The sequence below is a fragment of the Oncorhynchus masou genome, chromosome 8, assembly GCF_036934945.1.
Source record: "Oncorhynchus masou masou isolate Uvic2021 chromosome 8, UVic_Omas_1.1, whole genome shotgun sequence".
Taxonomy (NCBI): domain Eukaryota; kingdom Metazoa; phylum Chordata; class Actinopteri; order Salmoniformes; family Salmonidae; genus Oncorhynchus; species Oncorhynchus masou.
Window position 1 is genome coordinate 20,107,370 of NC_088219.1, and position 144,179 is coordinate 20,251,548.

Sequence of the window (144,179 nt, forward strand, 5' to 3'; positions counted from 1 at the left end):
GTTAATGAGAGAATCACTGACATGATGTCAGCTGGTCCTTTTGTGGCAGGGTTGAAATGCAGTGGAAATGTTTTTTGGGGATTCAGTTCATTTGCATAGCAAAGAGGGACTTTTCAATTAATTGCAATTCATCTGATCACTCTTCATAACATTCTGGAGTATATGTGTAACAGTATAGCTTCCGTCCCTCTCCTCGCCCCAACCTGGGCTCGAACCTGGGACCACCCTCTGCACACATCAACCACAGTCACTCACGAAACATCGTTATCCATCGCGCCACAAAAGCCACGGCCCTTGCAGAGCAAGGGGAACCACTACTTCAAGTCTCAGAGCGAGTGACGTCACCGACTGAAACACTATTAGCGCGCACCACCGCTAACTAGCTAGCCATTTCACATTGGTTACATATGCAAATTGCCATCATACAAACTGAGGCAGCAGACTTTGTGAAAATTAATATTTGTGTCATTCTCAAAACTTTTGTCCACAACTGTATATCTGAATATAACCACTGAGAGAGGATTTGGCAATTAGTAAATATCTTACAAGTTACTGTCATATTTGAACTTTTCACTGTAGAAAAATGTTGGTCATATTCCAGTCATATTTTAACATGTTAATATTTCCAATTCTGTTTTCCACACTGTTTTTATTCTACATGTTCTTCCCTGATTGAAGGTTACATCACAGATCTGATCCATATGCTTTACAGTAATGTGTCTGTGCTGAGTCATCCTGAGGGAGATATTAGTCTGACCCTCAGTTCTCTGATTCCCAGGGCCAGGGTCTCATCCAGACAGAACTCTCAGCTCCGACGACACTCTCTAATTCACTCAGTTAAGATCATCCCTTTGCTCAGTGGACTGTTTCCCTAATTTATTAGTTTGGTTTAGTCATGCGGATCATTTAATGAGGCTCTACAGGCGGCAGGGACCGAGAGTGCCTGATCAGTGGCCTGCGAGGATGCGGGTAACCTCCGGCCCCCAGCGCCCACTACATCTAAATCTACCTCTGCAGTATGGCTGGGAGACTGGCTGTGTGCGAGAGCTGACTGTGGCCCTTGCTGGGCAGTAGCAGACAACGTGAGAGGTATCACTGGGGGTTTGCTTATTAGACAGAAAAGAGGGAGGGAGAGGGGGAGGAAGGGAGAGAGAGGCAGGGAGGGAGGGGATACAGAAAGAGAGTTGAGTGTGGCACTGCTGGAGGAGGGAGGGAAGAGTTAAATGCATGGGGGTGATAATTGAGACACCTGGTGATTATGCACATTCATCATGCATTATGCATATGTGAGTCAGAGTGAAAGGGCTGTTTTCTCTTTCCTGAAGAGCCATGCAGACCCAGAGCCAGCTTGGTGAGAGAGAACAGAGAAGAGAGACAGAATGAAAGAAGCCGATGGGAGGGAAAAAGGAATGTTGGGCTCAGTAACTGCTCCTGAGGGATTCACGCCTGGGCAAGCCCTTCTGTGAAGATGAGCCCACTCCACATCTCTCTCTCACTCAGCACAGGACTGGGACCTCGCTGCAAACTCAAAAGTCTCAAATTCTCTCTCTCTACTTCCTGTATTTTCTTTTCTTTTAACTCTATTCTAACCTTACAGTCAGTCTCTTTATGTGGCATTCTATCTTTGTCCTGTTTTTTCTCACGCCTTTATTTTTCTGGAAAGCTATGTTTTTCATAGTTTTCTTATATTTGCCTTTACCTTCTCGTCCCACACACTGCCCTCTCCTCTCCTCTCCTCTCCTCTCCTCTCCTCTCCTCTCCTCTCCTCTCCTCTCCTCTCCTCTCCTCTCCTCTCCTCTCCTCTCCTCTCCTCTCTCTCCTCTCCTCTCCTCTCTTCTCTTCTCTTCTCCTCTCCTCTCCACTCCTCCCCACACTGTCCTCTTTTTTCCTCTCCACTCCTCCCCACACTATCCTCTTTTTTCCTCTCCTCTCCTCTCCTCCCCACACTGTCCTCTCCTCTCCTCTCCTATCATCTCCTCTCCTTCTCTTCTCTCCTCTCCACACACTCCTCACACACTGTTCTCTCCTCTCCTCCCCACACCCTGTCCTCTTCTCTCCTCTCATCTCCTGCTGTGTTGGGGTCATGTTTATTGCTGTGAGGTTATTTAACTCTCAATCTGTCAGTAGCCGACTGGTTTCACCAGTGCTGCTAATCTCACTCAGCATGGCCACATCATGTCCCTTAAACTAATCGCACTCTGCATGGCCACATCATGTCCCTTAATCTAATTTCACTCTGCATGGCCACATCATGTCCCTTAAACTAATCTCACTCTCCATGGCCACATCATGTCCCTTAAACTAATCTCACTCTGCATGGCCACATCATGTCCCTTACCATAATCTCACACAAATTGTTACTGCACTAAGCCTCGTGACCACTAATGCTTTTATGTAAGGCACTTAAAATATTTTAATTAAAGCAAAAATTAAAGCATAATTTGGAGTGGTTGTTAAAAAGCAGATAGCTTCGAAAAGAATGGGAGCGCCGGGATGCTATTTCTACAGGTTCATAGCCCCCTTGTTTAGCAGTGATATTTAATCACACTCAAATAAACCATTAACTCAGTCACACCCAAGAGCAATCAGTCCTCCCTTTTACACAACACATCACCAAACAAATCTAAAAACAACCTCTCCTAATGATTATGTTGCATATGTTGTTGAGTTTACTGTAAATATAGCTGCTATGTGGATACATCAGTGGTCTATGAGACCTGGCCTCTCAGTTCCCTTTATCTGTAGTTGTTCCCTGTCTGGCGCTGGGTGTGGTATTTCTGTGCCTTTGACTACCTGGTGTGTTGAGAATGGAGCCCGCTCCTTTCTCCCCGCTCCACCCAAAACTCAATTCCTTTAATGAGTTTAATCCTCGTTCCCTCAGACTCTCCTACCTCCACCCCACTACTCCGCTCTACCCCAGACTCAGCTGCTTAATTATGGGCTCATTTGGAGGACACCTCCAGCCACAGTGAGAGAAATGGTATCATCAATAGTGCACCTCACCACCTCTCATCTGACTCCATATCATTAGGATTCATTAGATCCGATAGGTTGGATTATTCACCAACCAGAGAAGGGAGATGGCTTGACACTGTGGTCACCATCTGCTTGACTCATTAAACGCTTTAGGAGACATACAATATTGAGCCCACAAATCTCTGTCCACATGTCTGATCTGACCCCTGTTTTCCTTTCCGCTCAGGGCAGTGAATGTACTGAGGCATTCTGCTGTAGACTCTCGGCTACATGCCGTTCAGAGATATTACTGTGATCTTTATGGCCCCTGAGACTCCCAGGATATCTTTACATCTTGGCTTCTCGCCACCTCTTCTTTTCTGTCCCCTACTCTCACTTAAGAGTCAAACACACATGCATGTGCACATTCGCACACACCCACATGTGCGAGCATACAGAAGCACACACACACACACACACACACACACACACACACACACACACACACACACACACACACACACACACACACACACACACACACACACACACACACACACACACACACACACACACACACACACACTGTTCAGGGCCCTTTCCTTCCAGTCTCTGTCTGTATTTACAGAGATTTTGGGTGGATGAGAAGCTGTTTTTGGTAGATAAACTATGAAATCACAGAAGTTATTGTCTGCAGAATATTATCCTAACTCCCCCCTAATCCATCAGATTAAGGGTCATATTAACCTATCATTCATATTTGTGTTTTCATTCATTCCTGGGGAAATAAGGAGACAATCTAAAGAGAGGATTGGGATTTCAAGAGGGAAGTCAATACGTTACTTTCTCAAATGTCCTTGAAGTCACAAGGGCTTTCAAAGAGATAAACCAAAAGACTATTCCAAAGCAGTATTCCCTGTTATATAACATGGAACTATTGCATAATGTTTTATATCGGCAATGTTTAGGGATCTGTGTCACTGCCATTTGGTCTGTTTGAAAATGTGATCTTTTTTAGAACAGGTATGACAGGGATGGGCATCACACACAAACATGTATGGCAGGGATGGGCAACACACACACCCATGTATGGCAGGGATGGGCAACACACACACACATGTATGGCAGGGATGGGCAATACACACCCATGTATGGCAGGGATGGGCAACACACACACACATGTATGGCAGGGATGGGCAATACACAAACATGTATGACAGGGATGGGCAACACACACACCCATGTATGGCAGGGATGGGCAACACACACACACATGTATGGCAGGGATGGGCAATACACACCCATGTATGGCAGGGATGGGCAATACACACACACATGTATGGCAGGGATGGGCAATACACACCAAACATGTATGGCAGGGATGGGCAACGCACACACACATGTATGACAGGGATGGGCAGCACACACAAACATGTATGGCAGGGATGGGCAATACACACACATGAATGGAAGGGATGGGCAATACACACAAACATGTATGGCAGGGATGGGCAATACACACAAACATGTATGGCAGGGATGGGCAATACACACAAACATGTATGGCAGGGATGGGCAATACACACAAACATGTATGGCAGGGATGGGCAATACACACAAACATGTATGGCAGGGATGGGCAATACACACACATGTATGGCAGGGATGGGCAATACACACACACATGTATGGCAGGGATGGGCAATACACACAAACATGTATGGCAGGGATGGGCAATACACACAACATGTATGGCAGGGATGGGCAAAACACACAAACATGTATGGCAGGGATGGGCAACACACACACACATGTATGGCAGGGATAGGTAACACACACACATGTATGGCAGGGATGGGCAATACACACAAACAAGTATGGCAGGGATGGGCAATACACACAAACATGTATGGCAGGGATGGGCAACACACACACATGTATGGCAGGGATGGGCAATACACACACCCATGTATGGCAGGGATGGGCAACACACACACATGTATGGCAGGGATAGATAACACACACACATGTATGGCAGGGATGGGCAACACACACACATGTATGGCAGGGATGGGCAATACACACACATGTATGGCAGGGATGGGCAATACACACACACATGTATGGCAGGGATGGGCAATACACACACACATGTATGGCAGGGATGGGCAATACACACACATGTATGGCAGGGATGGGCAATACACACACATGTATGGCAGGGATGGGCAATACACACAAACATGTATGGCAGGGATGGGCAATACACACAAACATGTATGGCAGGGATGGGCAACACACACAAACATGTATGGCAGGGATGGGCAACACACACACATGTATGGCAGGGATTGGCAATACACACACATGTATGGCAGGGATGGGCAATACCCACACACATGTATGGCAGGGATGGGCAACACACACACATGTATGGCAGGGATGGGCAATACACACACATGTATGGCAGGGATGGGCACATGTATGGCAGGGATGGGCAATACACACACATGTATGGCAGGGACGGGCAACACACACACATGTATGGCAGGGATGGGCAACACACACACATGTATGGCAGGGATGGGCAATACACACACACACATGTATGGCAGGGATGGGTAACACACACACATGTATGGCAGGGATGGGTAACACACACACATGTATGGCAGGGATAGGTTACACACACACATGTATGGGGGATGGGCAATACACACACACACATGTATGGCAGGGATGGGCAATACACACACACATGTATGGCAGGGATGGGCAATACACACACACATGTATGGCAGGGATGGGCAACACACACACACATGTATGGCAGGGATGGGATGGGCAACACACACACACATGTATGGCAGGGATGGGATGGGCAACACACACACACATGTATGGCAGGGATGGGCAATACACACACATGTATGGCAGGGATGGGATGGGCAACACACACACACATGTATGGCAGGGATGGGCAATACACACACACATGTATGGCAGGGATAGGTAACACACACCCATGTATGGCAGGGATGGGCAATACACACACCATGTATGGCAGGGATAGGTAACACACACCCATGTATGGCAGGGATGGGTAACACACACACCCATGTATGGCAGGGATGGGTAACACACACATGTATGGCAGGGATAGGTTACACACACACATGTATGGCAGGGATGGGTAACACACACACATGTATGGCAGGGATGGGCAACACACACACACATGTATGGCAGGGACGGGCAACACACACACCCATGTATGGCAGGGATATGATATCTGCAAGTGTCAGCTCACTGCGAATAAGGAGCTGACCTGGATGTCATGGACGTTATGAATATCATCTCTACAACCAAAATAGAGGCTGATATTCCACATGGTTACATAATGCAGGGGGAATCACTGAATAATACCTCCTGTCATTTGTGTGTAGCAGTAATGGAGGGGAGGGGGTAGAGTGAGAAAGATAGACAGAACTGGGCCAGCTGTTTGGACGTGCCTGGGTGTGTATGTGTGTGCAAGTGCACGTGTGTACGCGTGCACGTTTGTTTGTGGCCTCCCACAATGAAGGGGGACTCAGGGAAGGGATGTCCACATTTGTCAGGGAGATCTGGGGGTCCTTTGTGGAGTGTAATAGCTTTGGAAAGCAGATCAAGGTCGCACTCTAGCCGTCCTCTATGATGAGAGCCACAGAGACATACTGCGAGACACAACATCCCTGCAGCTACCTTAAAAACACAAACTCCTCTAACACAAACATTCATCCAACTTTCTTTCCATCTCTCTCCCTCTATCTCTCTCTCCATCACAGCATGTAACAGGTGCTATTGGATCCAACAAACAAATATTTCATGTTTTAACCACATTGACAACATTAATCAGAAATGAATGAAATCTCCCAACATTTGGTAACCTTGTGCACAACCTTATATCCACAAAAAACTCACTTAGCTTTCATCAGGGGTAACTGTATTAGACCATTGATAGAGAGAGAGGAATACGTACTTAAACTTTTGGCAATGTGTGTAATGTCTTCTCCATCTTTATGAGTCTGCATAAGAGCTGCAAACACACAGAGACACTGTAGGAGGATCAGATAGGAGGAAAAGGGGAACATATATTTCCTGGTTCCTTGTCAATGCCTACTGCCAACCCCCGCACCCCTACTCCCCATGGAGACTGGACATTTACTGTCACCTGTCAATCAGCCGCTGACAGATGGTAACCTTGCTCCCCATTCAAGAGAATTAATGTAAATCGACCTTACATTTTCAACTTGCTTCCACTGCTGCTTTCCGTGGCGATTGCCTTGTAAAAGAGGTGCAATGCCAAATAAAATAGAAGTGTGGCTGATTTTACATTCAATACAGTTGTGCTGCCCATGCAAGGTAAACAACGATGACAAAAATGATAACACAGTGGGTGGGAGATTTCCTTCATGAGCCTCTTAACTGTAGATACTGCATCTATATGCTTAATGTTAATGACCAACTAAGCAATTTCTCCAGGATGGGTTCACCCAGGAACCATGTGTGTGTGTGTGTGTGTGTGTGTGTGTATACTGGATGGATTTTTGTGGTGGACCGGGCTTGGAGCACCAGGGACAGTGATGTTTTGTGGGGGATGAGGGGGAGACTGTCTAACTCAATCTGTCCCTGGTTGTGTATCTGTCATGGATAACGTAAGCCAGCAGCCTCCATTTCATATGAGGAATTTGAGGAGTAGGACTGGGAGAGAGAAAAGGGAATAGAGGAGGGAAGAGAGAGAGAGAGAGGGAATAGGGTCGGGACAGATGAGAGAGAGAGAGAGATGAGAATAGGGTCGGGAGAGATGAGACAGAGAGAGAGATGAGAATAGGGTTGGGAGAGATGAGAGAGAGATGAGAATAGGGTTGGGAGAGATGAGAGAGAGATGAGAATAGGGTTGGGAGAGATGAGACAGAGAGAGAGATGAGAATAGGGTTGGGAGAGATGAGACAAGAGAGAGAGATGAGAATAGGGTTGGGAGAGATGAGAGAGAGAGATGAGAATAGGGTCGGGAGAGATGAGAGAGAGAGAGAGATGAGAATAGGGTCGGGAGAGATGAGACAGAGTCTGAGAGATGAGAATAGGGTTGGGAGAGATGAGACAGAGAGAAAGAGTGAGAATAGGGTTGGGAGAGATGAGAGAGAATGAGAGAGAATAGGGTCGGGAGAGATGAGAGAGAGAGAGAGATGAGAATAGGGTTGGGAGAGATGAGACAGAGAGAGATGAGAATAGGGTTGGGAGAGATGAGACAGAGAGAGAGATGAGAATAGGGTTGGGAGAGATGAGAGAGAGAGAGAGAGAGAGAGATGAGAATAGGGTCGGGAGAGATGAGAGAGAGATGAGAATAGGGTCGGGAGAGATGAGAGAGAGATGAGAATAGGGTCGGGAGAGATGTGGCTGAGTCTGAAAAGAGAGAGAGAGAGAGAGAGAGAAAAACAGTGAGAATGAGAGAGAGGAGACAAAAAGTGAGCGAGAATGAGAGAGAAGAGAGAATAAGAGAGAGAGAGAGATGAGAATAGGGTTGGGGGAGATGAGACAGAGAGAGAGATGAGAATAGGGTTGGGAGAGATGAGACAGAGAGAGAGATGAGAATAGGATTGGGAGAGATGAGAAAGAGATGAGAATAGGGTCGGGAGAGATGAGAGAGAGATGAGAATAGGGTCGGGAGAGATGAGAGAGAGAGATGAGAATAGGGTCGGGAGAGATGAGAGAGAGATGAGAATAGGGTCGGGAGAGATGAGAGAGAGAGATGAGAATAGGGTCGGGAGAGATGTGGCTGAGTCTGAAAAGAGAGAGAGAGGGAGAGAAAAACAGCGAGAATGAGAGAGAGGAGAGAATGAGAGAGAGAATGAGAGAGAGAGAGAGAGAGAGAGAGAGAGAGAGAGAGAGAGAGAGAGAGAGAGAAGGGAATAGGTTGGGGAGAGATGTGGCTGAGTCTCCAGAGAGAGAGAGGGAGAGTGGGAGAGATAATTATTGAACGAATGAGAGAGAGAGAGAATGGATGAATGAATGAATTAATTAATTAATGAATGAGAGAGAGAAAGAATGAATGAACGAATGAGAGAGAGAGAATGAATGAATGAATGAGAGAGAGAGAGAGAGGAGGGTGAGATATGGCTGAGTCTCCAGAGAGAGAGAGGGAGAGTGGGAGAGATAATTAATGAACGAATGAGAGAGAATGAATGAATGAATGAATGAGAGAGAGAGAATGAATGAATGAATGAATGAGACAGAGAGAGGAGGGTGAGATGTGGCTGAGTCTCCAGAGAAAGAGAGGGAGAGTGGGAGAGATAATTAATGAATGAATGAGAGAGAGAGAGAGAGAATGAATGAATGAATGAATGAATGAATGAGAGAGAGAGAGAGAGTCGGGTGAGATGTGGCTGAAGAGAGAGAAAAAAGGGAAAGAGAGGGAGAAAAAGAGAGAGAGAGAAAGAGATAGAAAAAACGAAAAGAGAGAGAACAAAAGAGAAAGAGAGAGAACAAAAGAGAGAAAGGGAAAAAGAGAGTGAGAAAGAGAGAAAAGAAAAGAGAGAGAAAGAGAGAGGGAGGGAGAGAGAGAGAACAAAAACAGAGAGAGAGAAATAAGAGAAAGATAAGGGAATAGAGCAGGGAATAGGGTGGGGAGAGATGTGGCTGAGTCTCCAGAAAGAGATATACTTTTTGTCTTTCTTTAATGATACATCCTAATTTCATTAAAACCTCACCACCACCACCCCCACCCCTTTAAAAAAACTAATATTCCCTGTGCTGCATACTCACCTTGTCCTCTACCCCACGATACAAAACAACACATCACACATCACAATAACCAAAACCTCACCTCTTCTACAACCGTATATCCAACTCATCTTCCCCAGCTATACAGCTATACATACACACCATATCTCTCCACACTTTTTTAAAATAATTTATTGAATTCAAATTCCCCCTTAAGGCGCGCAGAGACCATCCCATTAAATAATAGTAAAGGGTCTGTTATCCCCCCACCTTTGACCCTGTTCCTCCTTGTTGCCAACTTTGCCTGAGCAAACAGAAAATTCAACAACACACATTTGGCCTTTTCCTTATTCGAATACCTGTACAACATTATAAACATCCCGAAAGTAAACTCCACCCCCAACTTCTCACACAGACCTTCCAACAGAGACATTAATGGTATTAACCTGACGCACACAGAAAACACATGATGCCCAGTTTCACTCATGACACTGAAAGGACACCCCTGTCCGACTCCCGGGTCGACCAGTGCCAACCAGCTATTAGTGGCCAGGGCTCCATGTAGAACCCTCCACTGGAGGTCCCCTGATCTCTTTGGTACTGGGAGTTTGTAGAGCCCCCTCCATCTAAAACCCATCGTACATTGAAACATTGGTGGCCCCTCCCCCATTGGCCGCTCAAACACCCCCCTCATCAGCTCAGACAGTGCTTCCTGGATCTCCCCCAGGAATCTCTCCAGCAGCCTAAGAAATGTTAGTCCTGTTTCTTGTGCCAGGACTTCCGGGGATTTCCACCCTTCCTTCCCTAGCAGCCACAGGTCACCCAGCCTTAGTAAACACGCTGCCATCAGTCGCTTCTGCAGGATTCCTGGATTGTGGAAGATAGATTCCTCCCACACCCACAGCCCAGGCTCCACACCCCCTTCTCGTGTGGTCCTTAGCAGCTGCCAGGCACTCAGCACCGTAGAGTAAAAAAATCAAAGAGACTTGCTGTACTCAGACTCTTGGGGATCAGTTGCCGGTCCAACCCTAATCCGCCAGCTCTCCTCAGCATTGTGCATGCTGGTTCCCTCCAGCCGACATCAGTATGGTACAGCAGTCTCTGTGCCGCCTTTAGTTTTAATGCAAACACCCTGCTCTTCAGTTCCACCAGGCCCTGTCCTCCTTCGTGGATGGACATGTACAACACTGCCACCCTCAGCCAGTGGTGGCCCGACCAGAAAAAATCCACCAGCTTGCACAAGCCGGAGTAGAAAAAATCCACCAGCTTGCATTGCAGGTCTGAGAGCAGACTGGCGGGGGGGTTGAGGATAGCCAGTTTATACCACAGCGAGGATGCCACTAGGTTGTTGATTATCAGCACCCTCCCTCTATATAACACTTGGGACAGGAGAAACCTCCACCTGGCCAGTCTTGACACCACTACCTGTGACAGCCCCTCCCAGTTCGTCCTGATCCATCTCTCTAAGCCCAGGTACACCCCCAAAAAGCCCTTCACAACCACACTGCAAACTCCCTGGAAGTAGAGGGGGAGGGGCCCAATCCCTCTATGCCCCACATAACAGAGCTTTGCTCTTTCCCCAGTTCACCTTAGCTGACGAAGCTCCCTCGTACACCTTCAGACATGTCAATAATGCCCGCATATCCTGCCTATCTATGACCATTACAGAAACGCAATCTGCATATGCTGACACTGCTATGCCAGTCAACACACCCATGCCTGTCCAGCACACTCCCTGCAGTATCCTGCGTACGAGGCCAGAAAAAGGCTCAATGGCTAGTGTGTACATAACTACCCCAATAAAGGGCATCCTTGTCTAATGCCCGGCCTCACCCAGACTGGCCGACTGAGCCCCACTCCCATCTTGACCATATATGACGCCCCAGCATACAACATCTTCAATTTCCAAGCCAAAAACCTTTCCCCAAACCCCAAAAAAGACATTACATTAAATAGATACTCATGGACAATTCTATCAAAATCCTTCTCTTGGTCTAAAGAGACCAGTCAAAGTTCAGATTAGAAAACCTGATTAAGAACAAGTTGTCTGTGATTGAGCGTCCCAGTACACAATATGTCTGGTCCTTGTGTACTATAGAGTCCAGATGGGAGTTCAGTCTGTTAGCAAGGGCTTTGGTAAATATCTTGTAGTCCACACAAGCAATGCCACAGGCCTCCAGTTCTTAAGTTCACACAAGTCCCCTTTTTTGGGCAGGAGAGTCAGAGCCACCTGACGGCAGCTCATCGGCACCTCTCCCACCCCAATGAACTCACGCAACACGCAAAAGAGGTCTAGTCCAAATATTCTCCAGAATGTTTTATAAGACTTCACTGGATGTCCCATCGACCACCAGTACACATCCGGGGGACATCTGGGTTAAGGCCTCTGCCAGTTCATGGGACAACAGGGGAATGTCCATTTCATCCCAATGTGCCAGAGAGAGCTTAAGGAGTTCTTTAACTTCTTGCGTCGAGCAATCCCGGATTCGGGATCCTATTTATAGCCTCAAGCTCATTAGCATAACGCAACGTTAACAATTCATGAAAATCGCAAATGAAATGAAATAAATATATTTGCTCTCAAGCTTGGACTTTTGTTAACAACACTGTCATCTCAGATTTTCAAAATATGCTTTTCAACCATAGCTAAACAAGCATTTGTGTAAGAGTATTGATAGCTAGCATAGCTATAAGCCTAGAATTCAGCCAGCAACATTTTCACAAAAACAAGAAAATCATTCAAATAAAATCATTTACCTTTGAAGAACTTCAGATGTTTTCAATGAGGAGACTCTCAGTTAGATAGCAAATGTTCAGTTTTTCAAAAAATAATATTTGTGTAGGACAAATCGCTCCGTTTTGTTCACGTATGGCTATGAAAAAAACCTGTATCCAGTTATAGCCTCAAGCTCATTAGCATAACGTAACGTTAACTATTTATGAAAATCGCAAATGAAATGAAATGAATGTGCTAGCTCTCAAGCTTAGCCTTTTCTTAACAACACTGTCATCTCAGATTTTCAAAATATGCTTTTGAATCATAGCAAAACAAGCATTTGTGTAAGAGTATTGATAGCTAGTGTAGCATTTAGCGTAGCATTTAGCGGGCAACATTTGCACAAAAACCAGAAAAGGATTCAAATAAAATCATTTACCTTTGAAGAACTTCGGATGTTTTCAATGAGGAGACTCTCAGATACATAGCAAATGTTCAGTTTTTCCTGAAAGATTCTTTGTGTAGGAGAAATTGCTCCGTGTTGTGCATCACGTTTGGGTACCAAAAAAAAACGAAAATTCAGTCATCAAAACGGCGAACTGTTTTCCAAATTAACTCCATAATATCGACTGTAACACGGCAAACGCTGTTTAGAATCAATCCTCAAGTTGTTTTTCACATATCTCTTCATTGATATATCGTTCGTGGATGTCTACTTTCTCCACTGAATCGCTTGGAAAAAGACGTGCAGTTGAAGATGACGCACCAATTTCGACGGAGGACACCGGGCGGACACCTGGCAAATGTAGTCTCTTATGGTCAATCTTCCAATGATATGCCTACAAATACGTCACAATGCTGCAGACACCATGGGGAAACGATAGATCGGGCAGGCTCATTCCTTGCGCATTCACAGCCATATAAGGAGACAATGAAAAACAGAGCCTCAAAAATCCTGCTCATTTCCTGTTTGAAGTTTCATCTTGGTTTCGCCTGTTGCATCAGTTCTGGGGCACTCACAGACAATATCTTTGCAGTTTTGGAAACGTCAGAGTGTTCTCTTTCCAAAGCTGTCAATTATATGCATAGTCGAGCATCTTTTTGTGACAAAATATTGCGCTTAAAACGGGCATGTTTTTTTATCCAATAATGAAATAGCGCCCCCATAGATGTAAGAGTTTAAACAAAATCTGACTACACATAGGATCACACAGTTCTGCCCTATACAACTCAGTATAAAACTCCAGTCTACTACCGCATCTACACCACCACAGAGGTCACCCGTCTGACAGTGCAGCCAATGCAATACCCCTGGCTTCACAGCTCTTTCTTCTCAAACCAAAGAAGAGGACCTTGAAGCATCCATCTCCTTGTGCATGGAGAACCTAGCTCTTACAAGTGCTTGTTTTGCTTTAACCTGGAAAAAACAGCCCAGGACCAGCTAAATTAGCCTGGAGGCCTACATTGCCTTGCCCCACCAGCTCCCCCAATACTCTCCTAGCCTTTGAGGATGAGAGAGCTGTATACTGTTGACGAAAAAGCAGACTTTTGACTTTCCCCACATCTCATCATTGACTTAGAGACTCATACTCCTCTCTTCGATGGACCCATCTTTCCCCATAAGTCAGAAAACCTGAGCAAAAAGTAACATATTTCAGAGCTTTACATTAAACTTCCAAAAGGATGCCTGCTGAGGCCCTACAAAAATAGACAGCCGGGCTGTGGTGATGTGGTGATATGAAAAAAACACACTGGGAAAAGGGTAGCACCCCAGTTGGGCTGCACTCACACTGACCCCAACGACCTTCACCCATGTACAGTTGAAGTTGGAAGTTTACATGCACTTAGGTTGGAGTCATTGAAACTCGTTTTTCAACCACTCCACACATTTGTTAACAAACGTTTGTATTGGCAAATCGGTTATAGTATTTTTTTCAACAATTGTTTACAGACAGATTATTTCACTTATAATTCACTGTATCACAATTCCAGTGGGTCAGAAGTTTACATACACTAAGTTGACTGTGCCTTTAAACAGCTTGGAAAATTCCAGAAAATGATGTCATGGCTTTAGAAGCTTCTGATATGCTAATTGACATCATTTGAGTCAATTGGAGGTGTACCTGTGGATGTATTTCAAGGCCTACCTTCAAACTCAGTGCCTCTTTGCTTGACATCATGGGAAAATCAAAAGAAATCAGCTAAGGCTAAAATTGCAGACCTCCACAAGTCTGGTTCATCCTTGGGAGCAATTTCCAAATACCTGAAGGTACCACGTTCATCTGTACAAACAATAGTACACAAGTATAAACACCATGGGACCACGCAGCCGTCATACCGCTCAGGAAGGAGACACATTCTGTCTCCTAGAGATGACGTACTTTGGTGCGAATAGTGCAAATCAATCCCAGAACAACAGCAAAGGACCTTGTTAAGGTACAAAACAGGTACAAAAATATCTATATCCACAGTAAAATTAGTCCTATATCAACATAACCTGAAAGGCCGCTCAGCAAGGAAGAAGCCACTGCTCCAAAACTGCCATAGAAAAGCCAGGCTACGATTTGCAACTGCACATGGGGGACAAAGATAAAACCCAACCGTAAAGCAGTATCATGTTGTAGGGGTGCTTTGCTGCAGGAGGGACTGGTACACTTCACAAAATAGATGTCATCATGAGGGTGGGGAAAATTATGTGGATATATTGAAGCAACATCTAAAGACATCAGGATGTTAAAGCTTGGTCGCAAATGGGTCTTCCAAATGGACAATGACCCCAAGCATACTTCCAAAGTTGTGGCAAAATGGCATAAGGACAACAAAGTCAAGGTGGCCATCACAAAGCCCTGACCTCAATCCTATAGAAGATTTGTGGGCAGAACTGAAAAATGTGTGCGAGCAAGGAGGCCTACAAACCTGACTTAGTTACACCAGCTCTGTCAGGAGGAATTGGCAAAAATTCACCCATCTTATTGTGGGAATCTTGTGGAAGGCTACCCAAAACGTTTGACCCAAGTTAAACAATTTAAAGTCAATGCTACCGAATACTAATTGAGTGTATGTAAACTTCTGACCCACTGGGAATGTGATCAAAGAAATAAAAGTTGAAATAAATAATTCTCTCTAATATTATTCTGACATTTTACATTCTTAAAATAAAGTGGTGATCCTAACTGACCTAAGACATGGAATTTTTATGAGAATTAAATGTCAGGAATTGTGAAAAACTGAGTTAAATGTATTTGGTTAAGGTGTATGTAAACCTTTGACTTCAACTGTATACTGTCTTGTGTTGGGATGTCTAGTTCTCCAAACATCCACTAGTTCAAACTGCTTAATGTCCCTTAACACCCCCACTAAGCTTGAATGAGGCTCCTCCCATTTCTATCTTTTGTAAAAATCCATCGTACAGTTCCAGTCCCCACCTACCACTAGCGTCCCCTCAGGAGCTGCCTGTAAGAGTTCCTAAGACAACCAAACATACGCCATCTCTCTCTCCCTGTGTTAGGCGCATACACATTTATAAAGACCCCTGTTGTTAATTTCTGTGGTTACTACAAACAGTCTACCCCTACACACCTCCTTTGAGGAACTAAATGTTACTGCCAGACCTGTTGCAAAAAGTCGGATGCTGGGTATGTACATAGTCAATGGTGGGTTTCGAGGGGACTCCTATGGTAGGTACACCTACTGTATATCTCATCTCCTGGCAGTAGTACTGTAGACTACTTTATCACTGACCTCAACCCAGAGTCTCTTAGAGGATTCACAGTCAGTCCACTGACAACCCTGCCAGATCACAGCAAAATCACACTCTACTTGAACAAAGCTATGCTCAATCATAAGGCATCAAAGCCAAAGGAACTGAATAATATTAAGAAATGCTATAGATGGAAGGAAAATAGTGTGGAAATCTACCAAAAACAATTAGGCAACAACAAATTCCTTCTAGAAATGTTCTTGGACTAAAGGTTTCACTGTAATAGTGAAGGTGCAAACTTGGCAGTAGAAAACCTAAACAGTTTGACCTCTCAGCTTCACTATCAAATCTAAAAATGTCAATCAAACAACTTAAGAAAATTAACAACACTGACACATGGTTTGATGAAGAATGCAAAAATATAAGAAAGAAATTGAGAAATATATCCAACCAAAGCATAGACACCCAGAAAACTTGAGCCTACGCCTTCACTATGATGAATCACTAAAACAATACAGAAATACATTACGGAAAAGAAGGAACAGCACATCAGATATCAGCTCAATGTAATTGAAGAATCCATAGAATCTAACCACTTCTGGGAAAATTGAAAAACTCTAAACAAACAACAACACGAAGAGTTATCTATCCAAAATGGAGATGGATAAACCACTTCTCCAATCTTTTGGGCTCTATAACAAAGAACAAACAGAAAAAACATATACATGATCAAATACAAATCTTGGAATGAACAATTAAATACTACCAGAACCCACTGAATTCTCCAATAACATTGAATGAACTGCAGGACAAAATACAAACCCTCCAACCCAAAAAGACCTTTGGGGTTAATGATATCCTAAATTAAATGATCAAATATACAGACCACAAATTCCAATTAGCTATACTTAAACTCTTTAACATCATCCTCAACTCTGGCATCTTCCTCAATATTTGGAACCAAGGACTGATCACTCCAATCCACAAAAGTGGAGACAAATTTGACCCCAATAACGACCAGGGGATATGCGTCAACAGCAACCCTGGGAAAATCCTCTTCATTATCATAAACAGCAGACACGTACATTTCCTCAGTGAAAGCAATGTACTGAGCAAATGTCAAATTGGCTTTTTACCAAATTACCATATGACAGACCACATATTCACCCTGCACACTCTAACTAACAAACAATCAAACCAAAACAAAGGCAAAGTATTCTCTTGCTTTGTTGATTTCAAAAAAGCTTTTGATTCAATTTGGCATGAGGATCTGCTATACAAATTGATGGAAGGTGGTGTTGGGGGAAAACCATACGACATTATAAAATCCATCTACGCAAACAACAAAGTGTAACAAAGAGTTAAAATTGGCAAAAAACACACACATTTCTTTCCACAGGGCCGGGGGGTGAGACAGGGATGCAGTTTAAGAACCATCCTCTTTAACATATATATCAACGACTTGGTGAGGGCACTAGAACAGTCTGCAGCACCTGTCCTCACCCTACTAGGATCTGAAGTCAAATGTTTACTGTTTGCTGATGATCTGGTTCATTCTGTCCCCAACCAAGGATGGCCTATAGCAGCACCTAGATCTTCTGGACTGATTCTGTCAGACCTGGGCCCTGATAGTAAATCTCAGTAAGACAAAAATAATGGTGTTCCAAAAAAGGTCCAGTTGCCAGGACCATGAATACAAATTCCTTCTAGATACTGTTGTCCTAGAGTACACAAAAACCTACATACCTCAGCCTCAACATCAGCGCCACAGGTAACTTCCACAAAGCTGTGAACAATCTAAGAAACAAGGTAAGAAGGGCCATCAAAACATCAAATTTTACATACCAATTAGGATCTGGCTAACAATACTTGAATCAATTATAGAACCCATTGTTCTACAACCACCTAAAAGTATTCCCAAACCTTCCATAACAAAGCCATCAGCAACACATTTTGACCCAACCAAAAATCATGAGAAAACAAAAAGATAATTGCTTGTCACATGGGAAAGAATTTACAAAAAAACAGAGCAAACTATAATGCTTTTGGCCCTAAACAGAGAGTACACAGTAGCAGAATACCTGACCTCTGTGACTGACCCAAAATGAAGGAAATCTTTGACTATTTACAGACTCAGTGAGCATAGCCTTACTAATGAGAAATGCCGCCAAAGGCAGACCTGGCTCTCAAGAGAATACAGGCTATGTGCACACTGCCAAATGTATGACCATATTAGTGACACATATTTCCCTCAGATTCCACAGACCCCCCCCCACACACACACACAAATTGTATTTAAACAAATACAATTTTGATATACTCCCATATCTATTGGGTGAAATACTACATTGTGCAATCACAGCAAGAAGATTTGTGACCTGTTGCCACCAGAAATGGGCAACCAGTGAAGAACAAACACCATTTTAAATACAACCCATTTTTCTTTATTTATTGTTCCTTTTGCACTATCCTTTTTTACTATTTGTACATAATGACATTATTTTTTTAAACTTTTCTGAGTGTAATGTTTACTGTTCATTTGTATTGTTTATTTCACTTCCTTTGGCAATGTTAACATATATTTCCCATGCCAATAAAGCTCTTAAATTGAAAACATTGAACTGAAATGAGGGTGAAAGAGAGAAAAAGAGAAGAGAGTGTGAGGGAGAGGGAGAGAGAGAGAGTTGTCAGGGAATGGAGAAGGAAAGAGGGTGAGGGAGAGATGTGGGAGAGACAGTCTCCAGAGAGAGAGAGAGAGTCAGCGTGACATAATGTAAGGAAGATGGTGAATGACAGTTTAGCGTAAACACACCAAACAGAAGCACATACCGTATGCAGAGATGTTCCCCTACTTATACGACACATTCTCCTCACACAGAGATATGTGAATGCTCTACAGTTCCAAAGGTGTGTGTGTGTTTGTGTGTACGCATGCACCCACGTGTGTGACTCACTCACAGCGCATAGCGAGGATGCTCCACCCGAGGTGACAGCACATGTACCTTAAGCACTCTTTTTCCTCCATACAGACAAATGCACACAAACTCTCTCTCTCTCTCTCTCTCTCTCTCTCACTCACTTTCTCCACCTCTCCCTCTATCTCTCTTTCTCTCTCTCTCACCCCCCTCTCCGCCTCTGAAGGACAGTCAGATGGATGGGGCGTGAGCGCGACAGAGACATTGAAGCTCGTCTTAGTACTTAACTGAGGAGAGGTGGCTGCATGGTTTCTCTCCTCAGCTTCTCGCTGCTTCTCTCATTCTCTCTCCTGAGCCTCTCTCTGTTTCTCTCTCCTCAGCCTCTGTCTACTTCTCTCTTTCTCTCTCCTCAGCCCCTCTGTTTCTATCTTTCCCTCTCCTCAGCCTCTCTCTGCTTCTCACTGTCTCTCCTCAGCCTCTCTCCGCTTCTCTCTTTCTCTCTTCTTCATCTTCCCTTTTCCAGTCGATCTCATTCTCACCCATCACAGCCTCTCTCTCTCTCTCTCTCTCTCTCTCTCTCTCTCTCTCTCTCTCTCTCTCTCTCTCTCATGAATGTCACCTCTGCTGATGGTTGCTGCTGGAATTCACAGACCACTCTCACACTCTCACACTCACCCGTGGGGGGCGGCGGGGAGTTAGTTGAGGGCTGTGTGGAGAGAGAGAATGCCAGAAGAGGAGGAAGATAAATCTCGTTCCTGGATTCATTCTTGGGAGTCCGTCACCGTCCCGCCTGCTGTGCTGCCTCTGGATCTAAGTCTACTGGATTGCAGCTCCGTTTCTCCGCTCATTACTCCTGACGCTTGCATTTCCACGGCAGGCAAAGTTGGGCATCCAGAGACTATATGTTGACTGCCTGTTCATTTCCTCTTGAATTTGTATGCTGTTTGAGCTTCAAAATGATTTCACTTTTCACTGGAAGAAGTGTGATTTTAATATGACAGAGAAAAGAGCTCCGTCTCTTTTTTGGGGATTGTTTTCTTATAGGATAGGCTAGTGATTTTGCTATATTTTGAACTTCGTTGTCGCTGGTGATTTGGTTGTGAGGGACAAGATGAGTGGGGAGGGAGGTTAGAAATGTAGGAAATGTTGATGTCTTTTCATGTTTTATTTTTATCAAACAGAGACATTTTAACCTCACTCACCCATCTTTCTTTTTTACTGAAGATGTGACCTTAGTGGTCTCTGTTTTTCAGTGTTTTTTTAGTGTTGGTGCATTTATTTCTCGTCGTACTGGAGAGTCCACTTTGGATGTGTGACTTGAACTCACACCGTCCTCTGCTCTTCCCTTTTCCAGGGGGCTCTTAACCTAGACCCTCTCTCTTTAACCCTGCGTAAAACCCCTCTCCCCTCTCTGGGGGCTCTCTCTGGACCTTCCGACCATTTTCTGTTGCTTGAGGACACAGACAGCCCCGCCAGAAGAGGGGGTGTTGGGTAGGAAGACACCCCCCTCCCAAAGGTGAGAGGGGGGGGAAGATGGCAGCTCTCGCCAGCTCTCTCATCAGACAGAAACGGGCGGTCAAGGACGACGGACAAAACCGACCGGTAGCCAACAAGAGGAAGCCTTGTCCCAAGAGCAACAAGTCCCTGTGCCAGAAACAGATCCTAGTCCTTATCTCTAAAGTGAGGCTATGTGGGGGTCGAAAAAGTCGAAAAGAAAAGAGACCGGGTGAGTCATCTCTCTCTTCTTCCTCTTCCTCCTTCTCCATCTCCTCCTCTTCCTCCCTGCCAAGTCATTGATTAGTTGGTGGTCATGAAAACACAATATATACTTTGAGGGGTAAACTTTTTTAAATGTATTTTTTATTCATAATAAATATAATGTAACATTTGGGGATGTTCCTGTTGGAATTAATTGGCAGAATGTTGATTTGATTTGAGAATGAGAAGATATGCGAGAATATAGAATTTGTTTGTTTGGATCAGTTCATGTCAGAATAAAAAGTAGTGCCATATTCTGAGCCCCTCGTTGTATTATGTATTCCCTAGTCCTAGAGGAAGGATGCATAGAGAGACAACAGAGCTTAATGAGGGGTAGTTAGAAGGACTCCCCCCTCACACTGCAGTCAGCCTTCCTCTAAGCCTTAGAGTTCCCATCCTGGGTAGTACACAGCTGCTGGGTTCCCATAGACACAGCATTAGAGTTCCCACCCTGGGTAATGACTAGTTGGGAAGTGGGTATGTCATGTCATGAGGTGGATTGTTACTCTGACTGACCATGACCACTTGTTGTAGTAGATGACATAGAGAAAGCACACATCCCACATGAATACACTAGTTCTTTGCACCTTTTTGCACCTGTCTTTGGGTAATTGGAGACACTTATTACTGTGTGTGTGTGTGTGTGTGTGTGTGTGTGTGTGTGTGTGTGTGTGTGTGTGTGTGTGTGTGTGTGTGTGTGTGTGTGTGTGTGTGTGTGTGTGTGTGTGTGTGTGTGTGTGTGTGTGTGTGTGTGTGTGTGTGTGGTGTATATTCCAGGTGTGTTGGTAATGTGCACTGTAACTACACCTACTGTTAATATTCAATTAGGTTGAAGATCCTTCAACCCTTTCCTCCCACACTCCAGAGATGATTAATGCATTTCAGATTGACACCAATCTAAGCTGTGTTCTAATCTACGTAACCTTGCCACTGGCAAAAAAATCCAATGTTAACAACATTGTTCTTTTCAAAATCCATTTGGTGGCCTTTAAAATGTCTGGTTTCTGTGAATTCTTCTGTGCTTCTGGATAGTGAAGAGTTGAATGTAAAGGATATTAGCAGCCTCCATATTGAAAATATAACCTGTAGTGTAATTCATATTTTAGTCTCTCTATATAATCCCTGTTTGGAGAATCATACATTTTCTACCAAGACTATGTCTCCTATGTAATAATGCTGTCTACCAGATGTTGCTGTATGGTGTTGCAGAGTCAACAGGTGGTGTTTTGGGACACAGTTAGGAAATGTCAGACAGGGCTCACACTAGAAAGCTCTATGTAATCCTTGTTACTTCCTGTGGCCAACGGAATTGCATTATCAGAGACATTGATTTTGCTATGGCATCTCATCTGTTGTGTCAGCTATAAGTTATTATACGTGACATGCATTTCCTGTGTGTCTTGGTGATTGTTTGTAGATCAGAATTGACATACAAGAGTGTTGAAGACTGCTTGTGTGTGTGTATGTGTGCGTATGTCTGTGTATATACTGAGTGTACAAAACATTCACCTTCCTAATGGTGAGTTGCACCCCTCCTTCTTGCCCACAGAACAGCCTCAGTTTGTCTGGACATGGACTCTACAAGGTCTCAAAAGCGTTCCACAGGGATGCTGGGCCATGTTGACTCCAATGCTTCCCACATTAGTGTCAAGTTGGCTGGATGTCCTTTGGGTGGTGGACCATTCTTTATACACATGAGAAACTATTGTGGATCGAGAAAAACACAGCAGCGTTGCAGTTCTTGACACAAACCGATGCGCCTGGCACCTACAGTACTACCATACCCCGTTCAAAGGCACTTCAATATTTTGGCTTGCTCATACACCCTCTGAATGGCACACATACACAATCCATGTCTCAATTGTCTGAAGGCTAAAAAAACATTATTTAACCAGTCTCGTCCCCTTCATCTACACTGATTGAAGTGGATTTAACAAGTGACATCAATAAGGGATCATAACTTTCACCTGGTCTGTGTATGTCATGGACAGAATAAGTGTTCTTAATGTCAGTCTACTGTGTATGTACATGTGTGTGTGAGTGACTGCTTTCCTACCATATGTATTTGTATGAGTTTATGTGTGTGTTTATGTCTCTGTGTGCCAGTGTGTGAAAGCCCCTGAGTAATGGATGATAGCAACCTCTCCATGAGCCTGAAATAGCACAGTGCTGTATGCCTATTCCATCAGTAGCTACAGAGTGCACTGCCATGCCTTACAGCTTTGTTATGTTAATGTCCATTGATGTTGCATCTGTGAGTGACAAAACAACAGTGAAAAACAACAGGAAAGCTCTGATGCTCTCACATATTTGCGTAACTCAGCTGCAGGCCACTAAATGTCTCATAGTTGGGTTCACTTTAAGGTACTCACTTTGTTTAGTGTTTGTGTCTTTCATTTTGGGGGTGTGATGAGAGTGTTGTATAAGTGGTCCTTCGTCACTTCCTCCATTTTAAATGCATGCTCGTTTATTCTGCTATCAAGCCATCAGTATCATCAAGGTAATACTTTTATAATCACATAAACAGCTATATTTTCTAGGGTCATGAAAACAAATATTTTCAGTATACAAATGTCCTATAATGGTGGTAGGTATCTAGTGCTAGGGATGTCATGTTACCATCAACTATGTGTGATAGTTGCAGAATGCAGCATCAGCCTCTGTTCCCACCTTGCCTCCACCTCTTCCTGTCCTGGTCCCTTTTAAGATGGCCGCCGCCGGCCCACTAGATGAAAGCAATGAAAGCTCGCTCCCACTGTCAGTGATCTGCAGCGATTCTCCCTTCTCCAATCGATCCAGCTCACTAATGTATACTGATTAATCAGTAATCACCCTCTTAGTTTGTCCAAGGAGAAATTTGACCTGGGAAGGGTGGGATATCGAGCAGTGACACCCTTCTCCCCTCACACAGACCCTCTAACATTCTCTCTCTTACTCACACCTACACACACACACATGCATGTGTGCTCTCACACACACCCACACACACAAACATGCACACATTCACACACACATGAATATGTACGTCAACACACACCTACAACCTGGCCAAATGACACCTGGGCAAGATGAGAATGAGACAGTGTAATGAACCAAAGCTAAAGAGAACTGTTTGATCTGCAGTTAACATTTAATTACAGTCACACAGAGAGGAAGTGTAGTATAGTCCCAGATGTCTTCTAGTGCAGAGGTGGTAGGGTATGAGCAGGCATCAGTAGGGTCAATCGGCTGCACTCTGAAAAAGTTATTTGGGTCACAAATTTGGGCCCCTATCGGTGAGCAGGAGACCAGGTCATGAGGTGAGATCCAGATGAGGATAGCATTAAGCTGACCACAAGAGATCAGGGCCCTAAAGCCGCTTACTAGACAACATCTGATCACACTGTGCAGTGTTAGGTAGCCCTGCGACAGGGGTCAGAGAGAGAGAGAGAGAGAGAGAGAGAGGAGGGAGGGAGGGAGGAAGACAGAGAGAGAGACAGAGAGAGAGGAAGACAGAGAGAGAGGGAGAGAGAGAGAGTGAGGAAGACAGAGAGAGCGAGGAAGACAGAGAGAAGAGGAAGACAGAGAGAGAGAGAGGAAGACAGAGAGAGAGAGAGGAAGACAGAGAGAGAGAGGAAGACAGAGAGAGAGAGAGAGAGAGAGAGGAGAGAGAGAGGGAGAGAGAGAGAGAGAGAGAGAGAGAGAGAGAGAGAGAGAGAGAGAGAGAGAGAGAGAGAGAGAGGAAGACAGAGAGAGAGAGAGGAAGACAGAGAGAGAGAGAGAGAGAGAGAGAGAGAAGACAGAGAGAGAGAGAGAATAAAAATGTCAGTACAGAGCAAAGAAGAGATTGAGTTAGGCCAGGGGAGGATGGAGGATATGGGGATGGGGATCTGAGTTAGACCAGGGGAGGTTGGAGGATATGGGGATGGTGATAGATAAAGAGAGAATCGACAATGGAGAGAAGAAGAGAGAGAGAGCTTCGTTTGATAAAGGAAAATGAGGGGGAGGAGAGAGATGTGAGTGATCCAGTCATAGAGAGAAGGCATGTAGAGATGTTACTGAGAGAGTGAGACCATGATGTTGAAGGACCACTGTCAATAGAAAAATTATGTATTTCTACAAGCTAAGTCCTTCTTTCCCATTTTGACCGACTAAAGCATCAGAACAAGCACTATCACATAGTATCTGACAGCGCTATAGTCTACTGTACTTCCAACAGGCTGTCATGATAGCCTTCACATCTGCACAATGATTAAAACGATTACGTGCTCATATCACCAGTAGACCATATGCAATCCTATCTTTAAGCTTGGTGTTTTATTTGAGATTAAAAATGTGTTTAGCCATGAGAAACAAGGTTTAAAAATAACATTTTGTATCTATTTTCAGATTATGGAATAAAACCCATCAAATTAAATATATTGGTCACATACACATGTTTTGCAGAAGTTCTTGCAGGTGTTTCCTCTCCTTGTTCAGGCGATGTTCGGCGGTCGGCGTCACCTGTCTTCTAGCCATCGTTGATCCACTTTTAATTTTCCACTTGTTTTCTTACACACCTGGTTTTCATTTCCATCATTAATTGGTGTGTATTTAACCCTCTGTTCCCCCCATGTCCTTGTGTGGAATTGTTTGTTTGTGGTTGTACGCTATGTTACTGGTGCGCGTTGGGTTTGTTGTGAAAAGTGCAAATAAATCCAAGAACAACAGCAAAGGACCGTGTGAAGATGCTGGAGGAAACAGGCACAAAAGTATCTATATCCACGGTAAAATGAGTCCTATATCGACATAACCTGAAAGACCGCTCAGCAAGGAAGAAGCCACTGCTCCAAATCTGCCATAAAAAAAGATAGACGAGGGTTTGCAACTGCACATGGGGACAAAGTTCATACTTTTTGGAGAAATGTCCTCTGGTCTGATGAAAAAAAATAGAACAGTTTGGCCATAATGACCATCGTTATGATTGGAGGAAAAAAGGGGAAGCTTTCAAGCTGAAGAACACCATCCCAAACGTGAAGCACGGGGTGGCAGCATGATATTGTGGGTGTGCTTTGCTGCAGGAGGGACTGGTGCACTTCAGAAAATAGATGGCAACATGAGGGAGGAAAATTATGTGGATATATTGAAGCAACATCTCAAGACATCAGTCAAGAAGTTAAAGCTTGGTCGCAAATGGGTCTTCCAAATGGACAATGACCCCAAGCCAAATGGCTTAAGGACAACAAAGTCAAGGCATTGGAGTGGCCATCACAAAGCCCTGACCTCAATCCTATAGAAGATTTGTGGGCAGAACTGAAAAAGTGTGTGTGAGCAAGGAGGCCTACAAACCTGACTTAGTTACACCAGCTCTGTCAGGAGGAATGGACCAAAATTCACCCAACTTTCTCGGACATTCGGTTTCCGTTTTATAAAATAATCAAATTTTGGTCATTTTTCCGCTGTCCTGGAAAATCCCACCAGAGGGCATAAGCAATCATATTGCAATTGTACAAAACATCACGAATCACGACGGAGCCTTATCTCCAAAATGGAAAATATTTTGAAGCCGAAACTTGGTGAGTGTAGGTTTGGCATAATGGGCAGTTGGCCCCGAACAAGATGGCGTCTAGGACTCAACGTTTTTGAGTTATGGCCATTTCTCTGGGATTAAAGGTCCAAAATGAAAATAGAGAAATTATTTTTCCACTTCACGTCAAAGTCAAGGAGCCTCCGGTGTCAATAAAAAAAGAACCAGCCATTTATCTATCGTCATTTAAGAGAAATCGTACAATGACAAATTGGTGATGTTCAAAGATAGGTGTTTTTTTAAACAGTTACAGATCCAGTTGCAGGGTGTTCATACGAATCTTTTTCAAGTGTGCTGCGGAGCTCTGCAAGATTTCTGTGATTTTCTATGATTTTCTGAAATAACACACACTCACTAAACCCACCGTAAATAACTCAGTTCTTAACGTAAAGACTTATAACTCTGGGTCATGCCTTTACAGAATCCTATCAGGATATGAGTTTATTTATAGCTTCCTGTACCAACCGGAAGTGCCTTAAATGGTGTCACAGTGGCTGTTTCCAAGGGTTAAAAATGTCAGATCTTTTCAAAACTTCATATGTGTGATTAGGCAACCCCCATGAACTGTAAGTCAGTCATTTCTCCCAACAGATGTCAAAGAAAAGCTCTCTCTCACACACACACACACACACACACACACACACACACACACACACACACACACACACACACACACACACACACACACACACACACACACACACACACACACACACAGCAAGGATGGAGTGACAAAGTGCGGTGCTTAAAGACACAGAGAGCAGGCAATAGCATTACAATAATCCCTAGGCCGTGAGATATCCCGCTTGACCGTAGCTCGCTCGGTCTAAGCGCAGCGACCATTAGAAAAGTAGGCCCAAAATGAAGCCTGCCCCACAACGTCATTTGCTTTTGGGTGACAGTGAGAGAACCGTGGGTGAGAAGCACAATTCGACCTCAGGGACGTTCCTAAGGTCCTTCCGATCTGTGCAAGCCTAACCTTGACCGTGTGGCATTAACCCTTAACAGTTAAAAGAAGGTGTTTACATCAAACAGTTTGCATTGACTTCTCTCCCTCTCGATAGTGCGTGGTGAGTTAGGTGGCTCTAGATGGTTCTCGGAACGAGAAACAGCCTCATACATTTGCAATGACTTCAATTCATTTTGACCATTACGAAAATGACAACATTTAGAAAAGTCTCAGAGACACAAGACTAGGTGCATTGAAACCGGCTCGGCCCAAAGAGACGGACCCCAACGTTTCTGTCCGATAGCTTATTCAAGGACCCCATAGCAAGGCATGGAAAAAAGTGGATTTTCAGCACCAATTAGGGTTTTACTCGGGCACCAAAAGACCTATCGAGCCGAAACTCGGGATTCATTCGGGGTCGCCTCACATAGGCCTACACATAATGTCCGAACTGGACCCGCAGCTAGAACGTAATTATGTGTTTTACGTTTTTATTATGTTTTAAACTGAAGGCGCTGTGAATTATGGGCCTGCTCTGACATATGTGATAGTTGGCTTCTAAATGAGTTGGAAAAAGTGGGTTTGGTGTCAATTGATATCAGTTTGGTGTCAGAATGACGTGCACGTGCATTTGCAATATGATTCAATAGTGGGAAAAAACATCACCAAATGGACATGATGAAATCAACACAACGAGTGATGGAAGGGAACAACTGTCACTGCCCGGACATCCCGAGTTCATCGGGCCAGTCAATTTTGCATTTCTAAAGGATTTTTGAGCATGTCAAATTTCTTATGACATTTGGCCCCAAAAAGAGTGACTTTGACTTTTGACTTCCTATGAAATCATATTGCAAATGGACAAAACATATGGCTTATGCACAAGTGAAAAAAATATGATAATAAAAGTTAACAAAAGTATAGTTTGAGCAAAGTATAGTTTGACTTTTGAGCATGCCAAATTCGTGATGGTAAATTCCCATTGAAACATATTGCAAATGCACGTGCACTTGCAATATGATTCAACAGTGAAAAAACATCACCAAATGGACATGATGAAGTCAACACAACGAGCGATGGAAAGGAACAACTATCACTGCCCGGCCATCCTGTGTTCATCAGGCCAGTCAATTTTGCAATTCTGCATGATTTTTGAGCATGACAAATTCGTGATGGTAAATGCCCATTGAAACATATTGCAAATGCACGTGCATTTGCAATATGATTATATAGTGAAAAAACATCACCAGATGGACATGATGAAATCAACACAACGAGTGATGGAAAGGAACAACAATCACTGCCCGGCCATCCCGAGTTCATCAGGTCAGTCAATTTTGCATTTCTGCAGGATTTTTGAGCATGTCAAATTTCTTATGACATTTGGCCCCCACAAAACATATGCCTTATGCACAAGTAGAAAAAAAAAAAATTATGATAATAAAATACGACTAAAGTATGTTGATACAGTTCTTATACATGTGTAATTGACACAAAAATCGAAAGAATTTTGGTAAAACGGTCCAGAAAGCACTTTTTAAGGGTGTGTGAAGTTTTTTATAACATTTAGCTATTTTTTACTTTTGACTTTTGACTTCCTATGAAATCATATTGCAAATGGACAAAACATATGCCTTATGCGCAAGTAATTAAAAAATATATATGATAATAAAATTGGACAAAATTATATTCATACAGTTCTTACACGTGTAATTGACAAAAAAATTGTAAGAATTTCGAAAAACGGTCCAGAAAGCACTTTTTTGGTAGGTGATAGGTATTTGAAAAAAAAATTCACTTTTTCAAAATTTTTCTTTTGGATGTTGACTTGTGTTGCATTTCCAATATGAAAAACCAAGGTGGAGCGCACATAACACCTGTTGGATTTTTAAAGTGTTACAACTGGCATTTGCCATATGGCATTTGCAATCAACTTTACACGAATCAATGCCAGATTAGGTGGTATTGGACACCGTGTATGTGGTTTGCCAATGTTTTCCCATTCATTTTTGTCCATTTCAGGGGGGTATTCCCTTACTGACTGAAAACAGGGATTTTTTCTAGGATTAAATGTCAGGAATTGTGAAAATCTGAGTTTAAATGTAATTGACTAAGGTGTATGTAAACTTCAGACTACAACTGTACATACATAAATACACGGAAATCTCAGCAAGAAATGGATTAAGAATATATCCATGTTCGTCAGAGCGGCGTTGGACTAAAATACAGAGTTATCGAATACAGTATATGCACATATGAAATGGGTGATGCAATATTTACACAAAATTAAAGTGACTAAGATACCAAAAAATAGTATAGAGTACAGTTTACACATATGAGATGAGTAATGCAAGATACAGAGACATTATTCAAGTGGCGAGCATTTCATTTCCTTAAGGTGGCCAGGGATTCCTAATCAATGTCTATAGGCAGCAGCCTCTGATATGCTGGAGATGGCTGTTTAACAGTCAATGGTTGTCACGCCCTGACCTTAGAGAGCCATTTTATTTCTCTATTTGAATTAGGTCAGGGTGTGATTTGGGGTGGGCATTCGATGTTGTCTATTTCTTTGTTGTTTTTGCCAAGTGTGGTTCCCAATCAGAGGCAGCTGTCTATCGTTGTCTCTGATTGGGGATCATATAGAAGTTGTAATTTTCCGTTTGGGATTTGTGGGGTGTTTTCAGTTTAGTATCTGTGCCTGATGGAACTGCCTGCTTTCGTTTTTTTGTATTTGTTATTTTTGTTTGAGGGATTCTTGACAATAAAGAGCATGAACACTTTCCACGCTGCGGTTTGGTCCACTCTTCCTTACGACGACGAGTGTTACAGTGGTGTAGTATAGAATACAATACAGTACATACATATGAGATGGGTGATGCAATATGTAAACAGAATTTAAAAGTGACTAAGATACAGTAGAATAGTGTGGAATGCAGTTTATACATATGAGATGAGTAATGCTAGATATGGAAACATTATTAAATTGGTTATTAATCCATTTCTGAAAGTGGCCAGTGATTCCTAATCTACAGTGGCAAGAAAAAGTATGTGAACCCTTTGGAATTACCTGAATTTCTGCTTAAATTGGTCATAAAAATTGATCTGATCTTTATCTAAGTGACAACAATAGACAAACAGTCTGCTTAAACTAATAACACACAAACAATTATAAGTTTTCATATCTTTATTGAACACACCATGTAAACATTCACAGTGTAGGGTGGAAAAAGTATGTGAACCATTGGATTTACTAATTGGTTGACCCTCCTTTTGAAAGCAATAACCTCAAGCAAACATTTTCTGTAGTTGCAGATCAGACCTGCGGTCAGGCGGAATTTTGGATCATTCCTCTTTACAAAACTGTTTCAGTTCAGCACTATTCTTGGGATGTCTGGTGTGAACTGCTCTCTTGAGGTCATGCCAGAGCATCTCAATCGGGTTGCGGTCAGGACTCAGACTGGGCCACTCCAGAAGGCATATTGTCTTCTTTTGAAGCCATTCTTTGGTTGATTTACATCTGTGTTTTCGGTCGTTGTCCTGTTGCATCACCCAATTTCTGTTGAGCTTCAAATGGCAGACAGATAGCCTTACATTCTCCTGCAAAATGTCTTGATAAACTTGAGAATTTGTTTTTCTGTTGACGATAGCAAGCTGTCCAGACCCTGAGGCTGCAAACCAGACCCAAATCCCTCCACCATAATGTACAGTTGGGATGAGGTTTTGATGTTGGTGTGATGTGCCTTTTTTCTCCACAGTAGTGTTGTGTGTTCCTTCCAAACAACTAAACTTTAGTTTAATCTGTCCATAGAATATTTTGCCAGTAGCGCTGTGGAACATCCAGGTGCACTTTTGCAAACTTCAGACGTGCAGCAATAATTTTTTGGGACAGCAGTGGCTTCTTCCGTGGTGTGCTCCCATGAACATCATTCTTGATTAGTGTTTTATGTATCGTAGAGTCGTCAACAGAGAGGTTGGCATGTTCCAGATATTTCTGTAAGTCTTTAGCTGCGCTGTGCACTTGCAGTCATCTTTGCAGAACGGCCACTACTAGTGAGAGTAGCAACAGTGCTGAACTTTCTCCATTTATTTACAATTTGTGTTACCGTGGACTGATGAACTTCAAGGCTTTTAGAGATACTTTGTAACCTTTTCCAGCTTTATGCAAGTCAACAATTCTCAATCTGAGGTCTTCTGAGATCTTTGTTCGAGGAATGGTTCCCATCAGGCAGTGCTTCTTGTGAATTGCAAACACATTTTTCGTGAGCGTTTTGTATAGGGCAGGGCAATTCTAACCAACATCTCTCATCTCATTGATTGCACTCCAGTAGCTGACTCCTGACTCCAATGAGCTTTTGGAGAAGTCATTAGCGTAAGGTTCACATATTTTTTCCAACCTACACTGTGAATGTTTAAATGATGTATTCAATATAGACAAGAGAGGATGCTCTCAATTGTGCATCTGTAAAATTTTGTGAGGGTTTTGGGTGTTAAGCCAAATGTCTTTAGCCTCCTGAGGTTGAAAAGGCACTGTTGCGCCTTCTTCACCACACTGTCTGTGTGGGTGGACCATTTCAGTTTGTCAGTGATGTGTACACCGAGGAACAATGTGGATAGGGGGGTGCTCCCTCTGCTGTTTCCTGAAGTCCACAATCATCTCCTTAGCTTTGTTGATGTTGAGTGAGAGGTTGTTTTCCTGGCACCACATTCCCAGAGCCCTCATCTCCTCCCTGTAGGCTGTCTCATCATTGTTGGTAATCAAGCCTACTACTGTTGTGTCATCTGCGAACTTGATGATTGTGTTGGAGGCGTGCTTGGCCAAGCAGTCATGGGTGAACAGGGAGTAGAGGGGGCTGAGCACGTACCCTTGTGGGGCCCCAGTGTTGAGGATCATCAAAGAGGTGTTGTTTCCTGCCTTCCCCCCTGGGGGCGACCCGACCTGTCGAGCTTGATGATGAGCTTGGAGGGTACTATGGCGTTGAATGCTGAGCTATAGTCAATGAACAGCATTCTTACATAGGTATGCCTCTTGTCCAGACTGGATAGGTCAGTGTGGTGGCGATTACATCGTCTGTGGCTCTATTGGAGCGCTAAGCAAATTTAAGTGGGTCTAGGGTGGCAGGTAAGGTGGAGGTGATATGAGCCTTGATTAGTCTCTAAAAGTACTTTATGATGAAAGAGGTGAGTGCTATGGGGCAATAGTCATTTAGTTCAATTACCTTTGTCCATGTACCTAAAGCAATGGTGGCCATATTGATTCATGTGTAGACAAGATAGATTGAATATATCTGTAAACACACCAGCCAGCTGGTCTGCGTATGCTCTAAGGACACGGCTAAGGATACCATCTGTGCTAGCAGCCTTGCGAGGGTTAACACGCGTAAATGTCTTACTCACGTCGGCCATAGAGAAGGGGAGCCCACAATCCTTGATAACGGGCTGCGTCGGTGGCACTGTATTATCCTCAAACAAGGTGAAGAAGGTGTTCAGCCTGTTCGGAAGCAAGATGTCGGTGTCTGCGACGTGACTGGTTTTCCTTTTATAGTCCGTGATTGTCTGTAGACCTTGCCACATACGTCTGGTGTCTGAGCCGTTGAACTGGGACTCAACTTTGTCCCTATACCGACGTTTAGCATGCTTGATTGCTTTGCGGAGGGAATAACTACAGTGTTTGTATTCTTCCATATTCCCAGTCTTCTTGCCCTGGTTATATGAGGTGGTTTGTACTTTCAGTTTTGCGCGAATGCTCCCATCTATCCAAGGTTTTTGGTTGCTGTAGGTTTTAATAGTCAGTGTGTACCACATCTCCTATGCACTTCCTGATAAACTATTTCACCATATCGGTATATGTGTCGATATTATTTTCTGAAGCTACTCTGAACATATCCCAGTCCGCGTGATCAAAACAATCTTGAAACGTGGATTCTGATTGGTCAAACCAGCATTGAATAGTCCTTACAACGGGTGGTTCATGTTTGAGTTTCTGCCTATTGGAGGGGATGTTATGAACTTGAGTGAAGACCCAAAAGCGGTTTAAACAGAAAACAGAGTTCTTTAATGAAAATACAGGAATGGCATAAATCCTCTTCCAACGTTGTCAGCGGAACAAAAGAACGTTAGTATAGTGCAGGATGCTCCAGCCAGGCAGACTCCGACAGGACAGGACAAGGTGGAAGCAAACGAGACGACAGCTTGCTTCTGGCATCAAAAAACACAAATAAGAATCAGACACTGAAAGTAGCAGGAACAGAGAAAGAAATAGAGACCTAATCAGAGGGGAAGAGAGAACAGGTGGGGAAGAGTGAAAGAGCTAGTTAGGGCAGATGTAGAACAGCTGAGGAATGAGAGACAGAAAGGTAACCTAAAAAGACCAGCAGAGAGAGAGAATGAAGAGAAAGGACAGGAACAGACATAACAAGACATGACAGTACCCCCCCCACTCACCGAGCGCCTCCTGGCGCACTCGAGGAGGAGACCTGGCGGCAACGGAGGAAATCATCGATCAGCGAACGGTCCAGCACGTCCCGAGAGGGAACCCAACTCCTCTCCTCAGGACCGTACCCCTCCCAATCCACTAGGTACTGATGACCACGGCCCCGAGGGCGCATGTCCAAAATCTTACGAACCCTGTAGATGGGTGCGCCCTCGACAAGGATGGGGGGGGGGGACGGCGGGGGCGCGAAGAACGGGCTTAACACAGGAGACATGGAAGACCGGGTGAACGCGACGAAGATAGCGCGGGAGAAGAAGTCGCACTGCGACAGGATTAATGACCTGGGAAATACGGAACGGACCAATGAACCGCGGGGCCAACTTGCGAGAAGCTGTCTTAAGGGGAAGGTTCTGAGTGGAGAGCCATACTCTCTGACCGCAACAATATCTAGGACTCTTGGTCCTACGCTTATTAGCGGCCCTCACAGTCTGCGCCCTATTACGGCAAAGTGCCGACCTGACCCCCTTCCAGGTGCGCTCGCAACGCTGGACAAAAGCCTGAGCGGAGGGGACGCAGGACTCGGCGAGCTGAGATGAGAACAGCGGAGGCTGGTACCCGAGGCTACACTGAAAAGGGGATAGACCGGTAGCAGACGAGGGAAGCGAGTTGTGGGCGTACTCTGCCCAGGGAGCTGTTCTGACCAAGACGCAGGGTTACGAAAAGAAAGACTGCGTAAAATGCGACCAACAGTCTGATTGGCCCGTTCGGCTTGACCGTTAGACTGGGGATGAAAGCCGGACGAGAGACTGACGGAAGCCCCAATCAAACGGCAAAACTCCCTCCAAAATTGAGACGTGAACTGCGGGCCTCTGTCGGAAACGACGTCAGACTGAATTCGGAAAACATTCTCGATAATGATCTGAGCCGTCTCCTTAGCAGAAGGGAGCTTATCGAGAGGAATGAAATGAGCCGCCTTAGAGAATCTATCGACAACCGTAAGAATAACTGTCTTCCCCGCTGATGAAGGCAGTCCGGTGATAAAATCTAAAGCGATGTGAGACCACGGTCGAGAGGGAATGGGAAGCGGTCTGAGACGGCCGGCAGGAGGAGAGTTCCCAGATTTAGTCTGCGCGCAGACCGAACAAGCGGCGACAAATCGGCGCGTCACGTTCCCGAGTGGGCCACCAGAAACGCTGGCGAATGGAAGCGAGCGTACCCCGAACGCCGGGGTGGCCGGCTAACTTGGCAGAGTGGGCCCACTGAAGAACGGCCGGACGAGTAGGAACGGGAACGAACAGAAGGTTCCTAGGACAAGCTCGCGGCGACGGAGTGTGAGCGAGTGCTTGCTTTACCTGCCTCTCAATTCCCCAGACAGTCAACCCGACAACACGCCCCTCAGGGAGAATCCCATCGGGGTCGGTGGAGACCTCAGAAGAACTGAAGAGACGAGATAAAGCATCAGGTTTGGTGTTTTTGAGCCCGGACGATAAGAAATAACAAACTCGAAACGAGCGAAAAACAGAGCCCAACGAGCCTGACGCGCATTAAGTCGTTTGGCTGAACGGATGTACTCAAGGTTCCTATGGTCAGTCCAAACGACAAAGGAACTTCGCCCCCAACCACTGTCGCCATTCGCCTAGGGCTAAGCGGATGGCGAGCAGTTCGCGAACCAACATCATTTACGTTCTGACGGTGATAGCGATGAGAGAAAAACGCGCAATGGACCTTGCCGTCAGAGAGAGCGCTGAGAAAGAATGGCTCCCACGCCCACCTCTGACGCGTCAACCTCAACAACAAACTGTCTAGAGATGTCAGGTGTAACAAGAATAGGTGCGGATGTAAAACGATTCTTAAGAAGATCAAAAGCTCCCTGGGCGGAAACGGACCACTTAAAGCACGTCTTAACAGAAGTAAGGGCTGTGAGAGGAGCTGCCACCTGACCGAAATTACGGATGAAACGACGGTAGAAATTAGCGAAGCCCAGAAAGCGCTGCAGCTCGACGCGTGACTTAGGAGCGGGCCAATCAATGACAGCCTGGACCTTAGCGGGATCCATCTTAATGCCCTCAGCGGAAATAACGGAACCGAGAAAAGGGACAGAGGCGGCATGAAAAGTGCACTTCTCAGCCTTCACATAAAGACAGTTCTCCAAAAGGCGCTGGAGGACGCGTCGCACGTGCTGAACATGAATCGAGAGAGACGGTGAAAAAATCAGGATATCGTCCATGTAAACGAAAACAAAAATGTTCAGCATGTCTCTCAGGACGTCGTTAACTAGTGCCTGAAAGACAGCTGGAGCGTTAACGAGGCCGAAAGGAAGAACCCGGTATTCAAAGTGCCCTAACGGTGCCGTCTTCCACTCGTCCCCTTCCCTGATGCGCACGAGATGGTAGGCGTTACGAAGGTCCAATTTGGTGAAAAACCTGGCTCCCTGCAGGATCTCGAAGGCTGAAGACATAAGAGGAAGCGGATAACGATTCTTAACTGTTATGTCATTCAGCCTCGATAATCCACGCATGGGCGCAGGGACCCGTCCTTCTTCTGAACAAAAAAAAACCCAGCTCCGGCGGGGAGGAGGAGGAGACTATGGTACCGGCGTCGAGCGAAACCGACAAATAATCCTCGAGAGCCTTACGTTCGGGAGCCGACAGAGAGTATAATCTACCCCGGGGGAGTAGTTCCCGGAAGGAGATCAATACTACAGTCATACGACCGGTGTGGAGGGAGAGAAGTGGCCTTGGAACGACTGAACACCGTGCGCAGATCGTGATACTCCTCCGGCACCCCTGTCAAATCGCCAGGCTCCTCCTGTGAAGAAGAGACAGAGGAAACAGGAGGGATAGCAGACATTAAACAGGTTACATGACAAGAAACATTCCAGGATAGGATATATTACTAGACCAATTAATAGAAGGGTTATGGCGCACTAGCCAGGGATGACCCAAAACAACAGGTGTAAAAGGTGAACGAAAAATTAAAAAAGAAATGGTTTCGCTATGATTACCAGAGACAGTGAGGGTTAAAGGCAGCGTCTCACGCTGAATCTTGGGGAGAGAACTACCATCTAAAGCGAACAAGGCCCTGGGCTCCCCTAACTGTCTGAAGGAATGTCATGTTCCCGAGCCCAGGTCTCGTCCATAAAACAGCCCTCCGCCCCAGAGTCTATCAAGGCACTGCAGGAAGCAGATGAACCGGGCCAGCGGAGATGGACCGGAAAGGTAGTGCGTGATCCAGAAGGAGAGGCCTGAGGTAGTTGCGCTCACCAGTAGCCCTCCTCTTACTGATGAGCTCTGGCTTTGGACATGAGGTGACAAAATGACCAGCGGAGCCGCAGTAGAGACAGAGGCGATTGGTGATTCTCCGTTCCCTCTCCTTGGCCGAGATGCGAATACCCCCAGCTGCATAGGCTCAGCATCCGAGCCGGCGGAGGAGGGTGGCAGTGATGCGGCAGGTGGCAGTGATGTGGAGAGGGGAGCAACGGAGAACGTGAGCTCCTTTCCACGAGCTCGGCGACGAAGATCAAACCGTCGCTCTATGCGAATCGAGAGCTATTAAGGAGTCCAGACTGGAAGGAACCTCCCGGGAGAGGATCTCATCCTTAACCTCGACGTGGAGACCCTCCAGAAAACGAGCGAGCAAAGCCGGCTCGTTCCAGTCACTAGAGGCGGCGAGTGCGAAACTCAATAGAATAATCCGTTATGGATCTATTCCCCTGACATAGGAAGACAGGGCCCTGGAAGCCTCCTCGCCAAAAACAGAACGGTCAAAAACCCGTATCATCTCCTCCTTAAAGTCCTGATACTGGTTAATACACTCAGCCCTCGCCTCCCAGACTGCCGTGCCCCACTCACGCGCCCGTCCGGTAAGGAGAGAAATGACGTCCTGTTGGGCTGGAGAGAGAACACCACATCACACTGAGTGAGGAATGGCGGCACTCAGTGGGCTCCCCAGAGTAACACGGCGGGTTGTTGATCCTGGGCTCCGGCGACTCGGAAACCCTGGAAGTGGGCGGTGGATCGAGGTGGAGTTGGTGAACCCGTCTTGTGAGGTCGGAGACTTGGACGGCCAGGGTCTCAACGGCATGTTGAGCAGCAGACAATTCCTCCCCGTGTCTGCCTAGCATCGCTCCCTGGATCTCGACGGCGGAGTGAAAAGGGTCCGGGCCGCTGGGTCCATTCTTGGTCTGATTCTTCTGTTATGAACTTGATGAAGACCCAAAAGCGGTTTAAACAGAAAACAGAGTTCTTTAATGAAAATACAGGAATGGCATAAATCCTCTTCCAACGTTGTCAGCGGAACAAAGAACGTTAGTATAGTGCAGGATGCTCCAGCCAGGCAGACTCCGACAGGACAGGACAAGGTGGAAGCAAACGAGACGACAGCTTGCTTCTGGCATCAAAAAACACAAATAAGAATCAGACACTGAAAGTAGCAGGAACAGAGAAAGAAATAGAGACCTAATCAGAGGGGGAAGAGAGAACAGGTGGGGAAGAGTGAAAGAGCTAGTTAGGGAAGATGTAGAACAGCTGAGGAATGAGAGACAGAGAAGGTAACCTAAAAAGACCAGCAGAGAGAGAGAATGAAGAGAAAGGACAGGAACAGACATAACAAGACATGACAGGGGAGGAGCAAGATGGAATCGTAGTCCGATTTGCCGAAAGGTAGGGCAGGAGAGGGCCTTATATGCATTCTGGAAGGTAGTATAACAATGGTTGAGAGTTTTTGCAGCGTCGTCACCCAGCAAGTGTCTGTCTGTCTCTGGACAAAACAATAAGCAGAGATCACATTGACGTTGTCCTACCAATTTCTGGGTATTTTTAACTTTGTAATGAACAACCAAAGGACTAAATTACCTCTTGGCAAATAACATCCAAGGACCAGGATGCTGGTATCCATGCGTAACCATTTTGGATTAGTTTTGGAACAGACGGAGAATCAATTGCTCTCTTCCGGTGTTTGAAAATGAGAATGCTCAATATGCAAGCATCAGATTACAGCCGTACGCGACAACAAAGATTTGGGTCCATTCCATAATCTTTTAGGACTGTTGTTTTTGTTCAAAAGGAAAAAATCAATTAGAAGAGAAGGGATTGATGTTTTTGGTTTAGAGGTTTAATTTTCTATCCCTAAAATAAGTCTCCAGGCTGGAGTTTCTAACACAGCTGCAGTGAACAGCAGACGGAAAGCTTCCAGAATCATGTGATATCAACAAAAAATGCATTATAATTATCATGCATTATCATTCTCTTTGAATCGGATCAGGGGAAACGTGGCCTTTGGCCAAACACACAGCGATATTGTAGTACAGTAGCCTTCAGCTGTAGTGGCAGTAATGAAGATAGGGGCTGTTTTAGTAACACTGTTATGGTTTACTCAAGTTACATAGTAAAATGGTAATTACATTATAATAATAGATGTTTTTATCTGGGATTCATTAAAACCAGCACCATTACCATTTGGCATCAGGTTGTGTTGAACTGATTGAAGTAAGTACCAGATAGTACTGTTACTTCATAATTTCCTACTAAATACTAAATCCCTGCAAACAGGAATGTACAATACAGTCTGGTCATGTATTAGTATTGTGCGGCAGTATTGTGCAGTAGTATTGTGCAGTGCTAAGAGTTCACACTGTGGCTATGCTGCGTGTCCCTGAGTGTGCACTGAGGGTGTTAGTGTTGCCACTGTTTGTGTTGCCACTTATTAACTGTCACCCATCTCAGCTGAGGCAATATATATGCACAGGAAGCACCGTTTTGCCTTCTCTCTCCCTAAAGACATCGCAAATGACAAAGAACGCTATCATAGCCTCCCACATATAACAGTTGAAATTGAATTTGTGGATACTTTGATTAAACCTGACAAGGACAGATTGAGTTTAACCTCTAACAAGAGAAAGACAGAGAGAGAGAGAGGCGGGTGGGGGTGGATGACAGACAGAGATAAAGATGGAGGGTATGTGAAAGAGAGAGAGGGGTGTGTAGAGAGAGAGAGAGAGAGAGCAGGAAACAGAGGGGGTGTAAAGACATATGGGACAGTTACACAACCCCCTATGACTGCATCCATGTATCATTCCTGTCCATCTGGATTACGGTAATCTAGGTGTATAAACAATGTGTAAATGTGTTTGTATTTGTCTGTGTGTGCAATTGTGTGGGAGTACATACGTATGCCCACGTGCACGCGTCTGTGTGTGTGTACTGTACTTCTGTGTGGTTAGTATTTATTGACTTTGTGTCAGCTGTACTCTATCTCATGCAATGTTGTGTCCCACAGGGATCCATGGCAACACCAACACAACAACAACACAAAACTCGTTTTATATCACAACACTAGCGCTACCACAATGTTGTCACACTACTTCAGTTCCTCTACGCTTCAACAATCTACCCCTAGAAAACTATATACCAACTCTAGTACCAACCTGAATTCTTCATAATGTTAATTTAATGTACACTCCACCATATACACTGGCCTATTAGCATGATCTTGTGCTTTGAACATTAAGACCCAAACTCCTGACAGAACACAGTCCTCCAGGCCACCAAGGTTAACGCAACTCCCATGTTCTCTGGGTTGACAGATTGTTCCACTTACACACCACGCTAAGCACTGCTGTAGAGGGACGAAAACCTTTCTTTTGTAGTGAGTAGGGACACCCACGGGACAGCGCTTCTCTTCTCTGCTACATCAAACAGAGGCTGGACTTGTGTGTGTGCGTGTGTGTGTGTTGGGCGGTTCAAGGGAAAGTACATAGTAGATGAGGTTTGAGGGTCATTGGAAGCTGTTTGATAGGACTCAAGGGAGAGTGAAGAGTGTATATGATATTGGACAGTTCTCCTGCTGCTTAGCATGGGTTCTCTTCACCTGCTTCTGGTCCTTATTTCTCCAAGTAAGCAGCGTGGAGGCATTAGTCTGCAGCTAGTTGTTATGGAGAAAGGAGGTATGGATGTAGTAAGAGCGGTCCGTGGGGTGCAGTAAGCTGCTCTCTTTCTTTCTGAGCTGACAGCACCTCAGACTGTCTTCAGATGACAACTTTATTGCTAATTACTAATGACACGGACCTGTCAGAATGCCAATGAGACAGATATTAAATATGTGCATATTTAACGTGTGTCAACTAGGGAATAGGTAGGAGATCTATTTGCGCTGCTGTGTGTTTGACATGTCCTTGTCAACTTCATTAATAAGCAGTAACTCTCGCCTGCCTGGCTGGCTTGCCTGGCTGGATGGTTGGATGGCTAGCTGCCTTGCTGCCTGGATGATTGGATGGCTAGCTGCCTTGCTGGATGGATGGCTGGATGGCTGCATGGCCGGCTAGCTGGATGGCTGGCTGCCTGGCTGGATGGCTGGCTGCCTGGCTGGCTGGTTGGCTGCCTGGGTGGCTGGATGCCTGACTGGCTGCCTGGCTGGATGCCTGGCTGGATGGATGGCTGCCTGCCTGGCTGGCTGCCTGGCTGGTTGGCTGCCTGGGTGGCTGGATGCCTGCCTGGATGGCTGGCTGGCTGCCTGGATGGCTGGCTGCCTGGCTGGATGGCTGGCTGCCTGACTGGCTGCCTGGGTGGCTGGATGCCTGACTGGCTGCCTGGCTGGATGGATGGCTGCCTGCCTGGCTGCCTGCCTGGCTGGTTGGCTGCCTGGGTGGCTGGATGCCTGCCTGGATGACTGGCTGGCTGGATGGCTGGCTGCTGTGTGTCATATGTAACAGTTTTACCGTGGTATAAGTGAAAGTGAGAGAGGAGTGTTTGATTGGCAGATGAAAAGGTCATTAACAATGCCTTTCTCACACTAATACGGTATGATTTACACAATCAACCTCTCTCTTCCTCCTAATGTTTCATCCTTTCTGTTATCCCATTCTCATATCACACACATATCCTTCCTCTTCTCCTCTTCTCAGCTTCTCTCTGTCCTCTATCTTTTCCTTTCTTCATCATCCTCTTCCCTGCTTCCTTATTGTTATCTGGTTTTCTCTTTCACACTTTTTCTCTCTCTCTCTCTCTCTCTCGCTCTCCCCACGTAGCATTGATAATTACTAGCGATACTCCAGAGCGCATGGCCCAGTTTGGAGGGAAAAAAAGACAGAACCTTTTTCTCTTTTCATTTGAAGTACAATTGAATACTCCAGCGCGCACACACACATACTCACAAATTCACTCACAATCTGGTTGAAAGAGGAAGACCGAGAGCGAGGGCTTGAAAGAGAGAGGGAGAATGATGAGGGAAGAGGTAGGGAGTCCATCAAATGAAAGGAAAGGAGAGGGAAGCCCCTGCAGTTTGGCCTCGGTCACAGAGGAGAATGCCCTTGGCTCTTCAGTCAAGCAGTGCTTGTGATTACCCTCCACATTTATCAAGATGAGGTAAGCCACAGAGAACCCCAGAATCCTACAGCTCTCAGGGAGCAAGACAGTAAAACAGTATGGCAGACACACTCACTCGAACACACACACACATGAACACATACAGTACACACACACACACACACACACACCAATCTGTACACAACAGTAGTTAAGAAGCACATAGAACAAACATGTTAGCTCTACAGGGGTTCATTAATCCACATTATGTGGAAATTGCTTTGCTACCTCAATGCACCCTATCCAACTTGACTTCAGCACAATGTGTTTTTCTGAGTAATAACATTCCTATACTGCCAGTGATTAAAGTGACCTTGATGTCCTCTATTTTTGCTGGTGTGTGCGGCGGTGTGAGTGTGTCATTGTGTTTATAAAGGATGATCTTGTGGTTGGGTTGTGGTGTCTCAGGCTTGGGTCATGAGCCAGAGAGATGCTATATCTATAAGAAAGCTTCTCCACACTATGCAGAGCTTCAAGTTCCTCGGTGTCCACATCACTAAGGATCTATAATGGTCCAAACACACCCACACAGACGTGAAGAGGGCATGACAACGCCTCTTCAACCTTAGGGGCTGAACAGATTTGACATGGGCCCGTCAGATCCTCAAAAAGTTCTTCAGCTGCACCACTGAGAGCATCTTGACTGGCTGCATCCCCGCTTAGTATGCCAACTGCTTGGCATCTGACTGTAAGACGTTTTAGAGGGTAATATGTACGACCCAGTACATCATTGGGGCCGAGTCTCCCTGCCATCCAGGACCCCTATACCAGGCACTGTCAGAGGAAAGCCCTAAAAATGATCAAAGACTCCAGCCACCAAAGTCATAGACTGTTCTCTCTGCTACAGCACGGCAAGAACCCTGAACAACTTCTACCCCCAAGCCATAGGGCTGCTAAATAGTTAGTCCGGATAGCTATTGGTTAACTATCTAACAATCTGCATTGACCCTTTTTACACTTTGTTGTTTGACTCATCACATACGCTGCCACTGTTTATTATCTGTCCCTTTGTTTTTAGTTATGTCTACATATCTACCTCAATTACCTCGTACCCCTGCACATCTTCCCGGTACCCCTGCACATCTTCCCGGTACTTCTTGTAAATAGCCAAGTTATCCTTACTCATTGTGTATCCATTATTACTTGTATTTTATTTCTCTATTTTATTTCTCTCTGCATTGTTGGTTAAGTCCACACTTCTTGTTTACGAAGCATGTGACAAGTAACATTTGATTTGATTTGAGCATACAGCTGCAGAACCATAGAGATCCTACTGACATTCCACCCTGTGTGTGGAACACATTGGGAGCTCTGCAATGTACATGATAGTCAGCCCGGGGTCTGATTAGCTCGGACGTCACATTGGCATCCATGTTTGATGACGGCACAGGCTCTGTATGACTGCCCTCACCCTGGACTGGTGTGGAATGGTGATGAAATAGTGATGGCTCAGCCTATTGGTGCCAACGAGGGGAGCAGTGTGAGGAACATGCATCCAAAGTGTTGGCTTCCTCTTTAATTGGGTCACACTGGGGAAGCAGCGAGAAGGAAGCAAAATGAAACAGCAAGAAAATCATATTATGTTAATTAAAGGGTATTGATGCGTGAGATTAAATTAGACAGAGCTAGTGATGAAAAGAAGAGTATTGTGGGTAGAGAGTGCATCTATGTATGTTTGTGTACGTAGGTGAGTGTTACCCTGTCTGATGAATGAAATTAGCATGGATCTGTTACCGTGGTGATTCTGGCTGTGTCCAAATATCCATATTTGCATTTTAAATAGCAGGCAACTTGGGTATGCAAACAGAACCTTTTAAAGTATGTGAAATTTCAAAATCGAGTACAATTTAAATGCCAGGATGTCATACTCGTTTTGTCTGCATGCTATTGAGGAAGAGAATCATCATTTCAGATCCACGTGTGTATGACAGCAGTTGATAATCAACTGATAATGAGATGTGATGTAGGAAAGGAAGAATGGCGGAAACAACGGCGCATTGGATGACGCATTCTCAGTATACTGTAAGTGAGGCTTGTATGTGTTAATATTTAATGCTTATTGCGTACATATTTACAAAACAGTATGTTCTAAATAGCATGTAGTATGATTAGCACATAGTAGAAAGTTTTCGGAAGTAGTAGGCAAGACAGATTTTGGACACAGCCAGTGTGACTTGTCTGTTGTGGCACCTAGGCTCTCACCCCTACCTGTATGCTACCAGAGTTTTAGCTAGGATGACACGGTGTGTGTTTGTGAGAGAGAGATGTCTGTAGTGCATGGCTGCAGTATCCTATGACCGGGAGTCAGTGTTATGATTCTGTACTATAATAGTCTGTTGTCTGTTTGACTCCCACGTCAATGTCATTGCGCAATATGTCCAATCAAATGTGCGTGTGCACTCATATGTCTTTGCTGATGCTGGATGAAGTTTTGAGGGGAGCTCGAAAAACAGCTAATGAGCTTTGAAGCAACCATATTTAGGGACGGCTAGTCTAAAGGGCCCTAAGCGAGATTTGGTTGAGATGCCTCCCCACTAAGCAGCCATATTTAGGGACGGCTAGTCTAAAGGTCCCTAAGCGAGATTTGGTTGGGATGCCTCCCCACTAAGCAGCCATATTTAGGGACGGCTAGTCTAAAGGGCCCTAAGCGAGATTTGGTTGGGATGCCTCCCCACTAAGCAGCCATATTTAGGGACGGCTAGTCTAAAGGGCCCTAAGCGAGATTTGGTTGGGATGCCTCCCCACTAAGCAGGCGATTATTTGCTGGTGGAGAGAATAATGCATGTTTTATGAGAGTACATTTTCTGTATTCTACACCTTTTGCCAAGGGGAATAGAGAAAATGTTGCAGTGTTTAGAAAACATGCTTACAGTTCTACACATTTTGCCATGGGGCAGAGAGAAAATGTTGAAGTGAGTAACAACATCAGTGGCGGTCCCCTTGATGTCAGGGTCCCTGCGTATTTGGCCATTTTCACCACAAGTTTAGATAACTGGCTTGACTAACTTACCAATCAAAACATTGCTAGCTGTACTTCTGATGCACAACCAAACTTCAAACCTACAACTTGTGTATTCTAACTCTCAACAGTAAATTGGGATCCTGACTGATTTCCAAAAATATACAGTGCCTTGCGAAAGTATTCGGCCCCCTTGAACTTTGTGACCTTTTGCCACATTTCAGGCTTCAAACATAAAGATATAAAACTGTATTTTTTTGTGAAGAATCAACAACAAGTGGGACACAATCATGAAGTGGAACGACATTTATTGGATATTTCAAACTTTTTTAACAAATCAAAAACTGAAAAATTGGGCGTGCAAAATTATTCAACCCCTTTACTTTCAGTGCAGCAACTCTCTCCAGAAGTTCAGGGAGGATCTCTGAATGATCCAATGTTGACCTAAATGACTAATGATGATAAATACAATCCACCTGTGTGTAATCAAGTCTCCGTATGAATGCACCTGCACTGTGATAGTCTCAGAGGTCCATTAAAAGCGCAGAGAGCATCATGAAGAACAAGGAACACACCAGGCAGGTCCGAGATACTGTTGTGAAGAGGTTTAAAGCCGGATTTGGATACAAAAAGATTTCCCAAGTTTTAAACATCCCAAGGAGCACTGTGCAAGCGATAATATTGAAATGGAAGGAGTATCAGACCACTGCAAATCTACCAAGACCTGGCCGTCCCTCTAAACTTTCAGCTCATACAAGGAGAAGACTGATCAGAGATGCAGCCAAGAGGCCCATGATCACTCTGGATGAACTGCAGAGATCTACAGCTGAGGTGGGAGACTCTGTCCATAGGACAACAATCAGTCGTATATTGCACAAATCTGGCCTTTATGGAAGAGTGGCAAGAAGAAAGCCATTTCTTAAAGATATCCATAAAAAGTGTTGTTTAAAGTTTGCCACAAGCCACCTGGGAGACACACCAAACATGTGGAAGAAGGTGCTCTGGTCAGATGAAACCAAAATTGAACTTTTTGGCAACAATGCAAAACGTTATGTTTGGCGTAAAAGCAACACAGCTCATCACCCTGACCACACCATCCCCACTGTCAAACATGGTGGTGGCAGCATCATGGTTTGGGCCTGCTTTTCTTCAGCAGGGACAGGGAAGATGGTTAAAATTGATGGGAAGATGGATGGAGCCAAATACAGGACCATTCTGGAAGAAAACCTGATGGAGTCTGCAAAAGACCTGAGACTGGGATGGAGATTTGTCTTCCAACAAGACAATGATCCAAAACATAAAGCAAAATCTACAATGGAATGGTTAAAAAATAAACATATCCAGGTGTTAGAATGGCCAAGTCAAAGTCCAGACCTGAATCCAATCGAGAATCTGTGGAAAGAACTGAAAACTGCTGTTCAAAAATGCTCTCCATCCAACCTCACTGAGCTCGAGCTGTTTTGCAAGGAGGAATGGGAAACAATTTCAGTCTCTCGATGTGCAAAACTGATAGAGACATACCCCAAGCAACTTACAGCTGTAATCGCAGCAAAAGGTGGCACTACAAAGTATTAACTTAAGGGGGCTGAATAATTTTGCATGCCCAATTTTTCAGTTTTTGATTTGTTTAAAAAGTTTGAAATATACAATAAATGTTGTTCCACTTCATGATTGTGTCCCACTTGTTGTTGATTCTTCACAAAAAAATACAGTTTTATATCTTTATGTTTGAAGCCTGAAATGTGTCAAAAGGTCGCAAAGGTCAAGGGGGCCGAATACTTTCGCAATGCACTGTATATGTCTTGGTGGGGTGGGGCCCTAAGCGTCCGCTTATGTCGCTTATGCCTGGAGCCGGCCCTGCCCATATTGGTGAACATATCGGTAGATGGTTATTAGGTAAATAACATTCATGCCTACACTGAGATAAACTAAGAACTATCCCAGCCATCCCCTCTCCCCTCTGGCCCTGCTACCTCCCAGCCATCCCCTCTCCCCTCTGGCCCTGCTGCCTCCCAGCCATCCCCTCTCCCCTCTGCCTCCCAGCCATCCCCTCTGGCCCTCCCCTCTCCCCTCTGCTGCCTCCCAGCCATCCCCTCTCCCCTCTGGCCCTGCTGCCTCCCAGCCATCCCCCATCTCCCCCTCTGGCCCCCCTGCCCTGCCCTCCCAGCCATCCCCTCTCCCCTCTGGCCCTGCTGCCTCCCAGCCATCCCCTCTCCCCTCTGGCCCTGCTGCCTCCCAGCCATCCCCTCCCCTCTGGCCCTGCTCTCCCAGGCCCTGCTGCCTCTGCCTCCCAGCCATCCCCTCTCCCCCTCTGGCCCTGCTGCCCCCAGCCATCCCCTCTCCCCTCTGGCCCTGCTGCCTCCCAGCCATCCCCTCTCCCCTCTGGCCCTGCTGCCTCCCAGCCATCCCCTCTCCCCCTCTGGCCCTGCTGCCTCCCAGCCATCCCCTCTCCCCTCTGGCCCTGCTGCCTCCCAGCCATCCCCTCTCCCCTCCCCTGCTACCTCCCAGCCATCCCCTCTCCCTCTTGCCCTGCTGCCTCCCAGCCATCCCCTCTCCCCTCTGGCCCTGCTGCCTCCCAGCCATCCCCTCTCCCCTCTGGCCCTGCTGCCATCCCCTCAGCCATCCCCTCTCCCCTCTGGCCCTGCTGCCTCCCAGCCATCCCCTCTCCCCTCTGGCCCTGCTGCCTCCCAGCCATCCCCTCTCCCCTCTGGCCCTGCTGCCTCCCAGCCATCCCCTCCCCCTCTGGCCCTGCTGCCTCCCAGCCATCCCCTCTCCCCTCTGGCCCTGGCCCTGCTGCCTCCCAGCCATCCCCTCTCCCCTCTCCCTGCTGCCTCCCAGCCATCCCCTCTCCCCTCTGGCCCTGCCCTGCTGCCTCCCAGCCATCCCCTCTCCCTCTGGCCCTGCTGCCTCCCAGCCATCCCCTCTCCCCTCTGGCCCTGCTGCCTCCCAGCCATCCCCTCTCCCCTCTGGCCCTGCTGCCTCCCAGCCATCCCCTCTCCCCTCTGGCCCTGCTGCCTCCCAGCCATCCCCTCTCCCCTCTGGCCCTGCTGCCTCCCAGCCATCCCCTCTCCCCTCTGGCCCTGCTGCCTCCCAGCCATCCCCTCTCCCCCTCTGGCCCTGCTGCCTCCCAGCCATCCCCCCTCTCTGGCCCTGCTACCTCCCAGCCATCCCCTCTGGCCCTGCTGCCTCCCAGCCATCCCCTCTCCCCTCTGGCCCTGCTGCCTCCCAGCCATCCCCTCTCCCCTCTGGCCCTGCTGCCTCCCAGCCATCCCCTCTACCCTCTGGTCCTGCTGCCACCCAGACATCCCCTCTCCCCTCTGGCCCTGCCCTCCCAGCCATCTCCCCCTCTCCCTCTGGCCCTGCTACCCCCAGCCATCATCCCAGCCATCCCCTACCTCCCAGCCATCTCTCCCCTCTGGCCCTGCTGCCTCCCAGCCATCCCCTCTACCCTCTGGTCCTGCTGCCACCCAGACATCCCCTCTACCCTCTACACCCACTTTTGCCCTCAGAACAGCCTCAATTCCTCAGGGTATGGACTCTACAAGGTCTCGAAAGCGTTCCACAGTGATGCTAGGTCATGTTGACTTCAATACTTCCCACAGATGTGTCAAGTAGGCTGGATGTCCTTTGGGTGGTGGACAATTCTTGATACACACAGGAAACTGTTGAGTGTGAGTCAACATGGCCTAGCATCCCTGTGGAACGCTTTCAACACCTTGTAGAGTCCATGCCCTGACACATTGAAGCTGTTCTGAGGGCAAACTCAATACTAGGAAGGTGTTCCTAATGTTTAGTACAGTGGACCCTATTCAGTGTGGGAGTGAACAATAGATCTATTGGCCAAGACAGACATCAAGCAGTAGTGTTGATTAGTCCCATCTTGCTTGAGCTGTCTATTGAACATCTGTTTCTTCAGCACACATACAGCCAAGTGACCTAATAAAATGACACTGTCATCTCTCTCGCTCTACAATCCCTTGTTGTTTCTCTGATTTCCTTGTTGTCACCCCCCCCCCCATTCTCTCACATCCTCAGGGACATGTAATAAACGGCCTCACTTCTCTGATTGGGTGATGTATGGTTTGGTGTTATTGGATAGGATGAAAGCCTACATAACTCAAAGGATATGGGATAGAGAGAGAGAGGGGGGAGAGAGAGAGAGTGATAAAGAAAAAAAGGGAGAGATTCTAGGGAGAGAAGGAGAAAGAGGGAGCCTTGTAGCTACACAATTGTAACCATGGGAGTCTCTGTCACAGTGTTACTGATGTCCCGACCCTGGCTCTGTTCCTATGGGTAATAATAGCCCTTCAAATCACATTCCCAATCACATACCCACATAGTGAGTACACACACACACACACACACTGTCCTGAGTGTGAGGAAAAAGGCGAGTGGATTGCGCAGTGCCCTGCCTGCCTGGCTCTCAGGGGAGGCTGGCGGAGGAGGAGGTTAGAAACATGGGAACTACCATCTGACCCTCAGTCCTCAAGTTTTCCTCACAAACCCCTCACTCATCCATGTTTCATCCCCCTTATTAAAGCTGCATTGTGGAGGAGAGGCAGCCTGCTAGCTGGACCAGGCTGTTCCCTCTGAGAGTGACTGAGCATTAAGGCACAGCACCACGGCACCTGCAGACTCCTGCTGGGGGATTGTCAACTAGGAGTCCCATAGAGCAGGGGGAGGGGAAGTGAGGAGGGGAACTTAGATTTGGAAAGGAAGAGGTTGACGGAGTGAACCGGACCAGACTCAGCTGGCTGGATGCCTCTGAGCTGCAAGGATTCTTTTTCTGTCGGTTTCTTAAATGAACACAAAGTAGACTGCAGGGATCCTGCTCATGAAACATTCAGTTCTTCTCCTCCTCCTCCTCCTCCTGTTCTCTTGCCCATCACAAATACATGTGTGATGCTGATGTATATTTTATGGAGCAGAAGACAGGCTCGTTCTCTCACTTGACTTAATCCTCCAATGACCCAAAACCTTGCTGAAAACAGCACTGGCAAAGACAATGGGCAGAGAGAGAGAGATAAGGTGTTCGCGGGGGCTCTGTTCATGCCATCAGTTTGTCTATTTTTGTCTTTAGCTTTTATTAAACTGTTATTCATCATTATTAGTTGATGTTACAAATATTTCAAATCAAAGTTTATTGGTTGCTTATACAGTTTGCAAGATACTTCAGTGGGTGCAGCTAAATGCTTTTGTTACTAGCTCTTAACATTGCAGTAAAATGCTTCTGTTACTAGCCCTTAACATTGCAACAAAAAGCTTCTGTTACTAGCTCTTAACATTGCAGTAAAATGCTTCTGTTACTAGCTCTTAACATTGCAGTAAAATGCTTATGTTACTAGCTCTTAACATTGCAGTAAAATGCTTATGTTACTAGCTCTTAACATTGCAGTAAAATGTAAATCAAGAAAATAAATAATCGACCCCCAACGTAAGAAAAAATAAATAATAAAATGTCGTAACGAATCTAATTAACAACCCAAATAGCACTGTAACAGTAATTCAAATGCAAATCTATATGTATATATAGTATGTATAGTATGTGAATGGTGTGTATAGACAGCATGAATAGAAAAGGTGTGGTTGCTAGTAGTTATATAGGATTAGTCATGAATAGATTACAATATGCACATATAAAGTGGATTAAACAGTATGTAAACATTATTAAAGTGACCAGTTTTCATTGACTCTATGTACATAGGGCAGCAGTCTTTAAGGTGCAGGGTAGGGTACCTAGTGGTAGCTGGCTAGTAACAGTGTGTAAGGTTCAGGGCAGTGTACTGGGCGGAGGCCGGCAAGTGATGAATGTTTAACAGTGTGATGGCCTGGGGACAGAAGCTGTTCATCAGTCTCTTGGTCCCAGCGTTGATGCACCTGTACTGTCTCCACTTTCTAGATGGTAGCGGGGTGAACAGGCCGTGGCTCGGGTGGCTGAGGTCCTTGATGATCTTCTTGGCTTTCCTGTGACACCGGGTGCTGTAGATGTCCTGGAGGGCAGGCAGTGTGCCCCCGATGATACGTTGGGCTGACTGCACCATACTCTGGAGAACCCTGCGGTTGTGGGCTGTGCCGTACCAGGCAGTGTTACAGCCCGACAGAATGCTACATTCTTAGAAAAAAAGGTTATTTGGGGTTCTATATAGAACCTTTTGGTTCGTTGGATGAGATTAAAAAAACCTTTACTAAAAAAGGTTCTGACTGTACATGCTCTTTCCATGACATAGACTGACCAGGTGAATCCAGGTGAAAGCTATGATTTGTATTTGATTAAGGATCCCCCACTAGTTCCTGCCAAGGCAGCACCTACTCTTCCTGGGGTCCAGCAACATTAAGGCAGTTATATACAATTTAAAATATTACATTGTTACATTTCATAACACTTTTCACAACATACTAAGTGTGTGCCCTCAGGCCACTACTCTACTATCACATATCTACAATACAAAATCCATGTGTACTTGTGTTTAGAGTGCGTGTCTTATCATGTGTATGTGCCTGTGTGTGGGTGTGTCTCTTCACAGTCCCGCTGTTCCATAAGGTGTATTTCTATCGTTTAAAAAAAAATCTGATTCTACTTGCATCAGTTGGAATAGAATTCCATGTAGTCATGGCTCTTTGTAGTACTGTGTGCCTCCCCTAGTCTGTTCTGGACTTGGGGATTGTGAAGAGATCTCTGGTGGCATGTCTTGTGGGGTATGGACGGGTGTCCCAGCTGTGTGCCTGTATTTTAAACAGACACCTCCTGCTGCTCTTCATTGTTTGTTACTTTTATTTGTTATTTTGGGTGGGTATTTTTATTAACTGCATTTTTGGTTAAGGGATTTGAATTAAGTATTTTACTCTAAGGTTGTTGTATTTGGTGCATGTGACAAATACTATTTTATTTGATTTGATTCAGCATGTCAACACTTCTTACAAAAACAAGTAGTGATTAATTATATCTCTCCTTCACTTTAAGCCATGAGAGATTTGCATGCATATTATTAATGAAACCTCTTCGTGTACATTTAAGGGCCAGCCGTGCTGCCCTGTTCTGGGCCAATTGTAGTTTTCTGAGGTCCCTCTGTGGCACCTGACCACACGACTGAACAGTAGTCCAGGTGTGACAAAACTGGGCCTGTAGGACCTGCCTTGTTGATAGTGATAGTGGCAGAGTAGTGCTTTATTATGGACAAACCTCTCCCCATCTTAGCTACTGCTGTATTGACATGTTTTGACCATGTCCGTTTACAATCCAGGGTTACACTAAGCAGTTCAGTGATCTCAATTTACTCAATTTCCACATGATGTAATACAAGATTTCGTTGAGGTTTAGGGTTTAGTGAATGATTTGTCGCAAATTATCACGCCCTGGTCTTAGTATTTTGTGTTTTCTTTATTTATTTGGTCAGGCCAGGGTGTGACATGGGTTTTGGTATGTGGTGTGTTTTGTCTTGGGGTTTTTCATAGGTATTGGGATTGTGGCTTAGTGGGGTTTGCTGGCAAAGTCTATGGCTGTCTAAAGTGGTTCTCAATCAGAGGCAGGTGTTTATCGTTGTCTCTGATTGGGAACCATATTTAGGCAGGCATATTCTTTGAGTGTGTCGTGGGTGATTGTCCTTGTTCCTGTCTCTGTGTTACTTTACAAGTATAGGCTGTTTTGGTGTTACGGTTTTTTGTAGTGTTTGTGTGTAGTTGTTTTATTAAACATGAATCTAAATAGCCACGCCGCATTTTGGTCCGACTCTCCTTCACATGAAGAAAGCCGTTAGACAAATACAATGCTTTTCCTTTTTGAAATATTTACAACTAACTTATTCCTTGCCACCCATTCTGAAACTAGAGTTGCAGTGATTTAACTCGCTGTCGTAGCGCAAATCAAATCAAAATCAAATGTATTGATATAGCCCTTCTTACATCAGCTGATATATCAAAGTGCTGTATAGAAACCCAGCCTAAAACGCCAAACAGCAAGCAATGCAGGTGTTGAAGCACATTGGCTAGGAAAAACTCCCTAGAAAGGCCAAAACCTAGGAAGAATCCTAGAGAGGAACCAGGCTATGAGGGGTGGCCAGTCCTCTTCTGGCTGTGCTGGATGGAGATTAGTACCCTCCAAACTCGTCATCCAGCTCGAGACCCTGGGTCTCGACCCCGCCCTGTGCAATTGTGTACTGGACTTCCTGACGGGCCGCCCCCAGGTGATGAGGGTAGGTAACAACATCTCCACCCCGCTGATCCTCAACACTGCGGCCCCACAAGGGTGCGTTCTGAGCCCTCTCCTGTACACCCTGTTCACCCACGACTGCGTGGCCATGCACGCCTCCAACTCAATCATCAAGTTTGCGGATGTCAATACAGTGGTAGGCTTGATTACCAACAATGACGAGACAGCCTACAGGGAGGAGGTGAGGGCCCTCGGAGTGTGGTGTCAGGAAAATAACCTCACACTCAACGTCAACAAAACTAAGAAGATGATTGTGGACTTCAGGAAACAGCAGAGGGAGCACCCCCTATCCACATCGATGGGACAGTAGTGGAGAGGGTAGTAACTTAAGTTCCTTGGCGTACACATCACAGACAAACTGAATTGGTCCATCCACACAGACAGCATCCAGAGGGTAGTGAGGTCTGCACAACGCATCACAGGGGGCAAACTACCTGCCCTCCAGGACACCTCCACCACCCGATGTCACAGGAAGACAATAAAGATCATCAAGGACAACAATCACCCGAGCCACTGCCTGTTCACCCCGCTATCATCCAGAAGGCCCACACCACTAGAGTGATATCTTCAACCACCAACTTACCATCCTGAGACAAGGCCGAGTATAGCCCACAAAGATCTCCACCACGGCACAACCCAAGGGGGGCCGCCAACCCAGACAGGAAGACCATGTCAGCGACTCAACCCACTCAAGTGACGCACCCCCTCCTAGGGACGACATGGAAGAGCACCAGTAAGCCAGTGACTCAGCCCCTGTAATAGGGTTAGAGGCAGAGAATCCCAGTGGAGAGAGGGGAACCGGCCAGTCGGAGACAGCAAGGGTGGTTCGTTGCTCCAGAGCCTTTCCGTTCACCTTCACACTACTGGGCCAGACTACACTCAATCATATGACCTACTGAAGAGATGAGTCTTCAGTAAAGACTTAAAGGTTGAGACTGAGTCTGCATCTCTCACATGGGTATGCAGACCATTCCATAAAAATTGAGCTCTATAGGAGAAAGCCCTGCCTCCAGCTGTTTGCTTAGAAATTCTAGGGACAATTAGGAGGCCTGCGTCTTGTGACCGTAGCCTCATGTAGGTATGTACGACAGGACCAAATTGGAAAGATAGGTAGGAGCAAGCCCATGTAATGCTTTGTAGGTTAGCAGTAAAACCTTGAAATCAGCCATTGCCTTAACAGGAAGCCAGTGTAGGGAGGCTAGCACTGGAGTAATATGATCAAATTTTTTGGTTCTAGTCAGGATTCTAGCAGCCGTATTTAGCACTAACTTAAGTTTATTTAGTGCTTTATCCGGGTAGCCGGAAAGTAGAGCATTGCAGTAGTCTAACCTGGAAGTAACAAAAATGGATTGGATTAATTTTTCTGTATCATTTTTGGACAGACAGTTTCAGATTTTTGCAATGTTATGTAGATGGAAAAAAGCTGTCCTTGAAACAGTCTTGATAAGTTCATCAAAAGAGAGATCAGGATCCAGAGTAACACCGAGTACCTTCACAGTTTTATTTGAGACGACTGCACAACCATCAAGATTAATTGTCAAATTCAACGGAAGATCTCTTTGTTTCTTGGGACCTAGAACAAGCAACTCTGTTTTGTCCGAGTTTAAAAGTAGAAAGTTTGCAGCCATCCACTTCCTTATGTCTGAAACACAGGCTTCTAGCGAGGGCAATTTTGGGGTTTCACCATGTTTCATTGAAATGTACAGCTGTGTGTCATCCACATAGCAGTGAAAGTTAACATGCTTTTGAATGACATCCCCAAGAGGTAAAATATATAGTGAAAACAATAGTGGTCCTAAAACTGAACCTTGAGGAACACCGAAATTGACAGTTGATTTGTCAGTGGACAAACCATTCACAGAGACAAATTGATATCTTTCCGACAGATAAGATCTAAACCAGGCCAGAACTTGTCCATGTAGACCAATTTGGGTTTCCAATCTCTCCAAAACAATGTGGTGATTGATGGTATCAAAAGGAGCACTAAGGTCTAGGAGCACGAGGACAGATGCAGAGCCTCGGTCTGATGCCATTTAAAGGTCATTTACCACCTTCACAAGTGCAGTCTCAGTGCTATGATGGAGTCTAAAACCCGACTAAAGCATTTCGTATACATTGTTTGTCTTCAGGAACGCAGTGAGTTGCTGTGCAACAGCTTTTTCTAAAATGTTAGAGTGGAATGGAAGATTTGATATAGGCCGATTAGTTTTTAATGTTTTCTGGGTCAAGGTTTGGCTTTTTGAAGAGAGGCTTTATTACTGCCACTTTTAGAGAGTTTGGTACACATCTGGCGGATAGAGAGCCGTTTATTATGTTCAACATAGGAGGGCCAAGCACAGGAAGCAGCTCTTTCAGCAGTTTAGTTGGAATAGGGTCCAGTATGCAGCTTGAAGGTTGGAGGCCATGATTATTTTCATCATTGTGTCAAGAGACATAGTACTAAAACACTTGAGTGTCTCTCTTGATCCTAGGTCCTGGCAGAGTTGTACAGACTCAGGACAACTGAGCTTTGGAGGAATACGTAGGTTTAAAGAGGAGTCCGTAATTTGCTCTCTAATGATCATGATCTTTTCCTCAAAGTAGTTAATGAATTTGTTACTGCTGAAGTGACAGCCATCCTCTCTTGGGGAATATTGCTTTTTAGTTAGCTTTGCGACAGTACCAAAAAGACATTTCGGATTGTTCTTATTTTCCTCAATTAAGTTGGAAAATAGGTTGATCAAGCAGCATTGAGGCCTCTTCGATACTGCACGGTACTGTCTTTCCAAGCTAGTCGGAAGACTTCTAGTTTGGTGTAGCTGACGTGTATAGTGTTGAGTCATCCACATACATAGACACACTGGCTTTACTCAAAGCCAGTGTGTCATTAGCATGTCATTAGTAAAGATTGAAAAAAGTAAAAGGCCTAGACAACTGCCCTGAGTAAGTACTGATTCTACCTGAATTATGTTGGAGAGGTTCTGGTGTTCCGTTAGACAGGTAACTCTTTATTCACAATATAGCAAAACAACCATTAGTAAATGTTTGGAAAAAAATGGTGTTTGACCAGATACAATGCTATTTTACTGTAAACATATTAGCAACAGACTTTACGGATGCTTACATGGGAGGATATTCAACTAGCACGGCACTTACACAAATGACTGATGGTTGGCTGAGAAAAATGTATGATACATGCTAGCTAGAAGCATGAGGAAATAATATGCTTAATTAAAGTGTTCGAGTTACTCTTAGATTAAAAAAGGGGGTTCTATATAGAGCTTTTTGGTCAATTAAAAATGTAACTGCCATTCCGATTCAAAAAACAACTGCCAATCCATTCCAGCATGACAACACAAGAGGACTGTGGCTGAACTAACTTGCAACTAGCAAATAAGCATGTTATTTTTCAACATATTAAGGTAAGATAAGAGTATCATTTAATTCAAATACATGAAGCCAAAGTTGTATGATAAAATATAGGCTATTAGAGTGTAACGTTATTAGAATTTGAGCACTTTGTAAGGTAACTTAGCTAGCTAAACATAAAACGGCAGGCTACTTTAATTAGTCCATTTACAAGATAGGCAGGTTACATTAACCCTTTCAAATAAACATTATTTTCTATTATGGGATATGTCAAATAGAGCTACAGACCCAGCATGATGTTGGCAAATAGCTAATTATTTATTTTATTTCAGTATTTCAATTGAGGGGACTAGCCTATATTTCATGAAGCCATTAGAAGACTGTTGCTGACTGAGAGGAGGTAAGTTATGTATAAATGATTTATAAAAAATGATGTATCTCGGTGATTCAATAGCCTTGTTAATCATTACATTACTTATAAAAACACTATTTATGTTTTTCTCAAGCCTGGCAGTATCCCAGAACTATCAGAGGCAGAGGATCTCTCTTTCGGCTGCTGCTGACATCAACTGCATGTAAATTGTTATTCTACATCATAATAATGATATGTCTGCATGCCATTTTTTGGGCAGATTAACTTGTGCTTATTTCTGAAGATGAACTTGTTTTTGCTCTTTTGGATCTGTGGCAGGAGTTGGGACCTGTGGCAGGAGCTGGGACCTGTGGCAGGAGCTGGGACCTGTGGCAGGAGCTGGGACCTGTGGCAGGAGATGGGACCTGTGGCAGGAGATGGGACCTGTGGCAGGAGATGGGACCTGTGGCAGGCTGCTGGGTTCACATCCTCAAAATATTCCCTTTCTGTTGGGACCTTGAGTAAGGCCCTTAACCCCACAAAATGCTCTTAAACCAGGGGCATGGCATGCATCTTGAACCTGTACTTGTCTCAACTGTATGTGTGAGGTCTGCTGTTTGGGTGGGAGGTTGAGAACAGAGAAGAAGACCCATTTCTGTTGACACTGTAACCAATGGACAAAGTATTGTATTGTATTGTATTCTAAAGTCAGCCAGTGTTGACGTGGGCCATCATTCAAACAAAGAGATGCCTCGCTAGCCACCAGCGCATATTTCCAAACTATGTTTGCATATAATTACAATAAATTCTTAAAACTATGCTGGTATTATTTTGTCCAATATTTAATTGTTTATTAAATTATATTCTTAGATCAAAATATTATGATTTAAAAGTAGTAGCCATAATTCTTAAATAGCACCATGCAGGGTTCTACATTGAACCATTTTGGTCCAGTGAAGAACAACCTCCAGGGTTCTGATCAAAGAACCCTATGAAAGGGTTCTACATAGAACTTTTAGGGGTTCCATATATGAAGCAAGTGATAGAACCATTTTTGCTTCTATAAGGAAATTATTTTTCTAAGAGTGTATTGATGGTGCATCTGTAGACGTTTGTGAGGGTCTTAGGGGCCAAGCCAAATGTCTTCAGCCTCCTGAGGTTGAGGAGGCCCTGTTCCACCATTTCACCATGCTGTAGGTGTGAAGGGACCTCATTGATGTGCATGCCATAGATCTTGAAGATTTTTACCCTCTCGACTGCGTCCCCGTTGATGTGGATGGGGGCATGCTCTCTCTGCTGTCTCCTCTAGTCCACAATCAGCTCCTTCATTTTGTTGAGGAACCACTCCGCCAGGTCTTTCACCTCCTCCATGTAGGCGGCCACGTCGTTGTTGGTAATCAGGCCTACTCAGTGGCGTGCCGTGGGCCTGGGGCCTGGGCCTTCAGTGAGGTCCTACACAGTCCCACTTGAATTAATCCACCTCTTATTACCATCATTATGATGCCATGACACAATCAATGAGTCTTTTCAATATTTCCCTACTTTTCTTCACCTTTTCATTGTTTTTTTTGTTTTGTTTTTTTTTCACCTTTATTTAACCAGGTAGGCTAGTTGAGAACAAGTTCTCATTTGCAACTGCGACCTGGCCAAGATAAAGCATAGCAGTGTGAACAGACAACACAGAGTTACACATTGAGTAAACAATAAACAAGTCAATAACACAGTAGAAAAAAAGGGTCTATATACATTGTGTGCAAAAGACATGAGGAGGTAGGCAAATAATTACAATTTTGCAGATTAACACTGGAGTGATAAATGATCAGATGGTCATGTACAGGTAGAGATATTGATGTGCAAAAGAGCAGAAAAGTAAATAAATAAAAACAGTATGGAGATGAGGTAGGTATAATTGGGTGGGCTATTTACCGATAAGACTATGTACAGCTGCAGCGATCGGTTAGCTGCTCAGATAGCAGATGTTTGAAGTTGGTGAGGGAGATAAAAGTCTCCAACTTCAGCGGTTTCTGCAATTCGTTCCAGTCACAGGCAGCAGAAAATTGAAACGAAAGGCGGCCAAATGAGGTGTTGGCTTTAGGGATGATCAGTGAGATACACCTGCTGGAGCACGTGCTACGGGTGGGTGTTGCTATCATGACCAGGGAACTGAGATAAGGCGGAGCTTTACCTAGCATGGACTTGTAGATGACCTGGAACCAGTGGGTCTGGCGACGAATATGGAGCGAGGGCCAGCCGGCTAGAGCATACAAGTCACAGTGGTGGGTGGTATAAGGTGCTTTAGTGACAAAACGGATGGCACTGTGATAAACTGCATCCAGTTTGCTGAGTAGAGTGTTGGAAGCTATTTTGTAGATGACGTCGCTGAAATCGAGGATCGGTAGGATAGTCAGTTTTACTAGGGTAAGTTTGGCGGCATGAGTGAAGGAGGCTTTGTTGCGGAATAGAAAGCCGATTCTGGATTTGATTTTCAATTGGAGATGTTTGATATGAGTCTGGAAGGAGAGGTTACAGTCAAGCCAGACACCTAGGTACTTATAGATGTCCACATATTCAAGGTCGGAACCATCCAGGGTGGTGATACTAGTCAGGCGTGCAGGTGCAGGCAGCGAACGGTTGAAAAGCATACATTTGGTTTTACTAGCGTTTAAGAGCAGTTGGATGCCACGGAAGGAGTGTTGTATGGCATTGAAGCTTGTTTGGAGGTTAGATAGCACAGTGTCCAAGGACGGGCCGGAAGTATATAGAATGGTGTCGTCTGCGTAGAGGTGGATCAGGGAATCGCCTGCATCAAGAACAACATCTTTGATATATACAGAGAAAAGAGTCGGCCCGAGAATTGAACCCTGTGGCACCCCCATAGAGACTGCCAGAGGACCGGACAGCATGCCCTCCGATTTGACACACTGCACTCTGTCTGCAAAGTAGTTGGTGAACCAGGCAAGGCAGTCATCAGAGAAACCAAGGCTACTGAGTCTGCCGATAAGAATGTGGTGATTGACAGAGTCGAAAGCCTTGGCAAGGTCGATGAAGACAGCTGCACAGTACTGTCTTTTATCGATGGCCATTATGATATTGTTTGGTACCTTGAGCGTGGCTGAGGTGCACCCGTGACAGGCTCGGAAACCCGATTGCACAGCGGAGAAGGTACGGTGGGATTCGAGATGGTCGGTGACCTGCTTGTTGACTTGGCTTTCGAAGACCTTAGATAGGCAGGGCAGGATGGATATAGGTCTGTAACAGTTTGGGTCCAGGGTGTCTCCCCCTTTGAAGAGGGGGATGACTGCGGCAGCTTTCCAATCCTTGGGGATCTCAGACGATATGAAAGAGAGGTTGAACAGGCTAGTAATAGGGGTTGCGACAATGGCGGCGGATAGTTTCAGAAATAGAGGGCTCCGTTGCCCTGCATGCTTGTTCGTTGAGCTGTAGATCCACTCGGGTGTCCCCAAAAGTTTTCAAAAGCACCATTGCTTGTAAGTGCCCAGCCGTACTTTGGTGTCTCGTTGCTGCCTTGGTTAGACAACTCAAGTCTGCAAAGCCAGTGTGGCTCCAAACACCAAATCGATCACTTGCAAATAATAGGCATTCCCAGCAGTACAGTTTGCAGTGCTTCTCGGAGCCTGTGAGCCATTGATAGCGCTCGTAGTTGGAACTTTGAAAATGGCGAACGAACCCCTTTCCCGCCTGTGACAGGCTTTGTAGCATCGGCGTCGGGCTACCTCTCCTTACAATGTCTAACTTTTCTTGAGAAGTTTGTCTTGAGAATGGCATTATAATTATATCCGCCATTGTGGGTTGAAAAGACAGCTTAGTAGTACGCAAATTAATTTGTTTATCAAATTCAGTTTCCTAGTTCTGAGGTTCTGCATAGACCTGACTCTCAATATTGGTAATCCAATCAAAAGACGTGCACGCACAACGCCTGCTAGCTGGCTCCTGTGTAACACTGGAGCCAGCCAGCAGGCGTACAATAGCCAACTCTAAAGCTGATTGTTTGACACTAAATTTTAATTTCCATTCACTTTAAGATACAAGCGCCCGCACTGTTGATTCTGAAGGCAGATTTTAGACCCCTGGCAACACATGATGGCTGAATATGATTGGATAAAAGATCTAACATAAAGACCAGCCCTCCAAATCTCAACCTGGGGCTGGAAGCAGTGCAACCAAGAGGAACGCTATGAAATTACTCTGGGGAAATTACTCTGGGGAATAATTTAATACATATTTGTGGGAAAATGTATTCAAAAAATTATATTCTGATGATGTTTAGGCCAGCAGAGAAGGCCTTGCTGGCCCTGACTGCCCACCACTGGGCCTACTACTGTTGTGTTGTCAGCAAACTTGGTGATTGATTTGGAGATGTGCGTGGCTACTGTGGGGTCCCCGTGTTGAGGATCAGTGTGGCGGAGGTGTTGTTGCCTACCTTCTCCAACTTGGATTGGTCTATCAGGAAGGCTAGGACCCAGTTGCGCAGACACAGGGCCCTGAGCTTAGTGATGAGCTTGGAGGACACAATGGTGTTAAGGAAAGGGGAGCGGCAGGGGCCCACGTCGGTGTTGTTTTCCTTGAAGAGGGCAAAGAAGGTGTTTACCTTGTCCGGAAGAGAGGTGTGTCCGCGATTTGCCTGTCTTTCCCTTTATAATCTGTGTGTGCTTTATTGCATTGACAACTTAATCATGTATATACCCTTTTAAAAGCCATATTTGGTTGTGTGTGTTGGTAACTCAGACTATCAAAATCATTTTTCTGCCTTCCTTACTGACACGCTGCTATTAACCCTTTCTATGCAATTTCAAGTTCCTCTCGCCACTAAATATCTATTACACTACTATTCTATCTGTCTCTGTCCATGGGCCCTATCTGTCTCTGTCCATGGGCCCTGTCTGTCTCTGTCCATGGGCCCTGTCTGTCTCTGTTCACGGTCCCTGTCTGTCTCTGTCCATGGGCCCTGTCTGTCTCTGTCCATGGGCCCTGTCTGTCTCTGTTCACGGGCCCTATCTGTCTCTGTCCATGGGCCCTGTCTGTCTCTGTCCACAGGCCCTCCCTGTTCTGTGTCTGTCTGTCTATCTGTCCATGGGCCCTGTCTGTCTCTGTCCATGGGCCCTGTCTGTCTCTGTTCACGGGCCCTATCTGTCTCTGTCCATGGGCCCTGTCTGTCTCTGTCCACAGGCCCTATCCGTTCATGTCCACAGGCCTTATCTGTCCCTATCGATGGACCCTGTTTGTCCCTGTCCACGGGCCCTATCTGACCCGTTCCACGGGCCCTGTCTGTCTCTGCCCGCGGGCCCTATCTGTCTCTGCCCACAGGCCCTATCTGACCCTTTCCACAGGCCCTGTCTGTCTCTGCCCACAGGCCCTGTCTGTCCCTGTCCTCGGGGCCTATCTGACCCTTTCCACGGGCGCTGTCTGTCTCTGCCCATGGGGCCTATCTGTCTCTGTCTATGGGCCCTGTATGTCCCTGTCCACGGGCCCTATCTGTCCTTGTCCACGTGCCCTGTCTGTCTCTATCTACAGGCCCTGTATGTCTCTGTTCACGGGCCCTGTCTGTCTCTGTCCATGGGCCCTATCTGTCCCTGTCCACAGGCCCTATCCGTTCATGTCCACAGGCCTTATCTGTCCCTATCGGTGGACCCTGTTTGTCCCTGTCCACGGGCCCTATCTGACCCTTTCCACGGGCCCTGTCTGTCCCTGTCCTCGGGCCCTGTCTGGCTCTGCCCATGGGCCCTATCTGTCCCTGTCTATGGGCCCTGTATGTCCCTGTCCATGGGCCCTATCTGTCATTGTCCACGTGCCCTGTCTGTCTCTGTCTACAGGCCCCGTATGTCTCTGTCCATGGGTCCTATCTGTCCCTGTCCATGGGCCCTGTCTGTCTCTGTCTACGGGCCCCGTATGTCTCTGTCCACGGGCCCCGTATATCTCTGTCTACGGGCCTGCCTGTCTCTGTCCACGGGCCCTGTAGGTCTCTGTCAATGGGCCCTGTATGTCTCTGTCAATGGGCCCCGTCTAATAAAGCTGTGTGTTAACTGTTTTCATTGCAGAGCCCCAGTTGAAAGGCATTGTGACCAGGCTGTACAGTCAGCACGGATACTACCTGCAGATGCATCCGGATGGCACCATGGACGGCACAAGGGACGAAGGCAGCTCCTTTTGTAAGTGTGAGTAGTGTGTGTGCATATGTGCGAGCGTGTGTATGTGTGTATGTGTGTGTAGCATGGTTGGTGGGTAGTGTGTGTATGTAGCATGGTTGGTGTGTAGCATGGTTGGTGTGTGTGTAGGATGGTTGGTGTGTGGTGTGTTGTGAATTAAATAAATAAATAAATAATGAATAAATTAATGAATTACATTTTATTTTCATATCAAATTGCCAATTGGCAACTGATCCCTTATTAGAGATCGGGCTACTTTTTTCAACATTCTGTTAAAAATTGCGCAACATTTCAACGTCCTGCTACTCATGCCAGGAATATAGTATATGCATATGATTAGTATGTGTGCATAGAAAACACACTCTGAAGTTTCTAGAACTGGTTCAAAGGTGTCTGTGACTATAACAGAACGAGTTCCGTGGTCAAAATTGCAAGGAAACCTGATCACAAAATCGACGGAGAAAAAATCAATCCGCCAGTCTATGTATTGTCTATTGGAAGGAAAAATACTTAAGGATGGGATTACAGTTCTTACAGCTTCCACACGATGTCGCCAGTGTTGTGATTTTGATGCAACTAAATCCTTGGTCATCTGAGAAATAGGCACATCCGGTCTTCAGGTCCACAGCTGGAAAAAATGCAACCGGAAAAGTGGGCTACGTTTTCCAAACTTGTTGCTATTGAATACAGATCGCTCCGTGATCAATTTGATCATTTATTAACATTTACTAATACCTAAAGTTGGATTACAGAAGTAGTTTGAAGTGTTTTGTCGAAGTTTATAGGCAACTTTTTTAATAAAAAAAATAACGTTGCGTTTAAAAACTGTGTTTTTCCTGGATCTGACGGTCTTCATAAATGGACATTTTGGGTATACAAGGACCGATTTAATCGAAGAAAGGACCCAATTGTGATGTTTATGGGACATATAGGAGTGCCAACAAAGAAGCTCGTCAAAGGTAATGAATGTTTTATATTTTAATTCTTTTGTTTACGTCCCCTTCTGGTATTTCAGGGTGTTGCATGCTATCAGATAATAGCTTCTCATGCTTTCACCGAAAAGCATTTTAAAAATCTGACTTGTTGGCTAGATTCACAACGAGTGTAGCTTGAATTGAGTACCCTGCATGTGAGTTTTAATGAACGTTTGAGTTTTAACGAGTGCTATTAGAATTTGGCGTAGCGCATTTGCATTTATTGTTGGCAAGGTGGGACGCTTGCGTGTCGGATTGCCCAAAGAGGTTAAAAGGATTAAATCTTCTTCAGGATTGGTGGGTCCCCTGGGGGACGATTGAGCTAACGTAGGCTAATGCGATTATCATGAGGATGTAAGTAAAATTTCCCAGGACATGGACATGTCTGATGTTGGCAGCAAGCTAAATTCTGGTAATTTAACTGCACTGACCAGTTTACAGTAGTTACTACAGTGAAAGAATATCATGCTATTGTTTGAAGAGAGCGCAGTTTTGAACATGAAAAGTTATTAACCTCTCTGGTACACGATGCTAGCGTCCCACCACGACAAAAGCCAGTGAAATTGTAGGGCGCCAAATTCAAAACAACAGAAATCCCATAATTAAAATTATTCAAACATACAAGTATTGTACACCATTTTAAAGATGAACTTCTTGTAAATCCAACCACAATGTCCGATTTCAAAAAGGCTTTACTGTGAAACCACACACATGCAATTATGTTAGGTCAACACCTCGTTACAGAAAGTCATACCAACATTTTTCCAGACAAAGAGAGGAGTCACAAAAAGCATGAATAGAGATAAAATGAATCACTAACCTTTGATGATCTTCATCAGATGGCACTCATAGGATTTTATGTTACACAATACATGTATGTTTTGTTCGAAGAAGTTCATATTTATATCAAAAAATCTCAGTTTACATTGACACTTTATGGTAAGAAATGCATTGTCTCAAACAAACATCCGGTGAAAGTGCAGAGAGCCACATCAAATGACAGAAATACTCATCATAGACATTGATAAACAATACAAGTGTTAAACATATGAATAAAGATGAACTTCTCCTTAATGCAACCGCTGTGTCAGATTTCAAAAAGGCTTTACGGAGAAAGCACACTTTGCGATACAGCCATTTTCCAGCCAAGGAGAGTGTCACAAAAGTCAGAAATAGCATTAAAATTAATCACTTACCTTTGATGATCTTCATCAGATGGCACTCCCAGGTCAACAATAAATGTTTAATAATGTCCCTCTTTATGACCAAAAACCTCCTTTTTGTTTGCACTTTTTGTCCAGTAATCTGAATGCTTAAGGCGTGTGCACTAAGTCCAGATGAAAAGTAAAAAAGTACAATAAAAGTTAGTAGAAACATGCCAAACGATTTTAAAAATCAATCCTCCGTTTGTTTTTGTCATAAATAATAAATAATATTTCAACCGGACAAAAGAAACAAAAAAGGCGGGTTCCCGATCAGGCGCATGTCTGATGAATGGTAATTTCCACTGGCCACTGATTGAAAGTGCTGTATCTCCCTTATTTTTCAGAGTAAAATCCTGAAGCAATGCCTGAAGACCGGATACATGTAGAGGAAGCCACAGAGCTCATGAACTGGGTCCTTAGTCTTTGTATGGTGAATAGGCTTTCAATGGATAAACAGCCTTTCAAAATAATAGTACTTCCTGGTTGGATATTCCTTGGGTTTTCGCCTGCCATATCAGTTCTGTTATACTCACAGACATTATTTTAACAGTTTTGGAAACTTTAGAGTGATTTATATCCAATATATGCATATCCTATCTTCTGGGCCTGAGTAGCAGGCAGTTTAATTTGGGCATGCTTTTCATCCAAAATTCCAATTGCAGCCCCCTACCCTAGTGAAGTTAATTTAAAAAATTAGGCATATTTGGGAAGTCTTGATACAACATTTTGAACAGAAATGCAATGGTTCATTGGATCAGTCTAAAACGTTGCACACACACAGCTGAATTCTAAATTGCACCAGGGCTGAATTAATACATTATGGCCTTTCTCTTGCATTCTCTTGCATTTCAAACAGTATGGTACAAAAAATACAGTTTTTTTTCTTTGTATTATCTTTTACCAGATCTAATGTGTTCCATTCTCCTACATTCCTTTCACATTTCCGCAAACTTCAAAGTGTTTCCTTTCAATAATATTCATATCCTTGCTTCAGGGCCTGAGCTACATGCAGTTAGATTTGGGTATCTAATTTTCGCCTATCATTTTAGGCGAAAATTGAAAAAAGGGGCCCATCGTTTTAAACCCGCTCTGGTACAAAGAGATGATTAAAGCATGAGACATACTGTATAGGCCTAGACTCAATTTATATACATTTGTGCACTTTGCTTTATGTCTGGATTTAATTAAATGTCATTATAGGTCACCCTTTTTCTTTTATTCCAGGCTTTATAAAAAATTCAGCAAACAGAAATACACCATGGACAAAAAAACATTTAAATTTCTCCTCATGGCTCAGCCACATAATACCAGGGCATATCTGGTTGGCTTTCCGTAAAAAGGAGAAGCGTATATCGTTGTAGAAAGGGCAATAGAGGATTAAATTAATTTAATTCTCTATCTCCTCGAAGTCACATTAGTTAGTTACATAGTATTTCCTCTTCTATTTAACCATTATACTGACCTGTTTCAATAAGCAGGAGCAATATCCCTGATCTTACTTACCTGTGCACATAGCGATCTCTTGCTTTTTGGTAGGTTATACATAATATATCCCTCAAACACGAATTCACCCTTAATCAAACAAAAGGTTCTCAATTTGGGTTTATGATTAATATCTTCCACCCATTTCTTTTAATATGGCATCATCAGTTGTTTTTTAATAGCATCTATGTCTCCCTTAATTTGGTTTTCATATAAATGTTCACAGTCAGACTGTTGGAAAAGGTCAGACATTTCAGTTCTCAGGCTCCCCCAATGGAGAGATCACATTCAAAAACATTGCTGGCTGTTCTGAGAGTTGGCATATCTATCAGTCTATTCCAAAGTCTCACCATACATTCCTTCCATCTCATCTCATAGGGTTTCCAGCCAATGTCTTCAGTTATTGCCAATATAGGTGCAAACTTGTGGATGCCTAAAAAATAACGTACTGCTCTGTTATGTCTGGTTTTTGAGAGACCTCATAGCACCCCACACTCCTGTTGAATAGTCCAAAACAGGACACTCGCATGTCTGATACAATTTGGAATACGTAGCATAGCCAATATATTTGAGTGTTTTTGTTTTTCCTATAACTTCCCCAAGAGCTATATTTACTGCGTCGTCCAGGGCAGATGTACTGTATAGAAAGGTCAAATGTTCATAAAAATAAAGACCCAAATATTTATAATTGCTAGTAAACTCAAGAATTTCTTTACCAAAACAAAACTGAAAAACATGAGAATGGCTGACCAAGAAAAACTTCCAAACGACTAATTTGAAGTAAAAAGGAGTTGGTGAACTAGAGAAAAAAAGGCAGAGTAATTTATTTTTGCTCACTTTAATCAATTGTACAGGATGCGAACAGATGACTGATGTTTTTACGTTTAGTCTTCCTCAGAATTAGCCTTGTTGGTAAGCTATTCTCATTGTTGCTAAGAACCCTTCATTTATTTTGTTTGCTGATTCACGAAGGCCCACTTGAAAACTGAAAAACACTTCTCCTACTACCAGGTTTACTAAAATACATGATTTGTGGGGGTTTTCTATTTCTATACACCAATTGACTGCAAATAAGAAATATTCTGCAGGTCTTGTTCAGTTTCTGCCATCAAAATAATATCAGCATATAAGAGTATACTTAACATTTCATCATCATATCTTTTTCCAATATTTAGCTGTTCATTTTATTTCGCCAAATCATTAATAGACATAGCAAACAGAGTGGGTGATAAGGTGTCTCCTTGTTTTACACTCAGGGCCGTGGGAAACCAATCTGTACGATATTTTTAACACGCTCACAGACATTTGATGCTTTGTAGAGAGTCTAGATTGCATGATAAAATTTCCCATTAACACCTGTCTTTATCAATTTATAGGCTAAAATGTACTTATTTTCTGGAAATCAATGCAACATGCAAAAGTAGGCTCATTTTCCTGTAATCTATTTCTGACTATTGTGCAGGCCGAGAAGATACTGTCGATACAGACTCTGGATTTATGACAACCATTTTGTTCTTCCACCAGAAAGTTTAGATCCTCAAAAAAATGTATTAACCAGCTGAATATAATTTATAGACTGTATTTAGTAAACTTATGCCTTTATAGTTCAGTTGCACTCTCTTTTGAAGATTTGGGAATGGGATTCACTATAGACTAACTGTATGCCAAGTGGACGGCAGTATACTGTATTCAAAACAAATTTGGCGCAAACAATTTATTTGGTTCCATAACTTTAGAGGATTTCTTGTCTGTATCTCCTCTCTGATATCTCAGTTTGAATAGACCGTCTATTATCTTAAATAACTTTCTAAAATGTTATCTGTATTCCTTTCTTTACAATGTAGAAATAAGTGCTCAGCCTTGCGCATTACAGACCATAGGCCCCTTAACTCATCATGTCCATGTCTAAAAGAGCACAGAGGGTGTTCTTTAATGGAAGAATCAGGAATTCCCCAAGGCAGATGTCTAGGCCCATTACTTTGTTCAATCTAAACTAATGAATTGCCACTGGTTTTGAGGAAAGCCAGAGTGTCTATGTATGTGGAGGACTCAACACTATACATGTTAGCTACTACAGCGGCTGAATTAACAAAGTGTTGCAGTTAGTTTTAGAGTGGGTGACAAGGAATAAGTTAGTCCTAAATATTTCTAAATCTAAAAGCATTGTATTTGGGACAAATCATTCATTAAACCGTAAACCTCAACTGAATCTTGTAATAAATAATGTGGAAATTGAGCAAGTTGAGGTGACTAAACTGCTTGGAGTAACCCTGGATTGTAAACTGGCATGGTCAAAACATACTGATACAACAGTAGCTAAGATTGGGAGAAGTTTTTTAATGTAATGTTGTATTTCACCTTTATCTAACCAGGTAGGCCAGTTGAGAACAAGTTCTCATTTACAACTGCAACCTGGCCAAGCTAAAGCAAAGCAGTGCGACAAAAACAACAACATAGAGTTACACATAAACAAATATACAGTCAACAACACAATAGAAAAATCTATGTACAGTGTGTGGAAATGTAGAAGAGCAGGGATAATAAATAGGCCATAGAGGCAAAATAATGACAATTTAGCATTAACACTGCAGTGATAGATGTGCAGATGAGGATGGGCACTATCAACAAGGCATGTCCTACAGGCCTTAGTTTTGTCGTACCTGGACTACTGTTCAGTCATGTGGTCAGGAGCCACAAAAAAGGACTTAGAAAAATTGCAATTGGTTCAGAACAGGGCAACACGGCTGGCCCTTGGATGCACACAGAGAGCTAATATTAAATATGCATGTCAATCTCTCTTGGCTCAAAGTGGAGGAGAGATTGACTTCATCACTGCTTGTATTTATGAGAGGTACTGACAAGTTGAATGCACCGAGCTGTTTGCTTGAACAACTGGCGCGCAACTTGGACAACCATGCATACCCCACAAGTCATGTCACAAGAGGTCTCTTCACAGTCCCCAAGTCCAGAACAGACTATGGAAGGCACACAGTAGTAAATAGAGCCATGACTACATGGAACTCTATTCCACATCAAGTAACTCATTAGATTTAAAAAACAGATTAAAAAACACCTTATGGAACAGTGGCGACTATGAAGCAACACAAACACAGACACATACATACACACACAAGACACAATAGAATATGCACTATACACACACGTAAATATGAATTTTGTACTGTACATATGTGGTAGTGGTGGGGTAGGGGCCTGAGGGCACACAGTCTGTGAATGTATTGTAATGCTTTTTAAATTGTATAAACTGCCTTAATATTGCTGGACCCCAGGAAGAGTAGCTGCCTTGGCAGGAACTAATGGGGATCCATAATAAACCCCAGGAAGAGTAGCTGCCTTGGCAGCAGCTAATGGGGATCCATAATAAACCTCAGGAAGAGTAGCTGCCTTGGCAGGAACTAATGGGGATACATAATAACGCCAGGAAGAGTAGCTGCCTTGGCAGGAACTAATGGGGATCCATAATAACCCCAGGAAGAGTAGCTGCCTTGGCAGCAGCTAATGGGGATCCATAATAACACCAGGAAGATTAGCTGCCTTGGCAGGAACTAATGGGGATCCATAATAACCCCAGGAAGAGTAGCTGCCTTGGCAGCAGCTAATGGGGATCCATAATAACCCCAGGAAGAGTAGCTGCCTTGGCAGCAGCTAATGGGGATCCATAATAACCCCAGGAAGAGTAGCTGCCTTGGCAGCAGCTAATGGGGATCCATAATAACCCCAGGAAGAGTAGCTGCCTTGGCAGGAACTAATGGGGATCCATAATAACCCCAGGAAGAGTAGCTGCCTTGGCAGCAGCTAATGGGGATCCATAATAACCCCAGGAAGAGTAGCTGCCTTGGCAGCAGCTAATGGGGATCCATAATAACCCCAGGAAGAGTAGCTGCCTTGGCAGCAGCCAATGGGGATCCATAATAACCCCAGGAAGAGTAGCTGCCTTGGCAAAATGGGGATCCAAAAACCCCAGGAAGATAAGGCTTGTTCGGCTGCCTTGTAACGTTGGGGATCCATAATAACCCCAGGAAGAGTAGTGCTTTAATGGGGATCACATCCCCAGGAAGAGTAGCTTTTTTAGCTGCCTTGGCAGCAGCTAATGGGGATCCATAATAACCCCAGGAAGAGTAGCTGCCTTTCAGAATATATGATATCACATTATGTTTCATACCAGAAATATAATCATTTTTTGTCTCTTGACATCTTTGCAGAGTTTTTATGAGTTCTGACAGAGCTCTGCGTGATATTTCATAAAATAGAAAATCATTTGGCACATTTATTTTCTTACATTTAGGCTTTTATATGGAGGTATGTATAATTTGCCCTGAGTGATGCACAGTAATACCTGTTTGAGAAAGTTTCATACCAGAAATATAATCATTTTTTGCCACATCAGAAAAAGGTCATAAATAAAATAGAATGATCAGGTCAAATTTTAAATTTAAACTTTTCAATGGAGTATGTATAATTTGCCCTGAGTGATGCACAGTAATACCTGTTTGAGAAAGTTCATGGCCAACAGAAAAAGGTCATAAATAAAAGAGAATGATCAGGTCAAATTTTAAATTCAAACGAGTCAATGTGTGTGTGTGTGTGTGTGTGTGTGTGTGTGTGTGTGTGTGTGTGTGTGTGTGTGTGTGTGTGTGTGTGTGTGTGTGTGTGTGTGTGGTGTATAGTGTCTTTGTGTTTTTTGGCATATTCTGACCAGCACCCAGGTATTGTATATTTCTCTGTGTCTGGTCACTGGCACCAGTTGATTGCTCATTCAACAACTGCTGATCAGGGCTATTGGTGTCTGTTGATGATGTACTGGGGCCTATTCTCTTACAGCGATACTGGTATACTGCTGGGTCTACAGACATATCTACACCTTACCCACAAAGATAACACACAACTCGATGTATCACCCATCACTCCATTCACCATTGACATCAATTCATGCAGTAGATATACTAATCTATGCAGTAGATATACTAATTAAAACTCATTTTTAAACCACTCCACAAATGTCTTGTTAATTAACAGACTGTAGTTTTGGCAAGTCGGTTAGGACATCTACTTTGTGCATGACACAGGTAATTTTTCCAACAATTGTTTACAGGCAGATTATTTCACATATAATTCACTGCATCACAATTCAAGTGGGTCAGAAGGTTATATACACTAAGATGACTGTGCCATTAAACAGAAAGGAAAATTCCAGAAAATTATGTCATATCTTTAGAAGCCAATTGGGGGTGTACCTGTGGATGTATTTCAAGGCCTAACTTCAAACTCAGTGCCTCTTTGCTTGACATCATAGGAAAATCAAAAGAAATCAGCCAAGACCGCAGAAAAGAATTGTAGACCACCACAAGTCTGGTTCATCCTTGGGAGCAATATCCAAATGCCTGAAGGTACCACCTTCATCTGTACAAACAATAGTACGCAAGTATAAACACCATAGGACCACGCAGCCGTCATACTGCTCAGGAAGGAGAAGTGTTCTGTCTCCTAGAAATGAACGTACTTTGGTGAAAAAAGTGCAAATCAAACCCAGAACAACAGCAAAGGACCTTGTGAAGATGCTGGAGGAAACAATCAAAATAATCTATATCCACAGTAAAACAAATCCTATATCGACATAACCTGAAAGGCCGCTCAGTAAGGAAGAAGCCACTGATCCAAAACCGCCGTAAAAAAGCCAGACTAGGGTTTGCAACTGCACATGGGGACAAAGATCGTACTTTTTGGAGAAATGTCTTCTGGTCTGATGAAACAAAAATAGAACTGTTTGGCCGTAATGCCCATCATTATGTTTGGAGGCTTGCAAGCCGAAGAACACCATCCCAACCGTGAAGCACCGGGGTGGCAGCAGCATGTTTTGGGGGTGCTTTGCTGCAGGAGGGACTGGTGCACTTCACAAAATAGATGCCATCATGAGGATGGAAAATTATATGAATAATAGCAACATCTCAAGACATCAGTCAGGAAGTTAATGCTTGGTCACAAATGGGTCTTCCAAATGGACAATGACCCCAAGCATACTTCCAAAGTTGTCACAAAATGGCTTAAGGACAACAAAGTCAAGGTATTGGAGAGGTCATCACAAAACCCTGATCTCAATCCTATAGAACATTTGTGGGCAGAACTGAAAAAGTGTGTGCGAGCAAGGAGGCCTACAAACCTGACTCAGTTACACCAGCTCTGTCAGGAGGAATGGGCGAAAATTCACCCAACTTATTATGGGAAGCTTGTGGAAGGCTACCCAAAATATTTGACCCAAGTGAAACCATTTAAAGGCAATGCTACCAAATACTAATTCAGTGTATGTATGACCCACTGGGAATGTGATGAAAGAAATAAAAGCTGAAAGAAATAATTATCTCTACTATTATTCTGACTTTTCACATTCTTAAAATAAAGTGGTGAATCTAACTGACCTAAGACAGGGAATTTTTTACTAGGATTAAATGTCAGGAATTGTGAAACAAATGAGTTTAAATCTATTTGACTAAAGTGTATTTAAAATTCCGACTTCAACTGTGTGTGTGTATATATATATATATATATATATATTTATATATATATATATATATATATATATATATATAGTTATATATATTACACATAAAAGGTTTCGACACACCTACTCATTGAAGGGTTTTTCTTTATTTTTACTATTACTATTATACATTGTATTATACATTGTATTACTATTATACATGTACTATTATACATTTTTGAACAATAGTGAAGATATCAAAACTATGAAATAGCACATATGGAATCGTGTAGTATCCAAAAAAGTGCTAAACAAATCTAAATATATTTTAGATTCTTCAAAGTGGCCACGCTTTGTCTTGATGACAGATTTGCATACTCTTAAAAAAAGAAGAAGCTTTGCACACTCTTGGCATTCTCTCAACCAGCTTCACCTGGAATGCTATTCCAACAGTCTTGAAAGAGTTCCCACATATGTTGAGCACTTGGCTGCTTTTCCTTCACTCTGCGGTTCAACTCTACCCAAGCCATCTCAATTGGGTTGTGGTCAGGTGATTGTGGAGGCCAGATCATCTGATGCAGCACTCCATCTCTCTCCTTTTTGATCAAATAGCCCTTACATAGCCTGGAGGTGTGTTGGGTCATTATCCTGTTGAAAAAGAAATGATAGTCCCGCTAAGTCTAATGTCCATTGCTCGTGTTTCTTGGCACAAGCAAGTCTCTTCTTATTATTGGTGTCCTTTAGTAGTGGTTTCTTTGCAGCAATTTGACCATGAAGGCCTGATTCACGCAGTCTCCTCTTAACAGTTGATGATGAGATGTGTCTGTTACTTGAACTCTGTGAAGCATTTATTTGGGCTGCGATTTCTGAGGTTGGTAACTCTAATGAACTTTTCCTCTGCAGCAGAGGTAACTCTGGGTCTTCCTTTCCCGTGGTGGTCCTCTTGAGAGCCAGTTTCATCATAGCGCTTGATGGTTTTTGCGACTGCACTTGAAGAAACTTTAAAAGTTCTTGACATTTTCTGGATTAACTGACCATATCTTAACGTATTGATGGACTGTCATTTCTATTTACTTATTTTAGCTGTTCTTGCCATAATACGGACTTGGTCTTTTACCAAATAGGGCTATCTTCTGTATACCACCCATCCCTTTTCACAACACAACTGATTGGCTCAAACGTGTTAAGATGGAAAAAAATTCCACAAATGAACTTTTAACAAGGCACACCTGTTAATTGAAAAGCATTCCAGGTGACTACCTCATGAATCTGGTTGAGAATATGTCAAGAGTGTGCAAAGCTGTCAAGGCAAAGGGTGGCTACTTTGCAGAATCTGAAATCTATAATATATTTAGATTTGTTTAACACTTTTTTGGTTACTACATGATTCCATATGTGTTATTTCATAGTTTTAATTTCTTCACTATTATTTAGCCAGCAGCATACCACCCTGCATACAACTGCTGGCTTGCTTCTGAAGCTAAGCAGGGTTGGTCCTGGTCAGTTCCTGGATGAGAGACCAGATACTGCTGGAAGTGGTGTTGGAGGGCCAGTAGGAGGCACTCTTTCCTCTGGGCTAAAGATAATATTTTAATGCCCCAGGGCAGTGTTTGGGGACACTGCCCTGTGTTGGGTGCTGTCTTTCAGATGGGAAGTTAAATGGGTGTCCTGACTCTCTGAGGTCATTAAAGATCCCATGGTATTTATCATAAGAGTAGGGGTGTTAACCCCGGTGTCCTGGCTAAATTCCCAATCTGGCCCTCAAACCATCACGGTCACGAATAATCCCCAGTTCACAATTGGCTCATTCATCCCCTTCCTGTAACTATTCCCCAGGTCGTTGTTGCAAATGAGAATGTGTTCTCAGTCAACTTACCTGGTAAAATAACAGATAAAAATTCAAAATAAAGAAAAACCCTTGAATGAGTAGGTGTTCTATAACTTTTGACCAGAATATTTATATATATTATACTCCGGACTCTGACATTGCTCGTCCTAATATCATCCTAATATTTCTATATTTCTTAATTCCATTCTTTTACTTTTAGAGTCGTGTTCATTGTTGTGTATTGTTAGATATTACTGCATATTACTACATCCGCAGTAACATCTGTTAAATATGTATTTTATTTGACGGTACATGGGGTGTGCTAAAAGAACACAAAAAGACACTTCCCACTGAGCATAGACGTCATTTGATGTAATTTTGTTGGAGTTGTCAACTAACATCAATTCAACGTGAAATCAACAAAGAACATTCACCATGTCATTGGATTTAGGTTAAAAGTTGGGTGACAAAAACACAAAATTCTCTTCCGTTGATGAAAATTCAAACTTATCACCTAGATTTTTTGTTGTTGAAATGATGTGGAAACACTGAAGCATTCAATACTACACTTTCAATTTGAAACACTGAGACATTAAGTGTTACTGTCTCTCAATTTGAAACCCTGAAACCTTCAGTGTTACATTCTCTCGATTTGAATCACTGAAACAGTTAGTGACAAGCTTAACATGACAAGGTGCAAAAAAATCACTCAACCATGAAATCCTACATATGGTGAGGGCATGTGCAGAGAAGACAGAGGGAAGTAGAGAAAGAATGAGAGTGAAATGGAGCAATAGAGCAATAAAGAAATAGAGAAGGAGAGATGGAGGGGAGAGAATGGATCAGAAAGAGGGGGAAGGGAGGGGCACAGAGAGGGATGTGTGTGTGTGTGTGTTCGAGATGACTGGGCCTGTCCTCAGCCCAGCTGTCTGTCTGTGTGAGAAGCCGAGTGGAGTGGAGCGTGTGGAGGAGATAGACTAGTCTTTGATTAGGCTGGAGGCAGTTATAGGGTTTTGGCCCGTGGCGACTATGACACTACAGAGTGATGAATATGAAAGAGAGTGGACAGTAGCATGGTGCGGTAGAGATCCCAACAACAGAGACGTATAGATATGGCTACTTTGTTGATATACTATGACACCATTCTACAAGAATATATTGGTCATGCAATAGGTAAATAAATAACCACCTGAGACATCCTCGGGGACCGCTCCCTTTGCAAGTTTTCATTACTTGATTGTATTGTTTATTGACTTTTAATATAGATTTGAATTATTTAATGACTTTCAATATTTACATATTTATTTGACAAAATTCTTATTCAAGTATATTTAGAGATTGGGAAGTCAGATGCCCCCTCACATGCAGCAAGATCTGCAAATAAACAAAGACGTTGTGCTCCTTATTGCAATGGGTATAGGTTTCAGAATAGGTGTGAATTTGATAATGATATTTAGGGGGCACATTTCAAAGTATATGGAAGCAATAATTGTTCCCTTTTCTCTCTCATTACTACCTTCTCTTTTCCACCCTATCTTTTCCACCCTATATGTCTTCTAATCTCTCCTCTCTGTTCTCCTGATCTGATGGTTGCATTGGTCTCTTTGTAGAAGAGCTCAGTAACACTCCTGAAACCCAGCACACCTCAGAGAGATGGTGAGAAGAGACAGGCTAGATAGAAGATAGGCTTGTCCTTTCTCTTCCTTCCTCCCTTCCTTCCTCCCGTCTCTGCTCCTTCCTGCCGTCTATTTCTGCCATCTGTTTGTCATTCAACCTCTCTGTTGTTCATGCTCTCTTTCATCTTGGAGAGATTCTCTCTTGTTTTCTCTCGCCATCTCTCCCACATGCTTTCATTCTCTTCCTTTGTGTCTCCCTTGTCTTTCCTCATAGCTGTCTTTAGTGAGGTGTTGCACCCTAACAACTGCGACCTGGCCAAGATAAAGCAAAGTAGTGCGACACAAACAACAACACAGAGTTACACATGGAATAAAAAAATGTACAGTCAATAACACAATTAAAAAAATACAATGTGTGCAAATGGCATGATGAGGTGAAGCAATAAATAGGCCATAGTCGTGATGTAATTACAATTTAGCAAATTAACACTGGAGTGATAGATGTGCAGATGATGATGTGCAAGTAGAAATACTGGTGTGCAAAAAAGTAAATAAAAAAATATGGGGATGAGGTAGGTATTTGGTTGGATGGGCTATTTACAGATGGGCTGTGTACAGCAATCGGTTAGCTGCTCAGATAGCTGATGTTTAAAGTTAGTGAGGGAGATATAGTCTCCAACTTCAGCAATTTTTTCAATTCATTCCAGTCATTGGCAGCAGAGAACTGGAAAGAAAGGCGGCCGAAGAAGGTGTTGGCTTTGGGGATGACCAGTGAGATATACCTGCTGGAGCGCGTGCTACGGGTGGGTGCTGTTTTCGTGACCAGTGAGCTGAGATAAGGCGGAGCTTTACTGAACAAAGACTTATAGATGACCTGGAGTCTGGCAATGAATATGTAGCGAGGGCCAGCCGACGAGAGCATACAGGTCGCAGTGGTGGGTGGTATATGGGGCTTTGGTGACAAAACGGATGGCACTGTGATAGACTGCATTCAGTTTGCTGAGTAGAGTGCTGGAGGCTATTTTGTAAATGACATCGCCGGATCGGTAGGATAGTCAGTTTTACGAGGGTATGTTTGGCTTCGTGAGTGAAGGACGATTTGTAGGATGCCAATTCTATATTTAATTTTGGATTGGAGATGTTTAATATGAGTCTGGAAGGAGATATTACAGTCTAGCCAGACACCTAGGTATTTGTAGTTATCCACATATTCTAAGTCAGAACAGTCCAGAGTAGTGATGCTAGTCAGGCGGGCGGTTGTGGGCACTGATCGGTTGAAGAGCATACATTTAGTTTTACCAGCGTTTAAGAGCAGTTGGAGGCCACGGAAGGAGTGTTGTATGGTATTGAAGCTTGTTTGGAGGTTTGCTAACACAGTGTCCAAAGAAGGGTCAGATGTATACAGAATGGTGTCATCTCTGTAGAGGTGGATCAGGGAATCACCCGCGGCAAGAGCGGGTTATCCAGAGGTGACACATGTTACTTGCTCTAGAAGACAGGGAAGCTCTGTTTGATTCTCTCTGGGTCGGTCGAATGTTCGTCTCATGTTCTCACGTTTATATCTCCTCCCTCCCTCTTTCTGTCCCTCTGCAGCACAGTTCAACTTGATTCCTGTGGGTCTGAGGATCGTGGCGATCCAGGGGGCGAAGACAGGGCTCTACCTGGGCATGAACAGCGACGGGTACCTTTTCACCTCTGTGAGTCCACATGCTCAACAATAAATAAACCAAAAGAAATACTGGACAATCCGTCTCCTATATTTATGTTCAGGAAATGACTGTGTGGCAATGGGCCAGCGCCAGTAATAGAGCCACTCCGTGAAGCTTTGAGTTGACTCTCTAAATGACAGTTATAATGACAATGTAACGGCTGGAACATCCGTATCAGGAGTCGACCGCTGTTGCTAAATCTCCTCACTTATTGTCTGTGTTATTGCTGTCCGTGGAGCAGAACTCTGTTCCAGGAGAATTATGTTGCTGTCCATGGTGCTGAAATTGACTTCAATCTTGAGTTGCATATCCTGTGCCATGGGCTTGGATTCCATGGCGCAGTTAAGACACTTAGATATACTGTTGTTTTTTTGTGCTTCATGTCCCTGTAGCCTGCAGGCGTACATTTGTGTTGAATCTGCAATGTGCAATTTTATGCGGGGTTGAGGACAGTGTGTATAGCAGTGGAGGCTGCTGAAGGGAGGACGGTTCATAATAATGGTTGTAACGGAACAAATGGAATGGCATCAAACACATGGAAACCATGGATGTCAATTATGGCAGTCACCTGCACCTCTCTGATTCAGAGGGGTTGGGTTAAATGCAGAAGACACATTTCATTTGAAGGCATTCAGTTGTACAACTGACTTGTTATCTTTCCCTTTAATGGTGTCATAGGAATTTCATAATTCCCATATGTGTTTATTAATTAAATGCACTCAGTATATTTTATATGAATTTGTAAGATTCTTATTTGTATAAAATAGACAGAGATCAGTCTTATCAAAATTAGATAATAGTATTTATTCTCGGAGCTCGCTGCCATGGAACCACAAACAGTTTATATACAAAAGTTGATGTCATAGGTTATAAAATATCCTTCCTCCTATCAACCAGGGCAAAACAGGCTCAAAAGTTTATTCCAACCCCCTCGTTCACTCACTCCAGACACACACTTATCAAGACTCACTTCTGGAATCTTCACCTTCATCCATCACTGTTCAGCAGACAGTTCCAGATAATGGAAAACCTAGGGAGACACTCATTGCCTTATCTAAACATCCCAGAGCTAAATTGAGTCAGTTCAACCATAGGTTAACGGCCCTCTTTGCTTACTTAAAAACCCACAATCCATTTCCTCCCCAACGCATCTGGAATGGTATTTATATTATGTTAAATTACCCCCTGTTTCATGCTGCACAATCCCTTCCTTATGAATTAACATGATTAATCAGATATAATAAAACAGGGTAGAGTTTAATTAGTTCAAGTTCTATTTAAATGTAGATATTGTTTAGTCATTATTCATAAAATTCCTAACAAATGGACATAGAGTAATAGTATTAGCACACAGAGTAGGTGGAACATTCACTCTCTCGCTGCGTGTTTGTTTGTGTGAGCATGTACCTAGGTATTATTTTTCTTACCCTGCCATACGTCATACATAAAATCTGTCAGCATACAGTATATATAGGGCAGAAACATGAAAGTGTGGAGGGTCACGGAAAACAATCATTTGTTAGTTGTTGGAGCATTGAATGTGTAAGGTTGTAACAGCTACCCCACAGTGTGTGAGAGAGGAAGTGAGAGATAGAGAGAATATCCCTGAGCTGGCGATTAGCATGCGACAATGAGAAGGCTTTTGTCTCTTGTCTGAACAGAGACGATTTCGAAGGGAAACATTGAGATATTGTTGCTGTACTTCCCTGCAAACATCCAGTCAGTGTCTTCCCTTCACACACACACACACACACACACACGCACGCACGCACGCACGCACGCACACACACACACACACACACCCAGATGTCTATTTGACCTTGAGTTGACTGGGTGTCTTTTATATGAGGAGTGTTTTCATGCAACGTTTTCATGAGTGTGTGATATTGTGATGTTATGCTGATGATGTGTAACATTATATGGGTGGCGTGTGTTACAGTCACACACTGGTAAGCTGGTATGTGTGAGTGAGGATGAAAATGTCATGTATTCTGTTGAGTGATTGTGTGTGTGTGTGCACAGGTGCCTGCACATGCATGCAAGCATGTCTGTGTCTGTCTGTCTCTGTCTGTCTCCGTCCGTCCGTCTCCATCCGTCTGTCTCCGTCCGTGTGTTGTAACAGCTGGAGATAGAGGGGGGATGGCACCTCAGGAGAGTGCATGACAGTGCAGACAAATGTTCTGACCGGTGACAAACAAGCTCATCACTGTCACATAGGCTGAGGTGAGTGACAGCAAGAGACACAGAGGACACTGCTATCGGGGGAAACCTCTGCAGGGCTCTTCCTCTCTCTCTATCTCTTTCTCTCACCTTCTTTCTCCTGCTGTCCCTCTCTCTACGGTTGTTCCTCCCATTCTCCCCGTCTCTCTCTCTCTCTCTCTCTCTCTCTCTCCCTAATCCTCTCTCCTTCTCCCCTCCTCTGTCTCTATCTCTTTCTCTCACCTTCTTTCTCCTGCTGTCCCTCTCTCTACGGTTGTTCCTCCCATTCTCCCCTCTCTCTCTCTCTCTCTCTCTCTCTCTCCCTAATCCTCTCTCCTTCTCCCCATCCTCTCTTTCCCTCTCCCTCTCTTTCTCTCCCTCCATCCTCTCTCTGACTGATTTGTTGTCCTCTTCTATTCAAGTCAGCTGTTCATTGCAGTAAACGCGTAATCAGCCAGCCTTGTCAGGCTAGTGAAGTGCACATAGAGCCCAGGAGAACAGTAAGGAGCTAATGACAAGGAACTCCATGACACTGCTCTGTTGTCTCAGCTATGAGCCTCAGCCTCAGCATCCTTATATCTGTAGGAGGCTCCAGGAAAATTGCATATTTTTTTGTAAAAAATAGTACTCAGCTCTGTCCTGACCCATTTCATTGTCTGTGTGCTCTGGAAAACCCTCCTGGGCCATGAGATGGGGGAGATGTGTGAGAAAATGGGGCGATGGTGTGTGTGTGTGTGTGTGTGTGTGTGTGTGTGTGTGTGTGTGTGTGTGTGTGTGTGTGTGTGTGTGTGTGTGTGTGTGTGTGTGTGTGTGTGTGTGTGTGTGTGTGTGTGTGTGTGTGTGTGTGTGTGTGTGTGTGTGTGTGCATGAGTAAGTGAGACACAGACAGACAGACAGACAGAGAGACAGAGAGATGGTGGGTGGGAGGTGACACAATTGAGAGATTCTAGATTTTACAAATGCAGTTTCCATGCATGTTAATCAGGCCTCTGAAATTAACCGATGATTGCCTTTTTAATGGGTGTGTTGATGTGTGCGTAGTATACAGTAAATTGCTTGTGCACACCTTGAATTATAATGCCTATGATACTATAGTACACGATGGTACAAATACTACAGTATTCACTGTAGTGTTTTTGCAGACTTTACTGTTGTATTCACTGTACTGTTTTTGCAGACTAAAAATCTGTAGTATTTACTGTGGTGTACTGTAGTATACTGAAGTATTTACAGTTAACTATAGTATAAATACTTCAGTAAAAGAAAACTGTAGTATATGCTATAGGAATTAATGTAAAAAAAAAATTTGAACTGTAGTATTTACTGTAACTTTTTTGTTTAATTATCTTTGACATAGAAGAGGAGGCTTTCTCAGGTAGGTAGGTAGGTAGGTAGGTAGGTAGGTAGGAAGGAAGGAAGGAAGGAAGGAAGGAAGGAAGGAAGGAAGGAAGGAAGGAAGGAAGGAAGGAAGGAAGGAAGGAAGGAAGGAAGGAAGGAAGGACGGACGGAAGGACTGGGGTCTAAACGGATAGTTCAAACCTGCTCTTTTCTATAACCTGTAGGGAACACAATATATGGTCTAGACTTGACATGTAAGTTTCTCACATTTGAGTGGGACTAATTGGGATATTGGGGAGGGGAATGGGCAGGGTATATGCAAATTGAATACTGTAGTAGTTACTAAAGTTAAAAAAAAGGGTTGTGTTTTTACGGACTGTCGTGTTTTTGTGGATATTACCGTAGTCTTTACTACAGTGTTTTTTTCCAGAAAATACTGTAGTATTAACTATAGTATACTACAACATTCTATAGTAAGTACTGCACATGATCGAGGGATACTACAGTGTGTAGTATAGTATTCTACAGTATATTACAGTTTACTCTAGAATTCTATAGTAAGTACTGTAGTATTGTATAGTAAAATGTAGTTTTTTTTCATGTGTGTATAAAACATTAAGTACACCTTCCTAATATTGAGTTGCACCACCTTTTGCCCTCAGATCAGACTCAATTCATCAGGGCATGGACTCTACAAGGTGTCGAAAGCATTCCACAGGGATGCTGGCCCATGTTGACTCCAATGCTTCCCACAGTTGTGTCAAGTTGGCTGGATGTCCTTTGGGTGGTGGACCATTCTTGATACACATGGGAAACTATTGAAAAACCCTGCAGCGTTGCAGTTCTTGACCCAAACTGGTGCTCCGGGCACCTACTACCATACCCCGTTCAAAGGCATTTAAATATTTTGTTTTGCCGATTCACACTCTGAATGGCACACATACAACATTCCATGCCTCAATTGTCTCAAGGCTTAAAAATCCTTCTTTAACCTGTCTCCTCCCCTTCATCTACACTGATTAAAGTGGATTTAACAAGTGACATCAATAAGGGATCATAGCTTTCACCTGGTCTGTCTATGCCATGGAAAGAGTAAGTGTTCTTAATCACACATTATCAGAGTGCGCAGCAGAACACTGTATGCTGGAAAACACTTGGTTTGTAATTTTTGATTAAAATGAAACCACTATTGATTAAATTAAATAAGAATACCAAACTTGTGTTCGCGTGGATTCCGCAACACGTTCAGCTCGGAAACACCGCTAACCAAACAACAGTGCTAGGTGGCTGTACTACAGACACCGGTTGTTGTCGTTGGAAAGACACATTGTTAAAAACTTTTGAAAAACAACTGGTTGCAGTGAAGAGCAAACCTGGATACTAAGGACATCCTGAGGAAATTGACGAGTACCAACAGCTTTACGCTACGAAGGAACAACATTCTCCATCATGGAAAGATCTGACTACCTCACAAAAGAACTCGAACCCAACAACAAAAAATTTAAACAGATTCATCTACAGACACGGACGACTTACTTACCATTGAAGTAGAAGCTAGTGCTCTGGCTGGAATCCATGCAACACTGGAAAAGTTGTGTGAGAAGGTAGCAGGGCTGAGGGGGGAGTTTGGAGTTTAGCGAGAGTGAAATTCTCACGTTCCAATGAGAGAACAAGGCACTCACAGCAAAGGTAAAAATCGACGATTCTAAAATGGATTGTCTACTCAGGGAAAACAGGGTGATCAGGGAGTCGCTGCTAGACATACAAAGTCGTAGAATGTGTGAAAATCTAATATTTCTGTGATTCCTGAGGACGCATCCAATAATCCAGAGGGAGCGATCAGAGAATTCATGCAATCCGCCTTGAAACTTGCTCTAGAGACTGTAAACAAAGTGGCTTTCCACTGTGTACACAGACTTGGAGCTCAGAGCGACAAGATCAAGTGTCCCCAACCAATCATCGCAAAATTTGAACAATACCAACAAAAGGAGCTGATCAAAAGCAGGCGAAGGGAGCTTTTAAAGGGACCAAATTCGGGCTCAATGACCAATTTCCACAGGAGATAAATGAACGTCGCAAGAGACTAAATCCTGTACAGAGGCAACAGAGGGAGAGGGGTAAGCGTGCCTTTCTCATTGTGGACAAACTCTTTATAGATGGACAGCTATTCCGAGACAGCTCCATAACATCATGGTTTTACTAAATTCTACAGGGACTTCAGGTTATGAAAAAAAGATTGGAACTGTAAAAATATCTGAACACTATGAAGTGGATATGAACACACACATACTGAGTCGCGGACTAATACATACACATACACACTTGATCTCGCACTCTTCTCTCACTCTCTCTTTCTCTCTTTTCTCTTCTCTTCTCTCCCTCTCACCTCTCTCTCTATTGTCGAGAACTGTTCTATAATTTTACATGTTTCTTGTTTGTTTATCTTTTCTATGTCTTTGTCTACATGTTTATATATGTTTATAACAAGCAAGGGGGCGATATCAGAATAGGGACATTGGGGAATAATAACATATTGTACGGGACACATTTTTACTGTAGTGAAGCCGTCTCTATAGCAATGCAATGTCTCTTTCATGGTCATGTGAAACGTCAATTGCTATGGAAATGCTGGGATGTGTTTTTTAATTATGTTAAAAGTAATTATGAATCAACTATGATTGTGATATGATATGAATTACAATTATAATCATTAATATTAAGGCTATACACACTACATGTTACACACATAGACACTTAACCATGCAAATTGGCGGGATTAGTATTTATTTGGACGTCACACATTACAGTCTTACACTTATACAGACAACGTACACAGTCTCACTAAATCACATCCAATATCATACACTTACTCAGGTTTACAACACACAAAATATCTTGTCTCAATGTTCAAACATCTGTGGCATTGGCTCACAGGTAAACAGGCAAGGGAATAAAACATATATTGCTAGAAACTATTTCTTCAATCCTAAATATCAGATGTTTGAAAGCTCTAGTTTTGACCATCATAATACCTCTGATGGCAGTAACTTTACAAGCACTAATTATGGTGAATTTAGACTGAGAATAGTATCTAGTTATGGTAAGGGGTGAAATAAGTAGAGCCAGTTATAATTGTGCAGTTTAGCAGATTGTAAAAAAAGAAGATCAGTCTTTACGTGGCTAAAGGAAAAGGAATATAACATGCAGTTGAAGTCGGAAGTTTACATACACTTAGGTTGGAGTCATTAAAACTCGCTTTTCAACCACTCCACAAATTTCTTGTTACCAAACGGTTAGGACATCTACTTTGTGCATGACACAAGTAATTTTTACACAATATTATTTCACTTATAATTCACTCTATCACAATTCCAGTGGGTCAGAAGTTTACATACACAAAGTTGACTGTGCCTTTTAACAGCTTGGAAAATTCCAGAAAATGATGTCATGGCTTTAGAAGCTCCTGATAGGCTAATTGTTTTTAAAATAAAAAAATTCACCTTTATTTAAGCCAGTTTAGAACAAGTTCTCATTTACAATTGCGACCTGGCCAAGATAAAGCAAAGCAGTTTGACACATACAACAACACAGAAAACAAACATACATTCAATAATACAGTAGAAAATTAGTCAAAATACGATTTGAGCAAATGAGGTGAGATAAGTAAAGTAAATACAATATAGCAAGTAAAACACTGGAATGGTAGATTTGCAGTGGAAGAACGTGCGAAGTACAAATAGAAATAATGGGGTGCAAAGGATTAAAATAAATAAATGGAGTAGGGGAAAGGGTAGTTGTTTGTGCAAAATTATAGGTGGGCTATGTACAGGTGCAGTCATCTGTGAGCTGCTCTGACAGTTGGTGCTTAAAGCTAGTGAGGGAGATAAGTGTTTCCAGTTTCAGAGATTTTTGTAGTTCGTTCCAGTCATTGGCAGCAGAGAACTGGAAGGAGAGGCGGCCAAAGGAAGAAATGGTTTTGGGGTGACCAGAGAGATATACCTGCTGGAGCGCCTGCTACAGGTGGGTGCTGCGTGAACAGCGAGCTGCGGTAGGGGGGGACTTTACCCAGCAGGGTCTTGTAGATGACCTGGAGCCAGTGGGTTTGGCGACGAGTATGAAGCGAGGGCCAGCCAACGAGAGCATACAGGTCGCAGTTGTGGGTAGTATATGGTGCTTTGGTGACAAAACGGATGGCACTGTGATAGACTGCATCAATTTATTGAGTAGGGTATTGGAGGATATTTTGTAAATGACATCACCGAAGTCGAGGATTGGTAGGATGGTCAGTTTTACGAGGGTATGTTTGGCAGCATGAGTGAAGGATGCTTTGTTGCGAAATAGGAAGCCAATTCTAGATGTAACTTTGGATTGGAGATGTTTGATGTGAGTCTGGAAGGAGAGTTTACAGTCTAACCAGACACCTAGGTATTTGTAGTTGTCCACAGAATACTTATTTTCCACCATAATTTGCAAATAAATTCATTAAAAATCCTACAATGTGATTTTCTGGATTTTTTTTCTTCTAATTTTGTCTGTCATAGTTGAAGTGTACCTATGATGAAAATGACAAGCCTCTCTCATCATTTTAAGTGGGAGAACTTGCACAATTGGTGGCTGACTAAATACTTTTTTGCCCCACTGTAGGTCTGTAGCAGTTTGGGTCAAGAGTGTCCCCAAATTTAAAGAGGGGGATGACCGCAGCTGCTTTCCAATCTTTGGGAATCTCAGACGACACGAAAGAGAGGTTGAACAGGCTAGTAATAGGGGTTGCAACAATTTCGGCAGATAAATTTAGAAAGAAAGGATCCAGATTGTCTAGCCTGGCGGATTTGTAGGGGTCCAGATTTTGCAGCTCTTTCAGAACATCAGCTGACTGGATTTGGGAGAAGGAGAAATGGGGAAGGCTTGGGCGAGTTGCTGTGGGGGGTACAGTGCTGTTGACCGGGGTAGGGGTAGCCAGGTGGAAAGCATGGCCAGCCGTAGAAAAACGGTTATTGAAATTCTCAAATATAGTTGAGTTATTGGTGGTGACAGAGTTTCCTATCCTCAGTGCAGTGGGCAGCTGGGATGAGGTGTTCTTATTCTCCATGGACTTTACGGTGTCCCAGAACCTTTTTGAGTTTGTGTTGCAGGAAGCAAATTTCTGCTTGAAAAAGCTAGCCTTGGCTTTTCTAACAGCCTGTGTATATTGGTTTCTATCTTCCCTGAAAAGGTGCATATCACAGGGTCTGTTCGATGCTAATTCGGAACACCATAGGATGTTTTTGTGTTGGTTAAGGGCAGTCAGGTCTGGAGAGAACCAAGGGCTATATCTGTTCCCGGTTCTAAATTTCTTGAATAGGGCATGCTTATTTAAGATGATGAGGATGGCATTTAAAAAAAAACAGGCATCCTCTATTGACGGGCTGAGGTCAATATCCTTCTAGGACACCCAGGCCAGGTTGATTAGAAAGGCCTGTTCAGTGAAGTGTTTCAGGGAGCGTTTGACAGTGATGAGTGAAGGTCGCTTGATCGCTGACCCATTACGGATGCAGGCAATGAGGCAGTGATCGCTGAGATCTTGGTTGGAAACAGCAGAGGTGTATTTAGATGGCAAGTTGGTTAGGATGATATCTATGAGGGTGCCCATGTTTACGGCTTTGGGGTGGTACCTGGTAGGTTAATTGATCATTTGTGTGAGATTGAGAGCATCAAGCTTAGATTGTAGGATGGCTGGGGTGTTAAGCGTGTTCCAGTTTAGGTCACCTAGCAGCACGAGCTCTGAACATAGATGGGGGGCAATCAGTTCACATATGGTGTCCAGAGCACAGCTGGGGGCAGAGGGTGGTCTATAGCAGGCGGCAACGGTGAGAGACTTGTTTTTGGAGAGGTGGATTTTTAAAAGTAGAAGTTCAAATTGTTTGGGTACAGACCTGGATAGTAGGACAGAACTCTGCAGGCTATCTCTGCAGTAGATTGCAACACCGCCGATGGAGATCTCAGAGTTTTTGGTGGTCTTCCTAAGCCAGGATTCAGACATGGCTAGGACATCCGGGTTGGCAGAGTGTGCTAAAGCAGTGAATAAAACAAACTTAGGGAGGAGGCTTCTAATGTTAACATGCATGAAACCAAGGCTATTATGGTTACATAAGTCATCAAAAAAGAGCACCTGGGGAATGTGAGTGGAGCTAGGAACTGCAGGGCCTGGAATCACCTCTACATCACCAGAGGAACAGAGGAGGAGTAGGAAAAGGGTACAGCTAAGCTATGAGAATTGGTCGTCTGGGACATCTGGAACAGAGAGTAAAAGGAGGTTTCTGGGGGCGATAAAATAGCTTCAAGGTATAATGTACAGACAAAGGTATGATAGGATGTGAATACAGTGGAAGTAAACCTAGGCATTGAGTGATGATGAGAGAGATATTGTCTCTAGAAACATCATTGAAACCAGGTGATGTCCTTGCATGTGTGGGTGGTGGAACTGAAAGGTTTTTCTGAAACCTCTCTGTTCCATTGCATGCCTTCCCTCCATTTAAAGGGATATCAACCAGATTCCTTTCCCCATGGCTTCCACATGGTGTGACCAGTCTTTAGACATAGTTTCAGGCTTTTATGAGCGAGAATGATCACATCGCGTCAGTGGATAGCTGGATAAGATTTTTGCATGCGCGAGCAGCTTGGAGCAGACCTTTTCTCTCTCTCTCCTATTGAAAAAGCTACCGTCCGTCCGGTTGAAATATTATCGATTATTTATTGTAAAAACAACTGAGGCTTGATTATAAAAACGTTTGACATGTTTCTACGAACTTTACTGATACTATTTGGAATCTTCGTCTGCCCGTCGTGACCTGCGTGAGACTGTGGATGACTGAACAAAACACGCCAACCAAATGGAGGTTTTTGGATATAAAAATAATCTTTATGGAACAAAACAAACAGTTATTGTGTAACTGGGAGTCTTGTGAGGGCAAACATCCAAAGATCATCAAAGGTAAGTGATTGATTGGTCACGAAAGTCAGAAAAGCAATCTACTTTGCTGCTAGCTGTTTGTAATGTTTTGTCTGCTGAGAGAGCTGTCCTAACATAAACGTTTGGTTTGCTTTCGCTGTAAAGCTTTTTTTTATTTATCTGACATGCCAGGTGGATTAACAACAAGCTAAGCTTTGTTTTGGTATATTGCACTTGTGATTTTATGAAAATTAAATATTTTTTTGTAATTTAATTTGAATTTGGCGCTCTGCAATTTAGCGGATGTTGACAAAAATTATCCCGCTAAAGGGTGTTTTTTTACATGGACGATACATTGGAGATAATATACAACAACTTCTAGAAATAATAGAACTGTCACGTTCTGACCTTTATTTCTATTGTTTTGACATTATTTAGTATGGTCAGGGCGTGAGTTGGGGTGGGCAGTCTACGTTTGTTTTTCTATGATTTTGGGATTTCTATGTTTCGGCATAGTATGGTTCTCAATCAGAGGCAGGTGTCATTAGTTGTCTCTGATTGAGAATCATACTTAGATAGCCTGGGTTTCACTGTTTGTTTGTGGATGATTGTCTATGTTAGTTGCTTGTGTCAGCACAGTGCTTATGATAGCTTCACGGTCGTTATTTGTTTATTGGTTTTGTACAGTTTACTTCGTGTTTTTTGTCATCTATTATATTATGCATTTACACGATGCTGCACTTTGGTCCGCTTCTTACGACGGTCGTGACAAGAACGTCATGAAACATCTAAGAAGCCAGGCCTGGCATTTACGGATTTTGAAAAGGCATTTGATAAAGTAAGACTGGATTTTATTTATAAATGGCAATTTTGGTGATTCTCTTATAAAATGGGTAAAAGTAATATATAGCAACACCAGGTGTAATATAGTAAATAACAGCTACTTCTCTGGGAGTTTTGAATTTTCAAGAGGAGTTAAACAAGGGTGTGCGCTGTCACCATATCTATTCGTTATGTTCAGTGAAATGCTAGCTATTAAAATTAGATCCAATAACAACATTAGAGGATTAGAAATCCAAGGCTTAAAAACAAAGGTGTCCATGTATGCCGATGACTCAAGTCCACAAGCTAGATCCCTGCAATGTCTCATTGAAGATCTAGATAACTTTTATGGACTCTCTGGACTAAAACCTAATTATGATTAAGTTTACAATATTACGTATTGGATCTTTAAAAAATACTAATTTTACATTACCCTGCAGTTTACCTATAAAATGGTCTGACTTGGTATTCATATCACAAAATATATAAATAAGCTCTCCACAATGAATTTCAATAGAAAAATAGACAAGATCCTGCAACCATGGAGAGGTAAATACCTGTCTATTTATGGAAAAAATGACCCTGATTAACTCCTTAGTCATATCTCAGTTTACTCACTGCCTACTCCTGATGATTCGTTTTTCAAATCATATGAGCAAAAAATATGTATCTTCATCTCGTAGAAGCTAAACCAGACAAAATAAAGCGTGCCTATCTATATACTGTAATGAATATGAATTGGGTGGGTTGAGATGATTAAATAATAAAGCACTAACTTCTCTCTAAAAGCTTCACTTATTCAAATGTTTGACTTGAACTCTAAATGGTTCTCAAGTAAATTACTATGAAAAGCTCATCCATAGTTTAAAAATGGCCTTTTTGCCTTTGTGCAGATTGCCATGTCTCATTTTCGATTAATTGAAAATGATACTTTTTTCAAAGTATCTCTCTTTAAAAAAAGCATTGCAGAGATGGCTACAATTTCTATTTCATCCCCCTGAAAAGATAGAACAAATATTACAACAAATATTATGGCTGAACTCAAATGTGCTTGTTATGGGAAAGATGTTTGAAAAGGGTATTTTATCATTTTTTAAATGATATTGTAAATTGGAATGGATATGCCTTTTATGGAGTTATCAAAATTGTACAGGAAGGTCTGCTCAATCCAAGAGTACAACCAATAGATTATAGCAGGTGGCAGCTGGAGGAGGTAGGGAACAGGTCTGTCTGCCCAGTATAAAGAATCAAAACTGACGGAGGAATAAAAATAGCATAAATTGGAAAGTATACCAGTTTCATTTGAGGACCAGTATGTTGACAACTGTGCCATAGAGATTGCAAAATAGTTGGTAAGAGATTTTTGATGTACCGATTCCATGGTACAGGGTGCATGAGTTGATGTATAAAATGACGCAAGATTCAAGACTTTGTGCTTTTCAGCTAAAATGATTATGTAGAAATCTTGCCACCAACAATATGTTGAATATTTGGGGCATAAAATCATCGAAGATCAGCAGATTTTGTTGTGAGGATACAGAATCAATAGACAATTTATTTTGGTATTGCCCTCAGGTAGCCTTTCTCAGGTTCAGGAAGGGCTAAAAATGCATAACATTGATAGAAAATTGACCCTAGCAATAGTACTGAGATCTGGAGAGACTGGGTCAGTCAATTATCTTCAAATCGCAATCTATGGATTCTATTGGATTAAATAGATTGAAATTGTACGTTAAACATCACAGCATAGTTGAAAGATATATGTTTAGAAATCCGAAGAGGGTGGCCTACAGAGATAGGTGCGATGGGCTGAGGGAATCTGAGGGTTGGGATGTGGAATTGGAGACAAGTGGGACTGGAGTTGCTGGGCAGGAGACAGAATGATGGTCAAAGATGTGGTCAAAATGTAAAAAATAAAGTAAAATAAAACATAATAAAAAGTAAGTTTGAATGACACTCATGGGCAGTGTTTTTACATGCATATACAGTGCCATGCGAAAGTATTCAGCCCCCTTGAACTTTGCGACCTTTTGCCACATTTCAGGCTTCAAACATAAAGATATAAAACTGTATTTTTTTGTGAAGAATCAGCAACAAGTGGGACACAATCATGAACTGGAACGACATTTATTGGATATTTCAAACTTTTTTAACAAATCAAAAACTGAAAAATTGGGCGTGCAAAATTATTCAGCCCCCTTAAGTTAATACTTTGTAGCCCCACCTTTTGCTGCGATTACAGATGTAAGTCGCTTGGGGTATGTCTATATCAGTTTTGCATATCGAGAGACTGAATTTTTTTTCCCATTCCTCCTTGCAAAACAGCTCGAGCTCAGTGAGGTTGGATGGAGAACATTTGTGAACAGCAGTTTTCAGTTCTTTCCGCAGATTCTCGATTGGATTCAGGTCTGGACTTTGACTTGGCCATTCTGACACCTGGATATGTTAATTTTTGAACCATTCCATTGTAGATTTTGCTTTATGTTTTGGATCATTGTCTTGTTGGAAGACAAATCTCCGTCCCAGTCTCAGGTCTTTTGCAGACTCCATGGTTCTTTTCCAGAATGGTCCTGAATCCATCTTCCCATCAGTTTTAACCATCTTCCCTGTCCCTGCTGAAGAAAAGCAGGCCCAAACCATGATGCCCACCAACATGTTTGACAGTGGGGATGGTGTGTTCATGGTGATGAGCTGTGTTGCTTTTAGAAACATTTTCGCATTGTTGACAAAAAGTTCAATTTTGGTTTCATCTGACCAGAGCACCTTCTTCCACATGTTTGGTGTGTCTCCCAGGTGGCTTGTGGCAAACTTTAAATTACACTTTTTATGGATATCTTTAAGAAATGGCTTTCTTCTTGCCACTCTTCCATAAAGGCCAGATTTGTGCAATATACGACTGATTGTTGTCCTATGGACAGAGTCTCCCACCTCAGCTGTAGATCTCTGCAGTTCATCCAGAGTGATCATGGGCCTCTTGGCTGCATCTCTGAACAGTCTTCTCCTTGTATGAGCTGAAAGTTTAGAGGGACCAGGTCTTGGTAGATTTGCAGTGGTCTGATACTCCTTCCATTTCAATATTATCGCTTGCACAGTGCTCCTTGGGATGTTTAAAGCTTGGGAAATCTTTTTGTAACCAAATCCGGCTTTAGATTTCTTCACAACAGTATCTCAGACCTGCCTGGTGTGTTCCTTGTTCTTCATGATGCTCTCTGCGCTTTTAACGGACCTCTGAGACTATCACAGTGCAGGTGCATTTATACGGAGACTTGATTACACACTGGTGGATTGTATTTATCATCATTAGTCATTTAGGTCAACATTGGATCATTCAGAGATCCTCACTGAACTTCTGGAGAGAGTTTGCTGCACTGAAAGTAAAGGGGCTGAATAATTTTGCACGCCCAATTTTTCAGTTTTTGATTTGTTAAAAAAGTTTGAAATAGCCAATAAATATCGTTCAACTTCATGATTGTGTCCCACTTGTTGTTGATTCTTCACAAAAAATACAGTTTTATATCTTTATGTTTGAAGCCTGAAATGTGTCAAAAGGTCGCAAAGTTCAAGGGGGCCGAAAACTTTCGCAAGGCACTGTACATACACTTTCATTCAAATACACACATACACGGACACACACATATGTAATTAGTGCCAGACATACACTCAAATATATACAGTTGGCCTTACTCTTATGATTTTAGTTGTCCTTGTCTTTTTTTTTTGCATTGTTGTTTTCTGTTTTCTTTTGTGTTTTTCTTTTTTCTCATGAGTTCATTTTCTTGGTTGTTGGTGCATTGGGGTGGGGGGTTCTTGGGTGTGGGGAATGGAATTAATTCTATTTTTTATTATTTTCTTTTTTTTAAAGAATATTGGTGTGGGGTGACTGTGGGATGGGTCTCGAATGGTTGAAGGACAGCTATGAGGAACTGTGGGGGGGGGGTTCTTGGAGGGTTCGCAGTCCCGTTTTTTGGGGGGAGCCTTGTGGGAGATCTTTCAATGTGCCCCTGAGCAGGGCGTTGACCCTGGATGCTTCTGTGTGTTGCTCTGAATGGGAGTCTGTTAGATGACTGGTGTGATGTATTTGTTGAGCGGCTTCACTGCAAGTATTTTGTATGTTTTGGATATTCAATAAAAAAAATAAAAATAAAAAAATGTGTTCTTAATGTTTTATACACTTCAGTGCTTTTGTGTATTTGTGTAGTGGTTGTTGTGTGTGTTGGTTAATAGTGTTTGTGTATGGTTTGTGCTTGTATGAGTAATTGTTATTGTGTTTGTAAATATAAATCACTGTGTTATGTGGTGTTTGTGTTCAGGCATTTGGACGTTTGTTTGTGTGTGTGTGTGTGTGTGTATGCGTGATAGAGAGATAGAGGGAGGGAGAAGGAAAGGCGGGGAGAGAGAGAGAGAGAGAAGGAAAGGCGGAGAGAGAGCGAGAGAGAGACCTTTCCTGATAAATGGCTGTGTAGTCCATTCGTCACCTGTGAGGGCAGCATTGAGATGCAGGACAACACAGCCAGCCAGATAGCATCATCTCCATCACAATGGGGGAGAAAGAACAGGAGAGAGAAGAGAAGAGTAATCGGGCAAAACTGCAGGGATAGAGAAAGAAGGGATGAGGTAGAGAGAAATGGAATGGAATGGTACAGGGGCAGACATGTTGCCATCCAGGCAATTAAGTGCACTTAGCTAGAAGTAATACTGTCTGCAGGCAGGGTTCCTTCTTTCTATTCATTTATCATTAGTCCAGCACCAAGGCTCTCTGCTAAGATAGTAAGTACTAAGTAAGAGATGTAGACTTGCCTGCAGCACCAGTGACAGCCATTGTTCTAGTCATTGTGATAGTCTTAGGTAAATTCCACAGTCCTGATACATTTGTCAGCAATGCTCTTTGTTCACAACACACACACACACACACACACACACACACACACACACACACACACACACACACACACACACACACACACACACACACACACACACACACACACACACACACACACACACACACACACACACACACACACACAACACAAACACTTAAAAACCCAATACATATGCAGAGAAGTACACCCTTTTTTATGAAACAGAAACATCACAAGTACAATATCTCTCTATCTTTCTCCCGCTCTCAATCTCCCTCCGCTTTCTCTCTCCCATAAACGGGACATTGAGCAGGGGATGACAAATGGAGGAATAAAGGGATGAGAGGTCGATGCGTGGTCACAGCTGCCACTCCCCTCCCACGTGAATCACATCAACAGATTCTCCACATGTCAACCAACCCAGAGATGGCTGTACAGTAGATTAGCCAGTAGACATCACTACACATCGCCTAGACCCCACCCACCTAGACCCCACCCACTGCTCAGTTGTCGCACACACATCATACCAGGCTGTGGCATCATAAACCACTAAAGAAGGGCCATGTGGTGGTTAAGCCCTTAGATCACAATATCTACTAAGCTAACATATATAATTGTTTTAAGACGGTCATAAAATTTATAATTTAGCCATTTTATTTTGAATTTTAGGACCCTGTAGTTATATAAAGCATTTATATAAAAACTTGGCCTTTACTGCTATAGCCCTTAGAAACGCATTGAATAACACATTTGTACATGGCAAAACAGACAGTCCAAAAGGAAGGTTTTGAAGTGCCTGTCCTATATATGAACGATATAAGAAAACTGAAGAAGTTTGGTCACCTTATTCGTGGAACTTTTTACCTCCGATGCATGTTCTGCCATTTTTACAGCCCGTTACCTTCAGATGACTCCCCTGAAACTTGTGTGTGTCGTGGAACAAAACAACTGATAGTCTCATCTTTTGATGGTGGTGACTTACTCGTTTGTAGCTCTAATGGTTTGGGTTTTACAGACATTGTTGTGACGATTTTCCTGTTCAGATCCTCTTGTGTAGACCGGGGAGCTATTCAATATTCAAAATGGCTTAACTGTGTGACATAAGGGTGCATCAAACGACTCTAGGGGTTAAAAGTGCATCCATGCATTATTGACTTATGTAATGTGCCATGTCACAGAACATCTGCACCTGGTTCTAAAGGCATCAACAACATGTGCAGGTGTCCCCCCCTGCACACTTCGAAACACACACACTCGCACACCCATACTCTCTCTCTCTCTCACACACACACACACACACACACACACACACACACACACACACACACACACACACACACACACACACACACACACACACACACAGCCAGAGGAAAGACCCATTAGGAGAGTCAGTGAAAGTTACGATCTGCAGGGGGTTGCTGCTGCAGTGTCAATGCAGCAGCATGGAAAGATGGCGGGATTACTGCAGATAGGCAGATTTCACAGCATATTCTAGGACTTTTCTTAATTGGATTTGCTCAACTCCTGTGTCCTCTCTACTCCATCCTCTCTTTCCTATTTTTGAAAAATGTCAAAGGTAATCGGGGAGAGCCGGCGAGGAGAGAGAATGTGGACGAAAATGTGCTTGTATGAAATCAGGTAATTGAAGTTTACATTGGTGTAGCCCAAAATAAATGTGTAAAGTGATAAAAGCTAATTAATTAGTTGTGTAAAAACATTTTCTAGCTAAAAGTATAAGTAGCATATTGTCTTTTAAAGTATGCATGCTTTTCTCCTCTGACAAAACAAAAGCTGGTTTAAAAACTCTTCCGCGAAAGACATAGGATACAGAGGTAGGATACACATAGGATACACATACACATGACTATCCTCGATGAAAGATGGCTATCGAGGAGGACACTCTTCCGTTCACCTACTAACGAATTGACACTCTCCTCGACCACGACCAATTATCGGTTTCCGGGTCACAGAGGATGGAGGAGACAGGGAAAGGTAAAAGGCCCTATATTACCAAGGGACTGCTGGGGTTGATCAACAAACACAGGCAGGACTGCCTAATGTGTCACTACAACGCCTGGTGGCAATACAGAAGACTACGCCAAGGAAACAGTACCTCAATTTTTAGCTAGGGAATGGGCATTTGAATAATTTCACTATTCGAACAGTATCATACATTTTTGATGGATATCTAGATATTCAAAATACATATGTTTTTTTAGGTACTGTTTTAACGTGAGCACTGCTGTGCAAGAGAGAGAGGCTGGCGCTCTATTGCTGCAGCAGCGGAGGGGCTGGTGTGTGTGAGATGGGAGAAGCAGACAGAGGGAGAGATGCAGTAGCCAAGGCAACTTATCATCCCATACAGAATAACAGTGCCTGTCTTGACTCTTTGATTGGCAAACATAAACAACAAGCTACACATGTGAAGGCTACCAGGCAGCTACCAGTCTTTTAATGGGGCGCATAAAAACTCCATAGAAAAGTTTGTTGTTTTATTACATTTATAATATTAAATGTCATCATATATCGTTGTATGTAATAATGTCACATTGATGTTTTAACTTAATTTAGAAACAGCTTTTTCAGTGTTAAAATAGGCCTCAAATTAAAAGTGGGACAGAACTCCCACACTATGAACATGTATGAATGGACCCAACTGCATGGCTGGAGAAGAGGTACCAGTTACACCAATTGATCTGAAAGGTTGTGTAAACATTGTTAGGTGTAGCTTGTAGCTGCCTGGTGCTAGCAGCCTGGTCTGAGTCCTTGGCTTGATTATTGTTCCAGGTGAACAGAGCAGAGCAGCGTAGCATAAGGTGGTGTTAGGAGTTAAGCGTCCTGGAGCTGGTAGATAGATGTAATCAGACACAAGGGCTGGCTGAGGGAGAAGGAGGTAGAGGAGGAGAGAGGGGGAGGGGAAGGTAGGGATACTGCTTTGCATGATAAAGAGGTTCTACCCCTCCTCAGGATTCTCTGCACGGACGCTGGATATTACCTCTCTCGCAGGATTTCATTAGAATTCATTCTGGCTGGAGATGCAGGGGAAGGAACCCGCCTGAGTCAGTCAATAAGTCACCAGTGAAGGATGAGATTTTGATTCCATTTTATACTTTAGTCCAAGCACTCATCTTTAAATGAAAATGTCCCTCTTCTGCACTTAAAAAGGGTGACCCTCCCTGTCAGGTTCCACACACATATTTACTCAACTGGTTTTTAAGGTAGGGCTCAAAGGTAGAGGCTAAATCAGTGTAGGTTTGAAGGTCACGTCATGGGGAGTCCTCTACCATCCTGCAAAGATAGATAGTGGGTTACCTTGAGGCTGAGTCATGGATTAAAGGTATGGTAATTACAGAAAGTAGGCTGTGTGAGTTAGATATACTGTAGCAGACATGGTAGCTGAGTTGGGGGTTATCGGGATAATTAGTTCAGGGGTTTAGCAGTCGGTTATGATCAGGGTAATTCCTCTCTGCTGACATCTTGCCAGGAATCCTCAGGAGACGCCTGGCTACAACATGCTGTTAGATAGATGTTATGATGAGGAAGTGGGTTATCATAAGGATCATTCCACATAATTCATCAAGGATTATCAACATGGTAATGTTCAGAAATCGCCTTGTGGGTTTTTCTGATGGTATAATTTCCGAGGACGAAGGTTGTTACCATGAGGGTCATTTCAGAATTTAAGGTAATCTATGTCTTAGTGATGGGTTATAATGCCTGGTGATGATCAGAGGTTTAGTTTTGGGTTATGGGGACACATAGGTCAGTGGTAGGGTCCTGGGTTATGGTGATTGGAGACTCATTGAAAATGCCTTCGTGCACTGCTTTCCCCTGCAGGTCCAGGGGAGCAGGCCTCTCTCCAGCCTGATTAATAATGAATGAAGCAGATCATCTATTGATCTCCTCTGGTGTGTGTGAGTGCAGCTGAAGATATCAGACTTGTCAGAAGATCTATAAATAACTCTGTGATGTAGAGGTGGAATGTACCTGTAGGTAAGCAGGTCTGGGATGGTACAAGGGTACGATAGAGAACAGGGGTGGGGCTGGTGTGGTCTGGAGGTACGATAGAGAACAGGCGTGGGGCTGGGGTGGTCTGGAGGTATGATAGAGAACAGGCGTGGGGCTGGTGTGGTCTGGAGGTACGATAGAGAACAGGCGTGGGGCTGGGGTGGTCTGGAGGTACGATAGAGAACAGGCGTGGGGCTGGTGTGGTCTGGAGGTACGATAGAGAGCAGGGGTGGGGCTGGGGTGGTCTGGAGGTACGATAGAGAGCAGGCGTGGGGCTGGGGTGGTATCGGGGATACGACAGAAAAGGTGGTACCGAGGGTACGATAGAGAATAGGGGTGGGGCTGAGGTGGTACCGGGGGTACGATAGAGAATAGGGGTGGGGCTGAGGTGGTACCGGGGGTACGATAGAGAATAGTGGTGGGGCTGAGGTGGTACCGGGGGTACGATAGAGAATAGGGGTGGGGCTGTGGTGGTCTGGAGGTACGATAGAGAATAGGGGTGGGGCTGAGGTGGTACCGGGGGTACGATAGAGAATAGGGGTGGGGCTGAGGTGGTACCGGGGGTACGATAGAGAATAGGGGTGGGGCTGGGGTGGTACCGGGGGTACGATAGAGAATAGGGGTGGGGCTGGGGTGGTACCGGGGGTACGACAGAAAAGGTGGTACCGGGGGTACGATAGAGAATAGGGGTGGGGCTGAGGTGGTACCGGGGTACGACAGAAAAGGTGGTACCGGGGGTACGATAGAGAATAGGGGTGGGGCTGAGGTGGTACCGGGGGTACGATAGAGAATAGGGGTGCGGCTGAGGTGGTACCGGGGGTACGACAGAAAAGGTGGTACCGGGGGTACGATAGAGAATAGGGGTGGGGCTGAGGTGGTCTGGAGGTACGATAGAGAATAGGGGTGCGGCTGAGGTGGTCTGGAGGTACGATAGAGAATAGGGGTGGGGCTGTGGTGGTACCGGGGGTACGATAGAGAATAGGGGTGGGGCTGTGGTGGTCTGGAGGTACGATAGAGAATAGGGGTGGGGCTGTGGTGGTACCGGGGGTACGATAGATAATAGGGGTGGGGCTGGGGTGGTCTGGAGGTACGATAGAGAATAGGGGTGGGGCTGTGGAGGTACCGGGGTACGATAGAGAATAGGGGTGGGGCTGAGGTGGTACCGGGGTGATAGAGAATAGGGGTGGGGCTGTGGTGGTCTGGAGGTACGATAGAGAATAGGGGTGGGGCTGAGGTGGTACCGGGGGTACGATAGAGAATAGGGGTGGGGCTGTGGTGGTCTGGAGGTACGATAGAGAATAGGGGTGCGGCTGAGGTGGTCTGGAGGTACGATAGAGAATAGGGGTGGGGCTGTGGTGGTCTGGAGGTACGATAGAGAATAGGGGTGGGGCTGGGGTGGTACCGGGGGTACGATAGAGAATAGGGGTGGGGCTGTGGTGGTCTGGAGGTACGATAGAGAATAGGGGTGGGGCTGTGGTGGTACCGGGGGTACGATAGAGAATAGGGGTGGGGCTGGGGTGGTCTGGAGGTACGATAGAGAATAGGGGTGGGGCTGTGGTGGTACCGGGGGTACGATAGAGAATAGGGGTGGGGCTGAGGTGGTACCGGGGGTACGATAGAGAATAGGGGTGGGGCTGTGGTGGTCTGGAGGTACGATAGAGAATAGGGGTGGGGCTGTGGTGGTCTGGAGGTACGATAGAGAATAGGGGTGGGGCTGAGGTGGTACCGGGGGTACGATAGAGAATAGGGGTGGGGCTGAGGTGGTACCGGGGATACGATAGAGAATAGGGGGGCTGGGGTGGTACCAGGGGTATGACAGAGAAGAGGTGGGGGCTGAGGTGGTACCGGGGGTACGATAGAGAATAGGGGGGGGGCTGGGGTGGTACCAGGGGTATGACAGAGAAGAGGTGTGGGGCTGAGGTGGTACCGTGGGTACGATAGAGAAGAGGTGTGGGGCTGAGGTGGTACCAGGGGTACGACAGAGATTAGGGGTGAGGGTGGGTGGGCAAGGGTATGGTACCACTCGTAGATACAGCATGTGATTGGCTTTCCCAGACATGCATGCCACAGCACCTTGAAGGTGAGAGGTGATGATCTGTGAATGTGTGACCATGGAGCTCCTTCATCCCTGACGAGTCCTCCATCTCCACCAATCTCCCTAAGTCTCAGAGAAAGTATCCAGTCAGCTGTTTCTGCCCTGCTGCTCTCACTAAATCAATCGTGCAGATTGGGTTTGCTCTCTGACAGGGGAAGGACCCTGATGGTGACTAAGAGAGATGTATACCTGTCGCTAGTGGTTACAATCACCAGGAAACATTCTGCAGGGTTTAATGGTCCTTATGTTAGTGTTAGAGGTAGGTGGGTTAAGCACTGGTGTGGGTACTGGGGATATGTGCTAACAGCCAATAACTGGTGTTCTAACTGTTTGAAAGATTTAACTTTGGAAGCCGTGGGTGCTGCTGTGTGTTCACTGTCACCTAGTAGGACAGTGTGAATGCTCTGGATTGAATCTTTTAATTTGAAGGTTGAAAGGGACTTCCATTTGAACCATTTGTTCTGCCTCTGAACTTTCATGTACTTCCAAAGTAAGTTAATATGTGTATATTTGTTAATTTGCATACTATGTGTTTATATTTGTAGGTGGATTTCCCAGTGGTTTGTCTCTTCCTCTGTACCTTAGTTTGTGTTAAGTTTGTACCACTGATGCTATAATGTAACGCCTCACTATGAGTGAAATCACTCCACACCCTTCTCCCCAAAGACCAAGATGTTCTCGCTTTCAAAGAAACATGAATACACAGAATCCTAGCTTTCCCTTCGATTCCCCTTAGACACAACTTTCATAATTCATCTGTTTTTCACTGAGCTTGTGCGTGCTTGCGTACAGTATGTGTGAGCACATACTATGCATACATTTGTATGAATGTATGTTTGTGTTTCAGTGTTGACTGAATGTGTATAGCAGTTCCTCTCATGATGTTTGTTTTAGTTTGCTTGATTGGTCGTTAATGTCTCTCTCTCTCTCTCTCTCTCTCTCTCTCTCTCTCTCTCTCTCTCTCTCTCTCCCTCCCTCCCTCCCTCCCTCTCTCTCTCTCTCTCTCTCTCTCTGTGTGTCTCTGTCTCCCTCTTTAGGAACACTTCACCCCCGAGTGTAAGTTCAAGGAGAGTGTGTTTGAGAACTACTACGTGACGTACTCCTCCATGCTCTACAGACAGAGCCAGTCGGGCCGCTCCTGGTATATCGGTATCAACCGCGACGGACAAGTCATGAAGGGCAACCGGGTGAAGAAGACCAAAGGTGCTGCACACTTCCTGCCTAAAGTTATAGAAGGTTGGTCACGTGCCCTCCTGTCCATGCTGTGCTGATTGTTTTACTAAACAGGGATATATCAGAAACGTGTAAAGTTATTATAGATGCTTATAGATGCTTATAGATGCTTACAGATGCTTATGTTCACCATTGGGACACTTCGACTGTTTCCCTTATCTGCCCCACAGTTGCCATGTATAAGGAGCCATCGCTACACGAGCTAGTCAACGAACAGAAAGAGAAAGAGAAAGAGAAAGAGAAAGAGAAAGAGAAAGAGGGCCCTGCCCAGAAGACAGTGAAGACGTCAGAAGAACGTCATGAAAGAACTTTCTCCATCAAGAACTGCAGGAAAGAAAAGAAATGCCCCAAGGCTGATGCCTCGTAGCACAGGGGACCGATGGTGGGGAGGGGCAGCAGTGACACAGAACTAAATAGGGACTTAATTGCCCATCATGCACTTGGGCTGGCTGGAGGAATGGTCCCCTTTCCCCAGAAGTGCACTAGGCTGCACCATGATGAAGTGTCAGGGGTCAACAGCCCATCAGGTCTGGGTCTAGGAGGAATTCCTCTCACCTGCCACCAGAGAGGAAGATAGACCAGGGCCCAAGTCAGCACCACCACCCTCCCTCCCTGTCAATCACCTTTACCCCTTCTCCTCTAGCACACTCACTACCAAAGGCACAGCCTGTATAATCTCTCTGTCATTCATCTACTGCCTTCCCATCACCTGTCCTAGTTTCTAGAAATCACCTCCACTCGCGCACACACTTTAATTTCTAATTGTGGTATTTTGATGTGCGAATGTGTGATTGTGTCTGTGTGTATGTGTGAGAGAGAGGTGTGTAACAATAATCACTTCATGTCATCATACTTACTACTCTCGAGTCCACTCTTCTAATTAATGGCAATCACCGTGGTGAAAGTGTGACTATGCCTGGCCTCCATCATCTGCCCACCTGCAAATCACACACCTCACAGCTGGAGGCGGGACATCAAAATGATGTTTTATTGGACAACATCGGGGGGGATCTATTTCTATTTGGTAGCAGGGCTGTCTGTTGAACTGCAGTCAGCAAATCAATTTCAAAAAAGCCAAATCATCTGTTGAAAGAGACAAGTCAAGCAAGCCCTTTTGGGATCAGAGTTATATCTACAGGCTACAAGATGACCTTTTCTATCTCCCTCTTTCAAAGTTCCTTTCTCTAACGATCAATCACAATGAGGAAGGTAATAATGGAGGGAACTGAAGAAGTTTATGATAATAAATCAGGAGGATGATGATAATAATAATCAAAATTACAATGTTTACGGTGATTATGGTGATAATGATGATTCAACTACTGTATAACTTTGCAATAATCTCACAGACAGAAATTTCAGGGTATTCCATTATCTGAAGTGAATAGCCATTTTCCCTTCTGGAGCCATGAAAGCACCATGTCCAAAATACTATGAGAGCCCCGACTTGTATATGACTGCCATTTCTGGCCCACATAACAGTATCCTGACAGAGATGATTTCAGTTTGTGCTCAGCAGGCTGACTCTAAGCATGTGAGAGAGTGATGGAGCTAAATACCCCCTGGGCCCAAAATGAGGCTATGTTATTATGATGTAACTCTTTGAAGGTTCTTTCCAGGGGTTTTATGGAATACAGCCATCAGTACTTGAATTATTCACCTACATTTATGTAAAATGTTGTAACTCGTCTCAGCAATATTTGTACAGTTTTGAGTCTCTTTAAGAGCTGGGCTGTGTTAAAAGAGAAAGTCAGCTTTTTTTGCAAGTGTGTGAGATAGTTACTGAGTGAGTGGTTATGAATGTGCCTGCTTAACAATCTCCCTATTTGCCAGCCTCCCTAGCTCTTTTTGTTGACCATAATGCACCAAAATACAGTATTTCAGAGAAATGTTAAGGATTGGACTAAAAGGAATGCTACTGTGTTAAATTGATTAGATTCTCTGTCACCTGAAAGGTAATGCCAGTGATTGTTGAGTGGATCCTTTGCTTGGCGACTGTTGTCGACATAAAGCCGAGTTTAAAGCTGACATCAAAGCCTGAGGAGGCTCTGAGCTGGAGCACCTACTTACTATTCTACAGACGTCCCACTCCTTATCCACTCACCAGCCTTATCAAATCACCACAGAGGAATCCACTCGCAAATATGGATTTCTTTGTGTGCGTGGCTGTTTGTGATTGTGTTCTTCCCCCAGTGTAGCGATGTTTGTGGGAATATGTGAGTTTATTTTGGGAGTGCTTTGTTTGTGTATGCCTGTGTGTGCATGTGTGTGTTTGTGTGCATGCGTGTGTGTGTTAAGTGGGAGGTGACTTCTGCAATGTCCTTCACCCTGGACATAGGGCACTGGGAGGGCTCTCTTTGTGATGTCCTTCTCTGGGGAGGTGACATTTGTGGGGCAAATGGCCACCTTTCAAACACAGCACTGTCACGGTATTGTTATTGGCCTGAGAGTGCTGCAGGTATCAATGGGCAATAAAATCTAAAACAAATTGTGGACAACAGCACAGCACAACATATACAGGAACAGCCCAGTGTACAGAAGGTTGCTTTTCTAGGCATGGGGATATGTACAGTAAAATGCCGAAAGGCATTTCTGACCTTGTACATAGCAGCGTAGCATGTTCCTGCCATGGCGACTATGCTGTTAGAGTGAGCTAGCATGCCATTGTATATTACAGAGCAGCACTGCACTGACCTCCTTTAATATCCAGCCAGTGTGGAGACTTATACCACAGTCTCTTGGAGAATTCCGCTTAGAAAAAGCCAGTCGCTGTGGACTGCCTGTGAATATGTTGACCAACATTACAGAAGATGGAGAATGCACACAGAGAGGGAGAATAGATACAAATGTTCCAGAATGTACAGACTGTGAGATTGATGTTTTCTGCATGTTATTAAGGGCGAGAGTATGTCTGAGATGGTCGAGAGCAGTGGATCCCAAACCTTTAAAAAAAATGTTTTACTAGGCAAGTCAGCTAAAACAAATTCTTATTTTCAATGACGGCCTATGAACAGTGGGTTAACTGCATGTTCAGGGGCAGAAGGGCAGATTTGTACCTTGTCAGCAAGGGGGTTTGAACTTTCAACCTTCTGGTTACTAGTCCAACGCTCTAACCACTAGCCTGCCCTGCTGCCCCGTATAGTCCTGTATCCCTTAAAACATTCAACCTCCAGCTGCGTACCCCTCCAGCACCAGGGTCAGCGCACTCTCAAATGTTGTTTTTTGCCATCATTGTAAGCCTGAAACACACAAACTATATGTTACATTTATTAAACATAAGAATGAGTGTGAGTTTTTGTCACAAACCCGCTCGTGGGAAGTGACAAAGAGCACTTTTAGGACCAGGGTACAAATAATAATATAATAATAATCAATAATTTTGCTCTTTATTTAACCATCTTACATAAAACCTTATGTGTTCATCTAAAATTGTGAATAACTCATCACAGGTTAATGAGGAAGGACGCACATGACTCTACAATGTTGGGATGTATTGGAGAGATACTCCGTCTTAAATCATTTTCCACACTCTGCCTGTATTTAGTTTAGTTTTCATGCTAGTGAGGGCTGAGAATCCACTCTCACATAGGTGCCTGGTTGCAAAGGGCGTCAGTGTCTTAACAACGTGATGTGCCACGGCAGGATACTCTGAGCGCAGCCAAATCCAGAAATCTGGCAGTGGCTTCTGATTAAATTCAATTTCCGCTTCTTGCAATTTCGGTGAGGCTCTCTTGTTCAGATATCGGTAAGTGGACTAGAAGCAGGGCATGAAAAGGATAACGAATATAGTTCTTTGTGTCATCCATTTCAGGAAAGTACCTGCGTAATTGCTCACCCAACTCACTCAGGTGCTTTGCTATATCACATTTGACATTGTTCGTAAGCTTGAGTTCAATTGCACACAACAAATCATACGATGATGGAAAGACGTGTGTTGTCCTTGTTAATGCAGACGGAGAAGAGATCCAACTTCTTAATCATAGTCTCAATTTTGTCCTGCACAATGAATATAGTTGTGGAGAGTCCCTGTAATCCTAGATTCAGATCATTCAGGCGAGAAAAACATCACCCAGACAGGATCGTTGTGTGAGAAACTCGTCATCATGCACAAGGTCAGACAAGTGAAAATTACGGTCATCATAGAAAACTTTAAGCTTTTAAAAAAAAACGTGGCAATCCTTTGTGCCTTAATAACCAGTGTACTTCAGTATGCTGTAAAAGCATTACATGGTCGCTTCCTAGATCATGGCATGGTGCAGAAAATACACAAGAGTTCAGGGACCTTAACAAAGTTAACCATTTTCACTGTAGTGTTCAAAACGTCTTTCAAGCTGTCAGGCATTCCCGTGGCAGCAGGAGCCTCTCGCTGGATGCTGCAGTATACTCAAGTGGAGTCGGGAGCAACTGCTTGCACGCCCGTTACCACTCCACTATGTCTCCCTGTCATGGCTTTTGCGCCATCAGTACAGATTCCAACACATCTTGATCACCAAAGTCCATTTGATGTCACAAAGCTGTCCAGTACTTACAAAATATCCTTTCCTGTTGTCCTAGTTTCCAGTGGTTTGCAGAAGAGGATGTTTAATTGACCCCCATAAATGTAACGGATATATACAAGGAGCTGTGCCAGGCCCACCACGTCTGTTGACTCATCCAGCTGTAACGCATATAATTCACTGGCTTGTATGCGAAGCAGTAATTGTTTCAAAACATCTTCTGCCATGTCACTGATGTGAGGCAAAGGAAGTTCAATATTTCTGAGATAGAATGTGAGACAAAGGAAGTTCAATAGTTCAGAGAAAGAATGTGAGACAAAGGAAGTTCAATAGTTCTGAGATAGAATGTGAGACAAAGGAAGTTCAATAGTTCTGAGATAGAATGTGAGACAAAGGAAGTTCAATAGTTCTGAGATAGAATGTGAGACAGAGAAAGTTCAAAGTTCTGAGATAGAATGTGAGACAGAGAAAGTTCAAAGTTCTGAGATAGAATGTGAAACAAACAAAGTTCAATAGTTCTGAGATAGAATGTGAGACAAAGTTCAATAGTTCTGAGATAGAATGTGAGACAAACAAAGTTCAATAGTTCTGAGATAGAATGTGAGACAAAGGAAGTTCAATATTTCAGAGATAGAATGTGAGACAAAGGAAGTTCAATAGTTTTGAGATAGAATGTGAGACAGAGAAAGTTCAAAGTTCTGAGATAGAATGTGAAACAAACAACGTGCAATAGTTATGAGATAGAAAGTGAGACAACCAAAGTTCAATAGTTCTGAGATAGAATGTGAGACAAACAAAGTTCAATAGTTCTGAGATAGAATGTGAGACAAACAAAGTTCACTAGTTCTGATATAGAATGTGAGACGGAGAAAGTTCAATAGTTCTGAAATTGGATGTGAGGCAGGGCTCTTAGATTCTGATATTGAGAGTATGCCAGAGAGATCTTTACCTGGTTGAGGCAAAAATAAAAACACTGGTAGCGTTCGCCAGCTTAGAGTACTTAACACCTCTGAACAAACTGCCAGCTGTAATTTGCAAACAGAGTGCAAACATGTAGAATCGCTGACTGCCGCCCACCATCAAGTGGTCCCTAAAACCAACCCGGCGAATGAACGGCAGATCAATATTTGGTGAGGTGTATGCCTAAGACAGAGCAGGTCCCATGAAGTGAGGGGTAGTGACATTGAGAATGTGGTTCACACATGCCCTCTCATATGTGCTTGGAAGTCACGCTTCATTTCCTGCTCAATCTCCCCAACTGGTGTTCTATGTGTCTACTGCCCAGTACCCTTCGCTGTAGCACACTATGTGTGTGTGTGTGTTTGTACATGTAGGTGTGTGTAAGACTGACTGAGTGAGTGTAATGACCTACCTGTATGTGTGTATGAGTGTGTGAGAGAGAAAAAGGAGAGAAAGAGAGAGGAAAAGATAGAAAAAGAGGGCATGAGAGTGACGATCAATAGACTCAATAAAAGCCAAGCTGGAGAGCAATAGTCTAGCGTTGAGAGCAATAATTTCCCTTAGGTGCAGAGAGGGGGGAGCAAACCAAGTTTGTTGATAATGAACTCAGAGTAGTGTCGTCCGATTCCAACCTGTAAACTGGACAAAGTGGCCACTTTCACAACAGCTGTGGGGGAGATATTCTTCCATCTTATGGCACACTTTAGAGACCAACAGCCAAATAGAACTGGACCATTACCACTGGCCAGTGTGATCTGGCCATGCATTGAGCTGCCTGGTTCTTATGTACTTTACCATAGTTTTCTGAGACAGTGGGGCCTACGGTTGCAAAGTTCCGGGCACTTTGGTCCAAGTTTCTGGTTGGGAAAACCGGGGAATTTATTCTAAGTTCACTCTTATAGAACTCCTCTAGAGTGCACTCTATATGTTTGAAGGATCTTGGTCTTAGGTTCTAGTCAAAACTGGGGTCAAACGGGGAACACCACTCTCATACTACAAAGAAAAAAAGAGTGGCTCAATGTTATAATAATAATAATGAACGCTTATAGGGTTCTTCTGAAGGACTTGACGGTACTGCTTACAGTAACCATTTTGATTAAACAGGGATGTTTAAGGTATAGGGGCTGTCAGTCTACTGTACACAAATTGGATTTAGAACAAACTTACCCTTTGAATGGTGCTCTCCTGGCTCATTGTTTCATATAAATATTACTATATAGCTATGTCTGTGTAAAAAAAATATCTGTGAAATGTGAGGTCTTGTGTTGATATATTTTCAGAAAATATCTTGAAGAATGAATGTGATAAATGTTTCTTGTTGTGTTTTCTTTTGTTCTGCTTTATCATGTTTTTCTGATTGAGACTTAAGGGAGGGAGGTTTTTGCTTTCCTCAGACCAATCCTCCCTTCAGTGTGGTTTTGTAGGTGAACAAAAGTTTTGTGGTGGGGTGAAGTGGTAAGGACACTGGTTCATCATTCCCACAGAATGCTAAATGATGCACTCACTGAATCCTACAGTGTGATTGAGTTACACAGGGTGCAAGAGATTTAACACTAAACTGTAAATGTAGTCAGAGCAAAACAGTGTGTGGAAACATGCAAAGGGTCAGATAGATCTGTCCTCTTAAAGCCAGCACCTGTCTGTCAGTCCCTCCCGGATTCCGCCATGGCAAATATTTTTTAGCAAAATCAAGAATTCACTGCATCACAGCACCATTTCCTCATAAAAGAGTAAAATCATTGCATCATCGAATTAAACAGACTCATACGCAGTACAAAAATATGGCTTGTAATTCCAACCAATCACTGCACATTTACCACATAGAGTTCAATTAAGCTACACAGTTAAATATAGGAAAAATAAGCTACATGCCAAGAATTGTTTTCCCTCGTTAGCGCATTTTCACAACAAATTGGACAACATCACTGCATATTGCCATGCAGAATATCAGAATTTCTGCAGCAAAATAAAACATTTCCCCCTGCAAAAATATCACAAAACATCCCTGCGAAATCCTAGAGGGACTGGTCTGTCAGTCAGTTATGACCATTCCCAGCAATGTCCAGACTGTCCCAGCACCCACTGGGCTCAGCGTTAGGATGACACAAGTCTTCCAAAAACTAACCACGCCATCTCCTTTCTCCTCTCGGCTCTTGGTTGATCTCAATCCTTTCCTCTTGTCTTCCAAAAGTTACAGACGTCTTCCAACAAGAGCCATACGTATTAATAAGATGGGCCTTGGCACAGATGGAGCCAATGACAGAAGGGCTGACTCCTTTGACCCCTCCCACCGTTCCCAGGGGACAATGAACACAGGTGCGACTTTACATGGCGATAGAGCAGAGATGGATCTACTAACTCTGCAGCCACAACAAAAAGACTGGAGTGTAATAACAATGCATCGAGGACTAACAATCTGCCACGAGGACAACCAACTTGCAAGGACGACAAACAGTCTTCAGCATAGATTAACAGCCAGCAAGGAGGACTAACAGGATACTAAACAGTCCAGAAGTCTGCAATAAGGACAACAAGTCCAGGTTGACATGATCATTTTTTCATAACATGCATGCACCACCATTTACCAACTCCCACAATAAGGGATGACACATCCTCTTCAGTAACTAGAGACACAGAGGCCCCTCTCCTCACCCTCTCCCTGAGTTTAACATCAGACCTGAGTTCATTTCTATAGTAACTCACACCTGACTCAATGGGAGATGTTTACCATCAGACGTGTTTCTATAGTAACTCACACCTGACTCAATGGGAGATGTTTACCATCACACGTGTTTCTATAGTAACTCACACCTGACTCAATGGGAGATGTTTACCATCACACGTGTTTCTATAGTAACTCACACCTGACTCAATGGGAGATGTTTACCATCAGACGTGTTTCTATAGTAACTCACACCTGACTCAATGGGAGATGTTTACCATCAGACGTGTTTCTATAGTAACTCACACCTGACTCAATGGGAGATGTTTACCATCAGACGTGTTTCTATAGTAACTCACACCTGACTCAATGGGAGATGTTTACCATCAGACGTGTTTCTATAGTAACTCACACCTGACTCAATGGGAGATTTTTACCATCAGACGTGTTTCTATAGTAACTCACACCTGACTCGAGAGGAGATGTCTTACTATAGAATATTATTCAATAAAACAAACAGATATATTTGTATGATTGTACGTACTGTCCCTTGGTGATTATTGTTATGTGACGGGCAACATTACTTACAGCTTGAAGCTAAGTGATTACAGGTACTAGTTGTGTGACTGCTGACCAGTGAGACTTCAAGACCTCAAGGTGAAGAAAACACAAATATGTCTGTGTGTGTGTGTGTGTGTGTGTGTGTGTGTGTGTGTGTGTGTGTGTGTGTGTGTGTGTGTGTGTGTGTGTGTGTGTGTGTGTGTGTGTGTGTGTGTGTGTGTGCGTGTGCATGTGTGTGTGAGAGAGAGAGAGTATGGGTGCGCGAGTGTGTGTGTGTGTTCCAGATGGTAATGACAGCTGCAGGTGCTCACAGGTGATTGGAGAGAGACAGGTGACAGAAGCTCCTCCTGGCTGAGCACTGAGCAGGGCAGCCCTGGAAACTCCGCCGGCCCATCATCTCAGCCACATAACCCTGCTGTGTCTCGTTCTCTCTTTCACACACACACATGCCCAAACACACACACATACAAATGTCCACATGCCCAAACACACACACACACACACATAAGAATGTCCACATGCCCGAACACACACACACACACACACACACACACACACACACACACACACACACATACAAATGTCCACGTGCCCGAACACAAACACCACACATCACAGTGACAGACATGTTTAACTCACAACCAATTAAATGTACACAATAACAATTACTCATACAAGCACAAGCACAAGCACAGACAGACCAGCTGACACACACACACACACACACACACACACACACACACACACACCCTTTAAATCCCCTATAGACAAAACAGATTGGATTGGCTTTGACTGTTGACAACATGTAATCTATATTTCAGTGTTCAAATGATTATTGAAAACATAAATACATTTGCACAATCAGCTCATGTTGTCTCTCTCTCTCTCTCTCTCACACACACACACACACACACACACACACACACACACACACACACACACACACACACACTCTCTCTCTCGCACAGCTTCATTCATGTATTTTTTATGTATTATCTTTATTTAACCTTTATTTAAGCAGGGAATTGCGCTGACAACAGTTTCTTTATCAGATGAGCTCTGCATGAGCACATCAATAAACAACAATTATACTATGCATACAGTGCTTTCAGAAAGTATTCATACACCTTTACTTTTTCACATTTTGCTACGTTTACTCAGTACTTTGTTGAAGCACCTTTGGCAGTGAGTACAGCATTGAGTCTTCTTGGGTATGACGATACATGCTTGGTATTTGAGGAGTTTCTTCCATTCTTCTCTAACAATCCTCTCAAGCTCTGTCAGGTTGGATGATGAGCTTTGCTGCACATGTTCTCTCCAGAGATGTTAGATCGGGTTCAAGTCTGGGCTCTGGCTGGGCCACTCAAGGACAATCAGAGATCTGTGCGGAAGTCACTCCTGCGTAGTCTTGGCTGTGTGCTTAGGGACGTTGTCCTGTTGGAAGGTGAACCTTCGACCCCTTCTGAGATCATCCCCACAGCATGATGCTGCCACCACCATGCTTCACCGTAGGGATGGTGCCAGGTTTCCTCCAGATGTGACGCATGGAATTCAGGCCAAAGAGTTCAATCTTGGTTTCATCAGACCAGACAATCTTGTTTCTCATGGTCTGAGAGTCTTAGGTGCCTTTTTGGAAATCTCCAAGCAGGATGTTATGTGCCTTTTACTGAGGAGTGGCTTCTGTCTGGCCACTCTACCGTAATGGCCTGATAGGTGGAGAGCTGCAGAGATGGTTGTCCTTCTGGAAGGTTCCCCCATCTCCACAGAGGAACTCTGGAGCTCTGTCAGAGTGACCATTGGGTCCTTGGTCACCTCCCTAACCAATGTCCTTCTCCCCTGATTGCTCAGTTTGGCCAGGCGGCCAGCGCTAGGAAGTCCTGGTGGTTCCAAACTTCTTCCGTTTAAGAATGACGGAGGCCACTTGTCACACCTGCTCCCGCTCCCCCTCTCTGGTGCTCAAGGGCGCCAGGCTGCCCTTCAGTACGCACACCTGTCACCACCATTTTGCGCAGCTGCGCAATATTGGACTCACCTGGACTCCATTACTTTGGTGATTGTCATTCTTTATCCGTCTGTTCCTCAGTTGGTTCCCTGCATTATTGTCATTATGTTTTTTTCTCACCCTGTCCAGACGTTGCTATTGTTTTGGTTTGATGTCCGTTTTCCAGTAAATGTTCACTTCCTGTACTTGCTTCTCGTCTCCAGCGTCGGCCCTTACACCACTGTGTTCTTAGAGACCTTCAACGCTGCAGAAATGTATTGGTACCCTTCCCCAGATCTGTGCCTCGACACAATCCTGTCTCGGAGCTCTACGGACATATTGCTCATGGTTTGGTTTTTGCTCTGACATGCACTGTCAACTTAGAATTGCACTGTCCAAATCATGTCCAATCAATTGAATTTACCACAGGTGGACTCCAATCAAGCTGTAGAAACATCTCAAGGATGATCAATGCAAACAGGATGCATCTGAGCTCAATTTCGAGTCTCATACCAAGGGTCTGAATCATTATGTAAATAAGGTATTTCTGTTTTTATTTTTAACTTCTTGAAACTCCCCATCCCCGATCCGGGTTTGTGACTAAAGCCTCAGGCTCATTAGCATAACGCAACGTTAACGATTTCTGAAAATCGCAAATAAAATGAAAATAATGCGTCTGCTCTCAAGCTTAGCCTTTTCTTAACAACACTGTCATCTCAGATTTTCAAAATATGCTTTTGAACCATAGAAATTGACTAATTTGTGTAAGAGTATGCAAAGCTAGCATAGCATTTTGAGTAGCATTTAGCACGCAACATTTTCACAAAAACCAGATAACCAAATAAATAAAATCATTTACCTTTGAAGAGCTTCTGATGTTTTCAATCAGTTACATACCAAATGCGCAGTTTTTCCTGAAAGCGTCTGTGTGTAGGAGAAATCGTTCCGTTTTCTACATTGCGTCTGGCTACCGAAACGAACCGAAAATTCAGTCACCTACAACGTAAAACCTTTTCCGGATTAACTACATAATATCGACCGAAACATGGCAAACGTTGTTTGGAATCAATCCTCAAGGTGTTTTTTCACATATCTCTTCATTGATATGCAGTTCGTGGAAGCTTGCTTTCCTCTCTGTATTGCATGGAAAAATACTGGCAGGTGACTTTTGCGCACCAATTTCGGCGCAGGACACCGGGCGGACACCTGGTAAATGTGGTCTCTTATGGTCAATCTTCCAATGATCTGCCTACAAATACGTCACAATGCTGCAGACACCTTGGGGAAACGACAGAAAGGGCAGGCTCATTCCTCTCGCATTCACAGCCATATAAGGAGACAATGGAAAACAGAGCCTCAAAAATCCTTGTCATTTCCTGGATGCCATCTCATCTTGGTTTTGCCTGAAGCTCACGTTCTAGGGCACGCACAGAGAATATCTTGGTATTTCTGGACACGTCAGAGTGTTTTCTTTCGAAAGCTATCAATTATATGCATAGTCGATCATCTTTTTGTGACAAAATATCTTGTTTAAAACGGGAACGTTTTCATCCAAAAATGAAATAGCGCCCCCATAGATGTAAGAGGTTAATAAACCTGCTTTTGCTTCATCATTATGGGGTATTGTGTGTAGACCGCAGATTTTATTTTTAAGAATAAGGCTGTAACGTAACTAAATGTGGAACAAGTCAAAGGGTCTGAATACTTTCAGAAGGCACTGTATCTACGGTATAAATGTCACGAATATTACCGAAGGTGACTCCCCTTCTTGTTCGGGTGGCGCTCGGCGGTCGTCGTCGCCAGTCTACTAGCTATCACCGATCCGTTGTTCTGTGTTCCTTTGGTTTTGTCTGATTGGTATCACCTGTTTCTTGTTTGGTTGTTAGAGTGGGGTTATGTATAGTTTGTTCAGCCCGCTTCAGTTTCGTGCGGGCTTGTTCGTCTGTTCTGTGTTTGAGTGTATTTTGTTTGTATTTTAGGTTTCGCGCTGTCCGTTATTATTTCTGATCATTTGTTTTCCTACTTTTGTTCATGTTATTTTTCCTGGACATTAAAGCGTGTTTTTTCCCACATCTTTTGCTCTCTGCGCCTGACTCCACACCTCCTCACTCATTTGTCGCAACAATATACACGTCAATTACACAATACATGAAAAGCAAACACAAAACACAATCATATGAAACAAACACATTTTTCAGAAAAAAGTATGCCAAACATCCACCTGTATTGCCCTAGAGCAGTGGTTCCCAAATTTTTTATAGTCCCGTACCCCTTCAAACATTCCACCTCCAGCTGAGTACCCCCTCTAGCACCAGGGTCAGGGCACTCTCAAATGTTGTTTTTTGCCATCATTGTAAGCCTGAAACACACACACACTATACAATATATTTATTAAACATTAGTATGAGTGAGTTTTTGTCACAACCCAGCTCGTGGGAATTGACAAAGAGCTCTTGTAGAACCAGGGCACAAATAATAATATAATAACAATCAATCATTTTGCTCTTTATTTAACCATCTTACATATAAAACCTTATGTGTTCATCTAAAATTGTGAATAACTCAGCACAGGTTAATGAGAAAGGATGCACATAATTCTGCAATGTTGGGATGTATTGGAGAGAGTCTAAGTCTTAAATAATTTTCCAAACACAGTCAGTCTGTGATGAGGTGCGTACTGGTGGCAGAAATTCATGTGCAGGAGACCAAAAACTTGTTTACAACGGTGTCGTTTAATCAACATAAAACCACCATCAACAGAACAATACATGAAATGGGTCAAACAAAACCTGGCAATCACCAACATACCGTGCATAAGCGCTACAAGAAACAATTACGGACAAGGACATGGGGGGGGGGACAAAGGGTTAAATACACAACATGTAATTGATGGAATTGGAACCAGGTGTGATGGAAGACAAGACAAAACCAATGGAAAATTAAAAGTGGATTGGTGATGGCTAGAAGGACGGTGACGTTGACCGCCGAACGCCGCCCAAAAAAGGAGAGCAACTTCGGCGGAAGTCGTGAAACTGTGCCTGTATTTAGTTTTCATGCCAGTGAGGGCTGAGAATCTACTCTCACATAGGCACCTGCTTGCAAAGGGCATCAGTGTCTTAACAGCGCGATGTGCCAAGACAGGATACTCTGAGCGCAGCCAAATCCAGAAATCTGGCAGTGGCTTCTGGTTAAATTCAATTTACACAGAACCGCTTGTTGAAATTTCGATGAAGTTCTCTTTTTCAGATATTGATAAGTGGACTGGAGGCAGGGCATGAAAGGGATAACAAATCCAGTTGTTTGTGTCATCCGTTTCAGGAAAGTACCTGCGTAATTGCTCACCCAACTCACTCAGGTGCTTTGATGTATCACATTTGACATTGTTTTTTTTTGCACACAACAAATCATACAACGATGGAAAGACGTGTGTTGTCCTTGTTAATGCAGACAGAGAAGAGCTCCAACTTCTTAATCATAGCCTCAATTCTGTCCCGCACATTGAATATAGTTGCAGAGAGTCCCTGTAATCCTAGATTCAGATTATTCAGATCAGTCAGTATAGAAAAATTTAAACTCATCTCTCAATTTAAAAAAACATGTCGATATTTTGCCCCTTGATAACCAGCGCACTTTGACCCAAGTTAAACAATTTAAAGGCAATGCTACCAAATACTAATTGAGTGTATGTAAACTTCTGACGGGGAATGTGATGAAAGATATAAAAGCTAAAATAAATCATTCTCTCTATTATTATTCTGACATTTCACATTCTTAAAATAAAGTGGTGATCCTAACTGACCTAAAACAGGTAATCTTTTCTAGGATTAAATGTCAGGAATTGTGAAAAACTGAGTTGAAATGTAATTGGTTAGAGTTTATATAAACTTCCAACTTCAACTACGTATATCCTCTCCTGTTTGCAGAAGAGGATGTCTTTCTTAATTGACCCCCATAAACATAACAGTCTGTTGACTCATCCAGCTGTAACGCATAGAATTCACTGGCTTGTATGCAAAGCAGAAATTGTTTCAGAACATCATCTGCCATGTCACTGTTGCGTCGTGAAACAGTGTTGTTTGATGAAGGCATTGTGTTCTATAGTTTTTTGGGCTTTTCCCCCCAGCATTGTCCCAGCCATATCCATCGCTGCAGGAAGAATTAAGTCCTTCACAATAGTATGGGGCTTGCCTGTCCTAGCCACTCGGTAGCTCACCATATAAGAGTCTTCTAGCCCCTTCTTATTAATGGTATCTGTTGCTTTTGTAGTTGTCTTACTACTCGAAAGTCGTCTTAATTCTCGCTCAAAAAAGTCTTTTTTTTTCAAATTGGCATGTTTTGTTTCTAAATGTCTGCGCAAGTGTGAAGGTTCCATCAAGTTGTGAGGGAGTAATGTTTAATGTGATTGGATGTTATTTGGGGGGGGGGGGTTGAAACGAGGCTACTCAGGTGAGAAAAAAACCCTCAAATGTATAACCCAGTTCGAAAATATCAAAGGACTGTTTGAAAATGTGAATCACATTTTTATTTGGCGTACCCCCAACGGCATTGGGCGTACCCCAGTTTGGGAATACCTGCCCTAAAGGCACCAACTCCACCAATTTTAAGGACTTTTTGAGTACATTCCATGAGAGGCGCAAAATGTTATGCACTTGAGTGAGGACCCAAAAGCGGTTTAACCAAAAACAGAGTTCTTTAATGAGCACACAGGAAAGACATAGATCCTCTTCAGATGTAGATCATGGGAAAAATAGACAACCCGCAGAGAGGGCGACAAATGAAACACAAAGTCCCTCTGATAATTTACAAGAGAGTCCCCTTCTTAGCAGCAGAGGAGAATAGCTGGGTTAGCGGCGACAGGCTGCAGGTCGCTCTGGGTAGGCGTGGGTCGTAGAGGAACAGTGGTACCTGATCTCACGTAGCATCAGATGAACTGGACACAGTGCAGACGAAAGACAGTTAGCTGAGTACAGGATGCACCTGCCAGGCAGATTCCGACAGGATAGGACAAGGATGAAGCAACGAGACGATAGCTTGTTTCTGGCATGAGAAACTCAAACGAGAATCTGACACCGAAAGAAGCAGGAACAGAGAGATAAATAGAGACCTAATCAGAGGGAAAAGGGGAACAGGTGGGGAAAGGGTGAACGAGGTAGTTAGAGGAGATGAGGAACAGCTGGAGAAGGAGAGAAAGAGAAGGTAACCTAATAAGACCAGCAGAGAGAGATAATAGCTTGTGAAGAGAAAGAACAGGAACAAGACATAATAAGACATGACACAAAAGAACTTAAAGCAGGTTTACCTAACTTGGTGGAGATTGAATGGATTTCCAGGGTTAGTCTTCCCTGAGTCCTAGTCTGGTATCTTTTTTAGCGTGGTAAACCATGTTTGTTTTGGATGTGACTGACTTTTTAAGTTAACGATTCATAGTGCGAATGTTTTGTGACACACAACATCATTCAGAGTTTAATGCGTGAGAGATTAGTAAATTAGCACTAATCCGTTGTGGTAAAAATGATGATCCTCAGGGCTTTAATTAAACACACACTCATCTCCGGCTGATCAACTTTATAAATCAGCCTGCATTTCAAAAGCCAGCAGATGATTAAGAAACACATCAGAGAGATAAATAGCAGCAATTATTTCTCTTTGGCTACTCCGGGGTTGGTGACACGTCCCCGTCTCTCAGCTATAATTATGGTGACCGGATGATGGATTAGAAGCAGTGGGAGAAACATGAATTATGTTTCTAGACATCTGGCACCCCGGGTTGGGGATCTAGACAGAATATTCCGATGGACTACCTCAAGTCATGCCCTGAAACACCAACATTTCGGCACAGTGATGCCGAAATGTTGGTGTTTTTTTACCCAATGAATTACTGGGAGGTTATACATATGGAGTATGTGACTCTCTTTGTTTTAATAGTCAATGATCAATGATTTTCAAAAATACTGAAAATGGCCTCTGAGCTTTTGACCTCTAAAAAGGTCTGCTGTCCTCTGGTGACAGCGACCCAGGTGACTGTTGGGTAGATCATAGGCATACATTTTTTCCCCAATGCAGAAGCCATGTTTCAACGGGTTTAATCAAACTGTGCTATGGTAGATTAATGTGGTGAATATGGATTCAAGCATTTCAATATGAATGTGAGGCTATGGTTATTGGTCATATTTGCGGTAACCCATCACCAGAAATATTCATCTGCAGATAACACACAAGCTTCAAAGCAAAGCCATGTCAAACATGCTATTCAGGCTTTAAGTAATACATTTCATCTTCATAAAAGCACACGCTGAGACATAAATAAGTAGTGTTTTTCTTACCGCTGGCTTTGTATTCACTGTAGAGATGCGATCTGTTAAAAGTAATGATTCATTCATAAATTATTCATAATTCCTCCCTGGAGGAGGGGAGAGTGGGGAAGGGGGACGTTGGTGTCAGGAGACACACCTTGCATGCTGCTGAGTTTCCTCATTACGTTAACCATCTGGACCCAGAGCTGGGGTTTCCCTTACAAACCATTCATTACACACACACACACACACACACACACACACACACACACACACACACACACACACACACACACACACATTCTTACACTCAAATCGTTTACACACATCTCCACCTCTCCCCTCACAGAGTCCTTATCTCTTGACCTTGACGTACACTCACTGAGAATGAAGACCCAGACCTTCTGTCTCAGATGGGTTTTATCTCTCCATATAAAACACACATACACGCACACGCACACACACGCACACACACACACACACGCACACACACACACACACACACACACACACACACACGCACACACACACACACACACACACACACACACACACACACACACACACACACACACACACACACACACACACACACACACACACACACATGGTTAGCATGCAGCACTCATCCCATGAGGTCCATACTGCAGTTGCTCATCCTTTTAATGAGATTGATTGCCTCCTATATTGCTGTCTTCTGCTGCCCTCTTCTGGATTTATAAACACCATCCTGTTCCTCAGAAACCAGCACTTTGGGTCAATCACAGCGGTCAAGGTCTAAAGATGTTGAACTTAATTGGACAAACGTATGCATTAAGGGGCATGAAAGGCCTACAAGATAGAAAGAGACATTGGATCTCACGTTAGCAACAAAGAGAAAGAGACAGTAAATCTGAGACCCCTATATAATATATGTTGTTTGGATTCAAAATCTGAGTTGTTGACCAATAGCATTACTGTTGAGATAACTTCCAATCAGATATCAGACCTACAGGATTTTATCACAACAGAACCTCACAGATGTGTGACAGAATGGGGGACATGGAGAGAAGCAAAGAGAAGGCTCTATTCCTGAGAAGACAATAAAAGCTCTTGAATACAGTTGATAAGAGTCACACACACGCACACGCACACGCACACGCACACGCACACACACACACACACACAGACACACACAGTGACACAGTTTTTCCCTGACAAGTTTGTCACTGTTCATTTCCCCTTTATTGCTCTCTAATACCTCTCCTCTCCTCTCATCTCCTCTCCTCTGCGCATCTCTCTTCCTCTCATCTCATCTCCTCTGCTCTCCTCTCATCTCCTCTCCTCTACCTCTCATCTCTGCTCTCCTCTCTTCCACTCCTCTCATCTCCTCTGCTCTCCTCTGCTCTCGTCTCATCTCCTCTCATCTCATCTCCTCTCTTCTCCTCTGCTCTGCTCTGCTCTGCTCTCCAGTCTCATTCTCCCCATTTCAGCTCATGTTCTCATTAGGATGTAAATGTGCTTTGTTGTTGAGCCCAGAGTGACTGACAGAGGGGAAAGAGTGAGGGAGAGAGAGAAAGGGGAGGGGGGTTACAGCTCATGGACACCGTAATGATGTTCGGCATTCAGAGACATGATAACAGCAGCAGTTTTACAAAAGACGGAGCATATCCCCCTCCCTCCCTACCTCAAACCCTCCCTCCCTCTCTCCCTCCCTCCCTTGAAGCTGGGTTGTACCTCCTACCATTTCATTCACTCTTCTGAATGCCCATCAACTCCTGGCTGAACCCTATGTCACAGCGACTGCCTACAATCGTTACATCATAGCACAGCATGACAGAGTGATTTCATCACCGTAGCACATTCAGAGATTGATTTATAGCCATTATAGCCATCTAAAATAATGAATAGATTTGAAACATCATTTTTCTTCTCTTTGTCATAGATATTAATGAAAGGCAAGTTAATAACTAGGTCAGGAAGCCAATCTAGAGCTCTGTGAGACATTCACAGTAATAGAGGCAGGCATTTTGATCAAGAGAGACCTTTTGAAAATATGCACATTTTCTCTTACACTAAACATACAAGTATGTACAGTCGTGGCCAAAAGTTTTGAGAATGACAAAAATATTAATTCTAACAAAGTCTGCTGCCTCAATGTCATTAGATATTTTTGTCAGATGTTACTATGGAATACAGAAGTATAATTATACGCATTTCATAAGTGTCAAAGGCTTTTATTGACAATTACATGAAGTAATTGCAATATTTGCAGTGTTGAACCTTCTTTTTAAATACCTCTGCAATCCGCCCTGGCATCCTGTCAATTAACTTAATCCTGACTGATGGCAGCCCATTCTTGCATAATCAATGCTTGGAGTTTGTCAGAATTTGTGGGGTTTTGTTTGCCCACCCACCTCTTGAGGATTGACCACAAGTTCTCAATGGGATTAAGGTCTGGGGAGTTTCCTGTCTATGGGCCCAAAATATTTATGTTTTATTCTCCGAGCCACTTAGTTATCACTTTTGCCTTATGGTAAGGTGCTCCATCATGCTGGAAAAGGCATTGTTCGTCACCAAACTGTTCCTGGATGGTTGGGAGAAGTTGCTCTCGGGGGATGTGTTGGTACCATTCTTTATTCATGGCTGTGTTCTTAGGCAAAATTGTGAGTGAGCCCACTCCCTTGGCTGAGAAGCAACCCCACACATGAATGGTCTCAGGATGTTTTACTGTTGGCATGACACAGGACTGATGGTAGAGCTCACCTTGTCTTCTCCGGACATGCTTTTTTTCCGGATGCCCCAAACAATCGGAAAGGGGATTCATCAGAGAAAATTACTTGAACCCTGACCTCAGCAGTCCAACCCCTGTACCTTTTGCAGAATATCAGTCTGTCTCTGATGTTTTTCCTGGAGAGAAGTGGCTTCTTTACTGCCCTTCTTGATACCAGGCCATCCTCCAAAAGTCTTTGCCTCACTGTGTGTGCAGATGCACTCACGCCTGCCTGCTGCCATTCCTGAGCAAGCTCTGTTCTGGTGGTGCCCTGATCCCACAGCTGAATCAACTTTAGTAGACGGTCCTGGCGCTTGCTGGACTTTCTTGGGCGCCATGAAGTCTTCTTCACAACAATTGAACAGCTCTCCTTGAAGTTCTTGATGATCCGATAAATGGTTGATTAAGGTGCAATCTTACTGGCAGCAATATCTTTGCCTGTGAAGCCCTTTTTGTGCAAAGCAATGATGACGGCATGCGTTTCCTTGCAGGTAACCATGGTTGACAGAGGAAGAACAATGATTCCAAGCACCACCCTCCTTTTGAAGCTTCCAGTCTGTTATTCAAACTCAATCAGCATGACAGAGTGATCTCCAGCCTTGTCCTCTTCAACACTCACACCCGTGTTAACGAGAGAATCACTGACATGTTGTCATCTGGTCTTTTTGTGGCAGGGTTGAAATGCAGTGGAAATGTTTTTTGGAGATTCAGTTAATTTGCATGGCAAAGAGGGACTTTGCAATTAATTGCAATTCATCACTCTTCATAACATTCTGGAGTATATGCAAATTATACATCATACAAACTGAGGCAACAGACTTTGTGAAAATTGATATTTGTGTCATTCTCCAAAATTTTGGCCACGACTGTATTTTACAGTTATAAGGATGTCACGCTCGTGATAACGGACGGACCAAGGTGCAGAGTGTATAGAGTTCCACATCTTTATTGCGGTGAAACTTCAAACAAAAAACAATAAACCAACAACGAAAACGTGACATCTGTAGTGCAACAAGCACAAACACAAAATCCACCAAAGCAGGGGGGAGAAAGGGCTTCCAAAATATGATCCCCAATTAGAGGCCTCTAATTGGGAACCATACACACCAGCCATTTAGAAATTAAATGTCTCGAACACCCCCCTAGTCATGCTCTGACCTAAACGACATTGAGATTCGAGGGCTCTCTATGGTCAGGGCGTGACTGTACCCCCCCCCCCAAAGGTGCGGACTCTGGCCGTAAAACCTGAAAGCAAATGGGGGGCGTGGGGGGGTGACTAGTGTCGGTGGCGGCTCCGGTATGGGCACCGGCACAGGGGAAGGCTCCTGCCAAGGAGCGGGACTGGACGCCGTGCCTGGACTCGGCCCCAGCGCAGAGGAAGGCTCCGGCCTACAAGCGGGACTGGGGTGGCGCACTGGAGGCCTGGTGCATGGAGCCGGCACAGGTGGCACCGGACTGGTGACACACACTTCAGGGCTGGTGCGGGGAGCTGGCACCGGACATACCGGGCTGGGGAGACGCACTGGAGGCCTGGTGCGTGGAGCTGGCACAGGTGGCACCAGACTGGTGACACGCACTTCATGGAGAGTGCGGGGAGCTGGCACAGGTCGTACCGGACTGGGGAGGCACACTGAAGACGCGTGAAGCTGGCACAGACTTCACCAGACTGCTGACAGGCTCTTAAGGTCGAATGTTGACCAGGAGACATCTGCACCACATCTCTCTCCTCTCTCTCTCTCCCAACTTCTCCATCGCCTCCCTGACGGTCTCTGGCTCTTCACGCTGAGTGCGAGGAGCTGGCACATGGCACCGGACTGATGACCTGCTCTTCAGCACGCCGACAGCTCCATGTGCCCCACCCCAACAACAACAAAAATCTTGGGGTTTCTGTGGCCGCGGTCCCAGGCGTCGTCGCTGCCCTTCCTGATTCCTCTACGACTTCCGCCAAGGAAGGGTCCCACAAAGCAGGTCCCACAAAGCAGGTGGGAGAAAGGGCTTCCTAAATATGATCCCCAGTTAGAGGCAACGATTAAATGTAATAAATAGACTACTGAGGTATTTAAGAAACATGTTGTTTCATCTAACACGTCCCAAATAAGAATGTATGACAGTATATTTTGATGTGCAACTTAATCCAGTGACTGACATGAATTTTGGGTTGACAAAAAAAAGACTAGTTTCTATATTTTACTGTCGAAATAGGACACTAAAATGTCCTTTATTTTACATTTTATCGAGATTAATTACATACAGTACAATTTTGGACACATCTACTCATTAAAGGGTTTTTCTTTATTTGAACTATTTTCTACATTTTAGAATAATAGTGAAGACATCAACACTATGAAATAACACATATGGAATCATGTAGTAACCAAAAAAGTGTTAAACAAATCAAAATATATTTTATATTTAAGATTCTTCAAAGTAGCCACCATTTGCTTTGATTATAGCTTTGCACACTCTTGGCATTCTCTCAACCAGCTTCACCTGGAAGACGTTTCCAACAGTCTTGAAGGAGTTCCCACATATGCTGAGCACTTGTTGGCTGCTTTTCCTTCACTCTGCGGTCCAACTCATCCAAAACCATCTCAATTGGGTTGAAGTCGGGTGTTTGGGGAGGCCAGTTCATCTTATGCAATACTCCATCACTCTCCTTTTTGGTCGAATAGTCCTTACACAGCCTGGAGGCGTGTTCGGTCATTATCCCACTAAGCGCAAACCAGATGGGATGGCGTATCGTTGCAGAATGCTGTGGTTAAGCACGCCTTGAATTGTAAATAAATCACTGACAGTGTCACAGGCAAAGCACCCCACACCATCACACCTCCTCCATGCTTCATGGTGGGAAGAACACACACGGAGATCCGTTCACGTACTCTGTGTCTTACAAAGACACGCCGGTTGGAACCAAAATTCTCACATTTGGACTCATCAGACCAAAGGACAGATTTCCACCGGTCTAATGTTCATTGCTCGTGTTTCTTGGCCCAAGCAAGGCTCGTCTTCTTATTGGTGTCTTTAAGTATTGGTTTCTTTGCAGCAATTCGACCATGAATGTCTGATTCACACAGTCTCCTCTGAACAGTTGATGTTGAGATGTGTCTGTTACTTGAACTCTGTGAACCATTCATTTGGGCTGCAATTTCTGAGACTGGTAACTCTAATGAACTTAACTCTGGGTCTTCCTTTCCTGTGGAAAATGAGAGCCAGTTTCATCATAGTGCTTGATGGTTTTTGCAACTGAACTTGAAGAAACTTTAGGAGTTCTTTAAATTTTCTGGATTGACTGACCTTCATATCTTAAATTAATGATGGACTGTAATTTCTCTTTGCTTATTTGAGCTGTTCTTGCCATAATATGTACTTGGTCTTTTACTAATTGGCTCAAATGCATTAAGAAGGAAAGAAATTCCACAAGTGAACTTTTAACAAGGCACACCTGTTAATTGAAATGCATTCCAGGTGACTATCCCATGAAGCTGGTTGAGAGAAGCTGTTATAAAGGCAATGGGTGGCTACTATAAAGAATCTCAAATATAAAATATATATTTGATTTGTTTAATGATTCCATATGTGTTATTTCATAGTTGTGATGTCTTCACTATTATTCTACAATGTAGAAAATCGTAAAAATAAAGAAAATCGCTGGAATGATAAGGTGTGTCCAAACTTTTGACTGGCACTGTACATCTTTTTTATGTGCACTAACTAATTTCATAGGCTAATTAATTTGGGGTTAAACACCTGAGGAAGTAGAAACTCAAAACGCATTAACTAGATCGCTAAGTCTAAGTATAATAAGCTACCCACTACTAGTAGCCATGAATTCATCCAAAGGTAAATCTAATCAACAACAAAAAAACATTGCAGTTGTACTACTACCCATGAGACCTACAGGCCTATGCCCTCACAATGGGAAACTGACAACAACCTAATCAGTTGTACAACTGAATGCCTTCAACTGAAATGTGTCTTCATCATTTAACCAAACCCCTCTGAATCAGAGAGGTGCAGGTGGCTGCTATAATCGAAATCCACGTCTTCAGCGCCTGAGGAACAGTGGGTTTAACTGCCTTGCTCATGGGCAGAATGATAGAGTTTTACCATGTCAGCTCAGAGATTCAATCCAGCAACCTTTTGGTTACCATCCCAATGCTCTAACCACTAAGCTACCTGTCGCCCAATGGCTGGTGCAAGAGTGGATCGCTCATCACAGTGAAACAGGCACAAGGGTCAGGGCAGACACTTTCATTACAGGAATCATGAGGATAATGAACTGTTTGACCAAATCATGGTTTTAGTAAGGTGACAATGTAGAATGTGATCTTTCTACGTTTATAGGCACGCTTTTCATTTTTCACAATCCATGATCTTGGCTGTTGCCCACTGATCAAGAAGGGTCTATTGCACTGATCAGCCAAAGGCTCAATATAGATTAGTATAACAGAGAAATTGAGCAAAAATCTTTGAAAACAATTGGCCATGTCATGTTTTTTAAATAGAAAATGTGTTTTGCTGTGTGTCAATTTTGACCATCTGTATCACACACCCCCTCTTCAAAATAATGTGTGCGTGTGCGTGTGTGTGTGCGTGTGTGTGTAAGCGCGAGTGCAAATGTCTGACTCTCACGTGACTGAATAAACCTGTTTGACTGGTAACACCACTCCCTTCGTAAGAGACCAGGCTAACAAAGGGGGAAATGGTAGGTGCTTAAAACCACAGTTGAGTATGTAAACATGTCACAGAATGAATCATTTTCCCTATTCATCTTTTTTATTTAACCTTTATTTAACTAGGCAAGCCAGTTAAGAACAAATTCTTATTTACAATGACGGACTACCAAAAGGCAAAAGGCCTCCTGCGGGGACGGGGGCTGGGATTAAAAATACAAAATAAATACAATAGAAATATAGGACAAAACACACATCATGACAAGAGAGACAACAGAACACTACATAAATAGTGACCTAAGACAACAACATAGCAAGACAGCAACACATGACAACACAGCATGGTAGCAACACAACATGGTAGCAGTACAAAACATGTTACAAACATTATTTGGAACAGACAACAGCACAAAGGGCAAGAAGGTAGAGACAACAATACATCACACAAAGCAGCCACAACTGTCAGTAAGAGTGTCCATGATTGAGTCTTTCAATGAAGAGATTGAGATAAAACTGTCCAGTTTGAGTGTTTGATTGCAGCTTGTTCCAGTCGCTACCTGCAGCGAACTGAAAAGAGGAGTGTCCCAGGGATGTGTGTGTATTGGGGACCTTTAACAGAATGTGACTGGCACAACGGGTGTTGTATGTGGAGGATGAGGGCTGTTGTAGATATCTCAGATAGGGGGAGTGAGGCCTAAGAGGGTTTTATAAATAAGCATCAACCAGTGGGTCTTGCAACAGGTATACAGAGATGACCAGTTTACAGAGGAGTATAGAGTGCAGTGATGTGTCCTATAAGGAGCATTGGTGGCAAATCTGATTGCCGAATGGTAAAGAACATCTAGCCACTCGAGAGCACCCTTACCTACCGATCTGTAAATCACATCTCCGTAATTTAGCATGGGTAGGATGGGCATCTGTATTCAGGGTTAGTTTGGCAGCTGGGGTGAAAGAGGAGCGATTACGATAGAGAAAACCAAGTCTAGTTTTAACTCTATCCTGCAGCTTTGATATGTGCTGCGGGAAGGACAGTGTACAGTCTAGCCATACTCCCAAGTACTTGTATGAGGTGACTACCTCAAGCTCAAAACCCTCAGAGGTTGTAATCTCACCTGTGGGGAGAGGGGCTGTCACGTTCTGACCTTTATTTCCTTTGTTTTGTCTTTATTTAGTATGGTCATGGCGTGAGTTGGGTGGGCAGTCTATGTTTGTTTGTTCTATATTTTGGGTATTTCTATGTTCGGCCTAGTATGGTTCTCAATCAGAGGCAGGTGTCATTAGTTGTCTCTGATTGAGAATCATACTTAGGTATCGTGGGTTTCACTGTGTGTTTGTGGGTGATTGTTCCTGTCTCGGTGTTTGCACCAGATAGGACTGTTAGGGTTTTCACGTTTCTTGTTTTATGTAGTCAGTTGTTCATGTGTACATTACGTATTAAAAAGAACCATGGACACTTACCACGCCGCATATTGGTCCTCTGATCCTTTTCGCCTCTCCTCTTTGGAAGAAATCCCTTACAGAATCACCCACCACAACAGGACCAAGCGGCGTGGTAAACAGCAGCTGCAGCAAGAGTAGCAGCAGGAGAAGGGACTGCGACAACAGCAGCGGCAACAGCAACAGCGGCGCAATGAGGAATGGACATGGGACGATGTATTGGATGGCAAGGGTTGCTACACATGGGAGGAGATCCTGATGGGAAAGGATCGCCTTCCATGGGAACAAGTGGAGGTAGCGAGGAGAGCAGAGGCAGCCGGAGAGAGGAGCCGGCGATATGAGGAGGCAGCACGGCCGTGCGACAGGTACGAGAGGCAGCCCCCCCAAAAAATTGGAGGGGGGCAGTCGAGGTGTGGTACTAAGCCAGGTAGCAGACCTGAGCTCACTCCTCATGCTTATTATAAGCAGCGCATTACTGGTCAGGCACCGTGTTATGCGATTAAGCGCACGGTGTCGCCAGTACGTGCCCATAGCCCGGTGCGCTATAGGGCAGCCCCCCATGCGAGTGTGGGCATCGAGCCAGGGCGTATGGTGCCTGCTCAGCGTGTCTGGTCGCCGGTGCGGAGTTTTGGTCCAGCGTATCCTGTGCCGGCTCTGCGTACTGTGTCTCCGGGGCCCCGGGAGGATGCAGTGCGTCCTCTGCCTGCGCTCCGCTCGTGCCGGGCAAATGTGGGAGTGGAGCCTAAGGGAGAGGTGCGTGTAGTAAGCACTAGATCTCCTGTGCTTACCCACAGCCCGGTTCAACCTGTGCCTGCACTCTGGAGGGTCCGGGCTAGAGTACTTGTCCAGCCTGGGGAAGTGGTGCCAAGGTTGCGCACCAGAGCTCCAGTGCTCCCCCACAGCCCGGTCCTTCAGGTGCCTCCTCCTAACACCAAGCCTCCTGAAGGTCTCCCCAGCCTGGTGGTTCCTGTGGCAGCCCCACGCACCAGGCTGTCTCTCTGTCTCCTCCCTACAGGTGGTCCCGTCTGCCCGGCGCTGCTGCCGGAGTCTCCCGCCTGCCCGGCGCTACTGCCGGAGTCTCCCGCCTGCCCGGCGCTGCTGCCGGAGTCTCCCGCCTGCCCGGCGCTGCTGCCGGAGTCTCCCGCCTGCCCGGCGCTGCAGCCGGGGTCTCCCGCCTGCCCGGCGCTGCTGCCGGAGTCTCCCGCCTGCCCTGCGCTGCTGCCGGAGTCTCCCGCCTGCCCGGTGCTGCTGCCGGAGCCTCCCGCCTGTCCGGCGCTGCTGCCGGAGACCCTCAGCCCAGAGGCGCCAGAGCCCCTCAGCCCAGAGGCGCCAGAGCCCCTCAGCCCAGAGGCGCCAGAGCCACTGCCCCTCTGTTCCGAGCATCCGCCCCTCTGTTCCGAGCTGCCGCCCCTCTGTCCCGAGCTGCCGCCCCTCTGTTCCGAGCTGCCGCCCCTCTGTCCCGAGCTGCCGCCCCTCTGTCCATTGAGAAGAGTTGCCATGGTTAGGATGCCACGGAGGCGGACTATAGGGTGGAGTAAGACAATGGTGAAGTGGGGTCCGCGTCCCGCGCCAGAGCCGCCACCACGGTCAGACGCCCACCCAGACCCTCCCCTATAGGTCAAGGTTTTGCGGCCGGAGTCCGCACCTTTGGGGGGGGGGGGGTACTGTCACGTTCTGACCTTTATTTCCTTTGTTTTGTCTTTATTTAGTATGGTCAGGGCGTGAGTTGGGTGGGCAGTCTGTTTGTTTGTTCTATATTTTGGGTACTTCTATGTTTCGGCCAAGTATGGTTCTCAATCAGAGGCAGGTGTCATTAGTTGTCTCTGATTGAGAATCATACTTAGGTAGCCTGGGTTTCACTGTGTGTTGGTGGGTGATTGTTCCTGTCTTTGTGGCACCAGATAGGACAGTTTGGGGTTTTCACATTTCTTGTTTTTGTAAGTTTGTTCATGTTAAGTGATTTATTAAAACATGAATCAAAGTAACCACGCTGCGCTTTGGTCCGCCTCTCCGTCAATGGAAGAAATCCCTTACAGGGGCATTCTTCTTACCAAATGTTGAAGGAATTTAATTCCTCTGTTTTAATTCCCAATCAAAATTAAACACTCTGTCAATTCATAAGAATTTGTATGACCCTTATTTTATAAGAATGGACAGAGCCCCGGTCTTAAAAGTCAAGTAACAGCCTTTAATCAAGAGAGTACTGAGTTCATATACATTTTACCACAGGTTACAAACTGAAAATGACGTCAGCGTTTTCCAAATGTTCCGTCTCTTCTTGACACTGGTAGAAAGGCTCTATAGATCTCAACCCTTCCCTCCTCGCCTAGAGCCAAGGTCAGTCAGTGTAGATAAGCATTCTAGACAGTCTGGAGATAGTCCGTCCCTGCCATCTGGAGATAGTTCATTAACTTGTACCAAGGAACAGACCGTCATTGTTGTAAACTCTTGACTACATTATATTCAATACTGGGAGCAAGAGAGAAAACGCATACATGTACAGTAACATAATAGTATTCGGATTAGTCAGTCCTGATTGAAATGTATACATAATTAGTCATCATTGATAAAAATTAACTTAACACCAAACCACATTACCTTTGTTTTGGAGGTGTTCAGAACAAGGTTAGGGGTAGAGAAAGCTTGTTGAACACTAAGAAAGCTTTGTTGCAGAGTGTTTAACACAAAATCCAGGTAGGGTCCAGCAGAGTATAAGACTGTGTCATCTGCATATAAATGGATGAGAGAGCTTCCTACTGCCTGAGCTATGTTGTTGATGTAAATTGAGAAGAGCGTGGGGCCTAGTACCGAGCCTTGGGGTACTCCCTTGGTGACAGGCAGTGGCTGAGACAGCAGATTTTCTGACTTTATACACTACTCTTTGAGAGATGTAGTTAGTAAACCAGGCCAAAGACCCCTCAGAGACACCAATACTCCTTAGCCGGCCCATAAGTATGGAATGGTCTACCGTATCAAAAGCTTTGGCCAGGTCAATAAAAATAGCAGCACAATATTGCTTAGAATCCAGGGCAATGGTGACATCATTGAGGGCCTTTAAGGTTGCAGTGAAACATACATAACCTGAGCGGACACCAAATTGCAGACCTGGGAGAATACTATAGACATTAAGAAAGCCAGTCAGTTCATTATTTAGTTTTTCCAACACTTTTGATAAACAGCAAAATAGAAATAGGCATATAACAGTTAGGATCAGCTTGATCTCCCCCTATAAATAAAGGACAAGCGGTTTTACGTTAACTGTTTTCCAGAATTTATTGGGGATAGGCCCACAGAGAGAGAACTGCTCCTTAAAGTAACTAACTTTGGCCTTCTGGATAGCCTGAGTGCACTTACAGTGGGGAGAAAAAGTATTTGATACACTGCCGATTTTGCAGGTTTTCCTACTTACAAAGCATGTAGAGGTCTGTAATTTTTTATCATAGTTACACTTCAACTGTGAGAGATGGAATCTAAAACAAAAATCCAGAAAATCACATTGTAGGATTTTTAATGAATTTATTTGCAAATTATGGTGGAAAATAAGTGTTTGGTCACCTACAAACAAGCAAGATTTCTGGCTCTCACAGACCTGTAACTTCTTCTTTAAGAGGCTCCTCTGCCCTCCACTCGTTACCTGTATTATTGGCACCTGTTTTAACTTGTTATCAGTATAAAAGACACCTGTCCACAACCTCAAACGGTCACACTCCAAACTCCACTATGGCGAAGGCCAAAGAGCTGTAAAAGGACACCAGAAACAAAATTGTAGACCTGCACCAGGCTGGGAAGACTGAATTTGCAATAGGTAAGCAGCTTGGTTTGAAGAAATCAACTGTGGGAGCAATTATTAGGAAATGGAAGACATAAAAGACCACTGATAATCTCCCTCGATCTGGGGCTCCACGCAAGATCTCACCCCGTGGGGGGACCTAGTGAATGACCTGCAGAGAGCTGGGACCAAAGTAACAAAGCCTACCATCAGTAATACACTACGCCGCCAGGGACTCAAATCCTGCAGTGCCAGACATGTACCCCTGCTTAAGCCAGTACATGTCCACACCCGTCTGAAGTTTGCTAGAGAGCATTTGGATGATCCAGAAGAAGATTGGGAGATTGTCACATGGTCAGATGAAACCAAAATATAACTTTTTGGTAAAAACTCAACTCGTCGTGTTTGGAGGACAAAGAATGCTGAGTTGCATCCAAAGAACACCATACCTACTGTGAAGCATGGTGGTGGAAACATCATGCTTTGGGGCTGTTTTTCTGCAAAGGGACCAGGACGACTGATCCGTGTAAAGGAAAGAATGAATGGGGCCATGTATCGTGAGATTTTGAGTGAAAACCTCCTTCCATCAGCAAGGGCATTGAAGATGAAACGTGGCTGGGTCTTTCAGCATGATAATGATCCCAAACACACTGCCCGGGCAACGAAGGAGTGGCTTCGTAAGAAGCATTTTAAGGTCCTGGAGTGGCCTAGCCAGTCTCCAGATCTCAACCCCATAGAAAATCTTTGGAGGGAGTTGAAAGTCCGTGTTGCCCAGCAACAGCCCCAAAACATCACTGCTCTAGAGGAGATCTGCATGGAGGAATGGGCCAAAATACCAGCAAGAGTGTGTGAAAACCTTGTGAAGACTTACAGAAAACGTTTGACCTCTGTCATTGCCAACAAATGGTATATAACGAAGTATTGAGATAAACTTTTGTTATTGACCAAATACTTATTTTCCACCATAATTTGCAAATAAATTCATAAAAATCCTACAATGTGATTTTCTGGATTTGTTTTCCTCATTTTGTCTGTCATAGTTGAAGTGTACCTATGATGAACATTTACAAGCCTCTCTCATTTTTTTATGTGGGAGAACTTGCACAATTGGTGGCTGACTAAATACTTTTTTGCCCCACTGTATGTCATGCAATAAAATGCTAATTAATTACTTAAAAATCATACAATGTGATCTTCTGTATTTTTGTTTTAGGTTCCGTCTCTCACAGTTGAAGTGTACCTATGATAAAAATGAGAGACCTCTTCATGCTTTGTAAGTAGGAAAACCTGCAAAATCAGCAGTGAATCAAATACTTGTTCTCCCCACTGTATTTCTCATTTTCCTGAAAAAAAGCCAGTCAGTCTGAGTACGTGTCTGCCGAGCCTTTCGCCAACTGCAAATCTTGAGGTGGAGTAACTCTGCAAGATCACGGTCGAACCAGGGTCTGAACCTGTTATTAATTCTAATTGTCTTTATGGGGGCATGTTTGTTAACAATACCATTGAAAATATTAAAAAAAGAAGGTCCAAGCGTCTTCGACAGAGGGGATCAAGCTGATTCTATATCATTTTACAGAGGGCAGTTAGTGAAGGAAGGCTTGCTCATTAAAGTTTAAGCAAGCGTCTATGACAGGATAGGTCGTTTCACTGAGCAGCCATTATGAACACAGGCTGTAAAAACAGTGATCACTAAGGTCATTACAGAAAACACCAGACTGATACTTATCAGGATTATTTGTGAGGATAACATCGAGGAGAGTAGCCTTTTCTGTGTCTTGGTGTGCACATTGAAGTTGTTTCTTGTAAATGTATTTGCATTTTCTTAATGTTTTATGCCACACAAAGTTATGCACAAATAACAAACTCCTCAGTGATATGATAAAACCAAGAGAGAGAGAGAGAGAGAGGGAGAGGGAGAGGGAGACAGTAAAATACGGTCAAAACTTTGACTCCACCTGACTGAAACCTGGGTGTCATTCCAATAATCACAGATTAGCTCCCGCCCTCCCATGCTCCCCTATACACAGCTAACTGTCATCCTAAAGCCTCTCTGTCTGCGTGCCTATCCCACCTAAAACACAACACCTTACTCCCAGCTGCCTGGAAGAGACCATGTCTGCCATACTACAGTAGACCTATCGCTCACTCAGATCTCAATCACTTCTGATCTGTACCCCTATCCACCATCTAGTCAGGGCATAAGCATTTGCCTTATCAAGAATTCTAAAATGTGATGCTTTAGGCATAAATATGATCTCATTATGCTTTCTGTATCAAGGGTACAGCCAATCCATAAATATACAGTGCCATCGGAAAGTAGTCAGACCCCTTGACTTATTCCACATTTTGCTACGTTACAGCCTTATTCTAAAATGGATTGAATAAATGTTTTTCCTCAGTAATCTAAACACAATACCCCGTTATGTCAAGCAAAGACAGGTATTTAGAATTTTTTGCAAATGTATTTGCAAAAACAGGTATTTAGAAATTATTGCAAATGTATTTGCTACGAGACTCGAAATTGAGCTCAAGTGCATCCTGTTTCCTTTGATCATCCTTGTGATATTTCTGCAACTTGATTTGAGTCCATCTGTGGTAAATTCTATTGAATGGACATGATTTGGAAAGGCACATACCTGTCTATATAAGGTCCCACAGTTGACTGTGCATGTCAAAGCAAAAGCCAAGCCATGAGTTCAAAGGAATTGCCGGAAAGAGCTGCAAGACAGGATTGTGTCGAGACAGATCTGGGGAAGGGTACCAAAAATGTCTGCTACATTAAAGGTCCCCAAGAACACAGTGGCCTCCTTAAATGGAATTAGTTTGGAACCACCAACACTCTTCCTAGAACTGGCCGCCCGGTCAAACTGAGCAATCGAGGGAGAAGGGTCTTGATCAGGGGGGTGACCAAGAACCCAATGGTCACTCTGACAGTTCCTCTGTGGAGATGGGAGAAAGGTTTGTCCTTCCAGAAGGACAAACATCTCTGCATATGCACAGGAAGGGAAGACCAAATGCCTTCATCACCACTTTGAAAAGAAAGAGGAACAGGAAGTAGAAAATAGTCTAACTTCCCACTGTTATTCCACACTGTTCTCCCTCTGCACCAAACACAATGCTGAGCACAGAGCGGTGATTGCAAGCTAGGAATCTCCAAAAATGTAACAAACTGTGACTCATGATTCCTGACTTGGGTAAGACATTTTTAGGGCTATTGAGTTGTATCCCCCTGTGTGTTTGCTGAATTCTTGTGCTTTGGATGGCAGTCGCTGCCATGGTCTCTGCCTCTACAAAGAGCTCTTTGTTGCCTCAGACTATACCAAGCTCATGTTATGAGTATAGAAAATGTGAAGACACAAAACACCTTGCCCCACTGAGTCAGGGAGAACCAGAACACCCTTTATAGTGAAGACCACTATTGTTATGACAAAACAGCTCAGCCAGTGACATCAGAAAGTAATTGACAATAGTAAACTGTAGGCATTGCCTAATCTTAAATGCAAATAACCAGCCTGGTCTCATAGACAAGATGTATCATACAAAATGTAAATCCAGGAAACTTAAATTAGTATGATATGTTAAGTTTGGTATGGTTACATAAGACAGAAGGTTACTTAAGGCAAAAACAAAAGAAGGGTGGTTGGTCGGGGTGGATAATGTGAGTGTCTAGCAACCCAAAGATGTGTGTTCAAATCTAATCATGGACAATTTTAGCTAATCGGCAACTTTTCAACTACTTACAAATGTGTAAGCTACTTTGCAACTACTTAGCATGTCAGCTAAACTTTCCCCTAACTCTAACCTTGACCATGGTTTTTCACAGCCTTTAACCGAACTTAACCTTTACCCCTAGTCTAGATAACATTAGGCAGCTAGCTAACATTAGCCACAACAAATTGGAATTTGTAACATATCATACGTTTTGCAAATTTGGGGCGGCAGGGTAGCCTAGTGGTTAGAGCGTTGGACTAGTAACTGGAAGGTTGCAAGTTCAAACCCCCGAGCTGACAAGGTACAAATCTGTCGTTCTGCCCCTGAACAGGCAGTTAACCCACTGTAAAATAAGAATTTGTTCTTAACTGACTTGCCTGGTTAAATAAAGGTAAAATAAAAAATTCATAAGATGTGGTACATTTTGCAAATTTGTAACATTTAGAAAATTCGTAACATATCATGCAAATTCTTATTCGGAACTTATAATACGAAATGGATGACAGACAACCAAAAATGAATACATACCATACTAAATGTGACATATCATACTAATTTGAGTGTCTAGCATTTACATAAAAAAATCATACGAAATGCTCTGAGACCAGGTTGAAATAACACACATTGCATTTGAATGACGTGTTTGCTAGGTATTATTATTAAACTGTTGGAGCTAGAAACACAAGCATTTTACTGCACCTGCGATAACATCTGCAAATCTGTGTACACGACCAATAACGATTGATGTGATTTGATTGGATTTACCATGTATTAAAAAACTAGATTATGGCATGCTAATGAGAAAGAGAGACATGCAGTAATGACAACAAACCCAATTATACACCATGGTCAAACTTAACTAAACCAAACATAATAAGGGCTAGGCTACTATTTAACTCTTGTCCACTGTTTCCATAGAGACCATATCAAACATCTTGAGAACGTGATTTGCCGATACAGTGGCATGCGAAGGTATTCACCCTACTAGGCATTTTTCCTATTTTGCTGCCTTACAACCTGGAATTAAAATATAAATTATTATTTTTTTTTTTGGGGGGGGGTGGGGGGGGTTGTATCAAAATACGTTTGGGTGAAACAAGAAATAAAACAAAACAAAAGAAAACTTGCATAACTATTCACCCCCACAAAGTCAATACATTTTAGAGCCACCTTTTGCAGCAATTACAGCTGCAAGTCTCTTGGGGTATGTCTCTATAAGCTTGGCACATCTAGCCACTGGGATTTTTGCCCATTCTTCAAGGCAAAACTGCTTCAGCTCCTTCAAGTTGGATGGGTTCCGCTGGTGTACAGCAATCTTTAAGTAATACCACAGATTCTCAATTGGATTGAGGTTTGTGCTTTGACTAGGCCATTCCAAGACATTTAAATGTTTTCCCTTAAACCACTCAAGTGTTGCTTTAGCAGTATGCTTAGGGTCATTGTCCTCCTCGAAGGTGAACCTCCACCCCAGTCTCAAATCTCTGGAAGACTGAAATAGGTTTCCGTCAGGAATTTATTTTGCACCATCCATCATTCCTTCAATTCTGACCAGTTTCCCAGTCCCTGCCGATGAAAAACATCCCCACAGCATGATGCTGCCACCACCATGCTTCACTGTGGGGATGTTGTTCTCGGGGTGATGAGAGGTGTTGGGTTTGCACCAAACATAGAGTTTTCCTTGATGGCCAAAAAGCTCAATTTTAGTCTCATCTGACCAGAGTACCTTCTTCCATGTGTTTGGGGAGTCTCCCCACATTCCTTTTGGCAAACACTTAAATATTTTTTTCTTTAAGCAATGGCTTTTTTCTGGCCACTCTTCCGTAAAGCCCAGCTCTGTGGAGTGTACGGCTTAAAGTGGTCCTATGGATAGATACTCCAATCTCCGCTGTGGAGCTTTGCAGCTCCTTAAGGTTATCTTTGGTCTCTTGGTTGCCTCTCTGATTAATGCCCCCCTTGCCTGGTCCATGAGTTTTGGGGGGCAGCCCTCTCTTGGCAGGTTTGTTGTGGTGCCATATTCCTTCAAAATTAATTAATTAATGGTGCTCCATGGGATGTTCAAAGTTTCTGATATTTTTCTATAACCCAACCCTGACCTATTTGTAGAGATCCTTGGTCTTCATGGTGCTGCTTGCTTGGTGGTGCCACTTGCTTAGTGGTGTTGCAGACTCGGGGCCTTTCAGAACAGGTGTATATATACTGACATCTTGTGCCAGATCATGTGACACTTAGATTGCACACATGTGGACTTTATTTAACTAATTATGTGACTTCTGAAGGTAATTGGTTACATCAGATCTTATTTAGGGGCTTCATAGCAAAGAGGATGAATACATATGCACCCACCAAGTTATTTTTTTAAATTTCTCTTCACCAATTTTGACAATTTGTGTATGTCATTTACATGAAATTCAAATAAAAATGTATCTAAATTATAGGTTTTAATGCAACAAAATAGGAAAAACGCGAAGGGGGATGAATACTTTTGCAAGGCACTGTATATTCTCCTTCTCCATGCATGTCGCTGAGTTGGATGGCTGGAGTCTTTGACAACTTTTTGGGCCTTCCTCTGTCACCACCTAGCATAGAGGTCCTAGATGGCAGAAAGCTACCCTCTGTAGCTCCTTACAGTTGGATGCCAAGCAGTTGCCATACCAGGCGGTGATGCAACCAGTCAGGATGCTCTCGATGGTGCAGCTGTAGAACTTTTTGAGGATCTGGGGACCAATGCCAAATCTTTTCAGTCTCCTGAGGGGGAATAGGAATAGGCATAGTCGTGCCCTCTTCACAACTGCCTTTTTGTGTATGGACCATGATTGTTTGTTGGTGATGTGGACACCAAGGAATTTGAAGCTCTCACCCTTCTGCACTACTGTCCCGTCATTGTGAATGGGGGCATGTTCAGCCCTCCATTTCCTGTAGTCCACGATCAGCTCCTTTGTCTTGCTCACGTTGAGGGAGAGGTTGTTGTCTTGACACCACACTGCCAGGTCTCTGACCTCCTCCCTATAGGCTGTCTCATCATTGTTGGTGATCAGGCCTACCACCATTGTGTAGTCAGCAAACTTATTGACAGTGTTGGAGTCGTGCTTGGCCACGCAGTCGTTGGTGAACAGGGAGTACAGGAGGGGACTAAGCACGCACCCCAGAGGGGGGCCGCCTTGTTGAGGATCAGTGTGGCAGATGTGTATTTGCCTACCCTTACCACCTGGGGGCGGCCCGTCAGGAAGTCCAGGATCCAGTTGCAGAGGGAGGTGTTTAGTCCCAGGATCCTTAGCTTAGTGATGCGCTTTGTGAGCGCTACGGTGTTGAACTCTGAGCTGTAGTCAATTAACAACATTCTCACATAGGTGTTAATTTTGTCCAGGTGGGAAAGGGCAGTGTAGAGTGCAATTGGGATTGCGTCATCGTGGATCTGTTGGGGCAGTATACACATTGGAGTGGGTCTAGGGTTTCTGGGATGATGGTGTTGATGTGGGCCATGACCAGCACATGTGAGTTCTAGGAGGGTGGTAGTCATTTGGGCAGATTACATTGGCGTTCTTGAGCACAGGGACTATGGGGGTCTGCTTGAAACATGTACTGTAGGTATCACAGACTCGGTCAGTGAAAGGTTGAAATCTCAGTGAAGACACTTGCCAGTTGGTCTGTGCATGCTCTGAGGACACGTCCTGGTAATCCATCTGGACCCGTGGCCTTGGGAATGTCTTAAAGGTCTTACTCACATCGGCTACAGAGAGAGTGATCACGCAGATGTTCTGGAACAGCTGGTGTTCTCATGCTTGCTTCAATCTTGCTTGCCTCAAAGCAAACATAAAAGGCATTTAGCCTGTCTGGTTGGCTCACGTCACTGGGCAGCTCATGGCTGGGTTTCCCTTTGTAGTCCGTAATAGTTTGCAAGCCCTGTCACATCCGACAAGCATCAGAGCTGGTGTAGTAGGTTTAAATCTTAGTCCTGTGTCATGAGTGTGAGGATCCAAAGATTACAGAAGATCAGCTCTACAGATCTCTCCCACAGACAGGGAGAGGAATGGATGTGGGGGTTTTATGACACCTCACTCGATCGTAAAACATAGGCAGCAGACGATACCGTTTGGGACCTAGTTTGGGTGATCGGAATGTCTGTGTGCCTTATGAAGAGTTTACCGCCCAAAACTACAACGTCAAACAATGGATACCGGAACAATATATTTCATCCTCCTTATATTGGTAATTATGAGAGATGGAATATGGAAAATGGATGTCTATTTTGTAAAGTTGCATGAAGACGTTATAACGAAAACATTATAACTTGTATGTATAACTTGTATGTATGTCATGTTTACATGCTTTGTGTTGTGTGGTAATTATCCAGGATAAAGAGAATGTTTTGTGACAATAAGATTGTGATTTAATTTTTCTAATAATATCACAGCTAATTGTGATACCTTGCCTCGTAACTAGCTATGCCCCAGGGAACCCAGAGTGATGTCCCCTTTCTACCCGAGGGTATAAAGAATTTGAGTTAAGAATTACATACCAGACTAGAAGGGCCACAAGCTGCAGCTGAGGTCTGTGATTAGTCACGATCCTGAAACGCCACACGAGGTTCAAGAAGATAAAGGAACCTCTTAACAATCAATGCTACTGTTGAGTAGCTGTTCTAAGTACGGTATCTAAGAAAGGTGCATTTAAGCAGGACCATCCGGTTATTCTCTTCAAATCATTGTTTGTCTACACGGCTTTCATCACCACTCTGGGATCATCTATGCGGCTGATTAGCCGTCCTCTGGAGACCACTCTACCAGAATGAGTGCAAATAAACAGACAACTAAGAAGGACAGTGTGACATCTTTTTTATTTTACCTTTATTTTACTAGGCAAGTCAGTTAAGAACAAATTCTTATTTTCAATGACGGTCTAGGAACAGTGGGTTAACTGCCTGTTCAGGGGCAGAATGACAGATTTTGTACCTTGTCAGCTCGGGGATTTGAACTTGCAACCTTTCGGTTGCTAGTACAATGCTCTAACCACTTAGACAATCAGAGACTTACACCTGACGTTGAACCATTCTCATCAAGCGGTACCCGGCCCACAAAGACCTGGACCCAACAGAGCTACCCGATGTAGACCTTCAACACATAAATACATACGTTACTTTTTACCCATAAGAGCGGCAGTTCGGGGCAGAGTATTATGGCTAAACTAAGCGTAGTTTACAAATGTATACAAGAGTTGCTTCTCTTTATCTCTCATTCTCTCGCTCTTTAAATCTCCATCTTGTGTAACATGTGTCATATTGTGTTGGTCCGCTAGGGAGCTGTTGTCATCATATTAAGTTTCTAATCAATAACCTATACCGTGCCTGTATCTTATGTTATCATTTAGCTTGTTAGTAAATAAATAATCAAATCAATTTGTGTGGTATGGATGATCAGTGAGACCCGGGTTTGTGCAGATTTATGGAGTCTAAGACGTTCAGAATGAGACTGATATGAGGAAATTATTAATTGATGACTGGTATGATATCTATATATTCTTGAGTTAATTCTGGAAATGGTAACTTTTCCCATGGTGCCCCAAATTCCTAATGAGTTAATTGTTACATGATTAATTTAATTAAGTATAATTATTCAATATATTGCAGTCATCACATTAATGATAGTCACGTCACCTGTATTGATGCTTTGCCTGTTTGATGGTTCGACTGAAGGCACAGCGGGATTTCTTATAATGTCCCGCTCCTTGAAAGCTGCAGCTCTAGCCTTTAGCTCAGTGCGGATGTTTCCTGTAATCCATAACTTCTACAGATGCACCATTGAGAGCATTCTGTTGGGCTGCATTCAACCAGTTTGAATACAAAAGAAGCCATCCACCCTTGATGGGTGATCAACAGAAAAATAGCATATTTGAGAGCATGTGAGAAGTCTTGAGGGTTTGGTAAATGACAACAATGCAAACAAAGTTTTAGTAGTTTTTCTTCTTGATATTCGATGAAGTAATCTCAAATTTAATCAGCTGTTTTTAAGAATGTAACTGCAATCGATTGCCATTTTTTTCCTAATCCAGGCTGATTACAGTTACTTCATATTTGTAATCAGATTAAGAAATCCCTGTTAATAGATTCCTTGCTCAAAAGCACATCGGCTGCTTTTTCACCTTGTCAGCTGAGCTATTCGAAACCAGCAACCAAAGCCAACGGTCTATTTGATAGGCTACATGCCGCCTTCTCAGTAACGGTAACAGAACAGTTTTTCTTGCTATGGCTGCAATATGTGGCTGTTTATCTAGTTTACAGCAGCCACCCTAAATTGCTCTGGATAAGAGCCTCTGGTAAAAGCCCAAAATGTAAATTTAAATAGAAAGCATGCCCCTGTATTACTCTAATGAGCTCTACCCCCCAGAGTTGGTCCGGACCGGACAGGACTAAATCTAAACCAATCATAGACATCGGTGTTTTACAAGTTTGGACAGCACAGTACAGTAGAAAACAGTAGAGTTAGTTCATACAGTGGAGTAGAGTACAATACACTACAGTAGAGTTTAGTTCAGTAGAGTGGAGAAGAATACAGAACAGTACAGTAACGTACAGTAAAGTACAGTAAAGTACTAGGGTACTGTACAGTAACAGTTACAGAAAACGATGTATTGCTATGACTGTGATATGTGGTTATCTACCTTAGTTGAATGCACTGACTGTAAGTCACTCAGGATAAGAGTGTGTGCTAAAAGCCCAAAATATAAATGTAAAAAGGAATGCATGTAAAGCATGCTAGGTATTATTTGAATGAGCTCCACCCCCCAAACAAGACCAAATTTGGTCGGTCCGGACCAAATCTGAACCAATCATAGACATCTATGGTTTACAAGTTTGGACAGCACAGTACAGTATAGCATGGTACAGTACAGTAGAGCACAGTAGAGTTCAGTGCAGTAGATTAGAGTAGAATTTAGTTCAGTAGGGTGGACTAGAGTTCAGTACACTAGATAACAGTACAGTAATGTACATTAAAGTACAGTAAAGCACAGTAGGGTACAGTAGAGTACAATATAGTACATTACACTGTACTTTACTTGCTGTGCTCTACTATGCTGTCCAAACTTGTGAAACACAGACATCTATGATTGGGCCAAATCAAGGCCTTTCCAGACCGGACCAAATCTAAACCAATCAAAGATGTCTATGTTGGGCCAAATCGAGACCGGTCGGACCAGACATCTGTGGACGTTGAAATCAAAGATGATCCAGACCGGATCAAATCTGAACCGATCATAGACGTTTATGTTTGGGCCAGTCCGGACTAATCAAATTTGAACCTGTCATAGACGTCTATGGACAGACCAAATTTACACATAATTTCAACATCCATGGACATCGGTGTGGGACAGTGCTCACTGGGTTGCATTTACCATTTACTTTCTACTGCTGTACCACTGACTGCATCCCTGCACATTGATATGATGGTAATTATCTTGTGTATAGCCTTCTCATGTTTGTTAGTCTTAGATATGTTGAAAATTTGTTTAAAAAAAAGGTATTTGACTTAGTTATTGAAGATTGCATTGTTGAAAAAGAGCTTGTAAGTAATCATTTCGCTGGATGGTTCTTCACCTGTTGTATCCTGTACATGTGAGAAGTAAACTTTGATTCAATGTTTCAAAGTAAGCCTGGGATGATTTTCACGGTAAACCTTGGATAGTCTCAAATCAAATCAAATTGTATTTGTCACATACACATGGTTAGCAGATGTTAATGTGAGTGTAGCGAAATGCTTGTGCTTCTAGTTCCGACAATGCAGTAATAACCAACAAGTAATCTAACCTAACAATTTCACAACAACTACCGTATACACACAAGTGTAACGGGATGAAGAATATGTACATAAAAATATATGAATCAGTGATGGTACAGAACGGCATAGGCAAGATGTAGTAGATGATATGGAGTACAGTATATACATATGAGATGAGTAATGTGGGGTATGTAAACATATAAAAGTGGCATTGTTTAAAGTGGCTAGTGATACATTTTTAGAGGAATTTAACTCCTATATGTTCAAATCAAATCAAATCAAATTTTATTTGTCACATACACATGGTTAGCAGATGTTAATGCGAGTGTAGCGAAATGCTTGTGCTTCTAGTTCCAACAATGCAGTAATAACCAACAAGTAATCTAACTAACAAATCCTAAACTACTGTCTTATACACAGTGTAAGGGGATAAAGAATATGTACATAAGGATATATGAATGAGTGATGGTATAGAGCAGCATAGGCAAGATACAGTAGATGGTAACGAGTTACAGTATATACATATGAGATGAGTATGTAAACAAAGTGGCATAGTTAAAGTGGCTAGTGATACATGTATTACATAAGCATGCAGTCGATGATATAGAGTACAGTATATACGTATGCATATGAGATGAATAATGTAGGGGAAGTAACATTATATAAGGTAGCATTGTTTAAAGTGGCTAGTGATATATTTACATCATTTCCCATCAATTCCCATTATTAAAGTGGCTGGAGTTGAGTCAGTGTCAGTGTGTTGGCAGCAGCCACTCAATGTTAGTCGTGGCTGTTTAACAGTCTGATGGCCTTGAGATAGAAGCTGTTTTTCAGTCTCTCGGTCCCAGCTTTGATGCACCTGTACTGACCTCGCCTTCTGGATGATAGCGGGGTGAACAGGCAGTGGCTCGGGTGGTTGATGTCCTTGATGATCTTTATGGCCTTCCTGTAACATTGGGTGGTGTAGGTGTCCTGGAGGGCATGTAGTTTGCCCCCGGTGATGCGTTGTGCAGACCTCACTACCCTCTGGAGAGCCTTACGGTTGAGGGCGGAGCAGTTGCCGTACCAGGCGGTGATACAGCCCGCCAGGATGCTCTCGATTGTGCATCTGTAGAAGTTTGTGAGTGCTTTTGGTGACAAGCCAAATTTCTTCAGCCTCCTGAGGTTGAAGAGGCGCTGCTGCGCCTTCTTCACGATGCTG

The 144,179-nt window shown here is 43.8% G+C and overlaps 1 protein-coding gene across 3 annotated transcripts; it reads left to right on the plus strand.

The window, feature by feature from the left end:
* The first annotated feature begins 19,777 nt into the window (after positions 1-19,777).
* Positions 19,778-110,545, plus strand: LOC135544348 (fibroblast growth factor 11-like). 3 transcript variants are annotated; one of them, XM_064971889.1, is made up of 5 exons: positions 19,778-20,771; positions 63,009-63,125; positions 78,311-78,414; positions 101,719-101,917; positions 102,085-110,545. In XM_064971889.1, the coding sequence occupies exons 1-5, from the start codon at positions 20,579-20,581 to the stop codon at positions 102,279-102,281; spliced, it is 810 nt and encodes a 269-aa protein (XP_064827961.1). In that variant the 5' UTR covers positions 19,778-20,578; the 3' UTR covers positions 102,282-110,545. The 3 variants fall into 3 exon arrangements, with proteins under 3 accessions (XP_064827961.1, XP_064827962.1, XP_064827963.1); XM_064971890.1 differs by having other exon boundaries at positions 63,009-63,119; XM_064971891.1 differs by lacking the exon at positions 19,778-20,771 and adding an exon at positions 57,442-57,473.
* Positions 110,546-144,179: the final 33,634 nt, after the last annotated feature.

What these genes read in the sequence shown, in the direction of transcription:
- LOC135544348 (XM_064971889.1), top strand. Translation starts at nt 20,579, where the DNA reads ATGGCAGCTCTCGCCAGCTCTCTCATCAGACAGAAACGGGCGGTCAAG. An exon ending in TCGAAAAGAAAAGAGACCGG is followed by an intron (nt 20,772 to 63,008) that starts GTGAGTCATCTC and finishes TTTTCATTGCAG; the next exon opens with AGCCCCAGTTGAAAGGCATT. An exon ending in CCTGCCTAAAGTTATAGAAG is followed by an intron (nt 101,918 to 102,084) that starts GTTGGTCACGTG and finishes TCTGCCCCACAG; the next exon opens with TTGCCATGTATAAGGAGCCA.